The sequence below is a fragment of the Delphinapterus leucas genome, chromosome X (genome assembly GCF_059928025.1).
Source record: "Delphinapterus leucas isolate spDelLeu-1000000601 "Yukka" chromosome X, BTC_Dleu_Yukka2, whole genome shotgun sequence".
Classification (NCBI taxonomy): Eukaryota; Metazoa; Chordata; class Mammalia; order Artiodactyla; family Monodontidae; genus Delphinapterus; species Delphinapterus leucas.
Window position 1 is genome coordinate 29,052,950 of NC_143150.1, and position 123,784 is coordinate 29,176,733.

At 40.3% G+C, this 123,784-nt stretch overlaps 1 protein-coding gene and 1 pseudogene across 4 annotated transcripts; one reads left to right on the plus strand and one right to left on the minus strand.

Moving 5' to 3' along the window:
- Window positions 1-11,037: 11,037 nt before the first annotated feature.
- On the minus strand, window positions 11,038-11,431 carry LOC111168250 (large ribosomal subunit protein P1 pseudogene; annotated as a pseudogene).
- A 23,531-nt stretch (window positions 11,432-34,962) lies between these two features.
- Window positions 34,963-83,656, plus strand: CUL4B (cullin 4B). Of its 4 annotated transcripts, none has more exons than XM_022561852.2 (21): window positions 34,963-35,055; window positions 35,795-36,343; window positions 38,433-38,548; window positions 48,232-48,335; window positions 49,785-49,854; window positions 50,622-50,695; window positions 51,495-51,657; window positions 51,938-52,027; window positions 52,328-52,410; window positions 53,043-53,110; window positions 54,039-54,157; window positions 54,762-54,954; window positions 56,311-56,415; window positions 56,910-57,020; window positions 57,475-57,566; window positions 58,675-58,782; window positions 59,654-59,767; window positions 60,799-60,904; window positions 62,014-62,186; window positions 64,512-64,664; window positions 66,794-83,656. In XM_022561852.2, exons 1-21 carry the CDS (start codon window positions 35,028-35,030, stop codon window positions 66,887-66,889), a joined length of 2,715 nt encoding a protein of 904 aa, XP_022417560.1. In that variant the 5' UTR covers window positions 34,963-35,027; the 3' UTR covers window positions 66,890-83,656. The 4 variants fall into 4 exon arrangements, with proteins under 4 accessions (XP_022417560.1, XP_022417561.1, XP_089760250.1 ...); XM_022561853.3 differs by having other exon boundaries at window positions 35,013-35,055; window positions 57,475-57,560; window positions 66,794-71,100; XM_089904124.1 differs by lacking the exon at window positions 34,963-35,055 and having other exon boundaries at window positions 35,168-36,343; window positions 66,794-71,100.
- Window positions 83,657-123,784: the final 40,128 nt, after the last annotated feature.

Consider the following 123,784-nt stretch of genomic DNA (forward strand, 5'->3'; position numbering starts at 1 on the left):
TCCAATATTTGGGACATACTTATACTAAAAAAAGAAAAAAAGTACGTGCTATCTGAATTGAATTGGGCGTCCTGTATTTTAATCTGGCAACCATATTCACTGGCCACAGTGAGGTGCCCCCAAAGAATTATTCACTAGGCTGCTGTCCCCTGCCTCACCCCCATGGCTATAAGTTGAGCTATTATAAATATAAAGAGGTACCTTCCCTGAATGATAGAATGGCCTGTAGCCGATCGATACTAGACTAATCCGATTGAAGAGATAACAGCTAAAGAAACACGTTTTACTTACGTGATTTTAAAAAAGAGCAAATCAAGGGTTTTGATCAGCAAAGAAAGCATAGAAAAATGCAAAACCTAAACAGGCACTACCCAGGTGGTGGGATGGGTGTGCACTGACCTGTAAAACAAATACACCAGTCTCTCCAGGGAGCAAATACTCTATACTGGGGAGATGGGCCTTGGCAATGACAGCAAATGGTATTATGTGTTTGAATTGTACTGCTAACTCACCTTGCCTTGATTCTATGGTAGCAACAATCTTCTGATTATAATTTAGCTTCCCACGAAGATCTGCCCGGAAAGGACTTGCTATTTTCAAATCATATCTGCGTGAACAATTGTCTTTATAAATTAATAAATTGGCATTATGGTTTATACATCAATCTCTAGAGAACGTCCTTAGCGTGAATCCGCATTCCCAGCATCAGTCAACTCTGTGACATTTAAATATCGTTTATGAACATACAAAACTGAAGCCCAGACCCCAAGCTGTGGTTAGTGCTACACTGTTAGGCTTCTTACAAAACAGGAGAACTTTCCTCTACTGGCAACTCACATCGCCCTGGAAGCCTGCCATGTAACAGTAAATATATTATAACAACTATAAACAGTTATAATTAAGCGGTTGGAGGTAGGAGAAAATAAATATTTTGTATTCAATCTAAACATAACACCTTATTAATAACAATGTATTCCACTAGTAAATAAAATTTAACTTGATGAACTCCAAAATTAATAATACCTAGATGGACTTCCTAATTTCTTGAACTTCCTAATTTCTTGAACCTACTAATTTTAGACTTATTAAAAAGTATTATGCTGAGTATTTGCAGTGCTAGAAATAAGAGCTAACTTTTAATTCTATAAAAATTATACATAAGGACTTCCCTGTTGGTCCAGTGGTTAAGACTCCACGCTTCCACTGCAGGGGGTGCCAGCTTGATCCCCGGTGGGGGAACTAAGACCCCACATGCTGCGTGGGGCGGCCAAAAATAATAATAATAAGGTTTTAAAAAATAAAAATAGGGCTTCCCTGGTGGCGCAGTGGTTGAGAGTCAGCCTGCCAATGCAGGGCACACGGGTTCGTGCCCCGGTCCGGGAAGATCCCACATGCCGCGGAGCGGCTGGGCCCGTGAGCCATGGCTGCTGAGCCTGCGCGTCCAGAACCTGTGCTCTGCAGCGGGAGAGGCCACAACAGTGAGAGGCCCGCGTACCGCAAAATAAATAAATAAATAAAATTTATACATAATCTAAATTATGACAAATCCCACATGCATGGAATAGATATATAGCTACATGTGCATACATATTTTAATCCACTTTCATATACTCTGATAATCACAGAAACTGAATCTGAATTATGACAAATGCCAAGTTAGGTCATTAGTATTAACGAGGGAGATATTTAGTTCTGTATGTGTACATGAATACCTTTATTCATAACCCATCTACACAGATACATAAGCAGGGCCCACTTTTCACTGTAATGTGTTTCTGGTTTTGTGTTGTAAACAGGATTATTTTTCCAAGGTTATAATTGGGGGTTTACTCCTGACAGAACTCATCTTCAAATAAATCACTGCTACAACAAACAATATGTCATAAAAGAAGAAATACCTCAAAATAAACCTCTTCCAAAATTGAAATAATGAACTTCATTTATTCATGCAATAGTTATAAAGGACCTTTATGTTTTAGACATATATGCTGTCTATGCTAGAATTCATGCATAGATGTTCTGTGCAATTTATTTTACAAGGGACATCAATGTACATGCAGCACAGGACACAAGAAACCCAAGTCTAGCATACAGTTTACTAAAATAAGTAACCTAGCTATAATAAGCACTAAACATTTAATGATTGTATTTGCTGTCTTAGAATTTTGAAGCAATTTTATAGGATCATCTTGACGTAAGACTCTAAAATGCTGCCCAAGGAAGTTTACAGTAAGGCCTCCTTTTCTTCTTCATAAGCTTCCTTGAGCAATAAGCATGGTACCAAAACCCTTCAGAGTGTCCAGTAAAAAATGGTTTCTTTAGGAGGTGGGCCATAGCTTTGAACACTGGAGGAGGTGCTTTCACTGCAAGAAAGAATTGGGCCACTGCCAGACCCCTACTGGGTCTCTCATCTCTCAGAATCTACAGCCTGTGAAGTCTTCCATTAAGGTCACTTTTCCCACAAACCGCCCCGCAGCCTTATGCTTCAGAGCCACCTGCAGCCTGACTTTATATCCCCCACAAGGTCAAGACATACCTAAGAATCACACCACTACCCCCACCACCAATCACTGTGCAGAGCACAGGTGAGAAAATGCATTGGCCACGGCCTGGATCTTTCCATACAGAGCAATATAAGGAACACCAACCAAACAGCATCATCAACCTCTAGTCCCAAATACAGCTAAATTTGGAGAAAGCTGAGAGACCCCTATTTATCAAAAGACCGTCAGAAGTAACCATCTTGACAAATTTATGATAAGCCAAACTCACTGTGCCTCACTCACATCCCTATTTTCTTTTGTCATCGCCCAATATGTAAGCACCAAGTTCAATCTATTATTATGTGACCTTGGGCAAGTCACTTAAACTCGTGTGCTGTCTTCTCATCTGCAAAATAAAGCCTCTACTTTATGAGGTTGTTATGAGGATTAAATGAGAGAATACAGGCAACGCATTGTTAAATTATTAGTATTGTTATTATTAAATTACTATTGCTGTCATTGTTATTCCTCTCTTCTAACCTCATTCCCATATTCCTCTGTGCTTCTTCTCCTGCCACCTTACCTCTCATTTCTACCTTAATTTCCAGGTGCTTCTGCTATGCCTCCCTGGAACACAATTCCATGATTAACAAACTCTCCTACCCATCCTCCAACTTATCTCTGAATGTCCAGTGATATTCCTGGCTTTCCCATGAGACTGGAGCTTCCCTTACAGCCCTTTCAAGTGAAAGTGATTTACACCAAGACGCTGCATGTACTAGGGAGTCAGGAGGTGATGTGATGCCCTCTTCCAGCCACACTACAACTTCTAGACAATTCCTCCTTCACCCTCAGGTAAAAAAAAACCCTGATTCTTCTTCCTCCAAGTTTCATACTATCTGGTTATACCTCGACTTCCTCTTTGCTGTCCTCTACTCATTCATTGAAGATCCTGGTTCACAGCCTTTCCTCTCCACCCTAGAGTCGTTAAGCACTGCAAGAGAAAAATCACAGTTAAATAAACAGGTACCACCCTGAATTCATAGTCACCAGCCTCAAATGGACCTTCAATACTCCTGGGGAAATCCTTTCATGTTTTCAGGTCACTCTCTCATTCTCCCCAGTGATTCTTTCAAAGCTTGCCCATTTTCCTCAAAACTCCAACACCTCAACAGTCCCTTCAATCTACCAAATAACTCACCTCTTAAAGATAAGATAGAAGTCTCCATATGGGAAACCAACTTCCTACTACCTACTACTACTAAACTAGGAATATATTCAGAGCCATCCTTCTACTGTTAAAATGAGAGAGAGCCCTCTTCCAAGCTAGGTCTAATTCCTCCATCTTCCAGATCCCTTTCATGTACAGGTCCTCAGTAACCTTACTCAAGCTGTCATTACCTCTGTCCTATACCTTCAACCTCTCCCTCTCTACTGGCTCCTTCCTCTCAGCTCTTTCAACGGAAATACGTGAATACACCCACATCGTATAACATTCAAACAACATGGAAGTATAATGACCATAATCATAGCTAGCATCTACTGACTACTTACGCTATGTCAGGCACTGTTGTGAGTGCTTTCATGTATTAACTTATTTAATTCTCAGAGTGACTTTATGAAGTAGATACTATTATTATTTCCATTTTATAGATGAGAAAACTGAGGAAAAAAGAGGTAAAGTAGCTTGCCCAAGATTACCAAGCTATGAAGTACCAGAATCTGGAATCTGGAGTATATATATATATATATATATATATATATATATATATATATAAAGTCACTTTGCTATACACCAGAAACTAACACAACATTCTAAATCAACTATACTTCAATTAAAATTTTTTTTTAAAAACACACACAGGGCTTCCCTGGTGGCACAGTGGTTAAGAATCCACCTGCCAATGCAGGGGACACGGGTTCAAGCCCTGGTCTGGGAAGATCCCACATGCCCCAGAGCAACTAAGCCTGTGTGCCACAACTACTGAGCCCACGTGCCACAACTAGAAGCCACCGCAGTGAGAAGCCCACACACCGTGCAGCAACAAAGACCCAATGCAACCAAAAATAAATAAATTAAAAAAAAACAAAAAAACAAAAAACACACACACACAGCCATGCTAACCAGCTTCATTTTAAATTCATGATCACTAATCTCAAGTGGGCCCTTAATGCTGCCTGGCAATTATAGTATATATCCTTAGACTAGTGCTGTCCAATAGAACTCTCTGCAATGATGGAAATATTCTGTAATCTGTGCTCACCAAAACAGTAGCCATTAGCACATGTGGCTACTTATGTTTACATTTAAATAATTAAATTAGATAGACTTTGAAAAACCAGTTCCTTAGCCATATTAACCACATTTCAAGTACTCAGTAGTCACATGTGGCTAGTGGCTAAGTATTGGACAGCTCAGAATAAGCCATTCAGTCTCCCCTAGATGACTATTTCTCTCCTTCAACTCCCAACACTTTTTACAGACTCCCACCACCCCATCTACCCACTTCTACCAGCATCTCAAACGCATGTCTAAAACTGTACTTCTAGACTCTCTCCATTGTGTCCCCTCATACACTCATCTGTCCCCAAACCTATTTTATCCACAGTCGTCAGTTATTGACAACTCCATCCTTTCATGTGCTCAGACCTGAAATCTTAGGAATTTCCTTCACTCCTCTTCCTCTCACACTCCACCCCCAAGTCATTGGTAAGTCCTATTGATTCTTCAAAATATATCAAAAATTCAACCACTTCTCATGACCTTCACAGCTACCATCCTAGTTCAAGTCATCATTATCTACTGCCTGGATTGTTTCAATAACCCCCAAACTGGTCTTTTACCTCTGTCTCGCACCACAATCTGTTTTCAACACAAGCCAGATTTTCCTATTAAAAGTGAAATTCAAAGTAAAGTCTTTTCTCTGCTCAAACCTCTCCAACAGCTCTCCATCTCAACTAGAGTAAAACCGATATCTGTACAATAGCTTACAAGGTCTTTAATTGTCTAGGTTCCTGTTACCTCTTCAATTTCATTTTCTACTCTTCCTTCCCTTTTCTTACTCTTCTCCAGTCACACTGACTGCCTTGCTATTTTCCAACACACCACATCTTAGGGTCTTTGCACTGGTTGGTCCTTCTACCTGGAAAGCTCTACCCCAGATCTCCACATGACCAATTCCCTCACCTCCTTAAGACCTTTGCTCAAATGTTACCTTCTCAATAAGGTATTGCCATAGTCTCTCCTTTTAAAAATGCCATCTAGGGACTTCCCTGGTGGTCCAGTGGGTAAGACTCCACGCTCCCAATGCAGGGGGCCCGGGTTTGATCCCTGGTCTGGGAACTAGATCCCCGCATGCATGTAAAGATCCCGCATGACGGGCTTCCCTGGTGGCGCAGTGGTTGAGAGTCTGCCTGCCAATGCAGGGGATACAGGTTCGAGCCCTGGTCTGGGAAGATCCCACATGCCACGGAGCAACTGGGCCTGTGAGCCACAACTACTGAGCCTGCGCGTCTGGAGCCTGTGCTCCGCAACAAGAGAGGCCACGACAGTGAGAGGCCCGCGCACCGCGATGAAGAGTGGCCCCCGCTTGCCACAAGTAGAGAAAGCCCTCGCACAGAAACGAAGACCCCACACAGCCAAAAATAAATAAATAAATAAATTTATAAGATCCTGCATGCCACAACGAAAAGCCAGCGTGCTGCAACTAAGTCCCGGCGCAGCCAAAATAAATAAATAAATAAATATTTTAAAATGCCATCTACCACCCGCCCCCGTCCCTTTACTCAGTTCGGTTAATAATGACCCCTGCCTTGCCAAAACCAAAAATTATACTCAATTCTCATTTTACTCAAACTCTCAGTAGTATTTGAGTGGACCATGATCTCCTTCTTGAAACACTTTGGTACCTTGACTTCCTTAACACCACCCTCTCCTGATTCTCCTTAGCCAGGTTCATTCCTTTCCATACCATCTATATACCATGGACTTCCAATTTGAAATCTCCAGCCTGGATATCTCCTGTACACTTCAAACTATCCAAAGTTGACATCTCCACTTGAATAATAGACACTGCAAATGAAACATGTCCAAAATAGAATCCTTGATTTCAGTCCCTTCCCCAACATGCAATCTTCTTCATCTCAATAAATGGGAGTCCCACCCACCTATTTTCTTGGATCAAAAATCCCTGAAGCCCTCTCTTTCTCTTACATCCTTCATTTAGTCCATCATCAAATACTATCACCTTTACTTTCAAAATATATCCAAAATCTGATCGCTTCTCACATGCCTCCAACACTATGACTCTAGTCAAATTCACTATCATCTGTCACCTTGACTACCAAACTCGTCTCTTACTTATTTTGCTTCTTGCTTTCACTCTTATGCCTGCTGCCTTACAGTCTATTTTCTACACAGCAGGTAGGATGAACCTTTTAAAACATAAGTCAGATCATGTAACTCCCTTGCGCAAAACCCCCAGTGGCTTCCCATCTCAGTTATAATAAGATCCAAGGTCCTCATCCTGCCCTGAAGGCTCTACACAATCTGGCCCCCATCCACCCCTCCACCTCATCAACTACTACTCTCCCTTTCTCTGCTCCAGCCACATTGGCTTTCCTGCTATTCCACAAGCATGGCAAGCATGGTCCCTTGCTTCTCAGAGTCTTATTTTTTTTCATTGGTTCTTGGATGAATAGAATTAAATTAATCATAATCTTTGATTCATGGCACATTCTCTTTATTAATACAAGTATGGTTCATTTTTAATTAGTTTTTTAAATAACATAATAAGTATCCATGAACCTAATAACTAAATCTAACCATATGGCCCTAATCTCATTCCTCTGCCTCCCCCCACCCCCTGGCAAAGAATCATTATCCTGAATCCTGTGTTCATCATTTTGTGGTGCTCCGTTTAATACAATTTTATGTCATACATATATATGCACACACACACATATATATATACATATATATACACACACATATATAGATATGTACATATCTACATACATATATGGATATATATATATCTTTCTTAAAAGTATAATTTTTATTATAATGTATTTTAACTTTATACAGCTGTATGCTGTATGTACTCTTTGGGAACCTAATTTTTCCCCCTCCATATTTACTTTTCTAAGATTCACCCATGTATATTTGCATGTTGCTGTGGTTCATTCATCTTGATTGTTGTATAATATTTCATTGTATGAATAACACTTCAAGGCCTTGGCACTTTTGCCCTCTGCCTAGAATGTGCTTCTCTTAGATATCCACGTGACTACCTCCTTCACTTCACTCACGCCATTATTCAAATGCCACCTCATCTTAACACTATCTAAAATAGTGTACCATTTTACACTCTCTCTTTTACTCTTCTTTACTTTTCCCCATAGCACTTATCACTACTGCTCTGAATATTCTCACTTTGCCTCTCCGGATCCACTCTCCCCCTTTCCACCCTGCTCTGTGCCCTGCAGCAGATCTTTATGATCTGCAATAATAGGCTTCCTTGCCTTCTGGTTTCCCCTTTGGTTTTGCCTGTGAGAGATACCCTCAAGAGACAGGAGGGTGGGAGAGACTGGAATTGTAGCATTTATTCCCCAGCTCCCTCCCTGCTGTGATTTTCCAGCAGCTGTGACGCTCCTGTCCGGTGACTCTCTCCTACTGCCATACTTCTCTCCAGGTTGACTCAGGGCCAAGCTATGGTAATGTCTTCTCATTCCCCTCCCACCTGTGGCTGCTGAATCATTTCTTGTCCTTTCACTTACTATTGTTTACAACTTTGTAAATACTCCTTCATTAAATGCTTATCAATCCTTCTGTTTGAATGCACTTCTCTTTTCTGCCAGTACCCTGAGTGACAGGACTGCCTGACGTTAAAATTATTTATTTTTGTTGTTATTGATCGTCTGTTTCCCCCAGTAGATAGTAAGCTTCAAGAAGGTAGGGGCTTCCCTGGTGGTGCAGTGGTTAAGAATCCGCCTGCCAATGCAGGGGACACGGGTTCGATCCCTGGCCCGGGAAGATCTCACATGCCACGGAGCAACTAAGCCTGTAGGACACAACTACTGAGCCTGCGCTCTAGAGCCCGTGAGCCACAGCTATTGAGCCTGCATGCCACAACTACTGGAGCCCACGTGCCACAACTACTGACGCCTGCACGCCTAGAGCCCGCACTCCACAACATGAGAAGCCACCGCAATGAGAAGCCTGCGCACCACAATGAAGAGTAGCTCCCACTAGCCGCAACTAGAGAAAAGCCCACGCATGGCAACAAAGACCCAATGCAGCCAAAAATAAAATAAATTAAAATAAAATAAATTTTTTAAAAAAGAAGGTAGGGACTTTGGGACTTCCCTGGTGGCGCAGTGGTTAAGAATCTGCTTGCCAATGCAGGGGACACGGGTTCGAGCCCTGGTCTGGGAAGATCCCACATGCCACGGAGCAATTAAGCCTGTGCGCCATAACTACTGAGCCTGTGCTCTAGAGCCTGCGAGCCACAAGTACTGAAGCCTGTGTGCCTAGAGCCCATGCTCCGCAACAAGAGAAGCCACCACAATGAGAAGCTCACACACCACAACAAAGAGTAGCCCCCACTCGCCACACCTAGAGAAAGCCCACGTGCAGCAATGAAGACCCAACACAGCCAAAAATAAATAATAAATAAATAAATAAATAATTTTATTAAAAAAAAATAAAAGAAAAGAAGAAGGTAGGGACTTTATCTGACTCCCTGCTATATCCCCAAGGCCTAGAATAGGCTGAACTCATAATAAGCATGCAATAAATATTTAAGTGAATTATCAATACATATAATACTGCATTTTAAATGCTTACACACAAAAAATTGCTTGCACATACCTCTTTCAAAACAAATGCCATTATTTCTTTAAGCTACATACCTAACAGAATTGCAGAGTTGAGGGTTAAGTGGATATTTCATTTAGTAGATAGCACCAAATTTTCCTCCATTCTCCTATAGAAGGAATCAGGGCTCCATGGAGAAATGGCTGACTCTAGGACTGGAGCATGGAAAATATAAAATGAGTCGGGAGCACCATAAAAATTTTTTTAATTATAAAAAACTGAACAAACATAAAAACAAAAACCACCTGCAATTATAGAGGTATGTCAAAGGGATATAGGAGCCAACTGAAAGAGCTTCCAATGGCCAAATTTGAAACAATATGAGCAACAAAATTATCATTGGATTATAATTCAAAGTATAAAATAAATATCAACAAATCCATACTGATATTAATAAATGATTGAATAAATAAATTAAAGGAGAGTACACAAATCTCTTGTACAGAAGAATTCCAAATAATTTATGTAGATACTTTCTCAAGCCAGTGGAGCATAACTGCCCACTCCTTAAGTGTAAGATGTGCATAATGACTTCCTTATAAACAGTGGAGTTTGGAAAGAGAGAAAGAGAGTAGTGTTGCAGTAGAGAAACAAGCCAAACACTGCCTCAGCCAGGCAGTCAAGGTTCACCTCATGAGTGATAAATCATGTTGATAGCATGTACCCTTGGTATGATGTATAACTATGGAAAATGCATCAGACAAACTCAAATTGAAGGATATTCTACAAAATATCTGACCGGACTCCTTAGAACTGTCAAGGTAGTCAAAAACAAGGGAGGTCTAAGAAATGGTCACAGCCAAGAGGAGCCTAAAGAGATATGACTAAAGATGATGTGGTCTCCTGGATAGGATCCTGGAGGAGAAAAAAAGGGGCATTTAGGTAAAAACTAAGGAAATCTGAAGAAAATATGGACATTAGTTATGAATAGTGTATCGATATTGGTTCATTAGTTGTGATAAATGTACCATAGTAATACTAACAATAGGAAAAACTGGGTACAGGGTATATAGGGGCTCTCTGTAATATTCTTATATATTTTCGGTAAATGTAAAACTATCCTAAAAGAGTTTGTTAAATGTTTTAAAAATACCCTATCAGGATGGCTATAATTAAAAAGACAAATAATATCGTGTGTTGGCAAGGATGTGGAGACACTGGAACCCTCACACATTGCTGTGGGAAGATAAAACAGTACAACCTCTTTGGAAAACAGTTTGACAGTTCCATATAATGTTAAATATGGAGTCACCAAATGGTCCAGCAATTCCACTCCTAGGTATCTACCCAAGAAATGAAAACATATGCCCACACAAAAACTTGTACATGAATGTTCATAGCAGCATTATTCATAATAGCCAGAAAGCAGAAACAACAGAAATATCCTTCAACTGGTGAAATAAACAAATATGGCTTACCCATACAATGGAATATGATTCAGCCATAAAAAGGAATGAAGTTCTGATGCATGTTACTACATGGATGAGCCTTGAGAATATTAGGCTGAGTAAAAGAAGCCAGTCACAAAAGACCACACATTGTATAGTTCCATTTATATGAAACGTCCAGAATAGGCAAATACATAGAGACAGAAAGCAGATTAGTGGTTGCCAGGGTATGGGGAAAGGTGGGAATAGGATGTGTCAGCTAATGAATACAAGATTTCTTTTTTTTTTTTTTTTGTCAGCAAAGAGCTCTGCTCTTTTTTGAATGTGTTACTGAAGAGGTTTAGTCAAAAAGACCAAAGCCCATGTCATCATCAGACTCTTCACATTCTTCTTTCTTTGCTTCTACTTTCCTCAGCTGGGGCAGCAGTGGTGGAGGGGGCAGGACTTCCTGCTGGTGCAGGTCCACCAGCTGCTGGGGCAGCTCCACCAGCCCCCACATTGCAGATGAGGCTCCCAATGTTGACACTGGCCAAAGCCTTTGCAAACAAGCCTGAACAGAAAGGTTCAGCATTTACACCAGTTGCTTTAATGAGGGCATTGATTTTATCCTCCATGACCATCACCTCATCGTCGTTCAGGATGAGGATGGAGTAGATGCAGGCGAGCTCTAAGACGGAGGCCATGGTGCGGGGGAGTGCTAGGCAGGTGCTGCCCGGCGTGGTTCTAGTCGCCCGATGATGTGAGGGCCTCACCCCAACGCGGCCTTAGACACCTAAGTGGCAGCTGAGGAAAGGGACAGGATTTCTTTATGGGGTGATGACAATGTTCTAAAATTAGAATGTGGAAATTGTTGCACAACTCTGTGAATATACTAAAATCATTGAACTGTATGCTTTAAAGGGGTGAATTTTATGGCATATAAATTCTATCTCAAGAAAGCTGTTATCTAAGGGACTTTAACCAGAAAAAAATTCTAAGTGTGTTGATTTTGGGGGCTCTTTCTGTTGCTAATTTGTAATGTTATTGCACTGTGATCAGAGACTGTTACTCCTATGATTTCTGCATTTTTGCAGACTAATAAATGAGTCATTTTGGAAAATGTTCTATGGGTATTTGCAAAGAAAACACAATCTATGTTTGGACAGGGTAATCTCATATATATATTATATATATATGTATATATATATTCAACCTTGTTGAGTAGTGTTATGATCTTCTGTATATCCTTACTTATTCACATGATCTGATGATTTCTTAGAGAAATATTTTACTTCAAATATGCCTGAAAGCCTGGCCAGCAACCCCAATCTTATCTCTTATTAAGTTATTCTGAACTATTTCAAACCTTCTCCACTTTTCTCAAATTTTTGCCACCCCTCCCCTAACCATCACATCCTACTTTATACATAAAAATGGAAAGGAAGATGGGATTGCCTTCATCTGCCTGGTACCAAACATACAACTTACAACTGTCTACCTTCATCCCGTTCCATTTAACTTTTCTCATTCTTCTAACAATAGAAGAACTACCCCTCCTTCTGAGACCCATTTCTCCACCTGCCCTTGGCATTCCATTCCTTTCCATTTTCTCAGAAACCTTGCCATATCAATTATCCTGTTTCTCTCTTGATTCTTCAGCACCTCTCTCTCTGGAGTCTAATTCTTCTCTCCTTGAATCTGGGCTTGTCTTAGTGACTTCTTTAACCAAAAGAATGCAGCAGAAGTGATATTCTGGAATGTATAAGGCTAGGACAAAAGAAGCCTTGCAGCTTCCACCTAGGCCTCTTGGAACACTTACTCTTGGACTCTTGAAGCACCATGTAATGTGTCTGCCTACCCTGAGTCTGTCCTTCTGTGAGAAGACCCAAGCTAGCCATGCAGAGAGGCTGTCTGGAGAAAAAGATGTCCAGCCCGCCCCCAAATATTCTAGTTCTCAGCTATTCAAGTCATCCCAGCTGAGGCCCCAGACATCATGATGCCAAAATGAGCTTGATGTGCCTTGTCTAAATTCTTGACACAAATACTTATCAGATATAATAATAATTATTATTACATTTTTGTTTTAATCCACTAAATTTTGGGATTGTGTGTTAAGAATAACTAGAAAAGAATAACTAGAATGGGGACTTCCCTGGTGGCACAGTGGTTAAGAATCCGCCTACCAATGCAGGGGACGTGGGTTCGAGCCCTGGTCCTGGAAGATCCCACATGCCGCAGAGCAACTAAGCCCGTGCACCACAACTACTGAACCTGCACTCTAAAGCCCACAAGCCCGTGTGCCACAACTACTGAGACCACATGCCTAGAGCCTGTGCTCCTCAAGAAGAGGAGCCACCACAACAAGAAGCCTGCGCACCGCAACGAAGAGTAGCCCCCACTCGCCGCAACTAGAGGAAGCCCGAAGACCCAATGCAGCCAAAAATAATTAATTAAAAAAAAAGAATAATTAGAACGGTCAAAAATGACCTTCGTGTCGCTAAATGTAATTGACATGTTTTCAGCCTCATTTATTTGACCTGTCAGTAGCTCTTCTTTCAGGGAACCATTGCCTCTTTTTGAAATACTCCCTTCCTTTGGTTTATCTGACACATCACTCTCCTGGCTTTCCTTATACCTCTCTACCCTCTACCTCCTTACCTTCCTTTACTCAACCACTGAATCTTAACATTTAACTCAGTTACAACCCTTCTTCTCACTTTACAATCTCTCTTTAAGTAATCACATCCATATCTGGGGCTTCAATTACCCCCTGTTCATATATCTCACAAATTGAAGTCCCCAGTTTTTCTCTGAACTACAAAGATTTTTATGCCCACTACACATCTCCTCTTACATGTCTCAAAACACTTCCAATTCAACATATTCAAAACCAAAGTCTTTTCTTCCACCTCCCCCTATAAACCAAAACCAATAACCTGGTCTTCTTGCAGTGTTCCCCATCTCCAAGAATGGCACCATCGTCCATCACTTGCCTTTTGCAAAGCCAGAAACCAGGAGTCACCTTTGCTATGTCCTCTCTCTCATCTTCATGTGCAACCCACCCTGAAGCCCTATCAATTTTGCCTGTTAAATCTCTTGAAACTCTCTTCTTCTCTCTCAATGTTGACCACTTGCACCACCTCTAAGATATCTTCCGGCATATAGTTAGAGCCTTCTTGCCACGCCGTGTGGCTTGTGGGTTCTTATTTCCCCAACGAGGGATTGAACCCCGGCCCTTGGCATTGAGAGCCTGGAGTTCTAACCACTGGGCTGCCAGAGAATTCCCAGTTAGAGCCTTCTAATTGAGCTCCTTGCTTTGACTTTTATCCAGTCAATACCTTTTACAGTCAGAATTGTCTTTTTCACTTTTAATCTTTTCAATGATTCTTATTGTACTTAGAATAAGAACACAATTAACATAGCCTCTGAGACCCTGAATATTTACTCCTTTAGTCTCATCTTATAAAATTCCCCACTTGCTGATTGTCTACAGCCGAACCAGCTCTTTTGTCCCTTGTATGCACTGGGCTTCCTCCTACCACAGGGCCTTTGCACAGACTTTTCCCTCTGCTTGAAATACTTTTTCTTCCTCTTCACTCAGTTAACTTCAAATCTCTGGGGAGGTTTCACTTGCTCAGGGAACCTTCCCTGACCTCTCACACCTCTGTGTACCTCTCCTACAGAGCACTCATCACGGTTGTAATTTTACATGTATTTGAATGAATATTTGAATAATGTCTATCTCCCTGACTAGACTGAAAGCTTCATGTGGCAGGCACCAAGGCTGTTTTGCTTGCTACTATGCCCAAAGTACCCAATACAATGCCTGGCACATATTAGGTGCTAAATATATATTTGGGGGGGAAAGTAGGGGAGAAAGCAGGAAAGGGGATAAGGAGGGAAGAGGGAAAGGAGGAAAGGGAGAGTAAGAAAGGGGATCCTCCACCTATGATTGGTTATTTGTAAATTTGTATTCTGTTAGTATCCTAACAGTCTTTGTCACTAATTCATGTTGTTAGGTGCATAAAGGTACATGATTGTCACATGTTCTTAGTGGAGTGTACCTTTTTTTTTTTTTTTGCGGTACGCAGGCCCCTCACTGTTGTGGCCTCTCCCGTTGCCTCAACCACTGTGCCACCAGGGAAGCCCGGAGTGTACCTTTTAACAATATTAAATACCCTTTTGTCGCTTTTAATATTTTTGGCTCTGAATTCTATTTTTGTCTGATTCAAATAGTGGGGTTTTTTGTTTGTTTTTTGCTAGCATTTGGACAACTCAAAGTTTTACTGTTTCTTTGCTTACCACTATTTCTTATATTCCACATCGTCCTCTTTTTTGGATTCATTTCTTTCATTTTGCTGTAATACCTACCTGAGTAATTCACAAAGGTTCTGAATATACCTACAATGTGTTCTGAATATGTCAGAAAATTAGAATCTGAAAATTGGAGTTTTGTTCCTTGTATTACTTCACTCCTTCCCTTTCCCCACTCAGGGACAATTGTTCTATTTACAGTAGTCCCTCGGTCTCCACTGAGGATTGGTTCCAGGATCCCCCATGGATGCCAAAATCCTCAGATGCTCAAGTCTCATATAAAATGGTGTAGTAAGGCTTCCCTGGTGGTGCAGTGGTTGAGAGTCCGCCTGCCGATGCAGGGGACACGGGTTCGTGCCCCGGTCCAGGAAGATCCCACATGCCGCGGTGCAGCTGGGCCCGTGAGCCATGGCCGCTGAGCCTGCGCGTCCGGAGCCTGTGCTCCGCAACGGGAGAGGCCACAACAGTGAGAGGCCCGCGTACCGCAAAAAAAAAAAAAAAAAAAAGGCATAGTACTTGCAAATAACCTATGTACATCCTCCCATATAGTTTATTATTATATTTTTTTATTTTCAGGTGTATTTATTTATTTTTATTGAGGTAATATTGGTTTATATTATATAAGTTTCATGTGTGTAACATTATATTTCTACTTCTGTATACCCTACAACGTGCTCACCACCAAAAATTCAGTTTCCATCCATAACCTTACAGTTGATCCCCTTCACCCATTTCATCCTCCCCACATTCCTCTGGTAACCACTACTTTATTCTCTGTATCTGTGTCTATGTTTTTGTTTGGTTTGGTATGTTCATTTATTTTGTTACAATGGAGTACTATTCAGCCATAAAAAGATGAAATCTTGCCATTTGCAATAACGTGGATGGACCCTGAGGGTATTATGCTAAGTGAAATAAGTCAGACCGAGAAATACAAATACTGTATGATTTTAATCATATGTGGAATATAAAAAACAAATAAACAAAAAGCAAAACAAAATAAATGAACTCCTGTATACTTTTTCTCAAATTGAAGTATGGTGGTTGTACAATATTATATGTTACAGTTGTACAATATAGTGATTCACATTTTTTAAAGGTTATACTCCATTTATAGTTATTATAAAAACTCCCATATATTTGAAATCATCTCTAGATTACTGATAATACCTAATACATGTCAATGCTTTGTAAATAATTGTAAATACAATGTAAATGCTATGTATATAGTTGCCAGCTCTGCAAATTCACTTTTGCTTTTTGGAACTTTTTAGAATATTTTTGATCTTTGGTTGGTTGAATTGCAACCCTCGTTCTTCTCTTTTTTTTTTTTTTCCTGCGGTACGCGGGCCTCTCACCGTTGTTGCCTCTCCCGTCGTGGAGCACAGGCTCCGGACGCGCAGGCTCAGCGGCCATGGCTCACGGGCCCAGCCGCTCCGCGGTATGTGGGATTCTCCCGGACTGGGGCACGAACCCCTGTCCCCTGCATCGGCAGGCGGACTCTCAACCACTGCGCCACCAGGGAAGCCCGGTTCTTCTCTTTTATGTTGTAGATTTTCTCCAACTATTTCTGGTAATCCTTTGTTGTCTATGCATATTAGTGAATAAGGGACACACTGATTAGCAAAGATAGCTTGCCTGGGTTCCCTCTGCAGTTGTGTGTCAGACTGCCCTGTCTCCTGAGCAGAAGGACTTTGTGTAAGTGGGTTGTGTGTGCTGACCTCAGGCTTCCCTTTAAGGTAAGTAACTATGAATGAGACAGAAAGGCCATTCTCCCTACTCCCTGCAAATTGCCAAAACAATTTTACTCTGGCAGTGGAGAACTTTAGTGTATTTCTCTCCTGTTCAAAGTTCCTTCTCTTTTTTTGTTTTTCCATATATTTTGTGGAAGTCCAGATTACACCACGGTCTGCTCTGTTTTCTTCTAGGATCCTACACTCACAGTAGCAAACTTTTGGAAGCAAATAGCTCACTTTCTTTAGTGTGAAATTTTAGGCTTTAACCTTGGAATGGGTTGGGGGAAGGAGACGTAGGACTGATCACAAAGGGGCCCAACTGATCCTTCTTTTCTGAATACAATTCTTTAATTGACCAGAGAGCCTCCCCTGCTCTTTGCATTTATTCATTCTGAGATTTTATTTACTCTGGATTTAATCCAGTAAATTTCTCTTGCACGTTTTGGACTGGGCTCCTCCTACTTTCTTATCAATATGATCATATCTGATTTCTATCCTCAACGGATTCTTCACAATTTCTGAACTGCTGATGATACACTTTCCTTTAATTATACCACTCTTGGTCCTTTTGCTATTCTGATGTTTTAAGACGTTTGGGGAGGGGAGGATGGGGACAAAGCACTTAGGCTGCCATCTTGATCTAATCTGACCAAAGTCATTTTCTTATGTCAATTTGACTGAGGCAAGGAGAGTGGCCAGTGCTCACTCTGAGAGGCCGGGGAAAGGGCATCTTCCAGTGCTGGCTTCTGATTAGTCAGGACTTCTAATAAAGGTCCATTAGGATTGAGAAATCTAGTGTCTGAATATCAGTGCTTCTGAGAGAGACAAGGTGACAACTAGCAGGCATGATCCTCAGAGCAGAAAAATTGTACGCAAAAAAGTGCCCCCATTGGGTGAGTTGATTAGAAAAAGGCACTCCTTTGGGTAGGCCAATTAGAAAATTGCTTGCCTTTCTCTGCTGACAGTAGCATCCCTGCATTAGGGCCCAACGCTTGTGGACTAGCAGAGTATGGGCTAGATTTCATCCTCTCCCACCCCCAACACACATACCCCCTCAGTGGTACACCTTTGTGCAGGGCATACCTGCAGAACCATATATAGGCAAATAGTAGTCTCTGCCAATGCTACATACAATGCCCAGAGACAAGGCCTCTGCCATCTGGGGCTTCTCCCAATTCCATGCACAGGGCTGAGAGGTCAGGTTCAAGCTCAGAGACTTTGCTCAAGTGGGCCTCCTATGGCAGCAACCTTTACTCCCCACTAGCCACTGTCCCAAGAGACAGCCCTCTGACCTCCCTGAGCTCTTGCAGAGCCAACATTGAATTGCAGCTCAGAGATCCTGCCTCCAACAATTGCGGAGCTCTGGTTTTAGAGACTAGGCCCTTCTCACTGGAGACAGAGCCACCCTCAACACCAAGAGCAAGGTCTTTAATGCAAATGCCAGCAACAACTCTCAGAGACCATCAACCACCACTAGGCCACTCCAAGAGCTGTCCTCAGGAACTAGGGACAAGGCCTGTACTAACCAGGCTACAGTGCCTCCTCCCACAGCCTACCCCACTCACCCGACCTGGGCCATCCGCTTATCTACCAGAAGTAATTATCATGGCAACCCTGCAGGAATAAGGCATGGATGTCCACTACAGCGTTTTTTGTTTTTGTTATTTATTTATTTATTTATTTTGTTTTTATTTTTGGCTGTGTTGGGTCTTCATTGCTGTGCGCAGGCTTTCTCTAGTTACGGTGAGTAGGGTCTACTCTTCGTTGCGGTGCACGGGCTTCTCATTGTCGTGGCTTCTCTTGTTGCGGAGCACGGGCTCTAGGCATGCGGGTTTCAGTAGTTGTGGCACGTGGGCTCAGTAGTTGTGGCACAGGGGCTTAGTTGCTACGCGGCATGTGGGATCTTCCCAGGCCGCGGCTTGAACCCGTGTCCCCTGCATTGGCAGGCGGATTCTTAACCACTGCACCACCAGAGAAGCCCCACTACAGCATTTTGAAGGTTCTGAAAATGTAATAAACCAAGAAAATAAAATAAGCTGTATAAAACTAAAAAGGGGGAAAGAGAAAAAGTATAATTATTTGCAGATGATATGATTATAGGCATTGGGAATCCAAGAAATGCAATTTTAAAACTATTAAAACTGAGGAGTCTATGTAGTGGACATCTGTTGTTTTGGTTTGCCCAGCATTCCTTCCTCCCTGCTTCTGGTAATAGCACTTCTCTTCCTTTGGAGATCTGTTACTCCTTCACTGTCCTTTCATAGTCCTGGTGGGACGAGCAATGTTAGTACTTTGCCCCATTCCCCCTTTGCACACACAGCTGGGCACCTAACCCAGGATGGACTAATCATGATATCAAACCCTGCTGGACACTGTGGCAGCTCCAAGAGGTAGGCATATGACCCAGACCAGAGATCTAATACCTTCCTTGGAATATTCCAAATCAGAGGTAAAGAAGTAGCCTTCTCTTTTCTTCAGATCTTAAACCATAAGTAGACTCCAGAGTAGTTGATAGCTGTGTCTCTACCATGTGGAAGAGTCTTAGAGAATGAGGCAATACAGAGAAGAGAGAGGCTGAGAAGACAGATGAAGAAATGAGTGCCTAGGTACTGGCTAGACTTGAGTCTCTGGATCCAGGTGTGTCTGCCCTGTCCTTCCCAGTTATATAAACCAATAAACTCCATTTTCCTCTTCAGCTTATTCAAGCTGGGTTTCTGCCACTTGGAAACAAGAGTCCTAACTAATAATACAAGCTGGATGTAAGATAAATGTACAGAACCCCATAGGTTTCATTTTTCCATTTTTTGAAGCATTATAACATGGTTCCATTTTGTTTTATTTTCCAACATTTAATATAAAATTTTTTTAACATACAGAAAAGTTTAAAGAATTTCACAATGAACACCAATATACCCACCACGTAGATTTTACAATTAACATTCTATTATTATATTCCAATAGCTTTCTTTTATTCTAGCAATACCAGAAATAGAAAGAGGAAAAAGAAGTATCCCATTCACAGTAGTGGAAAAAGGTATGTGTGAAACGTCAACCGGCACAGACAAATAAGGGCCCCCAAATTCTGCTCTCTCTAGACAAAGGATGAGGAAAGGACCAACCTAGCAAGACAGAAAATTTTAGACAACTGATGTACTCTAGCCAAACGCCACAGAAAAACTGTGCCCCGCCCCTCACCCATGCCACCCTGGGCAGGCTACCTCGAGGCGGCCATCCCACTTCTCCTACCCTGGCCCGCTGAGTGGAGACCAAGTGGGGAGCCTGGCGCCTCTCCCTCTCCACGCTGGGATTGTGTCCGAGGAGACCCCGAGGAGAGTCAGAACTTTCACTACCACTCAGTGGTGTTAGTGCAGGAATTGCACCAGTCTTGAAATAGAACAACTTTTGCTGACCTGCTGATGTCCCATAGGTAGTATTATTCAAGAGAGAATAACCCGGACTTTGGATAATGTATCCATCGATAGCAGATCTTTTTGAGTGTTCGTTTTTTCGCTTTTGGCGCCAACTAGGCCTCTGTTAGGTGAGTGGGGTTTCCCCTGAAGGGATTGGTCAGATCTGCTGTCAATCATTGTTGAAAACCGTTAAATCCACAGGAAATCCAACCTCAGTGGGCAGGACTTGGCTCAGCGGTCTGGCCCTTGTCGCTAGCGTGTTTACCGAACGATTGTCTTCCGAGCCCTGGGCCTCTCACCGTTGTGGCCTCTCCCGTTGCGGAACACAGGCTCCGGACGCGCAGGCTCAGCGGCCATGGCTCACGGGCCCAGCCGCTCTGTGGCATGTGGGATCCTCCCGGACCGGGGCACGAACCCGTGTCCCCTGTATCGGCAGGCGGACTCTCAACCACTGCTTCACCAGGGAAGCCCGAGCCCTGAGGTTTTGAGATTGAACTAGCTAGAACAACAAACAACAACCCATCCTGTTGATCCTCGTGGGACGGTGAGTTAAGCGGCTTCTCTGAGATTGTGTAACACGGGGAGGATTTCCTTTAGGAACTTATTGAACGTCGACCTGCTTTAGGGTCGAGAGACGGTAAGCGATGCCACATCTTTAGACAGTTTTTAAGTTATTCTTTATGTTGTACTTCCTTTCGTTATTCTCAAACGTTTAGAAGCGGTATATTAGAAGTTACAGCCTTTATTCACCTGAGGTGTGGAGAATTTAGGGGAAAGTATGTGAGAGCTCAATTTATCTGTCGAGAAAACTGCCTCCGGCAAAGCGGTGACCACGGGAGGACCCTCAACAACCACAAGTCTGTAGCTTGCTGAAGAGGCCACAATAGAAGATAATTAGAGACCTGTTTCAGATCACCAGTGAACTCGTACTTTGGAGAACCCTCAAGATAGCTGCAAGACAGTTGGAGGGGAGTCTAGTTCTTGGCATTCCAGCCAGCGGGGGCTCAAGCCATCGAAATTCAAAACAGGATTTGATGGGCTACGTCAGACTTCCAGTTTAAGATGTTAGTCTAAACAAATCTGTTTTTTCTCCCCCCAAGTTAGCTTTAAATGAAAGACGAAAAATAAATATTAGAGCCATAGCCGTAAGGAATAACAGGGAACGGTATGATTAGTAGGCCGAAATTGTGAGGATTTTCTTTTTTTCTTTTAATAAATTTATTTATTATTTATTTTTGGCTGCATTGGGTCTTTGTTGCTGCGTGCGGCTTTCTCAAGTTGCGGCGAGCGGGGGCTACTTTTCATTGCGGTGCGCAGGCTTCTCACTGTGGTGGCGGGGCTTGGGCTCTAGGCGTGTGGGCTTCAGTAGTTGTGGTGCGCGGGCTCAGTAGTTGTGGCTCGCAGGCTCTAGAGCGCAGGCTCAGTTGTGGCGCACGGGCTTAGATGCTCCGTGGCATGTGGGATCTTCCCGGACCAGGGCTCGAACCCGTGTCCCCTGCATTGGCAGGTGGATTCTTAACCACTGTGCTAATAGGGAGGCCCTGTGAGGATTTTCTTGAAGGTATGAAACAAATAGGATAAAATTAGTTGGGAAACCAGTCAATGAATCCATAATACCATCCAGATATGGGAGAGGGCAGCTGTAAAAGTGAATTCTCTGTTTTCTCACATAGACCCCAACGATAGATGATGTCACAGTCATCTGCTTGGGATGGGAGTGCCAATGGAGCCGTCTCAGAAGGTACTGGTGGTAAATAAACGAATAAAACTTAAAGTTCAAATAATTGTTAAGAATATGTTGGGCTTCCCTGGTGGCACAGTGGTTAAGAATCTGCCTGCCAATGCAGGGGACACGGGTTCGAACCCTGGTCTGGGAAGATCCCACATGCCACGGAGCAACTAAGCCTGTGCGCCACAACTACTGAGCCTGTGCTCTAGAGCCCACAAGCCACAACTACTGAGCCCACGCGCCTAGAACCCGTGCTCCACAACAAGAGAAGCCACCGCAATGAGAAGCCAGCGCACCACAACGAAGAGTAGCCCCCACTCACCACAACTAGAGAAAGCCTGCGCACAGCAAGGAATACCCAACGCAGCCAAAAAGAAAGAAAGAAAGAAAGAAAAGAAAGAATATGTCTAAGAAGCTTGAGTAAATTATTAAGTTATTACTAAGAAGATCAAGCAGAATGAAACCATTATAAAAAATTAATAGCAAGGTGGAAATCAGTTTCCTGAGAGGGATCAGGGGATGGTGGTCAAGTGGGCACTTCTGCTTTTGCTTTGCTGTGGTTGTTTTATAGTGAGAATGAACTCATGTAGTATTTTGACAAAAACTTTTTAAAGTTTGATCATATTTAGTGTTGCTAATGGTGTGGGCAATCAGTGGTCATTCTGAAGGTGGGTGTGTATGTGCAACATTCCTTAAGGGTAATATGGCAGTCTATCGAAATTTAAATATACCTTCTTTTTTTTTTTTTTTTTTTTTGTGGTACGCGGGCCTCTCACTGTTGTGGCCTCTCCCGTTGCAGAGCACAGGCTCCGGATGCGCAGGCTCAGCGGCCATGGCCCACAGGCCCAGCTGCTCCGTGGCATGTGGGATCCTCCTGGACTGGGGCACGAACCCATGTCCCCTGCATCAGTAGACGGACTCTCAACCACTGCGCCACCAGGGAAGCCTCCTTCTCTTTTTTTTTTTTTAACATCTTTATTGGCATATAATTGCTTTACAATGGTGTGTTAGTTTCTGATTTATAACAAAGTGAATCAGTTATACATATACACATATCCCCATATCTCTTCCCTCTTGCGTCTCCCTCCCTCCCACCCTCCCTATCCCACACTTCTAGCTGGTCACAAAGCACCGAGCTGATCTCCCTGTGCTATGTGGCTGCTTCCCACTAGCTATCTATTTTACATTTGGTAGTGTATATATGTCCATTCCACTCTCTCACTTTGTCCCAGCTTACCCTTCCCCCTCCCCGTAACCTCAAGTCCATTCTCTAGTAGGTCTGCATCTTTACTCCCGTCTTGCCCCTAGGTTCTTCATGACCATTTTTTTTTTTTAGATTCCATATATATGTGTCAGCATACAGTATTTGTTTTTCTCTTTCTGAATTACTTCACTGTGTATGACAGACTCTAGGTCCATCCACCTCACTACAAATAACTCAATTTCATTTCTTTTTATGGCTGAGTAATATTCCATTGTATATATGTGCCACATCTTCTTTATCCATTCATCTGTTGATGGACACTTAGGTTGCTTCCACGTCCTCGCTATTGTAAATAGAGCTGCAATGAACATTTCGGTACATGACTCTTTGAATTATGGTTTTCTCAGGGTGTATACCCAGTAGTGGGATTGCCGGGTTGTATGGTAGTTCTATTTTTAGTCTTTTATGGAACCTCCATACTGTTCTCCATAGTGGCTGTACCAATTCACATTCCCTCCAGCAGTGCAAGAGGGTTCCCTTTTCTCCACACCCTCTCCAGCATTTATTGTTTGTAGATTTTTTGATGATGGCCATTCTGACCGGTGTGAGATGATATCTCATTGTAGTTTTGATTTGCATTTCTCTAATGATTAATGATGTTGAGCATTCTTTCATGTGTCTGTTGGCAGTCTGTATATCTTCTTTGGAGAAATGTCTATTTAGGTCTTCTGCCCATTTTTGGATTGGGTTGTTTGTTTTTTTGTTATTGAGCTGCATGAGGTGCTTGTAAATTTTGGAGATTAATCCTTTGTCAGTTGCTTCATTTGCAAATGTTTTCTCCCATTCTGAGGGTTGTCTTTTCGTCTTGTTTATGGTTTCCTTTGCTGCGTAAAAGCTTTTAAGTTTCATTAGATCCCATTTGTTTATTTTTGTTTTTATTTCCCTTTCTCTAGGAGGTGAGTCAAAAAGGATCTTGCTGTGATTTATGTCATAGAGTGTTCTGCCTGTGTTTTCTTCTAAGAGTTTGATAGTGTCTGGCCTTACATTTAGGTCTTTAATCCATTTTGAGTTTATTTTTGTGTATGGTGTTAGGGAGTGTTCTAATTTCATTCTTTTACATGTGGCTGTCCAGTTTTCCCAGCACCACTTATTGAAGAGGCTGTCTTTTATCCATTGTATATTCTTGCCTCCTTTATCAAAGATAAGGTGACCATATTGCATGGGTTTATCTCTGGGCTTTCTATCCAGTTCCATTGATCTGTATTTCTGGTTTTGTGCCAGTACCATACTGTCTTGATTACTGTAACTTTGTAGTATAGTCTGAAGTCAGGGAGCCTTATTCCTCCAGCTCCGTTTTTCTTTTTCAAGATTGCTTTGGCTATTTGGGGTCTTTTGTGTTTCCATACAAATTTTAAGAGTTTTTGTTCTAGCTCTGTGAAAAATGCCAGTGGTAGTTTGATAGGGATTGCACTGAATCTGTAGATTGCTTTGGGTAGTAGAGTCCTTTTCACAATGTTGATTCTTCCAATCCAAGAACATGGTATATCTCTCCATCTATTTGTATCATCTTTAATTTCTTTCATCAGTGTCTTATAATTTTCTGCATACAGGTCTTTTGTCTCCTTAGGTAGGTTTATTCCTAGATATTTTTTTCTTTTTGTTGCAGTGGTAATTGGGAGTGTTTTCTTAATTTCACTTTCAGATTTTTCATCATTAGTGTATAGGAATGCAAGAGATTTCTGTGCATTAATTTTGTATCCTGCTACTTTACCAAATTCATCAATTAGCTCTAGTAGTTTTCTGGTAGCATCTTTAGGATTCTCTATGTATAGTATCATGTCATCTGCAAACAGTGACAGCTTTACTTCTTCTTTTCCAATTTGGATTCCTTTTATTTCTTTTTCTTCTGATTGCTGTGGCTAAAACTTCCAAAACTATGTTGAATAAGAGTGGTGAGAGTGGGCAACCTTGTCTTGTTCCTGATCTTAGTGGAAATGGTTTCAGTTTTTCACCATTGAGTACGATGTTGCCTGTAGGTTTGTCATATATGGCCTTTATTATGTTGAGGAAAGTTCCCTCTATGCCTACTTTCTGGAGGTTTTTTTATCATAAATTGGTGTTGAATTTTGTCGAAACCTTTCTCTGCATCTATTGAGATGATCATATGGTTTCTCAGAAATACTTTTACACATGCACAAAGATATATGTTACAGGATGTTCATTGCTGCATGTTTGTAGTAGCAAAAAATTGGAAGTACCAAACGTCCCAAAATAGGGGAATGGTTACATAAAATGTGGTATGTTTTTATTAGCAAATAGTACACAGTCTTTAAAAAGAATTAGATAGGGCTTCCCTGGTGGCGCAGTGGTTGAGGTCTGCCTGCTGATACAGGGGACACGGGTTCGTGCCCCGGTCCGGGAGGATCCCACATGCCGCGGAGTGGCTGGGCCCATGAGCCATGGCCGCTGAGCCTGCGCATCCGGAGCCTGTGCTCCGCAACAGGAGAGGCCACAACGGTGAGAGGCCCGCGTACCGCAAAAAAAAAAAAAAAAAAAAGAATTAGATAGATCTCCATGTACTATCATGAAAAGATCTCCAATGTATATTAGGTTTAAAAAGCAAATTGTAGAACTTCATGTACAGTAATGATACCATTTTTTAAAAAGACAGTAAAGCTTATTTGTATAAATATATATGTACATAAATGCTGAGGAAGGCTGTGCACCAAACTTAACAGTGAAGGGACACTTCCACTTTTTATCCTATGTTCTTCTATATTGTTTTTGTATTTTTTTTTTACAGAAATGTGTTTGTGTGTCATTTGTATAAGTAAACAAAACCGAAAGGTAACCATTAATAGAATATAAATAGTTCATAGAACTTCCCAGCCACTAATAGTTAAAAAAAAAAAGGAAATTCAGTCAGTCCAGCAAAAGTAAGGAAGGGGGAAAAGAAACAACAAGAAAGTGTGATAATTAGAATTTTTTAAAAATGACGGGAATATGTACATCCATATACAGTTGTCCCTTGGTATCCACGGTGGATTGGTTCCAGGACCCCCTCGCCCCACCCCCTCCCCCTCCCTCTCCCTCCCCCCTCCCCCCTCCCGTCACCTCCCCCCTTCCCCCCTCCCCCTTGCCCTCACGTCCCCCCCACCCCCTGCAGGAATAACAAAATACCTGATGTTCAAGTCCCTTACCTGAAATGGTATAGTACATTCCACCCTCCGGATCCACTGATGCAGAACTGGTGGATACAGAAGGCTAAATGTACTATGCTGCCCATAAAAATGGTGAGGTAAATCTATGAATACTGACACGGAAAGATGTCCATGATATAATATTAAGCGAAATAAAAGTCACAGAACAATTCACACAGTGTGAACTATTTTTTTAAAAAAGCAAAAACTCTGTATATAGCTAACTATATAGAAAAAGATCTTTAATTAGCAAACTGTTAACTGAGGTTACCTTTGGGGATTGGGGGGAGCTGTCACCTCATTTATAGTCAAAGGTTGTTGAGACCTGGACATCTCTAAATGTACAGCTGACCATATTACTCCCTTCACTGCTTGAAGCCCTTCAGTGGGTTACCCATGACCTAATGGAGTGAATCCAAACTCTGGAGCATGCCGTACAAAGTTCGTCATGATCTGAACCCTGCCTGTCTTCGTCTCCTGCCATCCTCCCTGTAGGCCTATTGCACATCAGTCACACAGCATGGTCATGCTTGCATTTGCTTAAATGGGCCATGATTTTCCTCATACTTCCATGTCTTTGTACACATTGTTCCCTTTTTCAGGTAACCTGTAGATTTCCAGATCTCACCATCCTGATACTACAAATTAAGTTCAGATTTGTATAATTAGTGTACAAATAACAATTCCAAGCCCCCATCTTGTGGACCATGGGAAGTCTATTCTTCCACCAGGTTGGAGGGCGATTCCTCTAGCTCCTGAGTAATTTCAGGGAATCCAGGAGAAATGCTTAAATGTTCCAAAAATCTGTCCTAGTTGTCGTTTTCCATCTCTTCCAGGTATTCATTCTCCAAACTGCTATGCTCTAGCATTCAACTGATCACCACTTGCTGTCTTTATACTTAAACTTTTTTTTATTATATAATTTTAATATATACATAAGAATATGTGTGACATGTAATTTATGGAGCATAATAATAAAACAAAAATCCAAGAACCCATCATCAGCTTAAGAACTAGAACACTACCAATGCTTTTGAATCTATCTAAATTCTCCCTCTTTGGTTCCCCTAAAGCAGTCCCCTATCATGGATTTTGTGTTTATTATTTCCCTTCTATATTTTAAGTTTTATCACATTATATATCCATGAGTTTTCCTATCTTTGAGCTTTACAAAAAATTACCAAATTGTATGTATGTATTCTGTGATTTGCTTTTCTCATGTAACATTATTTCTGTGATTTATGCATGTAACTGCAATTTATTTTTCAATGCTGTGTAGTATTTTCTTGTGTGAATATACCACATTTAGTCATTCTGTCGAAGAATATTCTCTTGCCATTCTTTGAAGTCTGTGTCAAAGGTGATGCAGACTAGGAACAGAAAATCCTTAGTGTGTTTTGAATCACTTCGTCCTTTGTGCCACCACTAAACATTCTCCATGTATCTTTTTTTAGCACTTAGCATATTTAAGAGCAAGGGTCAGCAATTTTTTTTTCTGTAAATGACTAGGTAGGAAATATTTTACGCTCTGCGGGCCATATGGTCTGTTGCAGCTACTGAACTCTGTTGTTTTAGCACAAAAGCAGCCACAGAAAATATGTAGATGAATGAGTATGGCAGTGTTCCAATAAAACGTTCTTTATAAAGATAGGCAGCTGGCTGAGTTTGGTCCACAGGCCATTATTTCCCAAACCCTGCTCTAGTTCGTCTGAATTCCTGTAGCATTGTCCAATATTGTGGTCATACGTGCATCTGTATCATCTCATTTCTTTCTCATTATCTTATTTCCCATGCCTCATCACCCCCTCCTCCTGCCCTTTGTGATTCTGAGTTCCTATATCTAATGATGAGCCCAACTTGTCCAATTCCTGAACCAGTGTGGCTCAAAGCAAGAATTATTATCAGTAGCCACAGCTCCAACAGCAAGTAGGGTATAGAAGTAAGGCTCAGTGCTAAGAGGCCTAGGAATTGCTGTACCAGATTTGAGACTGGGATGCTGCCTTGATTTCTGTCCTGAGCACTCCAGGGTTTCTGGTTAAGACTGAAACTGCTCCTGAGAACTAGTCTCCTTGCAATTTCCTGAATATGCCTTATTCTCTCTCACCTTCAGGATTTAACTGTGCTCCCCATTTTCCTTTTTTGTGCCCCCCCATCCTTCCCACTCCCCTTTCCTGGCTAATTCCCACTTACCCTCTGGGATTTAAATTTACTTTCTGTGGAAGCTATTCTTAACTCCCCACCCCTACCCTTTCTCCACCCCACCACACCCTACCTTCCTAGGCTGTGCAGGTGTCTCTCCTCTGTGTTCCTATTATCAGCCTTTATCTGCTCTGCCCTGTAGTTGTATGCCTCGCCCACTAGGCCAGTTGAGAACAGTTTGAGGGCAAGGATTGTCTTTGTATACTCAGTGACTGGATCATAATGGGTCCTCGGGCAAGGTTTGTTCAGTGTTTGCCTGGATTTGGCTAGGAGGAGCTGGATTCAACCTTTGGTGAAGATCAGCCACTGGCTGAGGGTCCAGCCAGGGAATGGACTGATTTTCTATAACCAAACTGCCACTCTCTCTTTGAAGGTACATTGCTTGGTGCTGTGTGCTGTGTGCTTGATGATGGCCTGAACTAAATCCAAGCTTGGGCTCCTTTTGGGCACTGTGATTTGGCTCATCTCCATAAAGGAGTTGTTTCATTATTCCTCATTTTTTCCTCCTGGTGAGTGGGACTCTGAACGTTTTTTCCTAACTTGTCTATTACTTGAAACATTTTTATGGCATGTCTCCTTACTAAATTATAAACTATGGGAAGTACTGTATTTGGAGTTAGAGAAAAGCTGGGTTTGGTTTAAGTCTGTGCTTTGTGACTTTGGCAAGTCATTTTAACCTCCTGCCCTGAGCATGTTTCTCATCTGTAAAATGGGGATGGCACTTGACCTATTTCACAGTGTGGTTATGAGGATAAAATAAGATTGTGTGTGAAAGTGCTTTGAAAAACTGTAAAATCAACTGCAAATGGAATTTTGTATTAGTTCTGTATTCCCTTATGACATCTGTAGTCCCTTATGACATCTAGCACCATGCCTTGCCCAGAGTAGTTTGCTCAATACATTTTTGCTGAATGACCAAATGAATTGGCAAGATATATAATGCTATCTGTGGGAATAAAGAACATTTAATAGAATCAGGAAAAACAGATCATTTGGCAATAGAAACATCCATATGGTGAGTGATAATTCAAAAGTTGGGCATTTATGGATAGCTCCAAACCTACATTCCCAATGTCTGCTCTTTGTTTTGCTTATTTAAAAAATTTAAATTTTCTTTTAACATGATTTTGGCAGCTGAGATAAGCTGTCAAATTTGACTTGATGCTAAATATGCAGTCCTCTCAAAGCAGGGTTGGCCCCAGGCAATACTGTGAGGTCAGCAAATGTACTCTCAGAAATCTTTCCTCCCTTGATGGTAACTGTCCTCCCCTACCCACATTGCAGTGCCTACACATAGTTCTGTTTACCTCCAGGCACTTAGGACTTTTGTATTATCTTTTGTTCCCAAGAAGCATTCACCTAAAAGGGTCAGGAACTAAGTCTTCCTGGCTAATTTGCATTTGAAAAAAGGATTCCTAGAGAAGGCGGCTATTTTTATCAAAAGGAATGAATAAATAATTGTGAAATTTCAGGCATTAAAAGGAATACAAAGGCTTATCAGCCTCATTCAAATCACAGTGGTACTTATTTCACGTACAGTTGTGGCCTCAACCCTGGAGTTATGTAGAATCACCCAGAGAGCTTCTTAAAAAAACTGATAATTGAGGCCCTACTTACTGAGATTCTAATTCCGTTGGACTAGGTGCAGACCTGGGCAAAGGTGTTTTTTTAAAAACTCCCCAGGCAATTCTGTTGTGCAGTTAGAGTTGGGAACCTCTGATTTAAACCTAAATTGTCCCTGCTCTTAAGAAAAGCTGAAGCCATTGGAAGATCAAACCTTAAAGCAGGGTGGGGGTGGAAGGGCTGTGAGAGTCATTGATAAAGTGAGCAGAAGTTTAAAAATAGGCCCAGCAACTCCATAAGAAGCAAGTGCTTGGCAGCACCAAAGGAAGAAGTAATCTGTGACTGATATGTCCCCCACTCCCAAACCCCCAGGGGAAACTGCCTGTCCCTAACTGTTGCTCCTTAAAAATCTACTTTCCAGATGGTGCACAGGTTATAACAGTAGATAAAATCTCTTGAGATAAGGAGATAAGTACTCTAATGGTTGATGTACCCAAGTCAGTAAATATTCAGTTGATGAGATAACTTTACATAGAAATGATTTTGTTAAAAACATGAGATCTGTGTCATTTATTTACATTTTACTGAACACCATAGGTTCAGCATTTGTTAGTAAATTCCTTGCTTTATAAAGCAACTCCAGGATGGACAAAGGGTGAATTCACATTGTATAGCTGGATCATCGTTGCTTAAGCTTTGGCCTTGGTCATCCCCTATCAGTCCTTTGCTACTGATAGCATAACAAAACCCTTATTATGATATGTTTACTATGTCACCACTGCTAGGTCTGACTCCTCTGTATTTCCCTCCTTCAGAGATGGTCCTTACAAAAAGTGGGTAGAGAACGTGCTTTTACCCAGCAGTTGTGTTTTCTGGACGCGTTCTTAATGCTTGCTGCGGGAACATCTTTCTGAGCAAGCAGTTATCTCCTATTTTTAAGGAAGATCCCACCCATGGATAACAAGGCTTCAAGGAGTGAGTATTCACTGACAAACCCCTCCTCAGAGATGTCTGGAGAAGACCCCAAACCACGCACCCAGGGGAATCTCCATGATCAAAAAAGGGAAACTGGTTACACTCTGCCTTTTTAGAGAGATGCCTATAAAAATAGGGGAATGGACATTAGATAGTCCTCTGTGTTTATTTGTATCTCTTCCTTTATGCATATACTTACCTTTATAAATAGCTACAGATTTATTTATTTACTTGATTAAAAGAAGGCCAATAATAACTCTACCTCATCTGGCAGCATTGTAAAGTTTTATTAATGTTTCTAAGATATGAGTTGAACTCACCAGATGAAAGATTCTGTATATGGAATATGTTAAGTGCCCAATCGGGTTTAGTGTGATAATGGCCATAATTGTATGGTGTCCTCCATTGCACGACTTGATTATTGTGGTTTCATTGAGTTAACCTTGAAAAGTGTATTTTAATGCTGAGAATGTCTTTAATATTGGTTGGCAAACATTTGGATATATAGAATATAAGCTTATGTTTTAGTTAGCCCCAATTAGTCGATTCTTGATGTAAAAGATGTTTTACAAAGCAATGTGGGTTTTTCTTCCTTTTAAATTGGTCCGAAGTTCCAAAAAGACACAGTCCTGGTCTTCATACATCACATAGTAATATCTAAGTTGGTTTGTGCCACAAAATGTAAATGTTAAATTTAAAAAATTACATAAATTACGTATCCATATTAAGATGTGCTAAATATGTGAGAATTGACCTGGCACAAAATAAATTAAGACTGTAAAATGTTAAAAGGAAGATTTTTTAAATTAATTTATTTATTTATATAAATTTATTTAGTTATTTAATTTTGGCTGAGTTGGGTCTTTATTGCTGCGCACGGGCTTTCTCTAGTTGTGGCGAGCAGGGGTTACTCTTTGTTGCGGTGCAGCCTTCTCAATGTGGTGGCTTCTCTTGTTGTGGAGCACGGGATCTAGGGCGTGCGGGCTTCAGTGGTTGTGGCGCACAGGCTTAGTTGCTCTGTGGCATATGGCATCTTCCCGGACCAGGGCTCGAACCCGTGTCCCCTGCATCGGCAGGCGGATTCTTAACCGCTGCACCACCAGGGAAGTCCTCAAAAGGAAGATTTTTATTAACCACTAAGAAAAAAAGAAAAAATATTTTCCTATGAAACTCACTTAAGGATATTTCATGGAAAACTTAACTAGTAGGTTAGACTACTGGGTCATTCAAAGTGAGCTAGAGCTCAAGAGTCAGCTCTGTGCTTTTAGAGCTAACATGTAATGTGGAAGACTGAAGGGCTTAGATAACCGTGTCAGATTGGGAGCTATGATTACTACCACGTAGTTGAATATTAACAGGATTCAGCTATCCTGTATGTTAGTATAAAAGTTTATCTTTGTATGGCACTAATTTTTGTAATTTTTAAAATAGCTAGCACTTCCATACACCCTTCTGAGGAATATAATTACATGAATTAGAACAAGGCCTACTTTTTTTTTTCTTTTTTTTGGTCTTGAAAAGTCCCTGGTTAAAATACAAATCCTCCTAGAAAGGGTACCACTTTGGGCCATTATCAGCTGGCCCATCCATACACCCTTCTAAGGAATATAAGTACATGAATTAGAACGACCTTTATCATTGTCCTGAAAAGTAGCCAGTTAATCCTCCCTTATGAAGACATGGCATTATTTTATTCTCATTCAATGAAATACTCAATTCAGTAAGTATTTACTCTGAATTTACACAGTTGTTCAGCACCGTGTGAAATGTGAGACAGAATAAAAGAGGGTTTAATATTTTCGGATATCTTCCCTGGCCTTAAGAGTTTATAGTCTCATTTTGGACAGGAACAACAACACGGTTCATTCGAAACAGGTAGGAGTCCATCTCCCCCCTTTGAGGCCTCTTATCTCTCTTCTCTGTGGCCCTGGGGCCTTAGTTCCATTAGAGCCTTGCTTTCAGCCTGTTGTCATCAAACAGCACAAAGCTGATAGTGGCCCAAGTTGGTGCCTTTTCTAGGAGGATTTGCTTTTTAACCAAGGACTTTTCAAGAAAATAAAAAGTGGACCTGTGTAAACAAAATTAAGAAAACTGATTTATTCTTAGGGTTCTGATTTGTCTATCTCAAACTATACAATACAAACTGCTTTCACTCCATCCATAATCCTGTCACTACCCTGCTTTTAAAAGCCCAGTTTGGTCTCCATACCATCTACCCTACCCTACAGGGTAGACTCCAAAATTTTTGGCTTCATGTTCCAGGCATCCTTGAGCCTCATTTTTCTTACTTTCAACCAGACATACTACTTTCCAGCCTCACTGCACTTTCCATTTTTCCATAAACAGGCCAGGCCCTTTCACGACTCCCTGCTTTGCCCCTGTTTCCACTGCCCAGGATGCCTTTCACCCTCTCTCCTCTTGTCTTTTTGGAAACTTCCTCTTTGAGACCCAGCATAAACCTCAATTCCTCTGTGAAGCTCTTCCTGACTATTCCAGAATTCTCTCAAATGTCTTGTTTCACCTGTTGCCGCAGCACTTTGTACGTTGGTTATAGTACTGTTATAGAAATTAGTTTTGAGACTCTTCTCCCTCTGGCTTCTTGATGGCAGGACCTGGTATAGTGTCTGGCATACAGTCTTTCAGTACATGCTCCTTGAATGTTTCCGCAGTTAGAAAGATCAACAGGTTGGCAAATTTAGTTTTATTTGACATTGTGTTCTCCTACATCCCCTCCCCCCAATACCCTCAGGTTAAATAAAAACTCCCAACAGGGGATTTACACGGTTTATTGTTGCTAATTTAACCAAATTTAGAGGTTTGTTCTTAGGATTACTTCGTTTTAAAATTTGCACTCATGTACTATATTGGTAGAAAAGATTGACTTTTGCCAATATTGTTGTCCTAAAACGTCTTGAGACAAAACGTATGAACCAGGATTTGGTAAAAGAAGTGGCTCTGTTTAGTCTGTAAATTACTGAGTTAATGATTGATGGGGCTTGGGGTTGGTCCTGGGAATTGTGTTAGGGAGAAGTGTTAGTTACCTTCCTGTTTCTTGGCCTTAAAATGCACCTTTAAATCGGCCTTCCCTGGTGGGACAGTGGTTAAGAATCCGCCTGCCAATGCAGGGGACACTGGTTCGAGCCCTGGTCTGGGAAGATCCCACATGCCATGGAGTAATTAAGCCCGTGCCATGGAGCAACTAAGCCCGTGCACCACAACTACTGACCCTGTGCTCTAGAGCCCGTGAGCCACAACTACTGAACCCGCGTGCCTAGAGCCCGTGCTCCGCAACAAGAGAAGCCACCGTCAAGACACAACGCAACCAAAAAATAAATTAATTTAAAAAAAAAAGAATGCACCCTTAACTCTAGCCAGCCATCTTAGAAAATGCTCCTGGTAGGAAGGTAAAAGGATTTGCAACTACATTACTGAGAAAGGTATCAAAACACTCAGTATTGGGTCAGCTGTGTCCTTGACATAAAAGAGAAACAATTTATAGCTCAACCGAATGAAAAACTCATTTTTCTTTCTATATAAGTTCTTTTTCTTTTCCTTTCCTATCTTAACATCATGACATTCCTCCCTAGCATTAGGCATAATGGCATGATTCTATTTTCCTCCATTTCGGGTTACTCCTCTCGCCTTGCAACCCCTCCTTATTCCTTTATCGCTTTCAAAGTTTCCATTCTCCGTTCCCTTACTTTTACTCCCTCCCTCTTTTTTCCCAGCTAGCTCACCCCGCCCCTCACCGTCACCACCTTCCCTCCCCTTCAGGCTCCTTCCCGCTCCTTCTCCCGCCACCACCCCTCCCTGCCCGCCTCGCGTTCAGGAAGCTCCAATCAGGAGCTCCGAAGGTGTCTCGAAGGCCCGCCCCCTCCTCCCTTTCCACTTCTCTGCCCCCCCCTTCTCCCTCCCCCACCCCACCCCCACTCAAGTCCTGCGGACCTGGGGGCTTCGGGATCTGGGCGCTATGAAAAGTGTCTGCTCAGTCACTTCCGGTAAGGGCGTTGCGGCGCGAAGCTTCCCGCGGGACCGTTTAGGAGGGGGTGGAAGTAACCGGTGGGCCGGGGGAGGAGAGTGCTGCCTGGGAAGGGGAGCGGGAGAGGGAGGCGGAGGGAGAGCAAGCGCGAGCGTCTCGGGTGCCTCAGCGGCCCCTTTCCCGCCGCCTCGCCACAAGCCAGCTCCCCCGCCCCCCGGCCGCCTGCAGTGCTGCTCTCCACCCCCCACTCTCGCGGACTAACACCGCCCCTCCCTCGCCGCCGCGTGACCGGAAGTGGCGCCATCTTTAGCTTCTTGTGCTATTGACAATAACAAGCTCCGGTTCTCTCCCCCTCCCCCCTCCCCCCAACCACGGCATCTCCCCTCCCAGAGAGAGGGAGAAAAGGAGGAGGAGCTGCAGCCTCACAGACTTACTGAGTCGCTCCTGCAGAAAGGGGGGAGAGAGACCGAAAAGCAGGGGAGGGGGACGGCACGGCCGTTTACCTGTCTGCCTCCTCATTCGCTCTCCCCCCTTGTTCTGCTCACTCCTGGTGTCAGCCTATCCTCCTTCCCAAACCCTCCCATTCCCCCGGTGGAGCCCCCCCTTCACTTTCCTTCTCGTCCTCTGTGTTTCTCCTCTCTTTCTTCCCTTCCCCCTCTAGCATTGCCACCTTTTCTCCTACACGCACTCAGGCATATAAACGTAGGTTTTTGATGCTCGTCTGCCTGTTGACCCCGCTATTTTCATGTTTCCAACAGGTTTTTCTTCCCCCAATCCCTCAGCTGCTGCTGCTGCTGCTCAGGAGGTCAGATCTGCCACTGATGGTAATACCAGCACCACTCCGCCCACCTCTGCCAAGAAGAGAAAGTTAAACAGCAGCAGCAGCAGCAGCGGCAGTAACAGTAGTAACGAGAGAGAAGACTTTGATTCCACCTCTCCCTCCTCTTCCACTCCTTTACAACCCAGGGATTCGGCATCCCCTTCAACCTCGTCCTTCTCCTGCCTGGGGGTTTCAGTGGCTGCTCCCAGCCACGTACCGATACAGAAGAAGCTGCGTTTTGAAGACACCCTGGAGTTTGTAGGGTTTGATGCGAAGATGGCTGAGGAATCCTCCTCCTCCTCCTCCTCATCTTCACCAACTGCTGCAACATCTCAGCAGCAGCAACTTAAAAATAAGAGTATATTAATCTCTTCTGTGGCTTCGGTGCATCACGCAAACGGCCTAGCCAAATCTTCTACCACCGTCTCTAGCTTTGCTAACAGCAAGCCTGGCTCTGCTAAGAAGTTAGTGATCAAGAATTTTAAAGGTAACCAAGGCCAAAATCCATAATCACCTAAGGATTTGACACTTGAGTGGTCACGTGCTCTATTTCTGTTAATATATTAAACAGTATAGAGGTGGCCTAATGTTTTATGCATAATCAATGAGGTGGAGGGAGGTCCCTTTTGGGTGGAGGGTTCATTTTCCGGGGTGGTTAGTATCCTTGTGCTGAAGCAGACACCAGGTGTTTCTGTGCAGTATTTTGAGGTCTGTCTCAGCCTATTGTATCTGATCTGTTATGCCTTATAACACTGACAGTCGATATGATTGATCCGGATTTTACAGGTGAGAAATTTGTATTCTAAAAAGGTTTATTTATTTCAGGTGCATAGTGAACCTTGGCACTGCTGGGATTTTTATTTTTATCCTTCAGTAGGCCACGTTATCTAGTCCCTAGAAATGCAGGTAGGACTAGTGATTTTTTTCATGTTCAAAGAAGACTTATAGTTAGATTTATAATGTTGAATACTACACTCTTGAAACTCATTGTGGAAGCAATAGTTGGAGAAAAGTATTTATGATCTCTTCATTTCTTTCCAAAGGTAGGGTTTGGAAGTGAAAATACTGTGTATACACAGTAGTAACTCTGTGTACCACTAGTCTAAAGATAGGAACAATTACTACATCTTTTTTTTTAATCACTGAAATGGGTCTTAAAGTACTGACCTGCAACTTTTACGAAAATTTGTTCATTTCAAGTTTTTGAGATACGTGCTTGAGAGTACTGTGAATGCATTGATGCAAATGTAAAATCAACAATTTTTTTAAATGTAATTGAGCTGAATTACTTTTTAATCTCTTGAGTGTGTTTCTGTTTCTCTGACTTTTTCGACACTCTTAACTGGCAAGTAGTGGATGCTAGAATGTTTATTAAATGGGCAAGTAAAATGAATGAACTAAAGTAATATTTACCAGAACAGTGCCTTGTGGCTAAATATTAGTATTGAGAAAATTAGATTCTCCATGCTTGTATTTTCAACATTAGTGTGGAAATCAGTAATATGCTCTATTTTGTTTTAAGCAGAGTATAGTGTTGTTTATTTTTAACCTTTTCTTTTTTCTATCACTCCTCTCCCACCTCCAGGCTCTCAAGGGTTGTAATCTTTCTGATTTAATAGTAGACTTTTCTGAAGTAAATATGAATTGTAGTTGACTAATTTGTTCACTGTTTTATTTAAAATATATCAATTTAATACCCAAGGATTTTTTAAAGAGATGAGCTATGACCCTAATTGCATTTGTATACCGGTTTCAGAGATTTTGTTTGGGTTTTTTTCTCCCCCTCCCAAAATAAAAACACATTATTAAGGTATCTGGATGTTTTAATTTAAAAAAGCCTCATTGCTGGTCAGTGAAGTTTAAAGCCTGGATTAAGATGTACCTTTCCATTCTGAAAGTGCTACATAGGTTCTGGAGTTGTTTGGATGTTTTAATTTTTTAATATTTTACTCTGCTCATAAATGCAGTTTAAATCAAAACATGAATTAAGATGTTTCTCTCCATTCCTGTAGATGCTACATAAATAAGGGGGTCAAACAGACCTGAGTTAGAATCCCAGTTTTACCATTGACTAGCTATGGTGACCTTGGGCAAGCCTTACTAAATGAGTCTTCCAGCCTCAGTTGCCAAATAAGGATAATAATACTTTCCTTAGGACATTATTAGGAAAATTAAGATGTTTATAAAGTACCTTGTACATGGTAGGCACTCAGTATTTTACATTTCAGGTACAAAATTCATGTTGACTTTGGTTTACACATGATGGAATAGGATCAGGATTGTTAATTTTTTGTTTGTCATTCTTGAATTTTTATTTTTTGAAGCAATTCAGTCAATAGCAGGAAAAACCCCTCACCTTCAGTTTTAATAGGTGAGTCAAAATGACTTACACAGTATTCTGGCATTTCAAATTTTATTCTTTATACTAAGCCTAAATATAATGGTTACTTTAATAGTTAGATATAATACTTATAACAATTTACCCTTAAAGAGCAGTAATACTAGTATTTTGTGAGTCTTTTCATTACTATATCCTACATATTATTCTGATTATCAACCTTTTACATATCATCTAGATAAGCCTAAATTACCAGAAAACTACACAGATGAAACATGGCAGAAACTGAAAGAAGCAGTGGAAGCTATCCAGAATAGTACTTCGATTAAGTACAATTTAGAAGAACTCTATCAGGTATGTATTAACTTGGATTACCAGATTTGGTTAGCGTAAATTGAGGTGAAATGTATATGGATTTTACTTTCTGAAATGGGTGCTTATGTAGATTTTTGGTTCCCTTCTAATTACAATTTCTTGATTAATATATGCGCTCTGTTTTATAATCAGACCATATGTTCTGACATAAACTATGGGTACAGTCTTATTGGTATAAATTGGGCTTATCGTGGACCCTTCTAATTAGGATTTACAGTTAGGAGTACCTAGCTGTAATAAGTTTGACCTATAATAGAATCCTATAGCCTGGATCCCAAGTACTTCTTGCTAAGTGGTGTTACCTATATAGGAAAGCCCTCAAGAAACGCAGATATTCTCCATATACTTTATTCTACGTCTTTGCTGTTAGCATACTTTTGCCATTTCTTTCTCTTCTTTATGTTTGTCTTTTCTCCTGGTCTACAAGACATACCTTAGCCCAGAAATGATCAGCAGGTTGTAGTTCAGCAACTTGGTCTGAGGTTCAGGTTTGTTTCTTTTGCTTAACAAATGGATCTGTATTTGAAGTGTTGAACGTAAATATACAATTAAGGGCAATTCCTGATTTAGACTTCTTGCTACCAAGATACTTTGACCTACTGTATTTTTGCCACAACCAATTCAAGAAGTTACTTTCCATTATAGAGTCAGCAGTTTCATATTAAAAAAAAAATCCAATGGCTTGAGTTTTTGTATTGATGAGTACTTTGTAAGAAATTATGTTGGTTCAGTTTATCAGAATTCGTAGTTTTCATCTATTCATTTTAGTTGTAGAGATAGTTTGGTGATGGACAAACAGTGGATTAGGAGTCAAAAGACAAAGGGATCTAGTTTTGGCTCTATTACCCTTGTGGTCTTGGGCAAGGTACTAAACCTCTCTCAGCTTCTGTTTCCTCCTTTGTAAATGGGGGAAGAACTCCTGCTCTATCTACCTCACAGCGTTGCTTATAAGACTCAAATAAGATGTTTGTGAAAAACACCTTGAAGCACTACGATAGAAATATAAGTTGATGTTATCACTAGTTAAACTTTTTCATAAGGCACAGTATGACTTTTTCACTTGTAATAGGTCAATTGAGATCACCAGTTTCTGTTGCTGTTTAAATTTAATGCGTCAATGCATGCCAAACAGAACGGTGCCGAATACATAGTAATGATGCTGTGTAATATTATAAGCATTATAATGCTATGTAAGTGTCAGGTAGTAGTCAGTAGTAGTACTAAGGTATTAAGGATAAGCCCACCTCATTTGGCTATGTTGGTATATTGCACATGTGGCTCCTGAGTTGTACAGTAATAAAAGTTGAATGACAGTTGGAAAGGCCTTAAGCAATTATGTGGTCCAGTATATTTTCTTTGTATAGTGTATGTGACAGCCTACAAAGTAGGATTATCTCATTTAAGCATTATAGAAACCCTTTGTGAAGTAGATAAGGTAGTAGTTATCATCCCTATTCTATTGATGAGGAAATGGAGTCTCAGGGACTCCAAAGTCTAGAGTCGTGTATTGGCAGAGCAGGGGACTTAAACCGAGACGCCCAAGTTTTTAGTCCAGTGCACTTTCACTAATACACCACAGCACTTCACATACCTCTGTAGTGCAGTGTTTGAAGCAAATAGTCTTACTTTAGGAAAAGAAACTTTGTCATCAAAGAAGGTAATTTTTGGGGGCTTCCCTGGTGGCGCAGTGGTTAAGAATCCGCCTGCGAGCGCAGGGGACACGCGTTTTTTTTTTTTAAGACAGTTGGGTCTTCTTACTTTTTTTAAAATAATTAATTAATTTATTTATTTTTGGCTGTGTTGGGTCTTTGTTTCTGTGCAAGGGCTTTCTCTAGTTGTGGCAAGCGGAGGCCACTCTTCATCGTGGTGCGCGGGCCTCTCACTATCGTGGCCTCTCTTGTTGCGGAGCGCAGGCTCAGTAGTTGTGGCTCACGGGCCTAGTTGCTCCGCGGCATGTGGGATCTTCCCAAACCAGGGCTCGAACCTGTGTCCCCTGCATTGGCAGGCAGATTCTCAACCACTGCCCCACCAGGGAAACCCGGGGGACACGGGTTTGAGCCCTGGTCCAGGAAGATCCCACATGCCGCAGAGCGGCTAAGCCCGTGCGCCACAACTACTGAGCCTGCGCTCTAGATCCCACGAGCCACAACTACTGAGACCCCATGCCACAACTACTGAAGCTCGTGTGCTTGATCCCATGCTACGCAACGGAAGAGGCCACAGCAATGAGAGGCCCACACACTGCAGCGAAGAGTAGTCCCCACTCGCTGCAACTAGGAAGAAGCCTGCACGCAGCAATGAAGACCCAACGCAGCCAAAAATAAATAAATAAATTAAAAAAAAGAAGGTAATTTTTTTCATTCGTGCTTGTATATGGTGTTTCTTTGGATTTGCTGGCATACAGCATCTTTAATTTCAGTAATGTGTTACTTTACATATTTCATATTTCTGACATTTAAAAAAAATTATTTATCTCACGGGCTCTTTAGGTGTGGCATGCTAACTCTTAGTTTCAGCACGCTTGTGGGATCTAGTTCCCTGACCAGGGATCAAACCTGGGCCCCCTGCATTGGGAACTCAGAGTCTTAACTGCTGCACCAACAGGGAAGTCCCCATACTTATAACATATTGATTGTAGTTGCTAATGAACCCTATTTACTTTACCTTGAATATTTTTCTAGAGCTTTTGGGTTAAAAAAATATTTTTCCTGGTAAGTTGATTCTGTTAAATCCCTTTGTGTTTCAAGAGCTCATAGCTCACATTTTTTGTTTTTCCTTTATTGTACTTCAGAATTCTTTACCTGCTGTTGTTCAGTTGCATTTCTTTAGCCTAAAGTCAGTGTTACAACTTTTCACTCTTTGCATTTTTCATAATACTTTCCTACTTCTGTAATAATAAATTCAAAAGCATTTGTTTCTAGCTCTTTTGCTGTTTTTGACCTTAATTTTATAAATGCTCCTTGGGATTGTTCTCAGAAAGATTATTTTGAGGTGTTCAAGTTCAAAAAAGAGGATAAAAGGATAAAGGGAGTAAAATTATTTCATACCATCTGGATTTCAGGTGCTTGTTGGATTTTTAAACAGGTTGAAATGTAATTTAAAAGTACTCTTCTAAAATTGAAACAATATAGAAGTATGTAGTGTACCAAACAAAAGTTCTCCAAACTCCTCAGCACACACCCCCCACCCCCGTCCCTGAAGTAAACACTTACTTGGCATATGTCTATGCAGAACTTTTTTCTATGAATGAAAAACCATTTTGCTTTAAGGCTTAAGCATGGAAGTCTTCCCTAGTGTGGATTGCATATACTACCTCATAAGTTTTTAATTTCTAGAAAAGAACGTGCTGTTCTGAGTATATTTGCAATAAGTAAACGTTGTGTTTTAAAAGTGATTTAAAGTGTGACTTGTACCTGAGTTTAAAAATTATCTTTCCGGGCTTCCCTGGTGGTGCAGTGGTTGGGAGTCTGCCTGCCACTGCGGGGGGCGCGGGTTCGTGCCCCGGTCCTGGAGGATCCCGCGTTGCCGCGGAGCGGCTGGGCCCGTGGGCCATGGCCGCTGGGCCTGCGCGTCCAGAGCCTGTGCTCCGCGGCAGGAGGGGCCACGGCGGTGAGGGGCCCCGGTACCGCAAAAAAAAAAAAAATTATCTTTGCTCCACAACCTTGAAATCCTGTTAAGAGTGAGGCAGTGGTTCATGTTGTTTTGGTTTGGGTTTTTTTTGTTTGTTTGCTTGTTTGTTTTTGATTGACTACAGATAGGAGTATGGTTAAATGCACTGACTTTTGAGTTGTTCAGCCTGCCTTAGATTTGAGATCTGCCACTCATGATAACTTTGGGTGAGTTACTTCTCTAAGCCTTGGTTTCCTCATTTGCAAAATGGGGAGACTACCTATATGGCAGGGTTGTTCAGTTGTAAATAAAATACTGCAAAAACGTACTTACTACACTGCCTGCTGTATGTCCGTGTCATCAGTGATGATGATGATAAATAGTATTTGAGTCTTTAAAAAAGGTATCTTTAAGATTATGTTTTATTATACATCTCTAAAGCCACACATGTTTTTAAATTCTAAATCCACACTGGGCCAGAACAGCTGGCTGATAAATAGATTACATCCCAGATATGCATCAGAAAACATCATTAGCCAAAGTGAAAAAATAATAGAAAAAGAGAACTCTCTAGGAACAGTGTCCCTCTGCACTGCTCAAGAATGTGTCTTGTTTTTATATGTAGTATCTTAATAGTTGGCATCTTGGTTTTGGTGTGTGACTTTTTTACTAAGTGATATTTTAAGTAATGGGATTATTTTCCTCATGTTCTCAGCCTTGTGTGAATAGCTGTGCAGTGTTTTTAAATCAGCTACCTTTTTTGGAGCTGGCTGGTTTCTGTATGAGTGTTACATTTATTCTTAGTATAAATTTTTAGCTATTATCTTTGAAGGTAAGCTTAGTCCATACTTCAATTCTGATGAAAATAATTTCATCATTAATAATGAGAACTCTTGTTTGGTTAGCTTTTTGTGAAATAAATTTTAAATAATGGAGCCTTTCAATTAATGATTCATTCATCAAGTACATGACCGCAAGACTGGAAGCAAATAGTGCATCCATCTGAGTATAGGTTATTTTCCATTGTAAAATCAGGTTTCTTAAGCAGTCAGTGGAGAGCAGGTAGTAGATTCTTAGCAGAGGTGACAAGCTATTATATTCTATGTTGATGACTAGGTATTATGTTCTGTAAGTTTAACCTTTGATGTGTTTAAGCTAAGTCTGTCACGTTACTATTATTCCTGTTTTTACTGGATTGTTAATACTATCCCTGCTATTTATCCAAACTACAAATTCTTAGTCCTTGATAATTTGTCTTATTTAAGCTCTTTTTACTAGATGTAAAAAGAGAAATAATTTAGGTTTCATTGTTCGGCTTCCTTTCTGCAAATTCTTAGTTTTTGATATATTTTGATTATCTTATTTTAGGCATTTTTACTAGATGTAAAAAGAGAAATAATTTAGGTTTCATTGTTCGGCTTCCTTTCTGAAAATTCTTAGCTTTTGATGTATTTTGATTATCTTATTTTAGGCATTTTTACTAGATGTAAAAAGACATAATTTTGAGTTTTATTGTTGTATCAGTTGTTGAAAAGTTTTGTGGTATGCTTTTCTTTCTCTCTTTAAACATTATGGTTTGAAAAATAAGCCCCAACCTGTTAGGCCAGTGACCAAAGTTCAGCACCCTGGTGGGAATTTAATTTCTTAAGTGTCTGTTGTTGCTAAATCAGAAAATTTTCCAGATTTCCTCCCTTACCATTTATTTTTGCATCTTTCTATTTTTATCCTTATTTTAATCCTCTTCATTTTTTTATTCTAGTCTTCTTACCCTCATTTCCACTCTTTTCCTCGTCCCAAATGCAAGCTTATGTGCCTTTGCTGTTTCTAAATCTTATATTCTGCAAATTTCAGGAACTATAGTTTTGCATTTCATTTGCTACACGTTTATATTTTCTTAGGAGTTTTTTTTTTCTTCAGACAAACATGTGTTTGATGCAATGTATGAATTTTGGAGGGAAGGGGCTGGGATTTAGAGGAATAAAAGTTAAAACCTTATTAGAATGTTTTTATCTTATATCCAACTACCTGCAAAAAGGATTTAAGGCAGCATATTTAACCAGTAGTGATTGGGAGCTTAAGTAGAAAGATAGTTTTATTTAAGAGACTTATAGAATTATCCAGAATGTTTAATACAAATAGTTATCTGTGAAACAAGGTTATATTAGTAATAATTATACCAGATCAAACTTCTAGGGATTTCCAGAGTGTTTACTGAAATGTAAAATGATACATGTCTAAAAGTGCTTTTCAAAGGTCTGGAATAAAATAGAGTTTACCTCAAGCTCCTCAGTAGTGATTTAACACTTATTCATGTTTCTATCCCAGCACCTAACAGGACAGAGTACTTAGTAAACACCCCATTCTTGTTGAATCAGTGACTGTGTGACTGCTTACTGTGTGCAAAGCTGGACAAATGCCATGGGCATATAGAGATCACTTAGTCCTTGCCCCTAAGGTGCTTATATTCTAGTAGGCTCATGAAATTAGTAGTTTGTGACCAGCATTTTTAAAAAAAGGTAAAATAGAAAATATCGGAGTACATCACACATAGTAATGGTAAGTACAGTTTCATGAAGATTTTGTTTCAATTACATAAATTTTATGTATAATGGATTGTGACATAAAATGTATTTCTTACTGTGGCTTGTCAAAAACTTTTGGAAGCCACTGTTTTAGGCACACATGATTGCTCCAAACAAACCTTGCTTGAAAGTGAGCAAAGCAGAGTATTTAGATCACGAGGTGTATGGAAGATTATAGACAGACATGAGAGTAAAATAATGGTACTATTGAGCCTTGAATGCCGTGCTAAAAAGTATGGTGGTGGGGAAGATAGGGCTTTATTGGGGGAGGCAATACTTAAGTTTTTTTAATAGTTAGAATATTCATCTGGTTCAAAGCCCCAAAAGTATTACAGAGCATGTAGTAAAGTTTCACTTCCACTCCATCTTCCAACCCTGCTCCCCCAGCTAATAACCCTCTTGACAAACATAATTGGGTGTATCATTCCAGAAATGGTTCATGTGTGTAAAAACAACTGTGTGGAGGTTTTTATTTTGCGGTACGCGGGCCTCTCACCGTTGTGGCCTCTCCCGTTGCAGAGCACAGGCCCAGTGGCCACGGCCCACGGGCCCAGCCGCTTTGCAGCACACGGGATCCCCCCGGACCAGGGCACGAACCCGCGTCCCCTGCATTGGCAGGCGGACTCTCAACCACTGCGCCACCAGGGAAGCCCTGTGTGGAGGTTTTTTTAATTAATTTTCTTTCTTTTTTTAAATTTACATAAATGATAGTAGACCATGCACCATACCATTCAGTCCTTTGTATTTTTTTATACCACTTACGGGATTTCTCCATAAATGGTACCTGAAGAGCTTGATGGAAAAGTTCTTAAGGAACGGAAATTACTAGATCTGGTCTATATGTTAAGCAGTCAAGGCTAAATTAGAGAAGCAGGATGTTCTCTTCCATCTTGACCTTCAAAACTCACCTTAGATCTTCCTGCCTTTCCCTTTCCTTCTGTTGTTGCTTCTCGTATCTTAAACCATTCTCCAGCTAAACACAGCTGAAGCTGTATGCATATGAAGACCAGCTTAATTCTCTTATTTCTCACTATTCCCATAAGCTCTTTATCTATTTCCCACTGGGTCTTTGGGACTCCACCTCTTTACTTGTGCTCCGGAAGCCTTTCCTGACTTGCCTCTGCCCTAAAGATTGGGTTAGGGACCTCACCTCTATCTTATCCCCATCATAGCACCCAACACAGTATCTTGTAATTATATGTTTTCCGACCAGTTTTCTCCTTACACTGTAAGCCCCTTCTGTGTGCAGGACACATTGCTAGTTATAGGTACATTAGGGGTTTTTTTTGTTTGTTTGTTTTTTGGGTTTTGGGTTTTTTTTGCGGTCCGTGGGCCTCTCACTGCTGTGGCCTCTTCCGTTGCGGAGCACAGGCTCTGGACGCACCGGCTCAGCGGCCATGGCTCACGGGCCCAGCTGCTCCGCGGCATGTGGGATCTTCCCGGACTGGGGCATGAACCCGTGTCCCCTGCATCGGCAGGTGGACTCTCAACCACTGCGCCACCAGGGAAGCCCTACATTAGTTTTTTTGAATATTTACTATATTCACCTGGTTCAACGCCCAAAAAGTATTAAAGAACATATAGGTACATGAGCACATGGTCTCTTTCTGTCATTAAGGAGAGTTGGGGGACAGGATATACACATTAAGAGATACAATATTGACTCAGGGACAAGTCAGTGTGGTATGATCGGTGATAGTGCCAAATGAGTCACTGGTAGCCAAGGCAATTAAGGAAAGCTTATTGGAAGAAGTGGAACCTAGCTGAGTAGTAAGGGAATATGGTATCTTGTGTAAGAAAATAAATAGATGCGATGAGAACTAATATATGGAAGAAAGAGTAACACAGCAGAAGGGAATGGTGAAGGAGGACTCGGAAAAGTACTGCAGGTGGGAAATGTGGAGAAGGTGAAATACAAAGACAGAATCTAAGCAGGAAAACGAGAAATGCTGAGAAAATTAGTCACTCAAAAGGAACACCAAGATACAATGAGAAGACTACTAAAGGAGGAAGAAAGAGAGTCCATAGAGGACTAATGTGAACCAGTCAGGCACATGAAATAAACATAAACACACACTTAGGCATTTGTGGCCTGACCCAAGGCCCCATGGAAAGGGGTGGCCAGCAGAGACTTAGCCTTCTTATTCCTCCTTAGCTGCTATATCTAAGTGGTCTGCTGTTTCCTGGTAAGGTGTAGTGCCTTTCCTCCTTTGGTATAAGTGGTTTCCTTTAAGCTTTATTTTCATTTGCTAGTTTATTTGCTGGACGTGCATGCTGGGAATATGACTTCCAGCTACATATTTATAAAATTCCACTCCAACCAAGAGGACTTGGATGGTCCCTTAGAGTCAATTTTAATGGAATTTTTGCCTTGTGTTGTGGTGAGAAAAAAATCCTGGTGTTATACTTAAGTCATTAATAGTTGAAATTGTAGATTATATCAGAGTTCATCCAAAGAGTTTTACCATGCCTGTTGTATTAAATTTGAAAGTCTTTTGATGCACATAAGAAGAGACTCACTGAAATCTCAAGTTTGTCCTTTTGGGATCTGAGTATAAAAGACCAATTCAACTATTAGAATGAAGTAAAAATTCAGTATTTCTTTCGTAATTAATGTTTATCCCATTGTACAAATTTTAAAACCTCTTTATTTAAATATTCTTAAGCTGCAATGTTGGAGAAAAATCCCTGTGTATAATTATATCATACTCATTATAATACTGCTTGCAATAAATTCTGCATTGCTCTGTTCAGGAAAACCAAAGAAAGTATAAATAAATTTTATTTCAGTGGTGGTTGGACCACCCAGCCCATCTAATAAACAATTGGTGAAATTATTTTCAAACTCAAAATGGAATTCTGCTTATGAAAACAATTAACATTTTTAAGAACAAGACAGAATTTATATGTAGCAGTTGTTACAAATTGGTCTTCACAAGGTGAGAATTTGGCTTGATTCCCTCCATCCTTAACCTGTACTGCCACAATAAATGTATTAATTTGTGTGTGTGTGGGGTTGGTATAGTACACTGGTTATGAAAAATGTTCACTACCCATGTTGATATTTTGCTATTTTACCTTGTGTTTTATTTTAATTAATTAATTAATTAATTAATTAATTAATTAATTTACGGTACGCGGGCCTCTCACTGTTGTGGCCTCTCCCGTTGCAGAGCACAGGCTCTGGACGCGCAGGCTCAGCGGCCGCGGCTCACGGGCCCAGCCGCTCTGCGGCATGTGGGATCTTCCCGGACCGGGGCATGAACCCGTGTCCCCTGCATCGGCAGGCGGACTCTCAACCACTGCGCCACCAGGGAAGCCCTTACCTTGTGTTTTAAATGGACGAATAATCCTTTTTAATAAGCCGACATGGTAGAAATAACAAATAATAGGAATTTGATGTAAATAATCAAGAAATCCCCCCTCCCCTCCCCATTCACTCCGTAAGAAAGTATGTGTTTAATTTTGCAGGCTGTGGAAAATCTCTGTTCTTACAAGATTTCTGCAAACTTGTACAAACAGCTGAGACAGATTTGTGAAGATCACATCAAAGCACAAATTCATCAGTTCAGAGAATATCCTTTTAAAAATAAAAAACCTTGTATTTTCATCTATCCCTCCCTCTCTGTCCCTCACTTTTAAACCCAGCTTGAAATGGAATGCCTGTGTTTTGTAGATTTATTTTTTGTTCATCTTGCCTCTAGAGTAAGAAGATGCAAAATTTGACTTTTTATCTCTAATTAGGGTCCAAATCTACGTTGTACTATTAATGTAAATAAATAAAATGTCTTTATGTCTTTACTCTTTTTGAGGAAAGATAATTGGGAAATAATAAACTGAAAACCCAATGCTCAGTTATGTCTAAGACTTGTCTTTTGTTGTTTTGGCCTAGTGGCTTTCAGGATCTTAGTTCCCTGACGAGGGATTGAACCTGTGCCCCCTGCAGTGGAAGTGCAGAGTCTTAACCACTGGACCTCCAGGGAAGTCCCTAAGACTTGTTGTTTTTTTTTGTTGTTTGTTTCGTTTTTTTCAAAGACAGTTTTTTGGTTTGGTTTGGTTTTTTTTTTTTTTTTTTGCTGCTTTGGGTCTTCGTTGCTGCGTGCGGGCTTTCTCTAGTTGTGGTGAGCGGGGGCTACTCTTCATTGTGGTGCTCGGGCTTCTCATTGCGGTGGCTTCTCTTGTTGCGGAGCATGGACTCTAGGCGTGCACACTTCAGTAGTTGTGGCACGCAGGCTCTAGAGCACAGGCTCAGTAGTTGTGGTGCATGGGCTTAGTTGCTCCATGGCATATGGGATCTTCCCGGAGTGGAGCAGGGATCCAACCCGTGTCACCTGCATTGGCAGGTGGATTCTTTTTTTTTACATCTTTATTGGAGTATAATTGCTTTACAATGGTGTGTTAGTTTCTGCTTTGTAACAAAGTGAATCAGTTATACATATGCATATGTTCCCATATCTCTTCCCTCTTGCGTCTCCCTCCCTCCCCCCCACCCTCCCTATCCCACCCCTCCAGGCGGTCACGAAGCACCGAGCTGATCTTCCTGTGCTAGGCGGCTGCTTCCCACTAGCTATCTACCTTAGTTTGGTAGTGTATATTTGTCCATGCCTCTCTTTTGCTTTGTCACAGCTTACCCTTCCCCCTCCCCATATCCTCAAGTCCATTCTCTAGTAGGTCTGTGTCTTTATTCCTGTCTTACCCCTAGGTTCTTCATGACATTTTTTTTTCTTAAATTCCATATGTAAGTGTTGGCATACGGTATTTGTCTTTCTCTTTCTGACTTACTTCACTCTTAACCATTATGCCACCAGGGAAGTCCCACTAAGACTTGTTTTTGGAGGTATTTTTTTTTTAGTGGGATCTAACATGTTTTTACAGTTTAAGAAGTAGCATTTTGTTTCATAATTAAGTGCTGTTTAGTTTCATTTAGTACCTAGGGCATTCCGTATTTAAGACAAATGTGCTCTTACGTTGCATATTATTACTTGTACTAAGCGCTTTTAAAATATCCTTAACGTATATCTCACGGATTCATTGGATAGTGTTCTTTTTCTAAAGAAGATCGATAGATGTTGGCAGAACCATTGCAGACAGATGGTAAGATGGAAAAAGCATTACATTTCAGCTAAATATTGTAGTTAAAATAAGTTTCTTCAAATACAGGAATGCTAGTTTTAAAAGCTTTGCAATGGGGGGACTGAAACTAATTTTGGTTGAGTTTTCTATTTTGAAACTGCAAGTTACAGGTAAACCAGTATTTTAGAATGACTTGCACCTTACGATCATTTTTATTTTTGTAACACTTAAGCAAAAGGTATTTATCTCATTAAAAAAGTTACATTTTGCCTGTCAGTCTTGATGGCTTTCCCACTCGCTATTTGGTTACTTGTGAAGGTGCCTGATGGTTCTGCGTTTTAGATTATTCAGATCACAACCTTTTCCTTTTTCCCTAATCTGGTATTATTTTAAACCTTATATTCTGCAAATTAAAAATCTTAAAATCCATCCCACCCACCCAAAATTCCACGTATACAATTTAAGGCAGTTTCACCCTGAGGACTGTTGCTGAGGAAAAATTGTATGCCCCTTTATTCTGTTTTTATTTTTAGTTGCTTCTCAGATTGCAAAGAAGTCATAGACCATTTTAAGTGTCTTTTTTTTTCCTGGAAACTACAGCAAGAATTAACGTTTATTAATGGTTTAATAAAAATGGTGTGGGCATATTCTCAGGTAGATGTGTTTATCTGTATGTTTGATCCTAGTAGTCTCGTATATATACAAGTAAACCCTGCAATCTTGTTTTATAAAATATTTCAGCTTCACAAAATATAAAAAGTTGTTTGATTTCTTTTTTTCATTGGCAGATCATGATCAGGAGCATTTTTTTGTTTCTGGATAGGACTTACGTTCTTCAAAATTCAATGCTACCCTCTATTTGGTAAGGATACCAGAAAAAAATTATGAAAAGATTTGTAACAAATCATAGTCAGATCTTAATTACACTGATAGAAGAGAGTGATACTGTGAATATTCTCCTAAAAACTCATATTTGGCTTCTAGACTTCTGTTTATAGCAGTTTTACCTTGTTAATTATGTTTTGCCTCTGCTAATATTGGAGATAGCTAACATTCCCTGGGCATATAATAACTTATGAAGAAGTTTCTTTGTTAGCCAAGGGGATTAAAGTTTGCTCTGGATTGTCTGAGTGTGCATCATTTTGTTGCTGATCAAGATTTCACTCATTATCTTTTAACATTATTGTGGAAAATTCCATGTATACACAAAAACAGAAGAGTATAATGAGCTCTTCCCCCCATCATGTGCCTAGCATCTACCTACAGCAATTACCAGAGTTTACTGATTTTTGAGTACTGAAGCCAGATGACAAATGAGCAATTAAGCCTTCGTTACCAGTACAGTGAAGACCATTTTATAGCTTTGAACTAATTTTGCCTCTTGATTTGACCAAGGAAGAAATCCACCAAAGAAAATAATACAGTAAAACTTAGTTATGGAGGAAGATGGGAATTTAGCTTCAGTTTTCATTAAAGACAAAATGAGTTTCCTGTATGCTTTAATCTAATAATGTTATTTAAAATTAAATGTGTGGATTTTATACTTTTACAATTGCTGCTTCAAAGCCTGGAACCCTAACTAACATGTGGTGAGAAGTTAAGCCTCTCCAGAAGTGGTATTGTCATCAATTAATTTAAATTATATATATTTTTTATTTTAGGGATATGGGACTGGAGTTATTTAGGGCTCATATTATAAGTGATCAAAAAGTCCAGAATAAGACAATTGATGGCATTCTTCTTTTGATTGAGAGGGAAAGGAATGGTGAAGCAATTGACAGAAGTTTACTGAGAAGCCTTTTAAGCATGCTCTCTGATTTGCAAGTAAGTCAACTACTTCACTTACTTACAGAGCTGATTGCTATCCCTAATTTGATGTTTAAAAAGCAAGCTCAGGGAAATTCCCTGGCGGTCCAGTGGTTAGGACTCCACGCTCTCACTGCTGAGGGCCCAGGCTCGATCCCTGGTTGCGGAACTAAGATCCCACAAGCCGCGAGGCATGGCCAAAAAATAAAAACCAAACTCATAGTGCTGTTCCCATTAAGGGCATTCAATAAACATTTATTGGATAATTGAACTCCTTTATTTTGTTATCCCTTCCCAGATTTATCAGGATTCTTTTGAACAACGATTTTTGGAAGAAACTAACCGACTTTACGCAGCCGAAGGCCAAAAATTAATGCAGGAAAGAGAGGTATTTAAAAATCATGATTAATAAATCCACTGTGTCTCACAATAGACCCTACTTTATTGAACATAAGCTGCCCTTTGCATTTATCTTCCCAACATTATGCTGCTTTTCTCTCACTTAGGTGCTCCTTTCTTTTCTCTCTTCTTAAAGGCCAGAATTCTGGATCATAAACTCTACCTATAATTTTACATATGATTCAACCCTGTCACATTTGACAGGGCTGCTCCCAGGATCTTTTGGAGTTGACATTTTCTGAATGATTTATGGGGAGGAAAACAATAATATAAAAAACTATCTTTGTAGGTTCCTGAATATCTTCATCATGTTAACAAACGTTTAGAAGAAGAAGCAGACAGACTTATTACTTACTTAGATCAGACCACCCAGTAAGTATTACATGCTCAGCCTAATAGCCTTAACCTGTGTTGTTGAATCACTTAAGACACTTTGGGCATCCCCAAACATGTTAGTAACTGTTTTCAGGTATCTTGAGTCTTTAACAATTGCTTTCATAATGCAACCTTCGAGTTGTTATTTCCCCTACTTAATTAGATTTAATCAAGGATTTGATAATTGGTTGTATGTGTTTAGGATGTAATTAAAAAATAGCATTACAAGCTGATGTGATCTTTGAAATCTTCAGGCCGATTAAAATTCAGTGGGTGTTCATAGGAGAAAGTATTTCTGTGCTTTCCTAAATATTACCAACCAAGGAGTTCCTGTAAGCAGCACAGATAAATTCCTTACTTTCCTAGTGAAAGCAGAGAAATTTGGGAAAAGCCAGCCATAGCAAGACCCTTAAAATATTTGTTTCGTGATGTAACAAATTCTGAAATATGCAATGTTTTCCTTCTAGTCATAAAGTAGAGTAACTCTGAGCACAATAAATTTATACATAGGAATAGGAATATTGAAATTAACATATAATGAGCTATTTGATTTTTTTCCCCCCAGGAGAGACTATAAATTTTCAGGAAAGTCAAAGTCAATAGTTCTAAACTTTTTTTTTTCCTTGTAGAAAGTCATTAATTGCTACTGTGGAAAAACAACTTCTAGGTGAACACTTAACAGCAATTCTTCAGAAAGGTAATTGGTAATTTACAAATAAGAGATTACTTTTAAAATGGTAGCAGCAAACAAGTAGAAAAATTTTTAAAGATTGCCCTTTTAAAAGTTTGGTAGCGTGTGGCTGCATTTCTGAGGAGGGACACAACCCCTTTTCCCTATTCATCACAGTAAACTTTCAGGAGGTGCCTGTTTCCTTAACTTAAAGATACAGGGAGTGAGATGAGAGGAGACTACCAACTCCAGTAAAGAAACAGTGGGAATTGGGGAATTCTTGATATAATTTTTAAGACTGAAGTAATAAGGAAATGCATTCCTTTTCACACTGAAATGTTTTTGTTTCTAGCATATAAAACCAAGCATTTCTGTTAATCCTAAGTGATCTATGAGTATACCCTGAATTTTACTTTGACAATGCTACAAATAGGCAAAAAAGTCTTACCTTTCTCTCCAGCCATCTTTTCTTTTGTTTAAGGTATTTTAGTACATTAATGCAGTTACACTTTTATTTCATTCTGAAAATCAAATACTTTAGAACTTCATTTAAACTTGGCCTATTGATGCATGGTTTTTGATATACCACAGGCCATATCCAATACTCTGAAATATATATATGTGTATACTAATGCAAATATAATGTGGCTATTGCACATATGAGGTATTTATAATGTGTATTTATGTAAACCAATTTTTATAAGTTGGTTTATACATCTCATCTACTATGCTAAATGGTACAAACCATAACACAATTTTTGTTTTTATATAAAGTTCCCTATAGTTAGATTTCACTTGGAAAGGTGATTGTTTCTTTGAGTTTAATTCAAAGCACATCTCTGTATTAAAATCACAGACTAGTCATAGTTCAGACCAGTATCACAATAACTTATTTTTCATTAAAATATCTGACATTTTTGTTCACTTTTTTAATACCAAATGTTTCAAAATTCAGGTTTAAATAGCCTCCTTGATGAAAACCGAATTCAAGATTTATCTCTCCTGTATCAGCTCTTCAGTAGAGTTCGAGGTGGTGTTCAGGTTCTCTTGCAGCAGTGGATTGAATACATTAAGGTATTAACATTAACCTGTTTTTTTTCTCTCTCATGGCTTATAATCTATACATCTAGAGTACATATCAGCAAGAATTTATTTGTTAGATCCTTTTTTTTTTTTTTAAGTAATGGGCATTTTGGGAACAGTCAACCTGAGAATGATAGCTGTGTGGCAAATTAGTAATAAAACAGTTCTCTTCTTGATGTCTGATGTGATTTCTAGCTCCAATAATTATAGCAGTGAATGTGGAAAAAGGAAGAGGGCTTTTTTTGGATCCAAATTTCTTTCCTTTCTTTGATCTTACACTGAAGGCAGATTGCTGTTTTTTAAAAATTCAACCCGACTTTTTTAAAAGTAGGAAAAAGACCCTAGAGACTTCTACAATAATGCCCCATTATGATATTATATAGCCAGTGGCCATTACTTATTTTATGACTATAGATGAATGGCATCAGTCTGGATGTTTTATAACTTTATTTTTTTTATTTTCTTGACTTCAAAGCCAGCTTTATCTTAATTTTTTGAGATTTTAAAGTATGTGTATCTACTTAAAATATGATTTGGGGATTGTTTTCATTGCAGATAATTAAATTCTAATAGAAAGTCATTTTTGTTTCTTTAGGCATTTGGTAGCACTATTGTAATTAATCCTGAAAAGGATAAAACCATGGTTCAAGAATTGCTGGATTTTAAAGATAAGGTTGACCATATAATTGATATCTGTTTCCTGAAGAATGAAAAATTTATCAACGCCATGAAAGAAGCATTTGAAACATTCATTAACAAAAGACCAAACAAACCTGCTGAACTTATAGGTATTTCTCTAGTCCCTTTTCCCAGTTCTTTAATGTTCTTCTTTTACTCATAAAATTCCAGTTAACCTGAAATTTTGACAAGGTTTTGTATATTAACACCTAATTTATTTGGAGTTGCATACTTGGTGGTTTCTAAGAAGCTGGATGCAAGGAATAAGTCCTTCATGCTAAAGAATATCTCAAAACCCACATGTCAAACATGGTCTTTCTTTGTAAGACCCTACTTACTTTTATTTATAAAAAGCTTGATAGCTGTTTTACAAGCCTCCTGCAATTTAGAGGCGAGGCAGGGTGCCATTTCTTGAGGCCCACACATAGGGCTACAGGAAAGGGTAGCACAAAATTACAGTTGCCAGTGAGAAAGGTAGAATGTCCAGGATGAAAATAAACCTAATAATCTGGGCCCATTTAGAGTAAAAGGTGTGGTATACTTCAGTTCTCAGTTTTTCCCACCTGGGTACCCCTTAATGTCGAGGAGGAGGTAGCTGAGAAGGTCCTTCACCAAAAGGGTGAAATTTTTTTTTTTTTTAAATTTTTGACTACGTTGGGTCTTCGTTGCTGCGCGCGGGCTTTCTCTAGTTGTGGCGAGCGGGGGTTACTCTTCGTTGTTGTGCGCGGGCTTCTCATTGCGGTGGCTTCTCTTGTCGTGGAGCATGGGCTCTAGGCGCGCGGGCTTCAGCAGTTGTGGCACGTCGGCTCAGTAGTTGTGGCTCACGGGCTCTAGAGCGCAGGCTCAGTAGTTGTGGCACACGGGCTTAGTGGCTCCGTGGCGTGTGGGATCTTCCCGGACCAGGGATCGAACCCGTGTTCCCTGCATTGGCAGGTGGATTCTTAACCACTGCCCCACCAGGGAAGTCCCAAAAGGATGAAATTTTGTTGGTTTACTACTTACCCTTAAAATTTTTGCAAAATTTGCCTCCTACTCTGTAATGTATCTGGTTTGTTTTAATAGAAAAGGGTTTAAGATTGCCTACCATCAGTGTAAAATGAATACTCCAGAAGATGTGCCGTGTCTTTCAATGGCTTTGATGACCCCAGCACAGGGCTGTATACACCCCCTGCCCCCGGGGTACCCATATCCCGCATATCCCATTTTTAGTAAGCATCAGTATGGTAGAAAGTACATTAGATGTGGAGCCAGAAGACTTGGGTTTGAGTTGAGACTCTTGTATTTTTTAGCTCTGTGACATTGAACAAGTCACTTGGTCTCCCTGACTTTGGAGACTGTTTTAAAAATGCATGTACACATGTGAAACATTGAAAAAGTCAGTATATCATACTCCTGTTTGGTATTTATAGTGACCAGTACCTCATGGATACATGATCACTAAACAACAAACTTTCCCCCCATTTTAGCTAAGTATGTAGATTCAAAGCTTCGCGCAGGCAACAAAGAAGCTACAGATGAAGAACTTGAGAAAATGTTGGATAAGATTATGATTATATTTAGATTTATCTATGGTATGTATTTTTGTTTTAATATTTTTCTTTTAAAACAAAGCACTCAACAGAGAAACTAGCGAGTATAACCAACCTAGAAGGTATATTTATTTGGGGGTTAGCTATTTAAAATTCTGTTACATTCCTTGCATTTAATTTATTGGGGTACTTGAGGAATGTTACTTAATTGCCTTGTGCTTTAACTTTTCCACTATTAAGAGCCTTGAATTTTGCTATTTATTTTCATCTCTAGAGTATTGATGCTAAAGCTACTAGTTGACTAAAGCTTTTCTAAAGAAAAGTTAATTCAGTCTTAATTCTTTACAGCAAAGAACTTTTGAAAGGTTTGGCACAAAAATCTACCTCTAATGTTTCTTGCATTTAGCAAACTTGGATAAAATCTATAAATTTAAATAACTTGGAGTAATGGTGCGATTTATTAAGCACTTTGAGTCAATTTTGTCAAAACCTTGTATTGGAGTATTATGAGAGTTGTGTTTTATTGTTTAACATAGGCAAGGATGTTTTTGAGGCCTTCTATAAGAAAGATTTAGCCAAGCGCCTGTTAGTTGGGAAGAGTGCATCTGTGGATGCTGAAAAATCAATGCTGTCCAAACTTAAACATGGTATGTTTGTCATTCTTTCTGTTCCTTTTCTTCTTTGATTTCTGAGAGAAAATGTTAGCTTAGTTTTTACTCTTTCAGTCAGTTGCCTCTTTTGTCAATCATTGTATGTTCGTATGATAAAAACGTAAATTGAGTAAGCTCATTAGGTTTCCAACCTATTTACATATCCAGAGCTGTTGTGATTTTATTTTTAAATAAAGCATTGTTCTTTTATTATTTGTGTAAAAGTTTCCCATTTATCTTATGCCTAAGTAGTATATAAGGTTACTACAGGATTAAAGATTTGACTCTGAATTAGTGGGGCATACACTTTGGGGTAAGGATTTTTTTGTTCTTATGAATAGTTACAGATCATATTTCATGCTAAAGTAAGTTTTATATTTCATGTTTTCAATTCTAAATTCTGTGTTTTTACCACTTTAAAATACTGTAAATGTACAAACATCTTTAATAGAATGTGGAGCTGCTTTCACCAGCAAACTTGAAGGAATGTTTAAAGACATGGAACTTTCTAAAGACATCATGATTCAGTTCAAACAGGTAAAAGTGAGTTAAACTCTTACTTAATTCCTCCAACTTAAATGTATTTCGTTATCTCCTTACTTTGGTTTGTACTGAAGACGATAAATAGAAACATGTATTTGTTATAAATACTTCATAGCAACTTAGATGATAGTCACAGTAGAGGAAAAAAATCACGAATGAAATGTAAGTATATTTGACCTACTTCAAAATTTATTCTCAGTATACACCCAAGATAACACAAAAATAGAAATAAAATGTATTGAAGAGAAGTAAGGACAAGAAAAGCTGTAGCTAGTGAGAACAGGGCTTCTAGCATCTAATCGCTGTTGGTGAGTTGCATATTCAAAGCTGGTGATGGGGAGGGAGGAGAAGTGATAGAGTGGTTGTATAAGGCCTTTAGGGACATTGGGAATGAAAAGCTAGATCCATAGTTTTGCAGATGTTGGTAGAGGCTGGTTTTAAATTTTTGAGATTATAGGTAATAGTGATAGCAAAGTAGATTTTCCTCTCCTAGGGTTTTAATAATGACTTCTTTACCACTATATTGCTACTGTGGGAAATGAGAGTGGAAGACTCGAGAAAGATCAGGGTCAGTAGGATCATGGGTCCTGTAGTCGCTACAGAATAGGGTTTATTTGCTTTGCCCTTTCCCCTTCTTCCTTCCCCATTTCAGGTCACCCCCTGCAAACAGGCAGTGGAGCAGGTGAAAAACCAGAGACTTGGACTGGCTGGTGGGGTGAGGAATGGGGGTTGCTGCCAGGTTTTCCAAGCCACATAGGGGTCTCCAGAGATGGGGACTGCAGGTGGTATGGGGAAAGGAATGGAGAAGAAATCCTATAACAGCCCAGTCATATGTGAGAAATTATTTATTTAAGTCGTTAATGCCTCTAACAGAGTCACGTGATCTTTGTGTGCCATTGTAGCAAAATGTTACCCAGTGTACTTTTCTAGTGCACTTAATATAGGCTTCATTTATAGTCCTTTTAATAGTTGCCTTTTATTTTAAAGATCGTCAGTATTCACATGTAGTTTTGTAATGGGGAACTTCTTAAATGGGTCATTATTATGGCATGAAATGTATGCACTTTTATTTTTTAAGATCTCAGTGTGTGTGTTGATCTTATTGTAGTATATGCAGAACCAGAATGTACCTGGGAATATTGAATTAACTGTGAATATCCTGACGATGGGTTATTGGCCAACATATGTGCCTATGGAAGTTCATTTACCACCAGAGGTAAGAGTTGCTGTTTAGGACTTGAGTTATAAGCATAGAAATACGTGACATTTCTATTTTGCTTATCATTGAAAAATATGTACTTTTTTAAAAGTTTGTTGTCAGTAAGCACGCCACCACCAAATGTCAACTGTTTTTAATACTTTACTCTTTTATTTATATTACTCTTGTACTTATATCATTAGAGCATAGCTAAAGATGCCAAGTTTCTGAGTTCAGGGCCAATTTGCTTGACTCTTCTTTCAGTTCCCCAGATTGTACCCATCACTCTGCCCAGCTCTCAAAAATTCTTGTCCGTATATCACCTGGGGGTTGGACTGCTGAGTGATGGATGCTTGAGTAAATCCAACCTAACTCCTGGGGAAATGTCTTAACCCAGGACTGAAGCTTAGAAAAGGGTTAAGGCTAGAGAGATAGATACTGAGAGTCCTCCATGGAGATAATCATGGAAGCCCAGGGAGCAGATCTCCCTCATTAAGAGGGAGAATGTGGAAACAGGAAGAACAGGCCTAAGGCAGAACTTTGAAAAAGGCTCACATTTGGTAGGTGGTAGGAAGAGGTACCTGTGAGGGGATCCAATGAAGAAGCAATAGTGAGATAAAGGAACCAGCATGTTGCAGAGACACAGAAGACATTGGAGATGAATGTTTCAAAAGAGGGGATGATAAAATGTTGCAGACAGATCAGAGAGTGTAAAGACTGATTAATGCCATTAGATTTGGTGGTTATTACCTTACATCAAAGTGATCAGTGGACCTGCTCTGTATAGTCTTTAAAACTTCCAGAAATTTTTACACCAGATAAATATAAAAAGTGGTGAACGTGATATTGGATACAGAGCTTAAATAAAGTTTTGTTTTATTTATTGTAGATGGTAAAACTTCAGGAGATTTTCAAGACCTTTTACCTAGGCAAACATAGTGGCAGGAAACTTCAGTGGCAGTCAACCCTAGGACACTGTGTGCTAAAGGCAGAATTTAAAGAGGTAAGTGGATGTTCCCCAAACTTAGTTTTCACCTTCATCTTTGATATTGAGGTCATCCCTCTTAATTTGAAGGTTTAAGGTGTTTTATAAATTTGTCCTGAATACCTGCATGAGATAGTGATAGCTTGTCACAGCCCTGTGTATATTATAAGAATGTGGTCTTTTCCACTGTTGATTGGGCCCTGCTGCAAAACCAAAACCAATAACCCTTTTCTCCCACACCCTTTCCCCACCTGTGGATGCAAAATTCACACTGCCACTTCTTTTTTAAATTTTTATTTATTAATTTATTTATCTATGGCTGTGTTGGCTCTTCGTTTCTGTGCGAGGGCTCTCTATAGTTGCGGCGAGCGGGGGCCACTCTTCATCGCAGTGCGCGGGCCTCTCACTATCGTGGCCTCTCTTGTGGCGGAGCACAGGCTCTCGAGCGCAGGCTCAGTAGTTGTGGCACACGGGGCCAGTTGCTCCACGGCATGTGGGATCTTCCCAGATCAGGGCTCGAACCCGTGTCTCCTGCATTGGCAGGCGGATTCTCAACCACTGCGCCACCAGGGAAGCCCCCACGCTGCCACTTCTTGACAGGAAACTTCTTTTCTTGTTGCTGGGAGCTAGAGAATAGAGTGGGCGTTAAGGGGAACAGTTCTTATATCAATTTCAAAAAATCCTACAGCTTTTCATGACTAATCTGAATCAGAAGAGTTGAAAATGCATTGAAATAGTGATTTCTTGTTGCTCATGATAAATATCTGTAATGACACATAAAACCGAGTTATTAATTTTCATTACTTTGTTGTTTTAATTATAAGACTTAAAAAAAGACCTGTAGAAAGGTCACCCAATCCTTCCTCCTGTTTTAGGTAGGATCACACCTAAACCCTACTCTGAACATACTGGCCTTTCTGGATAATGTTAATCCGAGTTTCTAAATCCACTAATTGAAAAATGCTTTTCCAGTAAGAGATTAGTTATTTGATTAATTTTCATGCAGCTTTTAAAAAAATGATGGCTAAACACTGTTGTTTCTCCAACAGGGTAAAAAGGAACTCCAGGTCTCTCTTTTTCAAACACTGGTGCTGCTAATGTTTAATGAGGGAGAAGAGTTCAGTTTAGAAGAGATCAAGCAGGCTACCGGAATAGGTTTGTGTTGAATCGTTTGATTAGCATGCATTTTTCGGTGTCCACTATGTGCACTCCACTTGGTTAAGAGCTCTGGGGGACTATAAAGGGATAATCCCCCTCCTCAGCACTTGGGGAACCATGGGGAAAGGGAGAAATGACACTTAATTTCACAACAAATAAGTACCAATCTGTGGTGCTGACAGAGTGTGTTAGGAGTTCAGTGAAGCAAGAGATAACTGTGGACTGGCACAATTGGGAAAGCCTTCATGAAGGAGGTAGGACTTGGGCTGGGCCTTCAGATTTAAGTTAGGGAGAAGGCATAGTTTGCAAGAGGAAATACCATGAGAAAAGGTGTGGAGGAAGGACTCAGCACAGTGTGGGCAGGAGTCATAAGAAGTTTAACTGCAGCATAGAGTAGTGAGATACAAAGTTAGATAGGTAAGATATGGAGAGCCTTACAGATCTAGCAAGTGAAACATACATTGTAGGATCTCAAGTGTGTGACATATTGGAAGTGACTTATTTGGGCAGCTTGCCTATAATCAGTAGATAGTAGGGCAGCTTGAAGGATGAAGAGATTCCAGTCCAAAAGCTAATGGGGTAATTCAGGCGTAAAGTGATAATGAGCTTAGACTAGAATGAGGCCAATGAGAAGAGAGACGAAGCATCTCTAAGGAAGCAACTACTAGATATGTGGAGGATGCAGGAGAGGGAAGAGTTAAAAGATGATTCCAGGGTTTCTCACCAGAGGAGGTTGGTAGCTTCATAACTAACAATTGGAAAGAAAACAGTTTTATGGGGAAGATGATGAATAAAACGTTGGACATACTAAAATTGATGATAGTAAAAGAGCCAGCTGGAGGTATCCTTTAAATGTAGGACTGGGGAAAATGAGATGTCATTTCTGAAGATGTGGTGGTTATTCACTCGGAATGATAACTGAAGCCTTTAGAGGACGACCAGGAAAAAAGCCATTGGATAGGACAAAGAGGAAGTTGTTCATGATCTTGGGGAAAAAAGGAAACAGTTTTAATAGATGGGTGGGGTAGGAGCTAGATTGAGGTTGAATGTAACTGTGCGTGTTGATGAGTTAGTAACAAATAACTAAGCCACTCTTTCTTCTTCAGAGGATGGGGAGTTAAGAAGAACACTGCAGTCATTGGCTTGTGGCAAAGCTAGAGTTCTGGCGAAAAATCCAAAGGGTAAAGATATTGAAGATGGTGACAAGTTCATTTGTAATGATGATTTCAAGCACAAACTTTTCAGGATAAAGATCAATCAAATTCAGATGAAAGAAACGGTATTTCTTTTGCATTCTCCTCATTCTAATGTACTGGTATATATGTTCATAATAAAGATTTATAAAGAAGGTTTTAGCCTAGAATACTACCACTAACATTAACATTATCTATGCCTATATCTAGCTCAGTGTATTTCAGTATTTGATTTTGCAGGTTTTGAGGGGGCGGGGGTGTACACAATTGGGCCTGATAGTTTTATATCCTGCTTTTTGTGTGTTTAAATTAAGACTTTAGAATTTTTAAAAATTTATTTATTTATTTTAGGCTGCATTGGATCTTCGTTGCTGCTCGCAGGCATTCTCTAGTTGCAGTGAATGGGGGGCTACTCTTCGTTGCGGTGTGCAGACTTCTCATTGCGGTGGTTTCTCTTGTTGTGGAGCACGGGCTCTAGGCACGCGAGCTTCAGTAGTTGTAGCACACAGGCTCAGTAGTTGTGGCTCACGGGCTCTAGAGCACAGGCTCAGTAGTTGTGGCACGTGGGCTTAGTTGCTCCGTGGCATATGGGATCTTCCCGGACCAGGGCTCGAACCTGTGTCCCCTGCCTTGGCAGGCAGAATCTTTTTTTTTTTTTTTCCGGCAGGCAGATTCTTAACCACTGTGCTACCAGGGAAGCCCCAGGTCTTTAGAATTTTTCCATGCCATTAAGCATCTTTATAAAATGGCAGATGGCCACACAATATTCTTTTACACAGCTATAATAATTTATTCAACCAATGTCCATTGTTGGGCACTTAAATTCATAACTTCTTAGTATTGTAAATAAAACAGCAAGATACATCTCTGTACCTAAATCTTAATCTCTCTGATCCTTTCCTTACGAATTTACCATGGAAGTAGATTTTTTGGGTTAAGGAGTGTGAACATTTTAAGAGTCTGAATACGTTATGCCATTTTGTGTTCTAGAAAGATTGGACCAATTTACACTGTCTAATGTGAGTGCCTGTCTTACTGTGCCCTTGCCAGCACTAAAGATTATATTTTCTTTTTTTAATCTTTTCCAGCTTGCTTGGTGAAAAATTGGAAGGTTTAGTTAGTGTTTCTTTGATCAACAGTGAATATTTTGTTTGTTTTTACCATTTGAATTTGTAAGAGATTTTTATTAAGGAAACCAACAACTGCAGCATTTCCTGAAACCAGTTGGTTTCAATTCCAACAAGGTTTAATGCAGTACTTGAGAAAAAGTTTTATAATAAGGATAGAAGTCAAGGTCGCAAACAAGTTCCTGTCTCGTTAACATTCACATCAGAGGCGTGATATTCCCTTAGATTACTGTGTTATTTTAAAACATGTGCTGTATCAGAAAGAAACTAACTGCGAAAAGCCCAAACTAGGGACTTCCCTGGCAATTCAGTGGTTAAGACTCTGCACTTCCACTGCAGAGGGCACAGGTTCGATCAGGGGAATAAAGATCGCGCATGCCGAGTGATGAGGCAACAAAAAAGCAAAGCCCAAAGAGGAACATTCTTGCTTTAGCATTAGAATTGGTTAACTAACTTTTTTTAAACTGTGCATTTCTGATTTATATATTACAAAATAAAAATTAATGAAAAATAATTTGGGACTTCCCTGGTGGCACAGTGGTTAAGAATCCGCTTGCCAATGCAGGGGACATGGGTTCGATTCCTGGTCCGGGAAGATCCCACATGCCGCGGAGCAACTAAGCCTGCGCACCACAACTACTGAGCCTGTGCTCTAGAGCCCGCGAGCCGCAACTACTGAAGCCTGCGCTCCTAGAGCCCATGCTCTGCAACAAGAGAAGCCACTGCAATGAGAAGCCCACACACCACAACGAAGAGCAGCCCCCGCTCGCCACAACTACAGAAAGCCTGCACAGCAACGAAAATCCAAGGCAGCCAAAAAATAAAATACAATAAAATAAAATGTTAAAAAAAGAGTTTGACTACTGGTTAGCTTAGCTGGTTAGTATCATACTTTGAGTCAGATGTCAGAATCAGTCACTTTTACAGATAAGCTAATGTCGTACAGAAATCTGGTCAATAACCTTGTGACACATTAAGATTTTGAGAAGAGAGTAAAAGAAAATGATAAATTCTGCATCAGCTGTCTCTTTCTAGAAAAGCAGCTCAAAGATGGTATTTTTCTATTAACTAATATTGGTGTTACTTCATTGATACAGGACATTAGGCCAGATAGGAGTTATGTTTGTAGGGTTTTTTCTGTCCTTGTCAGTATTCATAAGGTTTCTTTTGATAGTTCAGCATATTTAAAGCATTAACTGTGTCATGTCCCTAAAATGTACAATTTGTATAAGTAATCAAGTTTCACTTCAGGTACAGTTCCTAAGTTTAAAACTTTTTTGTTAGGTTGAGGAACAAGCAAGCACCACAGAAAGAGTATTTCAAGACAGACAGTATCAAATTGATGCTGCAATTGTTCGAATTATGAAGATGAGAAAGACACTTAGCCACAATCTCCTTGTTTCAGAAGTGTACAACCAGTTGAAATTTCCAGTAAAGGTAGGTACTTCTGTATTTTATTATTGAGCTGCTTATATATACAAAATATTGAGTTTATTATATATAAAAATTAGATTTTTCAGACACAAGTCTTACAAACATAGAATAAAACCTCAAGACCATTTGGAGGGATAAAAGTTTTCATTTCTTATGCTCATATATATGATTCCAGAAAACCTTTGTTGGCATATGTGGGCATCTGTGACAAAAGGGGAAAACAATTTATAAAAGCTCCTATACCTGAAAGTTTAGCTGCTAAGTGAGTCTTTGAAATTTTCAAGTTTATTCACTTTATTTTTTGAGCTTCTTTGTTAGTTTTGTTTCCTTTTTCTCCTTGAAATACCTAGCTATTAGACAGATTTGGTTATTTTAATTAAGTTAAATCTATTTAGTTTGCTTGTGTAAGTGTCCATTAAAAACTATACAGATAACTAGTAATCATTAGGCATCTTTTTTAAAGCTTAGGGGTAGTTCTGGCAAACAAATGGACATGTTCCATTATAAATGCCCAGTAATAAAGCGCCTTAGACAATGTCGTGTTGTACTGGACTGTATCTCATGTTTTAGAAGATTCCCAAACTCTTATGATGATAAACACTTCGTAAAGTTTGGATAGACTCTTGGCTGTTAGGGTTCTCATGAGCTTTGGGCCTAGGTAAGTCATTTCACCTCTTGAGCTTGTTTCCTCTTTTGTAAAATGGAGATGATAATAGTACTTATCTCGTAGGATTATTGTGAAGCTTAAATGAGATAATATATGTAAAACTTAGCACTGGGCCTGGCACATAAGTGCTCATTAGCTGTCACTGCTAATAAGGTAGGCTTTCTCTCTCCTCCAAACCTAATACTGCCTCCTCATTATCACACTCTCACCCTCATGTTCTGCCTTAACAATCATTTCACCTCTAGCCAGAGAGATCACTGATGCTAGCTAGCTAGGGAAGGTAGAGGATCACTGTAATAAATATTGCGCTGATATTCTAGGTCTTTCACCATAATTAAGAGAAAGTCATTTTGATTTTCAAATCTTGGAATTCAAACTTTGGTGAAATTTTGGCTGCCCCATCAAACTACTTTCCCTTTTTACCTTTCTTGATCAAGTACCCATTTTACACAATCTGAAAAACTGTTAGCAAGCAAGATTATATTGTCTTTATAGGCTAGATACAAAAGACAGTGGAATTTTGTTACCCAAGAGCTAAGAATGCAATCATGAGAACAAGCTATAATCTTTCTCAATGATTTTTCAACAAACAGGATTCAAAAATTCAAATCATTTATAGCAGGTAACAGTTAAACCTTAAACCTGAAATACGAAGATCTGAATTAGATGATACTTCACTTATCAAACCATTTGTTGTAGTATTCTTGTAAATAGTGATTTCCATAGTACATTTTTTATTTAATTTATAAATATGCAACCTGACTTTGAGAACCAGCTTTTGTCCAAATTTAGGGTCTACTTATTTTCTCAAACTATCTTGGCAAAACTAAATAGCATTCTGTTTCCTTAAACTATACTGTGTTCCTTTTGTGGAGTTATGGTAGTCTTTTGTATTCGTGCAGAGAATAGCTGGTTCTTAGAAGACCTCTTTAAAATAGAAAAGTAAAGTATTGTATAACAGTTTGACAGGGGACTTCCTTGGTGGTCCAGTGACTAAGACTCCCCACTCCCAGTGCAGGGGGCCTGGGTTCGATCCCTGGTGACGGAACTAGATTCCACATGCCACAACTAAAGATCCTGCACGCAGCAACAAAGACTCCTCATGCTGCCGCAACTAAGACCCAGCACAGCCAGATAGATAGGTAGATATAGATAGATACATAGGTAGATAAATAGATAAACAGATAAATAAATAAGATGTGACAATGTATGTATAGTGTAAAAACATCTTTTAACCTGGTTTATTTTCATTATACTTTCCTCTTTAAAAAATCAAGGAGATTTAAAAATTTTAAATTAAAAAATATTAAGATTTTTAAAATAAAAATTAAAAAATATTAAGGAGATTAAATACATTAACTCAATGAGCCAAAACTGTTCTTTTTTTTTTTTTCATGGGGTATTGGTAAATGGGCTTGAGCTAGTGATTATGAGCTTTGCACTGAAAATTTGCCTTCTCTTACAGCCTGCTGATCTTAAGAAGAGAATAGAATCCTTAATTGACCGGGACTACATGGAAAGAGATAAAGAAAATCCAAACCAGTACAATTATATTGCATAAAATGTTGGCCTTGGAGCATTTGGTGTCATAAACAGTAACCAGTGGATAAACTAACCTGTTATTATTTGACTTCTTTTATACTACCAATGACCAAATGAAGCAGTGTAATGGAAATAGTTGAGTGACTTTTCAGTGGTTAACATGCCCATTTAAAGAGTAATACTTACCTTTAAGAAGAATGTTGTTGAACTCTTTGCATGTTATTTAGTATGATGTGCAGAAAACTCTTAAGAAAGTACCTGGTCTTCATGATTCCTATTTGGAACTGGGGAAGAGGTCCCTATGGCTATTAAAAAAAAGAGGAGGGGGGTTCTTATACACCATTAATTATGAAGCAAAAGGTTTATTTGCTTAAAATGTCATTTAAAGATACTTAAACTGCATGCAAACTTTATTTACTGTACAGAGTTCTGGATGTATTTATCAAATAGAAAAACCACCCTGGACTTGGTTGTTCACCTGTTTTGTGATTTCCCTTGAAGAGAAAAATAAGTTGTCATAGCTATTGATATTTTACTAAGTAATGTTCTGTTACACTGAAAGGGATGTTTTTAAATTTTTTATTTGGAAACAAGTTTTCAAGCAGAGGGACAGTTGCTTACATAGTCTTGTATACACACATCCTAAAATGTTCCCATGGGATGTGTGTATATGGTTCAGCCCTGAGTTTACTGTGCTGATTAACAGGTACTTATAAAAATAGCTGAAATAGAAAATTGCTGGTCAGTTGTACTAGAAGAACATGGTAGGAGAGAAAAATCCAACTCTTTCTTCATATTAAAAATGAATATAATATGAACATCGCAAAAGAGACCAAAACCCACGTGTTGTGTAACTTTTTACAAGAGCAAAAATTCATAAACTAGTTTTCAACTTCCTTTAGACTTTAATGTTGTTTGGACAGTTTTGTCTTTAACTTGGACCAATTGTAGATTGTTACAGGCTTCCTGGGATTTAGCATTCCTATTTTCTTTACCAAAGTTTTTTTTTTGGAAGCACCTCAACTCTCCTTTTTGTTGGCATATAAGCATTTCCTTTCATCCTTATTTTAACTTCCTAAAGCCCTAGATAGAACTAGATCCTTCCTCATTTCCCCCATACACCCCCTAGTTGGGAATTTCAAATTCTGTATTATGCTGATCTTATTCCTTTCAAAATTGCTTGAAGATAAAGAGTTCTCATAGCCACTGGACACCTACCTTTCAGGGGAATGTCCTAGGATTGTTCATACATAGAAAATAGCAGAAGTATTGTTTTTCAAATTGATAATGTGAGTAAAAGTCTTCTCTTTTACCATCAGTGGTTTTTTGTTTTTGGGTTTGGGGTTCTGTTTTGCTTCCTTGTTTGTTTTTCCTTGAAGCTTTGAAGTGAATTGATCTTGGAGGAAAAGCAGAAATTTTGTTTTGATTTTTAAAAAAATCAGAACTGCTTTAATGCTTTTTCACTGCCGTGGCCTCTCCCATCGCGGAGCACAGGCTCCGGACGCGCAGGCTCTGGACGTGCAGGCTCAGCGGCCATGGCCCATGGGCCCAGCCGCTCTGCGGCATGCGGGACCCTCCCAGACCGGGGCACGAACCTGCGTCCCCTGCATCGGCAGGCGGACTCTCAACCACTGCGCCACCAGGGAAGCCTGCTTTAATGCTTTTTTGCAGCAGTATATTTCCTTGACTATTTGGAACCATTAAGAAGAATACCTAGGCCCTAACCCTCAACTGAGACTTTTGGCTCTTGTGTTTGCTATTGATTGTTTTCTTGAGTTCTCAAAGACCTGTGACCAGCTATTCTATTTAAAGTTGCCTGTTTTCTTTATAACTACATCAAACTTACACACTGTTGTCCACTGTATGTGGTATTTAGAATGCCTTCCTAACTATTTTTGAGCAGCCATTGCCTGTATTTTCTTTTTCTTTTTCTTTTTTTTTATCGGTACGTGGGCCTCTCACTGTTGTGGCCTCTCCCGTTGCGGAGCACAGGCTCCGGACGCGCAGGCTCAGCGGCCACGGCTCACGGGCCCAGCCGCTCCGCGGCATGTGGGATCTTCCCGGACTGGGGCACGAACCCGTGTCCCCTGCATCGGCAGGCGGACTCTCAACCACTGCGCCACCAGGGAAGCCCTGCCTGTATTTTCTTAGAGCCTCCCTGGTTTCCTTAACTGAGCTTATCTGACAAGGAAATGCAGCTATTTTTTTGCCCTCTCTCCATACTGGACCATCTAAGTCAGTGTTCTAACTCATCCCTGATGGTCTGTGAGATACGTAGACTGTTCCACCAGACTCAATAATTACTCTTAAGGAATTTTTAGGTAGAATTGGTACCATTAGGAGACTCTTGGTGTTACCTTTGTTACCTTGAAAGCTGGTCCCTTCCCTGAGGCTCTTAATTTTTTGAAAACTTGATGCTATTTCAGCTGAAAAAATTGGTGAGACTATTAAACAAATTGAGGGAAGCTGTTTAAGAAATTGAAAAGTAATCGCAAACAACATTGGATAATTGTGACTTTCAGTTCTGTATCAGTTGAATTTTTGTGCTCTTTTCCCTGTGTACGTGGTGGTTCTATTTTTCTCCAATAAAACTTTTATTTAAAAAAAGTTTCTGGAGAAGATCTTTAAAATTCAAATATTGTAAGAATATTATAAAACCACAGAACTTAACATCTTCCTAATGATTTCTTTAATGAATTCACAGTTGTCAGTTTTGTTATTTTTTAAGTTTCTTTTTAATTTTTGTGGTGGTTTGATAGTAATGCTGTAGGAATGTGGAGGGGAAGGTATGGTAACGGATGATTCCCAGGAATCCTCAAGGTGAGTATTTATTCTTAAATGTTCTATTTTAGAAAAATCAAGCACAAGTAGAAGCATTGTTTCATCCAAATCCTCAGAGTCAAGTAGTTTCATAAAGTCAGTATGAAACTAGTCTAGATTTAAGTTGAGAAGGATTGGTCTTAATTCTTTAAATACTTACTAGAATTCATGAAGCTATCTGGTCCTGGGCTTTCTTTTATGGGGAGTTTTTTGATTATTGATTCAATCTCTTAATAGTTTTTTTCAGATTTTCTATTTCTTGAGTCAGTTTTAGTATTTTGTCTTAACTACCCTGACTTTTGTCTAGTATTTGCTTGGTATATCTCTTCATTGCTTAACAGCCTTTTCTTATATTTTAGGTGTGTCTCTTCCATATTAGATGGATTTTCTCATCTTTCCCCTAATCTGACAGTTTCTGTCATTTTTTTCATAATATACATTTATTTTTTTATTGAGGTATAGTTGAAGACAATTTCTGTCCTTTAACTGGAAGATTATATCCATTTGCATTTGTTTCTAACATCTTACTGGTTGCTCTTATCTCTTCTAATTTTCTTTGCTTTTTCTCCTTTCTCAGCTTTAAAAAATATATATTGAGTTTTGTTTATTTTTTTATTCCATTTTCCCCACTACTTATTTGGAAGTTATATATTCTATTTCTTTTCTTTTACTGATTACCCTTGATATGTTAGCATATATGCTTAACAAAGTCAAAAATATCTAAATTTTCCTCCCAATTAATATAAAGATGTTAAAACACTTTAATACTGATCACCTCTCCCCCAACTTAACACAGTGTTGTTGTCCAGTGTTTTAGTTTTGTCCTCTTTTAAATATGAACACCACAAATTAAAACATTAGTCTCTGCTCAAACACCACCTTCTCAGTGAAGCTTACCATAGCCATTCTATTTAAAATTTCAACTTGCCCACCAACGCCACCACACACTACCGATTCCACAGTCACCCTGCTCTTTTTCCTTTTTTACATATCATTTGTTACCTTTTACATACTATACAATTTACTTGTTAACAATACTTACGGCATATTGTCTGTTTACTCCGCTAGTGTAGAGTTTAAGCTCCATTAGGGCAGAGACCTTTGTTTTGTTCATTGATGTATCTCGAACACTTAGGGAAGTTTCTAGCCATAGTAGGTGCATTAGGTTCCTGTGGCTGCTGTAACAAATTACCACAATTGTAGTGGCTTAAAACAACAGAAATTAATTCTCTCACATTTCTAGAGGCCAGAAGTCAGAAATCAGCTTTACTGGGCTGAAGTCAAGGTGTTCGCAGGGCCACACTCTCTCTAGAGCTACATTTCCTTGGCTCATGTCCCCTCCCTCCACTTTATTTTCTTTTTCTTTTTTTGTTTTCTTGTCCCTTCCTCCAAGTTAAAAGCTGGTTCCATAACATCTTTTTTTTTACTGTTTTTTTTAATGTATTTATTTTTATTATTTATTTTAATTTTGGCTGTGTTGGGTCTTCTTTGCTGTGCGTGGGCTTCCTCTAGTTGCGGGTAGCCGGGGCTACTCTTCGTTGCAGTGTGCAGGCTTCTCACTGTGGTGGCTTCTCTTGTTGTGCAGCATGGGCTCTAGGTGCTTGGGCTTCAGTAGTTGTGGCACATGGGCTCAGTAGTTGTGGCTTGCGGGCTCTAGAGCACAGGCTCAGTAGTTGTGGCACGTGGGCTTAGTTGCTCCACGGCATGCGGGATCTTCCCAGACCAAGGATCAAACCCGTGTCCCCTGCATTGGCAGGCAGATTCTTAACCACTGCGCCACCAGGGAAGCCCTCAACCATTAATTTGTTTTTCAAATATTGCCTCTCCTCCATTCTGTCTCTTTTCTCCCCTTGGAACTAAGTCAGACATGTAGAGTTTCTTATTTTATCCTCTATCATATTTTCCATCCCTAAGGCTGCATTCTTGGTAATTTCTTTAGAACTGTTTTCCAATAAACTAATTGTCTTCAGAGCCCAGTCTTCTCTTTAATTCATTCACCAAACTTTTAACTTCAACAGTTTATATTTTTATTTCTAAAAGTCTTATTTGCTTCTTATATAAATCTGCCTAGTCATTTTGATAGTCTGCTGTTGCTTGCTCATTTTTGTGGTTCTTTCTTTTAATTAAATATCTTTCTTACACTAGTAACTTTGTATCCTGTATCAGGTAATTCCAATATCTAAAGCACTTGGGGGATACAAATTTGTTTCTTTTTTTACAGAAGTTCCTTATATATGTTAGATCATCAGTGGCCAATAGAAATATAATGTGAGCCACGTGTAATTTTAAATTTTCTAGTAGCCATTTTAAAAAAGTCAAAAATAAACAAGTGAAAATAATTTTAATATATTTTATTTAACCCAATCTATTAAGGTTCTCCAGAGACATAGAGCAAGTAGTGAGTGTGTGTGTGTGTGTGTGTGGAGAGAGGGAGAGGTTTATCATAAGGAGCTGGCTCACACAGTAATGAACATTGAGAAGTCCCATGATCTGCAGTCAGTAGAGCCAATGGTGTAGTTCCAGTCCAAAAAACCAGCAGACTGGAGAAACAAGAGCTGTTTCAGTTGGAGTTCAAAGGCAGAAAAAGACTGATGTCTCACCACAGCAGTCAGGCAGGAGGAAATTCCCACTCACTCATGGGAGGGTCAGCCTTTCTGTTCTATTCAAGCCTATGATTGGATGAGGCCCACCCACATTAGGAAGGGCAATCTGCTTTACTCAGTCTACCAATTCAAATATTAATCTCATCCAAAAACACCCTCAGAGACAACACCTGAAATAGTGTTTGACCAAATATCTGGGTACACTGTGACCTGGTCAAGTTGACACATGAAGTTAATCATCACAGCCATCATAGCCAAAGTATTTTTGTTTCAACATGAAATCAATATAAAAATTATTAGATTTTACATTTTATATGAAATCTTCAAAACCCAGACTGTATTTTACACCTCCAGCCCGTCTGAATTTGGATTAGTCACATTTCATGTACTCAATAACTGCATATGACTAGAGACAATTGTATGATACACTGTAGCTTGACTTTTTACACTTTTTAAAAAATAAATTTATTTTTTGGCTGCGTTGGGTCTTCGTTGCTGTGCGCAGGCTTTCTCTAGTTGTGGCGAGCAGGGGCCGGGCTACTCTTTGTTGTTGTGTGCAGGCTTCTCATTGCGGTGGCTTCTCTTTGTTGCGGAGCACAGGCTCTAGGCATGCAGGCTGCAGAAGTTGTGGCACATGGGCTCAGTAGTTGTGGCTCTCGGGCTCTAGAGCACAGGCTCAGTAGTTGTGGCTCATGGGCTTAGTTGCTTTGTGGCATGTGGGATCTTCCCAGACCAGAGTTCGGACCCGTATCCCCTGCATTGGCAGGCGGATTCTTAACCACTGTGCCACCAGGGAAGTCCCACTTTTTGCACTCTTATAGGTGACTTTTTATGTACAGAATTTCTTAATTTAGTCAAATTTATCAATCTTTTCCTTGATGTTTAGAACTTTTTCGTATCTCGTTGAAAAAGTATTTCCCTACCACAAGGTCTTAAGAATATTTTTTTCTTGGAAGCTTTATTTTCTTATGTTTATATTGAAGTATAGTTGATTTACAATATTATATTAGTTTTGGTGTACAGCATAGTGATTCATTATTTTTACACATTATACTCCATTAAAATTATAAGACAATGGCTATAATTCTCTGTGCTATACAATATACCCTTGTCGCTTATGTAGTTTATACATAATAGTTTGTATCTCTTAATCCCATACTCCAACTTGCCTGTCTTCCATTCCCTCTCCCCACTGGTAACCAGTAGTTTGTTCTCTTTTTCTGTTTCCGTTTTGCTATGTACATTCATTGTACTACTTTTTTAACTCTGCATTTAAGTATTTGTCTTTCTCTGACTTATTGCACTAAGGATACTAATCTCTAGGTCCATCCATGTTGCTGCAAATGTCAGAATTTCATTCTTTTCTTATGGCTGAGTAATATTTCATTGTATATATATACCACATCTTCTTAATCCAGTTGTCTGTTGATGGACACTTGGGTTGCTTCCATATTTTGACCATTGTAAATAATGCTGCTGTGAACACTGGGGTGCATGTATCTTTTTGAATTAGTGTTTTCGTTTTTTCTGGATATATACTCAGGAGTGGAGTTGCTGAATCATATGGTAGTTCTATTTTTAGTCTTCTGAGGAACCTCCATACTGTTTTCGATTGTGGCTGCACCACTTTACATTCCCACCAACAGTGTAGAAGGATTCCCTTTTCTTCACATTCTCACCAGCAATTGATATTTGTAGACTGATTGATGATAGTCATTTTGACAGGTGTGAGGTGATATCTCATTGTTTTGATTTGTACTTCTCTAATGGCGATGTTGAGCATCTTTTCATGTTCCTGTTAGCCATCTGTATGTCTTCTTTGGAAAAATGTCTATTCAGGTCTTCTGCCCATTTTTTATTGGTTTTTTTTTTGATATTGTATAAGTTGTTTATGTATATTTTGGATATTAATCACTTGTCGGTCATATCATTTGCAAATACTTTCTCCCAGTCCATAGGTCGTCTTTTCCTTTAGTTGATGGTTTCCTTTGCTCTGCAAAAGATTTTAAGTTTAATTAGGTCCCGCTTGTTTATATTTGCTTTTATTTCTTTTGCCTTTGGAGACAGATCCAAAAAAATATTGCTACAATTTATGTCAAAGACTGTTCTGCCTATGTTCTCTACTAGGAATTTTATGGTTTCAGGTCTTACATTTAGGCTTTAATACATTTTGTGTCTATTTTTGTATATGGTGTGAGTCTCTTGTAGGCAACGTATTCAAGTGTATTTTTTTTTATCAAATCAACCACCCTCTGTCTTTTGATTGGAGCATTTAGTCCATTGCCATTTAAAGTAATTATTGATAGCTGTGTACTTACTGCCAGTTTATCACTTGACTTCCAGTTGTTTTTGTTAGTTCTTCTCTGTTCATTTCTTCCCTTGTGGTTTGATGATTTTCCTTAGTAGTTTGCTTGTGTACCTATCTTTTTAGTTTTTGTGTATCTATTGTTGGTTTTTTATTTGTGGTTACCATGGGGTTCATGTGTTGGCCTATAATTATATCTAATAATTTTATTTTTTTTATTTTTTATTTTATTTTTTTGGCTGCGTTGGGTCTTCGTTGCTCTGTGTGGGCTCTCTAGTTGCGGCGAGTGGGGGCTACTCTTCGTTGCGGTGCGCGGGCTTCTCATTGTGGTGGCTTCTCTTGTTGCAGAGCATGGGTTCTAGGCGCGCGGGCATCAGTAGTTGTGGCATGTGGGCTCAGTAGTTGTGGCTCGCGGGCTCTGTAGCACACACTCAGTAGTTGTGGTGCACAGGCTTAGTTGCTCTACGGCATGTGGGATCTTCCCAGAGTAGGGCTCGAACCTGTGTCCCCTTCATTGGCAGGTGGATTCTTAACCACTGCGCCACCAGGGAGGTCCTATATCTACTAATTTTAAACCAGTAGTCATTTAAGTTCAAAAACATTCTAAAAGGTCTACATTTTTTTACTCCCCTCCCCACGTTTTGTGTTTTTGATGTCCTATTTTATATCTTCATGCTTATCCCTTAACTGTTCATTTTAGTTATAGGTGCTTTTACCATTTTTTGTCTTTTTATGTTCATACTGGCTTAAGTGGTTGATTCTCAGTCCTTACTATACATTTGCCTTTCCTAGTGGTATTTTCCCTTTCCTATACATTCTTCTTATCCACTTAGAGAAGACCCTTTAATGTTTCTTTCAGGGTAGGTTTAGTATTGATGAAGTCTTTTAGTTTTTGCTTGTCTTGTTCTTTATCTCTCTTTCTTTTATAAATGGTAATCTTGCTGGGTACAGTATCCTAGGTTGTAGGTTTTTCCCTTTCAACACTTTGAACATATCATGCCACTCCCTACTGGCCTGCAAAGTGTCTGCAGAGAAACCAGCTGATAGCCTTATGGGGATTCCCTTGTATATGATTTTGTTTTCTTTTGCTGCCTATAGAGCTCCCAGCATGCAGGATTTTCCCCAACCAGGGATCCAACCCATGCCCCCTGCAGTGGAAGCCCGGAGTCTTAACCACTGGACCACCAGGGAAGTCCCAAGACCTCTTTAGTTATCTTTAACTTTTGCCATTTTAACTATGATATGTCTTGGTGTGGGTCTGTTCGGGTTCGTCTTGTTTGGGACCCTCTGTGCTTCCTGTATAGATATCTGTTTCCTTCTTCAGGTTTGGGAAATTTTCAGCCATAATTTCATTAAATACATTTTGAATCCCCTTCTCTCTCTCTTCTCCTGGGACCCTTACAATGCAAATGTTGGTACACTTAATGTTATCTGTTAAATTGGCTTCATGTTTCAAATTTTATCATGATCTTAAATGTAATATATAAGACTTCTAGGAAAAAATGGAAAAATCTATGGGGATTTATGATAAAAAGTTCTTAGATATCAAATCAAAAATAAGATTCATAAATGAAAAAAGTGATAAATTACACTTAAAGTTAATATTAATTGAGCATTGTTATGTTATTTTCTCACTTTTGTTTATTAACTATAGCTGTGTTTTGTTATTGCTTTAGATTTTATAGTTATACATCTTTAACCTGTCATATTCTACCTTTGGGTGATATTATACCATTTCACTTACGGTATAAGAATCACACAGTAGTGTTCTTCCATTTCTCCCCTCTGGATCTTTATTCGTTTTGCTTTTATATATGTTGGAAACTACACAAAACACTGTTCTTGTTTTTAAGTCACATGTCTTATAAAGAGATTTAAATGATTTTTTAAAATCTTACATATTTACCCATGGAGTTATCACTTCCAAAGCTCTTCATTCCTTTGTATACATCCAGATTTCCATCTGGTATCAGTTTTCTTCTGAAGGACATCATTTAACATTTCTTTTACTGGGGGATCTACTGGTGATGAGTTCTTTCTGCTTTTTTACGTCTGAACTTATTTCACCTTTGGTTCTTATAAGTTATCTATTTTATATAGTAGTGTATATATATGTCGATCCTAATCTCCCAATTCATCCCACCACCATCACCCACACCACCGCTTTCCTCCGTTGGTGTCCATACATTTGTTCTCTGCATCTGTGTCTATTTCTGCCTTGCAAACCGATTCATCTGTACCATTTTTCTAGATTCCACACATATGCATTACTATATGATATTTGTTTTTTGCTTTCTGACTTACTTCACTCTGTATGACAGTCTCTAGGTCCATCCACATCTCTACAAATGACCCAGTTTCATTCCTTTTCATTGCTGAGTAATATTCCATTGTATATATGTATGACATCTTCTCTATCCATTTGTCCGTTGATGGGCATTTAGGTTACTTCCATGACCTGGCTATTGTAGATAGTGCTGCAATGAACATTGGGGTGCATGTGTCTTTTTGAATTACGGTTTTCTCTAGGTATATGCCCAGTAGTGGGATTGCTGGATCATATGGTAATTCTATTTTTAGTTTTTTAAGGAACCTCCATACTATTCTCCATAGTGGCTATATCAATTTACATTCCCACCAACAGTGCAAGAGGGTTCCCTTTTCTCCACACTCTCTCCAGCATTTGTTGTTGGTAGATTTTCTGATGATGCCCATTCTGACTGGTGTGAGGTGATACCCTCATTGTAGTTTTGATTTGCATTTCTCTAATAATTGGTGATGCTGAGCAGCTTTTCATGTGCTTCTTGGCCATCTGTATGTCTTCTTTGGAGAAATGTCTATTTAGGTCTTCTGCCCATTTTTGGATTGGGTTTTTTTTTTAATATTGAGCTGCATGAGCTGTTTATATATTTTGGAGATTAATCCTTTGTCCATTGATTCGTTTATAAGTATTTTCTCCCATTCTGAGGGTTGTCTTTTTGTCTTGTTTATAGTTTGCTTTGCTTTGCAAAAGCTTTAAAGTTTCATTAGGTCCCATTTGTTTCTTTTTTTTAAATTTCCATTTCTCTAGGAGGTGGATCAAAAAAGATCTTGCTGTGATTTATGTCAAAGTGTATTCTTCCTCTGTTTTCCTCTAAGAGTTTTATAGTGTCTGGTCTTATATTTAGGTCTCAAATCCATTTTGAGTTTATTTTTGTGTATGGTGTTAGGAAGTGTTCTAATTTCATTCTTTTACATATATCTGTCCAGTTTTCCCAGCACCACTTACTGAAGAGACTGTCTTTTCTCCACTGTATATCCTTGCCTCTTTTGTCATAGATTAATTGACCATAGGTGCATGGGTTTATCTCTGGGCTTTCTATCCTGTTCCATTGATCTATATTTCTGTTTTTGTGCCAGTACCATACTGTCTTGATTACTATAGCTTTGTAGTATAGTCTGAAGTCCAGGAGTCTGCTTCCTCCAGCTCCGTTTTTTTCCCACAAGACTGCTTTGGCTATTCGGGCTCTTTTGTGTCTCCATACGAATTTTAAGATTTTTTGTTCTAGTTCTGTAAAAAATTCCATTGGTAATTTGATAGGGATTGCATTGAATCTGTAGATTGCTTCGGGTAGTATAGTCATTTTCACAATATTGATTGTTCCAATCCAAGAACATGGTATTATCTCTCCATCTGTTGGTATCATCTTTAATTTCTTTCATCAGTGTCTTATAGTTTTCTGCATACAGGTCTTTTGTCTCCCTAGGTAGTTTTATTCCTAGGTATTTTATTCTTTTTGTTGCAATGGTAAATGGGAGTGTTTCCTTAATTTCTGTTTCTGATTTTTTATTGTTGGTGTATAGGAATGCCAGAGATTTCTGTGCATTAATTTTGTATCCTGCAACTTTACCAAATTCATTGATTAGTTCTAGTAGTTTTCTGGTGGCGTCTTTAGGATTTTCTATGTATAGTATCATGTCATCTGCAAACAGTGACAGTTTTACGTCTTCTTTTCCAATTTGTATTCCTTTTATTTCTTTTTCTTCCCTAATTGCTGTGGCTAGGACTTCCAAAACTATGTTGAATAATATGGTGAGAGTGGACATCCTTGTCTTGTTCCTGATCTTAGAGGAAATGCTTTCAGTTTTTCACCACTGACAATGATGTTTGCTGTGGGTTTGTTGTATATGGCCTTTATTACATTGAGGTAGGTTCCCTCTGTGCCCACTTTCTGGAGAGTTTTTATCATAAATGGGTGTTGAATATTATCAAAAGCTTTTTCTGCATCTATTGAGATGATCATATGTTTTTTCTTCTTCAATTTGTTAATATGGTGTATCACATTGATTGATTTGCGTATATTGAAGAACCCTTACATTCCTGGGATAAGTCCCACTTGGTAATGGTGTCTGATCCATTTAATGTGTTGTTGTATTCTGTTTGCTAGTATTTTGTTGAGGATTTTTGAATCCATATTCATCAGTGATATTGGTCTGTAATTTTCTTTTTTTGTAGTATCTTTCTCTGGTTTTGGTATCAGGGTGATGGTGGCCGCATAGAATGAGTTTGGGAGTGTTCCTTCCTCTGCGATTTTTTGGATGAGTTTGAGAACGATGGGTGTTAGCTCTTCTCTAAATGTTTGATAGAATTCACCTGTGAAGCCATCTGGTCCTGGGCTTTTGTTTGTTGGAAGATTTTTAATCACAGTTTCAATTTCAATCCTGGTGACTGGTCCGTGCATATTTTATGTTTCTTCCTGGTTCAGTTTTGGAATGTTATACCTTTCTAAGAACTTGTCCATTTCCTCCAGGTTGTCCATTTTATTGGCATAGAGTTGCTTGTAGTAGTCTCTTAGGATGCTTTGTATTTCTGCAGGGTCTGTTGTAACTTCTCCTTTTTCATCTCTAACTTTATTAATTTGAGTCCTCTCCCTCTTTTTCTTGATGCGTTTGGCTAATGGTTTATCAATTTTGTTTATCTTCTCAAAGAACCAGCTTTTAGTTTTATTGATCTTTGCTATTGTCTTCTTTGTTTCTATTTCATTTATTACTGGTCCAATCTTTATGATTTCTTTCCTTCTACTAACTTTGGGTTTTGTTTGTTCTTCTTTCTCTAGTTCTGTTAGGTATAAGGTTAGGTTGTTTATTTGAGATGTTTGTTGTTTCTTGAGGTAGGATTGTATTGCTATAAACTTTCTTCTTAGAACTGCTATTGCTGCATCCCACAGGTATTGGATCATCGTGTTTTCATTGTCATTTGTCTCTCGGTATTTTTTGATTTCCTCTTTGGTTTCTTCAGTGATCTCTTGGTTATTTAGTAACGTATTGTTTAGCCTCCATGTGTTTGTGTTTTTTACGGTTTTTTACCTGTAATTCATTTCTAATCTCATAGCGTTGTGGTCAGAAAAGATGCTAGATATGATTTCAATTTTCTTAAATTTACTGAGACTTGATTTGTGACCCAAGATGTGATCTATCCTGGAGAATGTTCTGTGGGCACTTGAGAAGAAAGTGTAATCTGCTGTTTTTGGATGGAATGTCCTATAAATATCAATTAAATCTGTGTGGTTTATTGCGTCATTTAAAGCTTGTGTTTCATTATTAATTTTCCTTTTGGGTGATCTGTCCATTGGTGTAAGTGAGGTGTTAACGTCCCCCGCTATTATTGTGTTACTGTCGGTTTCCTCTTTTATAGCTGTTAGCAGTTGCCGTATGTATTAAGGTGCTCCTATGTTGGGTGCATCTATATTTATAATTGTTATACCTTCTTCTTGGATTGATCCCTTGATCATTATGTAGTATCCTTCCTTGTCTCTTGTAACATTCTTTTTTTTAAAGTCTATTTTATCTGATATGAGTATTGCTACCCAAGCTTTCTTTTGATTTCCATTTGCATGGAATATCTTTTTCCATCCCCTCACTTTCAGTCTGTATGTGTCCCTAGGTCTGAAGTGGGTCTCTTGTAGACAGCATATATATGGGTCTTGTTTTTGTATCTATTCAGTGAGCCTGTATCTTTTGGTTGGAGCATTTAGTCCATTCACGTTTAAGGCAATTATCAATATGTATGTTCCGATGACCATTTTCTTAATTGTTTTGGGTTTGTTTTTGTAGGTCCTTTTCTTGTGTTTCCCACTTAGAGAAATTTTGTTGTAGAGCTGGTTTGGTCGTGCTGAATTCTGTTAGCTTTTGCTTGTCTGTGAAGCTTTTGATTTCTCCATCGAATCTGAATGAGATCCTTGCCGGGTAGAGTAATCTTGATTGTAGGTTCTTCCCCTTCATCACTTTAAGTATATCATGCCACCCGCTTCTGGCTTGTAGAGTTTCTGCTGAGAAATCAGCTGTTAAACCTTATGGGAGTTCCCTTGTATGTTATTTGTCGTTTTTCCCTTGCTGCTTTCAATAATTTGTCTTTAATTTTTGTCAATTTGATTACTATGTGTTTCGGCATGTTTCTCCTTGGGTTTATCCTGTATGGGACTCTCTGCGCTTCCTGGACTTGGGTGGCTATTTCCTTTCACATGTTAGGGAAGTTTTTGACTATAATCTCTTCAAATATTTTCTCTGGTCCTTTCTCTCTCTCACTTCTCCTTCTGGGACCCCTATAATGCGAATGTTGTTGCGTTTAATGTTGTCCCAGAGGTCTCCTAGGCTGTCTTCATTTCTTTTCATTCTTTTTTCTTTATTCTGTTCTGCAGCAGTGAATTCCACCATTCTGTCTTCCAGGTCACTTATCCGTTCTTCTGCCTCAGTTATTCTGCTATTGATTCCTTCTAGTGTATTTTTCATTTCAGTCATTGTATTGTTCATCTCTGTTTGTTTGTTCTTTAATTCTTCTAAGTCTTTGTTAAACATTTCTTGCATCTTCTCGATCTTTGCCTCCATTCTTTTTCTGAGGTCCTGGATCATCTTCACTATCATTATTTTGAATTCTTTTTCTGGAAGGTTGCCTATCTCGACTTTATTTAGTTGTTTTTCTGGGGTTTTATCTTGTTCCTTCATCTGGTACATAGCCCTCTGCCTTTTCATCTTGTCTGTCTTTCTGTGAATGTGGTTTTTGTTCTACAGGTTGCAGGATTGTAGTTTTTCTTGCTTCTGCTGTTTGCCCTCTGGTGGATGAGGCTATCTCTGGGAGCATTGCCTCTTAATGTCTCCAGTTCACTTCTTTTCTTCCAGATTACCAAACTTAGTAGAGCCACAGGTGCTCACTCCTCTCCTGCAGTCTGCCAAACCTCCAAAATGCCTTTTTTCCTCTGGTTGCTTTTAAGTTTTTCTCTTTGCCACATGTTTTGAGCTGTTTCATTATGGTGTTCCTTATGGTGTTGTTTCTTCTAATTGGGGTTCATTGAGCTTTTGGGATTTGTGGGTTTATAGTTTTCATAAAGTTTGGAAAGTCTTTTGCAGTTTTTTTTCAGATATTTTTTTCTGCCCTCTTCCTCCTTTATGGACTCCAATTAGGCCATTTGAAGTTGTCACACAGTTCATTAATGGTCTTTACATTTTTTGGTATTTTTCACTCTGTGTTTCCTTTTGGATAGTTTTGTTTGCTTGTTTGTTTTCAAAAGCAGTTTTTATTATTATAAGAAGTTTCAATTTATACCTAAAAATGGGTCAAAAATAAATGAGCTCTTAAAGACTTGGGTTAAACATCTCTGCTATCATTTACAAATTGATATATCTTAATATTAATCAAAACTAAATGATTTAGTGATCATATACGTCTGATATTTAACTGTTATTATAAACTACCTTGTTCTGTACAAGTATTCAAGGACAGGGAAGATATTTAATAGAATAGATTATTTCCTCCTCTAAATCATTAATGCAAGTAGCATTTATCTAGGTCACAAACAAACAGGTGATAACAAGAAACTAATATCCACAACTCAAGTTTAAGAGTTCTTACTTAATGGCTATATTTTTTATGTATAGTCCCTTGTCCCTTGTTACTGAGAATAATGTTTCTGATATATGAGCAATTATAAAATAAGCCAATAAGGGCTTCCCTGGTGGCACAGTGGTTAAGGATCTGCCTGCCAATGCAGGGGACCACGGGTTCGAGCCCTGATTCGGGAAGATCCCACATGCCACGGAGCAACTAAGCCCGCGAGCCACAACTACTGAGCCCATGTGCCACAGCTAATGAAGCCTGCCCATGCTCAGCAAGAAGAGAAGCCACTGCAATGAGAAATCCCTGCACCGCAGTGAAGAGTAGCCCTCGCTTGCAGAAGCTAGAGAAAGCCCGCATGCAGCAACGAGGACCCAACACAGACAAAAATTTTAAAAAGCCAATAAAATTAATTTTCTGGTTACAATTTTATACTGTTTTAAGTCTTTCAGTTAATAGTTTCAGTTCTCTAAGTAGTATATTATCAAGAAATCAGAAGTTATAAATTAGGAACCATGAATAAATCATTGTGTAAGATTTCTCAAGCTTTGGAACATGCAATGTTTATTGTTTTAATTTTTTCTGCTTTTCTAAATCTCCTGCCTGTTTTCTAGGATAAAGACACCAACAATAAGAGGGAGGGTACACTACATTAAATAATTTTTTGGTAAAAGAAAAGACAAACCATATTAAAGATGAACCAGTTTGATGTGTTTCGAGCAAGATATTAGTAAGCTACATATCTATAAAGTAACAAATATTCAATTTCCAGCGTTATAGCAAACATGATACTTAGAAATGTTAGATGAATGATATTATCTTTAACATATTTAGTATTATGACAATAAACTTTTCAAGTTCAGGTCAGTAAGAATGTAGCCATCTTTCTGTCACTTCTGCAATCAGAGAAAGTATATTTGCTTCCCACACAAATCCCTCCATCCTGTTGCCATAGCTCTCTTTAGTTTTCAGACATATGGCAGACACCTGGTCTAAGAGTGCTGAATTGCCCTAAACAGACTTCAAACTTCCGAGTCATCTCAGTGGAAGTAACTATCCCAAGGAAGCTTGAGGTGAAGGAGTTACCAACTCATCCACTTCTCCCCTCCCTACCCCAACCCCCTCCCTTCATGATACATAGCATGGCCACATACTTTACAAAGAAGTCTTCAGAAAAATTCTAACCCTTTTTTTATTAGTGTGTATATATATATATATATATATATAATATATATATATATTTTTTTTTTTTTTTTTTTTTTTTTTTGCGGTACGCGGGCCTCTCACTGTTGTGGCCTCTCCCGTTGCGGAACACAGGCTCTGGAGGCGCAGGCTCAGCGGCCATGGCTCATGGGCCCAGCCACTCCATGGCATGTGGGATCTTCCCAGACCAGGGCATGAACCCGTGTCCCCTGCATTGGCAGATTGACTCTCAACCACTGTGCCACCAGGGAAGCCCTATTTGTATATTTTATACTACAAATAGGATGAGAAATTTTAAAAGTTTTACAGTCAGCCTTGAAATGTTTGTTTACTACACGTGTCGATCTTCATATTCAGATTGGTCCTCAGTCAAATGAAAGACATATTCCCAAATGATATCCTCTTAAAATAACTAATTTTTAAAAATTAGGTATAGTTGGCAAAATTGTAAGATATTTAAAGTGCATTGTGGTGATTTGATATGGAGATATATATATATATATATATATATATATATATATACTGTGAAAGAATTTCCACCATCTAATTAACACATCCATCACCTCATTTATTTTTCCTGTGAGAACATTTAAATTCTACCTTCTTAGCAAATTTTAATTATACAATACAGTGTTAACTATGGTGACCATGGTTTTGTTTGTTTGTTTGTTTATTTATTTTTGGCTGTGCTGGGTCTTTGCTGCTGCACATGGGCTTTCTCTAGTTGCGGCAAGTGGGGGCTACTCTTCATTGCGGTGCGCAGGCTTCTCTTTGCAGTGGCTTCTCGTTGCGGAGCATGGGCTCTAGGCACGCAGGTTTCAGTAGTTGCAGCATACGGGCTCAGTAGTCGTGGCACGCAGGCCCCAGAGTGTGTGGGCTTCAGTAGTTGCGGCACGTGGGCTCAGTAGTTGTGGTGCACGGACTTTAGTAGTTATGGCGCACAGCTCAGTAGTTGTGGTGCACGGGCTTATTTGCTTTGCGGCATGTGGGGTCTTCCCAGACCAGGGATCAAACCTGTGTCCCCTGCATTGGCATGTGGATTCTTAACCACTGGACCCCACCAGGGAAGTACTATAGGGACCATGTTTTATATTAGATTCTCAGACCATATTCATCTTATAGCTAAAAGTTTGTATCCCTTTTCCAACCTGTCCCTATTTTCCCCACCCCTGTCCCAGCCCCTGGCAACAATTTTTCTTCTCTCTGTTTCTATGAGTTTGACTTTTTTTTTTTATTCTACATGTTACTGATACAATACAGTATTTCTCTTTCTCTGTTTGGGTTTTTTCTCATAGCATAATGCCTTCAGCTCCATCCATGTTGTCACAAATGGAAAGATTTACTTCTTAATCATAACTGTTCTGTTTGTTTATACACACACACACACACCCCACATCTTCTTTATCCATTCATCCGTTGATGGACACCTATGTTGTTTCCATACCTTGGCTGTTGTGAGCAATGCTGCAATGAATATGGGAGGGCAGATATCTTCTCAAGATCCTGTTTTCATTTCCATTGGATGTAAACCCAGAAATGGAATTGCTGAATCATATGGAAGGGCTATTTTTAAGTTTTTGAGGAACCTTTATACTGTTTTTCACAGTGGCTGCACCAATTTACATAAGTGTTCCCTCTTCTCCACATCCTCACCAGCATTTGTTATTTGTAGACTTTTTGATGATAATCATTTTGACAGGTGTGAGGTGATATCTCATTGCTTTGATTTGTATTTCCTTGATTAATGATGTTGAGCATCTTTTAATGTACCTATTGGCCATTTGCATGTCTTTTGTAGAAAAATATCTGTTCAGTTCCTCTGCCCATTTTTTGATTGGATTTTTAAATTTTATTTATTTATTTATTTTTGGCTGCATTGGGTCTTTGTTGCTGCGTGTGGGCTTTCCCTAGTTGTGGCAAGTGGGGGCTACTCTTCGTTGCAGCACACGGGCTTCTCATTGTGGTGGCTTCTCTTGTTGCGGAGCACCGGCTCTAGGCGCGCGGGCTTCAGTAGTTGTGGCTTGTGGGTTCCAGAGCGCAGGCTCAGTAGTTGTGGTGCACAGGCTTATTTGCTCCACAGCATGTGGGATCTTCCCACACCAGGGCTTGAACCCGTGTCCCCTGCATTGGCAGGCGGATTCTTAACCACTGCACCACCAGGGAAGTCCTAATTGGATTTTTAAAAAATATTTATTTATTTGGCTGCATCGGGTCTTAGTTGCGGCACATGGGTTCTTTGTTGCGGCATGCAGGATCTTCCATTGTGGCGCACGGGCTTCTCTCTAGTTGTGGTGTGTGGGCGCCGTAGTTGAGCGGCGTACGGGCTTAGTTGCCCTGCGGCATGTGGGATCCTAGTTCCCCGCCCAGGGATCGAACCCACATCCCCTGCATTGGAAGGCAGACTCCAACTGCTGGACCACCAGGGAAGTCCCTTGATTGGATTTTTTGTTTTGTTTTGTTTCTATTGAGTTGTATGTGTTCTTTATATATTTTATGGTTCTAGGTCTTATGTTAAATTATTTAATCCATTTCGAGTTGATTTTTGTGCATGGTATAAGATAGGGGTCCAGTTTCATTGTTTTTTTGGTTTTTTTTGGTCAGGTAGTTTCAATTGCTATGCCTTCCAAATCACTAATATGTTCTTTGGTAATGCCTAATTTGCTGTTAATTCCATCCAGTATATATTTCATATTGCACATTGTAGTTTTTATCTCTATGAGTTCATTTTGTGTCTTTTCTATATCTTCCATGTGTCTACTTAATTTTTTGAACATGTTGAATATATTTATAACTGGTTTAATATTCTCTGCTAATTCTAACATTTCTGCTTTGTTTTTGATCAATTGATTATTCTCCTTTTTATGGGTTGTGTTTCTTTGCCTATTTGCACATCTAGTTATTTTAATTGGATGCCAGGCACTGTCAGTTTTACCATTTGGGTCTTGGATATTTTTGTACTTCTGTGAATCTTCTTGAGCTTCCTAGTGTTGATTATTTTCTGCTACTCCAGCAAGACCTATCTGTCTACTCAGTGCCCTGTGAATCATGAGGTTTTCTATTCTGGATGGTGGGAACAGGCACTATTCCTGGTCTTATGTGAGCACCGGGCATTCTTTCTTCAAATTCTTTCAGATAGTTCTTTTCTGTGTGAGTTAGTTTCCTCACGTGAATGCACTGCTTAGTTTTCTGCTTAACACTTGAGGGGCACCATCTGCAGATCTTTGGAGGTCTGCCTCTGTGCAGTTCTCTCCTCTCTGGTATTCTTTTGTATGTGCTCCAGTTGCCTTGGAGTCTCCAGATGCTCAGCTGTGCCTACTCAATCTAGGAAGTCTGCCAGGCTGCCTTGGTTTCCCCTTTTTGGTAGACAGGCTCGATTCATGGACCTGTTACAGTAGTGCAGGGCCCCAAGCTCCAAAAGGGCCCATGTTTGGATTTAATGCTCTGTGGCCACCATCTTGAAATTCATAATAATCTTATCTTTGTGTTTTGTAAGTGAAATCCTGTGGTGCAACAGAGCATACACTGGGGGCTTGGAGCCAAGGGTTCACATGTGGCCCTTCCTCTCTCTGTCTCACTGCCTCTTTGGATAGGTTCTTGCTAACCACTCTCCTATCTCTGGCACCTCAGCTTCCTCCCTCGTCCCCCGCCCAGCAACTAATGATATCCTCTCTCTCCAGTGGGGGCTTGGGCATGGGCACAGGGAGAGTCAGAATCAGATGCCTATTTCTGTGGAATCTCAGGGTGGGGCATGGTGGCAACCATCCCTGCCCCAAGCTGGCAGTTCCACAGTACATTCAACAGGAGATTCAGCTGGGATGAACCTCTTGCCTACTTTCTTCCAGTTACCTACCCATCCTGGCACAGAAGTTGTAATATTCTTTGGGGCTGCCTAAACCACAGTGGTTTGGGGTGTCAGACCCATGGGAAGTGGGGATTTCTGGCTCGTCTTCCTGGGGGCACTGATTCAGCTGGTGGCATGAGGGAGAAGCCAACAGCTGGTTTGCTGCAAGCGTGTGTGTGCATGCCTTGTCAGAGGGCACAGCTTCTGGGTACCTCTGAGGGTCTGCACTTGCCCTTCAAGTATCCCATGTCTGAGGGAATGTAACATTAAATAGCACATAAAAACCACCATGATGGGTTAAGAGAGAGAATGTGGAAGAAAGGAAAACATTTTTCCTTTTTTTTAAAATTAATTAATTAATTAATTTTTGGCTGAGTTGGGTCTTTGTTGCTGCGCGCAGGCTTCCTCTAGCTGCGGTGAGTGGGGGCTACTCTTCGTTGCGGTGCACGGGCTTCTCATTGCGGTGGCTTCTCTTGATGTGGAGCACAGGCTCTAAGCACATGGGCTTCAGTAGTTGCGGCTGGTGGGTTCTAGAGCTCAGGCTCAGTAGTTGTGGTGCACGGGCTTAGTTGCTCCGCGGCATGTGGGATCTTCCCACACCAGGGCTTGAACCCGTGTCCCCTGCATTGGCAGGCGGATTCTTAAGCACTGCGCCACCAGGGAAGCCCTTTTCCTGCCTTTTGAATAAGGGCTTTTACTTTTTCATTTTGTACTGGGCTTTGCAGCTTATGTAGCCGGTCTTGATCAGAGGACTCACCTTATTTTTTAACCATCTGTCAAGGATCACTTTTTCTTCATTGCCTGATGTATCTTAAAAAACCATTGTTTCATGAATTTTGTATTTTTTTTCTCTCTCTTTTTTGCTTGTTTCAGGCAGAGGGTGAATTCAGTCCTTGTTACTCCACCTTGACTGGAGGCAGAAGTCTTCTACATTTCCATACATTTATCTTGAGTATTATGCATTAGTGTTGTTCATAAGTATTATGCAACTGCATAAGAAAGAGTTCAATATCAGATTAATGGCAAGCTAAACTAATAGTAATATTTGGAATTCTTAGGGATAAACACATCAGAAATGGGTACAAATCTCATTAAAATGCAAAACATATAACTCTCAGGGAAATCATTTCAAAAAATTTGACCAGAATCTGTCCTCAGGCTTTAATATCTGCCCCAGTGCCCTGGGACCCTCCCAGCTAGCCCTGGGCTCCAGGATAGCATATAAAGAGTTAATCCACAAATGGGTCATTCTGTTCAATTTCCCTAAAGACACAAGCTGGCAATTAATCATATAAGACCAATTTGTCATCAAATCAATTGTCCAAAGGTCTCATAATCCAGAACACAGTGTTTTGAAAGGACACACGAAATCTATCATGCCCCCACATAGCCTGGCCAGGATTGCATTTGAGGAGTACAGGTCAGTGATGGACAGTTTTCACTGGACAGATTAGGAATGTCACCAAAAGGCCAGTGCAGTGGGAAGTGCCTAGTAGCTGGGGGACAAAATCCAATGGCCAGGGCCTCTGCCGCTGCTGCTTCCCTTCCTCATCCCACCAAAAGAGCACACCAGCCCCTCCCCCACCTCCCCTCAGGCACACGCTCCTTGGCCATTAAGAATGTCCAACCCTTGCAAAGGTTCCAACCATTAGCGTTGAACCAATCTATGAAGAAGTAATATTATGGTGAGCTGGAAAGAGCACTGCACTTAGAAATAAAAGATTTGAGTTTAGGGAGTTCCCTAGGGGCGGCCTAGTGGTTAGGATTCCAGGCTTTCACTGCCATGGCCTGGGTTCAATCCCTCGTCAGGGAACTGAGATCCCACAAGCTGTGAGGTGCAGCAAAAAAAGATTTGAGTTTACTTCTCTATCACTACCTAATGGTGGGACCTTGAGCATTTCTGGGCTTCCCTGTCTTCATCTGAAGATGGGGAAAATAATTTTCTTACCTTCATTTGCATGATTGTTGTGAGGATGAAATTAGATAATAGGGAAAACTTGGTGTAGTGTAAAGAGCATGTTGGATTCAACAAAATTATGCTTCCAATTCCAATATAAACACTTTATAGTTGTGTGACTTTAGGGAAGTTACTTAACCTTTCAGAGCCATAGTTTCCGAATCTGTAGAATGGGATAATATCTGTCTCACAGAGACATTGTGAGGATTAAGTGAGTTCCAAAGTGCCTGACCTCTAAAAAGCACTCAAGAAATTATAATAAATTACAAAATCTAGATAATATTTGGTAAAATTCTATACAAATGGAACAAGGAGATATGCAATGGGAGGAACTTGCTTTTTTTTTTAAAGGATGTAGCCCTTTTTCATAAAGATTGATTATCCTGGTTCTTTGCCATAACGTCTTTTTTTCCCATAACATCTTTAAATTCAAGATTTCACAATAATAGTTTTCAGAGAAGCTCTGATAGTAGTGTCATAAAAGGATTGAAAAATGACTTCCGGAAAGTGGGCAAAGACCTCTAGCTCTCCCCAAAATAAGGTGCTCTAGGAACTAGCTTAGGACACTGATTTCCTCAGACAAAATACATAGTTCTTGACTTTTTTGGCCTCCATAGGCTCATCATTGTTCACATGTTAAATGATCTAGTGTTTGCCCATCAGAATGTTTACTATTCTTCAACTATTCATGTATATTTTTGTGCAGCACTTGTAATTTTCATATTCTAATTTCCTTTCTATTGTAACCCTACATCACTTATTACTAGGATTTTCAACACTCTCACTGCTTTTGTATGTATCAGATATATGTTAATAATGTTCATTAAACTGCTCAAACCTAGGCAAAATCACAGCAAACACATCCAATGAATGCCAATGCCAGAGACCAAAATGACAGTCAATAAGCTGCTGGTGGCAGACAGAGTTAATGACATTTGCCCTCCATACAGCTTTGTGGCTCTAAGAAATGTCTCAAATAGAGGAGTTTCTGTGTGTATAGGGAACTTTACTATATGCCAGGCATTATGCCAGGAGCTGAAATGCAGTCAGGAGCAAGAGAGATCTAGTGTCTGCTCTCCCCAAATTCTCAATCTAACAGAGGGCACAGATCAGGAAAGGGCAACTGCCATGCAGTGTGATGAAATGATGGGGAGCTATGGAAGCACAGAGGAAGGTCACCTAAGCCAGACTTGCAGAGCAGAGAAGACTTCTGGAGGAAGTGAAGTCTAACCTGAGACCAGAAAGACAAGTAGGATTGAGTCAGGTAAAGATGGAGGGAAGAGGGTCCTATGCAAGGAACATGACCTGTTCAGGGAACTGTATTTCAGTCCTGCTGGATGCAAATTGTGATGAGAAAGGCTGCAGAGGGAAGCCAGAGCCAGGCCACACAGGGCCTTATAACCCATGGGGAGGGAGTGAGGAGTAGTTGGGTGCTCTGGAAGGAGACACTTGGAGTCTCAGCTGTTTATTCTATTGATACTTAGTAGTGTGAACTTGGACAAGTTATTTAAGATTTTAAGCCTCAGTTTCCACATGTGTAAAATGAGGACAATGCTCTAATAATACTTCATAGGCCTGGTTAATTGTTCATGAGATAGCACACATACCTAACACATAGAATGTGCTTAATAAATATTAGCAATTATTATTTCTATCTTATTTCATCTAATATGAACTTGACATATTTTGGCTGGTTGGAAAATTGCTGGTCTCATAGATTTGTATAGGATATATGTATGTATGTATATACATAAATACACATATCTATTTTCAAATTACATTTTTTTCTTCATTTTGTTGATTATGAAACAGAAGTTTTATATATTGGTATACCCCTATTTGGCCTCCCTTTCTTTTCGGATTTGTCTTCCATGGCTTTATATCTTAAACATTATCATGCCTTCAGCGATAGTATCTTCTGTCTTCCTCAGTCTTTTTGAAACTTGCTGCTTCTGTGTCTTCCTACTCTTTGCATCTAAATTGATAGCCTTGGGAACGAGCGCCCTCTGGCTTTCATCTTGTGTCAGTTCAAGAGACAATGTCCCATTAACTGTGATCTACAGTCCCTGTGATCTGCGGTTTCTGCTTATGTGCAGAAACCCTCAGTCCCAGAGAACGTGAAGGCTATTAAAGCTGCAGGTTTCACGATACAAAACCTCTGGCTATTATAAAATTGTCCTTGGCCTTGAATTTTCAAAGGTATTACACAGCTACTTATTAACCTACATTTCACGTTATTGTATCCGTACACAAAGATTGTTACATATAAAGAGACTTTCCGGGCTTCCCTGGTGGCGCAGTGGTTGGGAGTCTGCCTGCCGATGCAGGGGACATGGGTTCGTGCCCCGATCCGGGAGGATCCCACATGCCGCGAGGCGGCTGGGCCCGTGAGCCATGGCCTCTGAGCCTGCGCATCCGGAGCCTGTGCTCCGCAATGGGAGAGGCCACGACAGTGAGAGGCCCGCGTACCGAGAGAAAAAAAAAAAAAAAAAGAGACTTTCCTAGAAGAAAAGGTACAAAGATTTGGAGACCTGGAATCAAGACCTATGTATCAACTATTACTGTGTGGCCTTGGAAAAGTCCTTCTCCCAATTAGGCCTCTCGTTTTTCAAATGAAAAAGTTAGACAAGATCCATGTTTTGCGGAATATGCTTTGTAGAATACTCTATTAATTTTGAGGTATCACATACACACAATCGAGAGAGGAGAGGCTACATTATCAAATAAATTTGGAAAATGGGGTGTTAAAAGTGTTTCTTGACTATAGGAGTTTTCACATTTTGCAGTGCTAATACAGTACGTGTTCTGAATTTGCAAGACATGACTATAGATTCCCACTGTCAGTTGACTGCAGAACCCTTTGCTGGAAGAGCATCTTGCAATGCCAATATTCTACGAAAAATATTCTTGAAAATGCTGGTCTATGCAGTAATTTAATTTGGTGAATCTTCCTGATTACCAAAGACAGGGTCAGGCAAGCAATGTGCTAATGTTAGGATGCCAAGTCAGTGATAAAGTCTGACAACAATCACGAACATAGCCTAATAATAACAAAAACGATAATGATATTTATCAATAATTCAGTAATGGTTATTGAGTGCTAGATAAGCCAAGGCACTGTGCCAAGTGCCTTATACATGTTATCTCATTTTATCCTCACAACAACTCAAAGAGTTTCTGTTATTTTCCCATCTTAAAGATGAGGAAACTGAGTTTGAGAGAGATCAAATAAGTTACTTAAGGTCAGAAAGCTACTAAATTTCAGAGCTGGGATTGAAGCCCTGGCCAGCTGCTGCCAAAGCAAATGTGCTAAGTATGCTATACTTACGGTGATAATATAACTTCTTGTCCAAACCAAGACACTTTTGAGAGTGAAGGGAACTCTAAAAATAACCTTATAATTTTTGAAATATTAAGTTTTCCACCAAACTGATTTAATTATATTGGAGTGCAAAACCCAGGGTCAAAAAGAAAATCCTTTTTTAAAAAATGAAAATTAAATCTACTTGTGTATATTAAAGCAAGATGTAAGTTATTGATATTGATTATCTGAACATTTAAAAATAGCATAAGAAGACTTCCCTGGTGGTCCACTGGTTAAGACTCTGTGTTTCCATGGCAGGGGGCGCAAGTTTAATCCCTGGTGGGGGAACTAAGATCCCGCATGCCACACAGCATGGCCAAAAAAAAATTTTTTTAACAGCAAAGGGGGACTCCCCTGGTGGCACAGTGGTTAAGAATCCACTTGCCAACGCAGGGGACATGGGTTCGATCCCTGGTCTGGGAAGATCCCACATGCCGCGGAGCAACTAAGCCCATGCGCCACAACTACCGAGCCTGTGCTCCAGAGCCCGCAAGCCACAACTACTGAGCCCACGTGCCACAATTACTGAAGCCTGCGTGCCTAGAGCCTGTGGTCCACAACAAAAGAAGCCACCGCAATGAGAAGCCCACACACTGCAATGAAGACTAGTCCCCACTCACAGCAACTAGAGAAACCCAGCACACAGCAATGAAGACCCAACGCAGCCAAAAAATAAAATAAAAATAGCGTAAGTAGAGTAATTAATATTGGTTCATGTTCAAATAGCCTGATCAGTTTCTTAGTCCTGCCTTTTATAATGCATCATTGGTATCTTCGTGAAGAATGTATTTTTTCAATATGGTATTATTATTTTTAAATTTTTTAAAGTGTCTGCAATAATTTTCAAACTTGCATTTGATGGTTAAGAAATTTCAAATTGTTCATGCTTTCAACTGGCTCATTTCTGTAAACCACCCTATTTTTCCTTTTTTAACATACTATCTAATTTTTTATTTTTTTATTGAAGTATAGTTGATTTACAATATTATGTTAGTTTCAGGTGTACAGCACACATAGTGATTCGGTATTTTTATAGGTTATTAAAAGCTACTCCATTAAAAGCTATTACAAAATGATGGCTATAATACCCTGTATTGTACAATATATCCTTGTTGTTTATCTATTTTATACATAATAGTTTATACCTCTTAAACCCATACCTCTGTCTTGCCCCTCCCCCTTCCCTCTTCCCACTGGTAACCACTAGTTTGTTCTCTATATCTGTGAGTCTGTTTCTGTTTTGCTATATACATTCTTTTATTTATTCATTTCCACATATAAGTGATATCATACAGTATTTGTCTTTGAGTTATTTCACTAAGCATAATAATCTCTAGGTCCGAGGAAACTTACACAAGCCTCTTAGATAGCCTCATCCACCAGAGGGCAGACAGCAGAAGCAAGAAGAAAAACAATCCTGCAGCCTGTGGAACAAAATCCACATTCACAGAAAGATAGACAAGATGAAAAGGCAGCGGGCTATGTACGAGATGAAGGAACAAGATAAACCCCAGAAAAACAACTAAATGAAGTGGAGATAGGCAACCTTCCAGAAAAAGAATTCAGAATAATGATAGTGAAGATGATCCAGGACCCCGAAAAAAGAATGGAGGCAAAGATCGAGAAGATGCAAGAAATGTTTAACAAAGACCTAAAAGAATTAAAGAAAAAACAAACAGAGATGAACAATACAATGACTGAAATGAAAAATACACTAGAAGGAATCAAAAGCAGAATAACTGAGGCAGAAGAACGGATAAGCGACCTGGAATACAGAATTGTGGAATTCACTGCTGCACAATAGAATAAAGAAAAAAAGAATGAAAAGAAATGAAGACAGCCTTAGAGACCTCTGGGACAACATTAAACGCAACAACATTCTCATTATAGGGGTCCCAGAAGGAGAAGAGAGAGAGAGAAAGGACCAGAGAAAATATTTGAAGAGATTATAGTCGAAAACTTCCCTAACATGTGAAAGGAAATAGCCACCCAAGTCGAGGAAGCTCAGAGAGTCCCATACAGGATAAACCCAAGGAGAAACATGCCAAGACACATAGTAATCAAATCAGCAAAAATTAAAGACAAAGAAAAATTATTGAAAGCAAGCGAAAAACGACAAATAACATACAAGGGAACTCCCATAAGGTTAACAGCTGATTTCTCAGCAGAAACTCTACAAGCCAGAAGGGAGTAGCATGATATACTTAAAGTGATGAAAGGAAAGAACCTACAACCAAGATTACTCTACCCGGCAACGATCTCATTCAGATTCAATGGAGAAATCAAAAGTTTAACAGACAAGCAAAAGATAAGAGAATTCAGCACCACCAAACCAGCTCCACAACAAATGCTACAGGAACTTCTCTAAGTAGGAAACACAAGAGAAGAAAAAGACCTACAAAAACAAACCCAAAACAATTAAGAAAATGGTCATAGGAATATACATATTGATAATTACCTTAAACATGAATGAATTAAATGCTCCAACCAAAAGACACAGACTTACTGAATGGATACAAAAACAAGACCCATATATATGCTGTCTAAAAGAGACTTCAGACCTAGAGAAACATACAGACTGAAAGTGAGGGGTTGGCAAAAGATATTCCATGCAAATGGAAATCAGAAGAAAGCTGGGGTAGCAATACTCATATCAGATAAAATAGACTTTAAAAAAAGAATGTTACAAGAGACAAGGAAGGATACTACATAATGATCAAGGGATCAACCCAAGAAGAAGGTATAACAATTATAAATATATATGCACCCAACATAGGAGCACCTCAATACATAAGGCAACTGCTAACAGCTATAAAAGAGGAAATTGACAGTAACACAATAATAGTGGGGGACTTTAACACCTCACTTACACCAATGGACAGATCATTCAAAATGAAAATAAATAAGGGAACAGAAGCTTTAAATGACACAATAGACCAGATAGATTTAATTGATATTTATAGGACATTCCATCCAAAAACAGCAGATTACACTTTCTTCTCAAGTGCGCACGGAATATTCCCCAGGATAGATCACATCTTGGGTCACAAATCAAGTCTCAGTAAATTTAAGAAAATTGAAATGATATCAAGCATCTTTTCTGACCACAATGCTATGAGATTAGAAATGAATTACAGGTAAAAAAAACGGAAAAAGCACAAACACATGGAGGCTAAACAGTACGTTACTAAATAACCAAGAGATCACTGAAGAAATCAAAGAGGAAATCAAAAAATACCTAGAGACAAATGACAATGAAAACACGACAATCCAAAACCTATGGGATGCAGCAAAAGCAGTTCTAAGAGAGAAGTTTATAGCTATACAAGCCTACCTCAAGAAACAAGAAAAATCTCAAATAAACAACCTAACCTTACACCTAAAGGAACTAGAGAAAGAAGAACAAACAAAACCCAAAGTTAGCAGAAGGAAAGAAATCATAAAGATCAGAGCAGAAATAAATGAAATAGAAACAAAGAAAACAACAGCAAAGATCAATAAAACTAAAAGCTGGTTCTTTGAGAAGATAAACAAAATTGATAAACCATTAGCCAGACTCATCAAGAAAAAGAGGGAGAGGACTGAAAGCAGTAAAATTAGAAATGAAGGGCTTCCCTGGTGGCGCAGTGGTTGAGAGTCCGCCTGCCAATGTAGGGGACACGGGTTCATGCCCTGGTTTGGGAAGATCCCACATGCTGTGGAGCGGCTAGGCCCGTGAGCCATGGCCGCTGAGCCTGCGCGTCCGGAGCCTGTGCTCCGCAACGGGAGAGGCCACAACAGTGAGAGGCCCGCATACCGCAAAAAAAAAAAAAAAAAAAAAATTAGAAATGAAAAAGGAGAAGTTACAACAGACACTGCAGAAATACAAAGCATCCTAAGAGACTACTAAAAGCAATTCTATGCCAATAAAATGGACAACCTGGAAGAAATGGACAAATTCTTAGAAAGGTATAACCTTCCAATACTGAACCAGGAAGAAATAGAAAATATGAACAGACCAATCACAAGTAATACAATTGAAACTGTGATTAAAAATCTTTGAACAAACAAAAGTCCAGGACCAGATGGCTTCACAGGTGAATTCTGTCAAACATTTAGAGAAGAGGTAACACCCATCGTTCTCAAACTCCTCCAAAAAATTGCAGAGTAAGGAACACTCCCAAACTCATTCTATGAGGTCACCATCACCCTGATACCAAAACCAGAGAAAGATACTACAAAAAGGAAAATTACATACCAATATCACTGCTGAATATAGATGCAAAAATCCTCAACAAAATACTAGCAAACAGAATACAATGATACATTAAAAGCATCAGACACCATGATCAAGTGGGATTTATCCCAGTGATGCAAGGATTCTTCAATATACGCAAATCAATCAGTGCAATACACCATATTAACAAATTGAAGAATAAAAACCATATGATCATCTCAATAGATGCAGAAAATTTTTTGACAAAATTCAACACCCATTTATGATAAAAACTCTCCAGAAAGTGGGCATAGAGGGAACCTACCTCAACATAATAAAGGCCATATACGACAAACCCACAGCAAACATCATTCTCAATGGTGAAAAACTGAAAGCATTTCCTCTAAGATTAGGAACAAGACAAGGATGTCCACTCTCACCACCATTATTCAACATAGTATTGGAAGTCCTAGCCACGGCAATCAGAGAAGAAAAAGAAATAAAAGGAATACAAATTGGAAAAGAAGAAGTAAAACTGTCACTGTTTGCAGGTGACATGATACTATACATAGAGTATCCTAAAAATGCCACCAGAAAACTACTAGAGGTAATCAATGAATTTGGTAAAGTTGCAGGATAGAAAATTAATGCACAGAAATCTCTTGCATTCCTATACACTAATCATGAAAAATCTGGAAGAGAAATTAAGGAAGCACTCCCACTTACCATTGCAAAAAAAGAATAAAATGCCTAGGAATAAACCTACCTAGGGAGATAAAAGACCTGTATGTAGAAAACTATAAGACACTGATGAAAGAAATTAAAGATGATACCAACAGATGGAGAGATATACCATGTTCTTGGATTGGAACAATCAATATTGTGAAAATGACTGTACTACCCAAAGCAATCTACAGATTCAATGCAATCCCTATCAAATTACCAATGGCATTTTTTACGGAACTCGAACAAAAATCTTAAAATTTGTATGGAGACACAAAAGACCCTGAATAGCCAAAGCAGTCTTGAGGGAGAAAAACGGAGCTGGAGTAATCAGACTCCCCGACTTCAGACTACAGAGCTACAGTAATCAAGACAATATGGTACTGGCACAAAAACAGAAACATAGATCAATGGAACAAGATAAAAAGCCCAGAGATAAACCCACACACCTATGGTCGACTAATCTATGACAAAGGAGGTAAGGATATTAAATGGAGAAAAGACAGTCTCTTCAGTAAGTGGTGCTGGGAAAACTGGACAGCTCCATGTAAAAGAATGAAATTAGAACACTCCCTAACACCATACACAAAAATAATCTCAAAATGGATTTGAGACCTAAATGTAAGACCGGACACTATAAAACTCTTGGGGGAAAACAGAGGAAGAACACTCTTTGACATAAATCACAGCAAGATCTTTTTTGATCCACCTCCTAGAGTAATGGAAATAAAAACAAAAATAAACAGATGGGACCTAATGAAACTTAAAAGCTTTTGCACAGCAAAGGAAACCATAAACAAGACGAAAAGACAACCCTCAGAATCGGAGAAAATATTTGCAAACGAATCAACGGACAAAGGATTAATCTCCAAAATATATAAACAGCTCATACAGCTCAATATTAAAGAAACAAACAACCCAATCCAAAAATGGGCAGAAGACCTAAATAGACATTTCTCCAAAGAAGACATACAGATGGTCAAGAAGCACATGAAAAGCTGCTCAACATCACTAATTATTAGAGAAATGCAAATCAAAACTACCATGAGGTATCACCTCACACCAGTTAGAATGGGCATCATCAGAAAATCTACAAAAAACAAATGCTGGAGAGGGTGTGGAGAAAAGGGAACCCTCTTGCACTGTTGATGGGAATGTAAATTGATACAGCCACTATGGAGAACAGTATGGAGGTTCCTTAAAAAACTACAAATAGAATTACCATATGATCCAGCAATCCCACTATTGGGCATATACCCAGAGAAAACCGTAATTCAAAAAGACACATGCACCCTAATGTTCCTTGCAGCAGTATTTACAATAGCCAGGTCATGGAAGCAATCTAAATGCCCACTGACAGACGAATGGATAAAGAAGATGTGGTACATATATACAGTGGAATATTACTCAGCCATAAAAAGGAACGAAATTGAGTCATTTGTTGAGATGTGGATGGATCTAGAGACTGTCATACAGAGTGAAGTAAGTCAGAAAGAGAAAAACAAATATTGTATATTAACACATGTAGGTGGAACCTAGAAAAATGGTACAGATGAACCAGTTTGCAGGGCAGAAGCTGAGATGAACAAACGTATGGACACCAAGGGGGGAAAGCCGCGGGGGGGTGGGGTTGGTGGTGGGCTGAATTGGGCGATTGGGATTCACATGTATACACTGATGTGTATAAAACTGATGACTAATAAGAACCTGCTGTATAAAAAAATAAATAAAATTTTTAAAAAGCTATGAAAATCAGAGCACGTAATTGTATTTAGGGTATTGGCCCAGTTGATATTATATGCATTTTCTGGGCATTATATGTTGAAAAAAGTCTGAAGGGACATAAAGGTTATTAATAGCTATGTGATGAAATTATAGATCTTTTCCCCTTCTTTGAAACTGTATGTATTTTCCAATTTTTCTTTAATAAACATATATTACTTTTGTAATTAGGATTCAAACTTTTAATAGCGTTTTGTTGGAACACAGCAGATATCTTCTTTCTGGTGTTTCATTGGCATTATCTGTCTCTCTACAGAAAAAAAAATAATCTCTAGGTCCATCCATGTTACTGCAAATGGAACCTACTCCCCCACCTGCAATATACACATCCATGCTCACCCTTGTTTTTTGGGGGTTTTTTATGCGATAGCGGGCTTCTCACTGTTGTGGCCTCTCCCATTGCAGAGCACAGGCTCCAGACGCGCAGGCTCAGCGGCCATGGCTCACAGGCCCAGCCGCTCCGCGGCATGTGGGATCTTCCCGGACTGGGGCACGAACCCACGTCCCCTGCATCGGCAGGCGGACTCTCAACCACTGCGCCACCAGGGAAGCCCCCAATCCTTTTTTAGGGATACATTCCAATGCCTTCCTGTTTTTGCTGTTATTTGCTGAGAGCTTCAAAAGCCAAAGAGATTGTTTTTTAGGACTCTATTTGTTGAATATTTTCATTAAATATTTCCAACTGACGTTGAATAAAATAACCCCAAATTCAGAGAACTCTGTAAAAAGTTCAGTACCACTGTAGGACACTTAGATGGACTGACAAAGTGGTTCTTCAAAAGCACAAACATTTCTAAAGTCTGACTGACGATGGAGGGCAAAGAGAGAAAGCATATGCTGGGTTTTTATTTCTTATTTTGGGTATTCAACATTAACTTTGTCACATACAAAAACAAGTTTGGACCCTAGTAGTATATGTAGAAAAAACTATATATGGAAATTTGACACTACAGCTTCTCTTTCAATAGGTATAATATTGCAGCTTATTTAGATGCAGTTGTCAGTTGTATGTGCACTATAACCAACCCCAAAGATGTTCCTGCTCTATAGATTTCTTAATTGATTCAGAACACTATTTTTACCATGACATTTTCCTCTGTTAAAATTTGCAGGAGGGGTGGGATAGGGAGGGTGGGAGGGAGGAAGATGCAAGAGGGAAGAGATATGGGAACATATGTATATGTATAACTGATTCACTTTGTTATAAAGCAGAAACTAACACACCATTGTAAAGCAATTATACCCCAATAAAGATGTTAAAAAAATTTTGTGTTCATCTTGGGGACTTCCCTGGTGGCACAGTGGTTAAGATTCCACACTCCCAATGCAGGGGGCCCGGGTTTGATTCCTGGCCAGGGACCTAGAGCCCACATGCATGCTGCAACTAAGAGTTTGCATGCCATAACTAAGGAGCCCGTGTGCTGCAACTAAGGAGCCGGCGAGCTGCAACTAAGGAGCCTGCCTGCTACAGCTAAGGCACCCACGTGCCACAACTAAGGAGCCCTTGAGCTGCAACTAAAGGAGCCCACCTGCTGCAACTAAAGGAGCCCACCTGCCGCAACTAAGACTCGGCACAAGCAAATTAATTGATTAATTAATTTAAAAAGTTGTGTTCATCTTATCACTGAGAAAAAAACTTTACCTTCAATGTTACACTTTGTTACTAAACTTACAGTAGCATTTATAATGCTGACAAATGTTTAACCTTCATCAAAATTAACTTCCAAAATTGTTATTTGATTCCATGCATTGGAAGAAATAATTGAACCATTATTATTATTATTTATATATTTATTTATTTATTTTTGGCTTCGTTGGGTCTTTGTTGCTGCACGCGGGCTTTCTCTAGTTGTGGAGAGCAGGGGCTACTCTTCGTTGCGGTTCGTGGGCTTCTCATTGCGGTGGCTTCTCTTGTTGCAGAGCACGGGCTTCAGTAGTTGTGGCACACCGGTTTAGTTGCTCCACAGCATGTGGGATCTTCCCGGACCATGGACTGAACCCATGTTCCCTGCATCGGCAGGCAGATTCTTAACCACTGTGCCACAAGGGAAGTCCTTGAACCATTATTAATTTAGCTTCTCTTCCATTTGAAGCACCTGAAGGCACTGATATAAAGTTGATATCACTGAACCATTTGTTTGGCTAATTCAGCCAACACCGAGCCCGTTATTAGAATAACTATGTACTGACTTCTGAAGTAGATGGTGATGCTTCTTCTGGTTTCTGTGTGGTAAGTTATATCACTGCAGCCTCCATGGATGGTAAACATCAATAGACATTTTGTGTGAGCTACATATATAACATCAAACTCGGTGCCTAGATTTTTTTTTTTTTTGCGGTACGCGGGCCTCTCACTGCTGTGGCCTCTCCTGCTGCGGAGCACAGGTCCCGGACGCGCAGGCCCAGCGGCCATGGCCCACGGGCCCAGCCGCTCCACGGCATGCGGGATCCTCCCGGACCGGGGCACGAACCTGTGTCCCCTGCATCGGCAGGCGGACTCTCAACCACTGTGCCACCAGGGAAGCCCCAGGTGCCTAGATTTTTATAAACACATACTTTCATTTACTGGTACTCATTACTTCTAAGAGGATTTATTGTAAAATAGAAAAGCATTATCAATCAATAAAATATAGTTGTAGATTTATACTATGCATAAATTACACAACCACTGTTGCAAGAATGTTCAGACTGCTCTATATACTGTCTGGCAGGACTGCTTAGCTTCTATTTCTGACACATCCTTCATGTACACCTAACCTGTATTTTCCAACATCTCCCATTGACCCTGCTAACTAGTGACCTGGCAGCTTCTGCAACTCATATCTGGAACTCACAGGCAAGGGAACAACTGGCCAGTGTACAGGTGGCAGGCAGCTGGACAGTGTCAAATACATCCTCCACCACTACCTGAAACCTGAGGTTGAGAGCTGTCCCTGGCTGCTGTGATCTGGGCATGTTTCCTTTTATCCCTCATGGGGAGGTTAATTATGCTTATCTGGAAAGGGTTAGAAAGAGAAATTATCACTGGTTGTTGTTCAGATTTGCAGGGTTTGAAAATTGTGACTTGCAGAAGAAGCAACGTGGATGCCTATTAAACATGCTGATTCCTGGGTCTAACCTGAGAGATTCTGATTGAGTAGAATGGTGTAGAGGCGGTGGGTCTGGGAATTTAACATGCAACCCAAGTGATGAGAAACATTGTCGTGAGGCCTGATCGATTTCTGGGGCAGCCCTCGGCTAAGAGTTACTCTGCCTCTAGCCCTTGCGGTTCCTCATCCTAACTTACCCTGCTCCCATGCTATATAAAACCCAGCAATAGCACAGGACCTGTTTGGCAATAGTCTGGTCTCCTTTCCTCTTGGGGAGAGCAAACTTTGCTCTTACGGCACATGTAGAAGTGTCTGGTGCACAGACATTTCAACTCACTTTTCCTCTATCAAGGGATGACTGCCAATCCTCTTCCTTAACATGTTGAGATACGCTTGGAATTCAGTGTTCTGAACAATCAGCAATTTGGTATGTGTTACTGCGTTGTTGATTTACCCCCCAATGTGGTGGACACAAAGAACACACCCTCCTGATCCCCGTTCAAGGAAGGACCTGCTGCCCAGCTGCGGAGACTGTGCTCAGACCCCAGCGGTCAGCCACTTCAGGGTTGGCTTCCACGTCAGGTTACGAGGTCATGCTCTTGCCAGGGCAGCCTGCTTCCGGTGATTGAAAGGGAGAGGAGAATAAAGGCCTGGACTTGTCAGCCCCTTGAGGGACACTCTGCCAGGCAACACTCACTCCAGACCTCCTCATGGGGTGGCCACGGCTTTGTGACGCTAGCATCACTGTTCGACTTTTCCCTCTGCCCAGCCCCACCTCCCACGCCTTCCTTTCACAGATATTGATCTCTAAACATCTTGCAACCCCAATTCCACTTCAGCATATGCTTCTGGAAAACCCAAGTCGTGACACTCCACTTCTTGCCCTCACAGCAGCTACGCTAAAGAACATAAAGTCCAGGGCAGCTCAGCACCAGGTGACACAATCCAGGTCCCCCTCACGATGCTTCCGTGTCCTGGCCCACAGCCACAGAAAAGGCCGCAGGCATTGCGTTGCAGGACCTGAGGCAGGGAAAGCTTCATGGAGTGAGCTGAATTTGAGGTGAACATTTCAAAGTAAGGAGAGAAAAGGGGGACAGGACTAATACCCACTGAGTATCCCTTACGACTCGGGCTCTCTGCTAGGAATTTTACTTGCTTTATTTCATTAACGCTCTGCTCACGATACTATGGGGTAGGTGGTTCCTCCACCAATAATAACAAAATAAAAATAGGTACCATTGATTGAGTGCAGTCCTTACTATGTATCAGGTACTGTTTTGAGCCTTCACATTCATTATTATCTCATTTATGCCTTAAAGGTCTTCAAGGCCTGGGAAGCTTTCAGATTTTTTTAATATAAATTTATTTACTTATTTTATTTTGGCTGTGTTGGGTCTTCGTTGCTGCATGTGGGCTTTCTCTAGTTGTGGCGAGCAGAGGCTACTCTTCGTTGAGGTGCACAGGCTTCTCACCGCGGTGGCTTCTCTTGTTGCAGAGCATGGGCTCTAGGCGCGTGGGCTTCAGTATTTGTGGCACACAGGCTCAGTAGTGTGGTTTGCAGGCTCTAGAGCGCAGGCTCAGCAAGTTGTGGCGCGCAGGCTCAGTTGCTCCGCGGCATGTGGGATCTTCACGATCCAAGGCTCGAACCCATGTCCCCTGCATTGGCAGGCAGATTCTCAACCACTGCGCCACCAGGGAAGCCCCAAGCTTCCAGATTTTGAAGACATTCATCAGACTCCCAGCCTCTAGCACCAGAGTTCCATGGATTTCACTTAGGATCAACACCTGTGCGATAGTCATTCTCCCATCTAGAGTAGGGGCTCCAGCCAAATGATCCCACTTTCTGCTCCTCCTCTGCTGACCCTGATTCACTCAGGACTCTGTGAGGGAGCTGAGGCTTAGAGAAAATAAGGGACTCACTTCTACTCACACAGCTAGCAGAGTTTGAGTAGCAGAGTTTGAGTTCAGACCTAGGTCAGCCTGACTCCCTAGCCGGATTCCTGACTCTGGTCCTGTTACTTCCTACTGGTCTGTGATGTTTTCTTTTCTTTCTGTTTTTATTTGGTTTTGAGGCATGGTGGCTTTGTGTTTTCTTAGGTGTCACAGCCCTTATAAATAAAACACTAACGGAATATCCTCATCTAGGAAAAACTGTGCAAATAAAACCATGTGCCTATATTTACAGAAATTGAAGGCTTTAAAATAAGCAATAACTAAGTCACCCAAAAAGGGCAATTGATATTAATTTTTTTACCACTCAGTGACAGATAAAAGAAATGTGGTTTTGCATTTTATCAGTTACAGGCATACCTCATTTTATTGTACTTCTCAGATACTGCATTTTTTACAAATTGAAGGTTTGTGACAACCCTACATCAAGAAATTTATTGGTGCCATTTTTCCAAAAGTAATTACTCACTTGGTGTTTTTGTCACATTTTGGTAATTGTCACAATATTTCAATTTTTTCATTATTATTATATTTGTTATGGTGATGTGTGATCAGTGATCTTTGACATTACTATTGTAACTGTTTTACGGCAGCACAAACAGTGCCCATATAAGACAGAGAACTTAATGGATTGTTGAAATGACGACAAAGGATTTAGAATATTACATAAACTTAGTTGATAAAGCAGCAGGGTTTGAGACGATTCACTCAGTGGACAAAGAATGTCATCTGCCATTTCAGTAAACAAAGGAGACGGTGGTCATCAAGTCATCAGTCACTGCAGCCGCCCCCAACGGTGCACACTGAAGGGATTCAGGATGGAGAAAAACTGGATACTGGCCCTAGATAGTTGAGGAGCACATCAAAGGGATAATTTCAATGACTCTTGCATCTTCCCACACATAGAAAAGCACTAAAATCATTAACGAGATGGCTGTTTTTTTGTGACTGGTAGTACTCTTTTACTGTTCGACTACATTTTTTTTTTACGGCACCCCCCCCCCACACACATCTCCTCCCTTATCTCTTTGGAACAGTCCCTCAGAGCTATCTGAGAGGCTGTATCCTGGGCTATAGTCCTCAGTAAGTCCACCAAATAAAACATAATTCTCAACTTTTACATTGTGCTTTTTTTTTTTCAGTTGACAACTCCAATTTTGAAAGAAGTTCTATGTGGGTAAAATGCTATCAAACAGGGCTTCTCTGGTGGCGCAGTGGTTAAGAATCCGCCTGCTAATGCAGGGGACATGGGTTCGAGCCCTGGTCCAGGAAGATCCCACATGCTTCGGAACAACTAAGCCTGTGCACCACAACTCCTGAGCCTGTGCTCTAGAGCCCGCGAGCCACAACTCCTGAGCCCACGTGCCACAACTCCTGAAGCCCACGTGCCTAGAGCCCGTGCTCCGCAACAAGAGAAACCACTGCAATGAGAAGCCTGCGCACCGCAACGAAGAGTAGCCCCAGCTCGCTGCAACTAGAGAAAGCCCACTCGCAGCAACAAAGACCCAACACAGCCAAAATAAATAAAATAAAAGAAATTTATTTTTAAAATGCTACTAAACTGCACTGCGTGTTATAGAGAAATCGTTGGTGAAAGGAAGAGTCAATCAATTTGGTAAACTTCATTTTTGCTTATTTTAAGAAATTGCCACAGCCACTCCAGGCTTCAGAAACCACCACCCTGATCAGTCAGTGGCCATCAACGTGGAAGCAAGACCCTCCCTCCACCAGCAAAGAGATTATGACTTGCTAAAGGCTCTGATGATGGTTAGCATTTTTTAGCAATAAAGTATTTTAAAATAAGGTATGTACGTTTTTTTCAGACATGATGCTATTGCATACTTAATAGACTACAATATAATGTAAATGTAACTTTTATATGAACTGGGAAACCAAAAAATTCGTGTCACTCACTGTGTTGCTGTGGTCTGGAACCGAACCCGCAATATCTCTGAGGTATTCCCATAGTTACATAGTCTTGATTATCATTTATTAGTTAATCCTCTATGTTCCTTTTAAACAGCTTTATTGAAGCATAACTGACATTCAATAAACTACACATATTTAAAAGGTACAATTTCATGAGCTTTGAAATATGCATATGAACGAAACAGTTGTGGTGTCTCTTTCTATCCAAGTCATCTACAGCCAACCCAGGAGAGGCGCCAGGCTTTGGTACAGATTCTTGCGCCATAAAGGATACCAGGTGACTAAGTGCGCTGGAGAAAGACTTCAAAGCAACTACTGTCAGTGAACTCAGAATCAATCACCAACGTTAGACATAAAGGACCGCCGCACTTTTTTGTTCTTTTCTCCGAGAGGCCGTGACTAACTGGTCAGAATTGCAGGCTACTCTTGGCGCCAAGGCCAAGAATAAAGCAGCATCGCACTGCAAAAACAAACTGCGTTTAAAGGCTAGGCCTCCAGGGGGAGAAAGTTCCTGGAGGAATGCCTGGAAAGCGGCAAAGCCTCCGGAGTCACTAGCTCAAAGTACAATAGTCGCTTTGCTGAGCAAGGTCGCCTTGACCGCTGGCAGCAATCACGGCCGCCCACAGCTGCAACGGGCCCTCCAAAGGTACCAAACGCAGGAGACACAAAAAGCCAATGTTTCGCCCAGATCGATCTGTTCCTGTTCCCGAAACGCTGACCCACATGTCCAAAGGCGCGACAGGCGGGCCAAGATCCCTCTCCTTCCGCCACCTCTCTCGGCCTGGCCCGTCCGGGTCCGCCCCGCCGAGGAACCAAAGCGCGGAAACCCGTGTTCCCAGCTCCTGTAACAATACCAAGAGGGGGTGGAGAGGGGGAGGGAGCCAACCACTTCTGGTTAAGTTTCGTTTTTATTAAAATCTTCACGTGACTGCCCGACTCTTGACTCAGCGATTTCTCCAAACAGCCTCCTTTAATGTATTGGTTTGTCATCACCGCCTTCACCTTTTTTTGTATAGTCCTATCTACCAGTTTTGAACTTTTATGGGGAATTCTCCCATTGGATACAAAGAACAAATAAATCACGGGTAAAATTCATTTAACCAATTCATTTCAAGCCCGCAGAATGATAAGATACGGGTTTTAAATGATCCCTTGACAGTTTCCTCCCTCATTCTCCACGGAAGCAACTGCCACACATGTTCTCGAAAAGATCTTAAAAGGTTTTTTTTTCTTCCCACTCCTCTCCCTTAGTTATTGGATTATTATAGACCTATTTTTAAACAAATGGGAGAATTCTATAAAGACTTCATAAACAGATGTCCTGGAATCCACCCCCCCTCACCAGACACACCCCAGCAGTGACAATTCTGAAAAGTTTTGTGTGAATTGAATTTTTAAAACTCAAACCTTGATTTTTATTTCTAAAAGTTTATTTTAATCTTTATGATAAAAATACTACAGCTATTATAGAAAATGTGGACAATCAGACAATTCAAAAGACAAAAGGAGACTTACCTGGTGGTTCGGTGGTAAAGAATCCGCCTTCCAATGCAGGGGGATGCGGGCTCGACCCCTGGTCGGAGAACTAAGATCCCACATGCCGTGGGGCAACTAAGCCCGCGCGCCACAACTACTGAGCTCATGTGCCTCGAGGAGAGAGCCCGCGTGCTGCAAACTACAGAGCCCACGCGCCCTGGAGCCCGTGCACCACAACTAGAGAGAGAACCCGCATTCCACAACTAGAGAGAAGCCCATGTGCTGCAACTAGAAAGAAGCCTGCAGGCCACAACTAGAGAGAAGCCCGCATGCCCCAATGAAAATCCCATGCGCCACAACAAAAGATCCTGCATGCCGCAACTAAGACCCGATGCAGCCAAAAAAATAAATTAAATAAACCAATATATTTTTTAAAAAGACAAAAAGGAAGTTATTTACAATCTCAACACTCAGAAACAATCCCTGTTAATAATTTGGAGTCTTTCCTTCCAGGCTTTTTATTATGGATTTTAAAAAATCATTGTAGGGCTTCCCTGGTGGCGCAGTGGTTGAGAGTCCGCCTGCCGATGCAGGGGACACGGGTTCGTGCCCCGGTCCGGGAAGATCCCACGTGCCGCGGAGCGGCTGGGCCCGTGAGCCATGGCCGCTGAGCCTGCGCGTCTGGAGCCTGTGCTCCGCAACGGGAGAGGCCACAACAGTGAGAGGCCCACGTAATGCAAAAAAAAAAAAAAAAAAAAATCATTGTAATTTCACAATTTTGTTTATTTCCAGTTTTTTCTCCCTCATTACAATGTTTGCATTTTCCCATTGTATAACTTTTAATGACCCTTTGATAGTCCATTGTATGAATGTAACATGCTTCACTTAATCCTCCATTTTGAGACATTCAGTTTCAGTATTTTCAATTGAGTAAACTATTTGAAATAGCCCTGTGGTAAATTCTTTCTGTGAAGTGAGGCATCCTTTGAAATGCAAATAACCACTCCCAGATCAAATCTACCTTTATAAGTGTAAGGGCGGAAAACTTTTCTTACCCTTCTAGATTCTTTGGCTGATCTAATAATTAAATTGACATAAGGCAGATTAACAGGAGAAAAACAATTTTAATTATATTTAATTACGTATGTATAGAAGCCCCACAAAGAAAATGACGATTCCCTGGCAGTCAGGTACTTGAGGCTTCTGTACCTTCCTGAGCTAAGGAGAAGGGGGTAGGGGTCTGGGGCTTCAAAGGGGAGGAAAACAATTCACAGGAAGATGGGAAGAGGAAATGTTTAGTAAACAAATGTTTGCCATGCCTTGCAAGGGAGTCTTTGTGATATAAAAGTTCTCTCTGGGAATAGCTCTCTTCCTCGTATTGGCCCCCTACCTCAATTCTTCTAGGCAGTTAAGGGAGAGGTAAAAAGCTTTTCTTGAGTCTGCTGGGGTTTAATTGCCTTCATCTCAAAACAATACACATGGCAAAGTGTTACATCTTGGGCTGATCTGTTCTGCTGCCCCTCAGCAGTTTTTGAGTTCTCATTTATTGGGTTTGCTTAAGGTAATACACACCTGAACTTTTTTTTTTTTTTTTTAGTTTGGGAGTTGTTTGAGGTTTTCCTACAAATATATGTTTGAAAAAAACCCTAGAACTATTGTTCTAAGCATCCTTTGTGTTTTATCCACAGCGCTTCAACACCATGTATATCCATAAGTATCTAGATCAGGGACAGGAGTGATGTGACTCCCTTCCCACTCTTTTCCACTGAGTAGAGGAGAGAAACTTGGAGAGAATAGGCAAGCACCGGCACAGTGATTAGGCGTGGGGAGGAGGGGGAGATAGGGACTGAGCGCCTGGGGACTAGAGGGAAGTAAGAGTGTACTTGTCCCCAGGTGTTTATAGCCTGGCGGGTCAAACTAAATCAAACCTGGGACTTCCCTGGTGTTGCAGTGGCCAATGCAGGGGACACGGGTTCGAGCCCTGGTCCGGGAGGATCCCACATGCCTCAGAGCAACAAAGCCCGCGCGTGCCAAAAGCCCGCGCGTGCCACAACTACTTAAGCCCGTGCGCCAAGAGCCCGTGCTCTGCAACAAAGAGTAGCCCCAGCTCTCCGCAACTAGAGAAAGCCCGCGCACGGCAATGAAGACCCAACGCAGCCATAAATAAATTAATTAATTATTTAATTATTTTAAAAAATCAAACCTGTGTGTAATATTGGGCAGGCCGATTCTAGGTCACACAACGTCTTATTCTTTCATAGCTGTACCCTCTGATCTGGCCTAGTGTCAGCACAGGGAGGAGAATAAATCCATTCCTTCAACAATGGTTACTGAGTATCTTTTATGTACCCGGCACTGTACCTGATGCTTAGGATCTATCAGTGAACAGCAAAGGCACAAATCCTGCACTTTGTGTCATTAGCATTTTAGTGGGGGAAGACAGACCCTAAACAATAAACATAATAATTAATAAATTATATTTTATGTTAGGAGGAGATAGGGGCTGTGAAAAAAATGGGCAGGAAAAGGGAGTTTGAAAGTGTTTGCGTGTGGGTATGTGTGTGTGGGTGTGTGTGGGTGTAGGGGGGTGTTTCAGTATTAAATAGAGTAGTCAAGACAGGCCCCATTAAGAAAGTGACAGGTAAGCAAAGACTTGGAAGAAGTGAGAGAGCCATCTGGATATCTGAGGGAAGACTACTTGGGGCAGGGTGGGGGAGGGATAAATTAGGAGTTTGGGATTAGCAGATACACACTACTCTATATAAAATAAATAAACAACAGGGACCTACTGTATAGCACAGGGAACAATATTCAATATCTTGTAATAACCTATAATGGAAAAGAATCTGAAAAAGAAAATAATATATATATGAATCACTTTGCTGTACACCTGAAACATTGTCAATCAACTGTACTTCGATAAAAAATAAATTAAAAAAAAAAAAGAATGTTCCAGGCAGAGAAAACAGCCAGTGTTAAGGCCTTGGGGTGTGACTGTACATGAAGAACAGAAAGGCCGCTAATGCGGATGGAGAGGGGCAGAGCATCTTGCTTAAGTGAGTAAATGGCTAGATACTAGATTACAAAGCAAGATGTTAGCAAGGATGCAAGTTGAAGGTATGAGTGCTTGAGCAGCCCCTGAGTTGGAAAGAAGTCATCAGATGAAGATGGTTCTAGGTAGATTTCCTGGAAATTGAGTGGCAGAGGGGAGGGAAGGGTGGGGAGGGCACAGAAAACGGAGACGGGGCCTCACACTGCCCCACAATTGTTGTCCAGATGTGCAGGTTTCTAGAGGGCTAGATGAGAAACCAAACTCTTTATTGAGACCATTGAAAACTGGCATGTGCTCTTATTCTGGGACTTTTAAGTGGCAAAGGAAGCAAGCAAACCAACCAAAAAAACAAAAACAACATTTTCCATCAAAATCTTATAAATGCCAACTTTGGGGGCAAAATGCTCAGGGCTCTTAGTCCCTAAAACTTGTTAGTCTTTCATACAGGGGTTGTTGTATTAGTTTTCTGTTGCTGCTTTAACAGATCACCACAAACTTGGTGACTTAAAACAACACAAACTTATTATCTTACAGTTATGGAGGTCAGAAGTCCGAAAATCGAGGTGTCAGCAGGGCTGCATTCCTTCAGGAGGCTCTGGGGGGAGATGAGTTTCCTTGCTTTTTCCAGTTTCTATAGGCTGCTTGCATTCTTTATCACGTGGTCCCTTTCCTTTTATAACATCGCCGTCCTTTGTATTTTCATTCACTGTAAATTCCCTCCTTTAACAACTACTGAGGCACGAGGAATTTCAGAAAGCTGTGGGATCTAAGTTGATAGAGTGCTTAGAAGTCATCTTATCTAACTTTTCTTTTAGTGCTGAAATGCATTTTGCATTTTCTGGATAAATGCTCCTTCAGCTTCTTTGTAATACGCTTTAAGTGACTCAGAACAAGTCAGTGCAAGTTCTTACTTTTTAAGATCTTATGGTTAGAAACTCTTCCTTCCTACTGAACTGAATCTTGGCTGCTGACTTCAAACTAATCTTTCTATGTCCTCTCCAGTTCAACCTGTAGGACTTTGAAGACAGCTACCCCGTTAGGACTTCTGTTCTCCAGCATGAGCAAGTCCCCTGTGGGGAGATCTCGCAGTTCCTCTCCATTCTGGTCTCCCTTTCCTGGAGGCTTTCTGGTTTAATGTCCCAAAACTGTGGTAACCCACCCAGAACTGGATCTATGACTCCGGGGCAGAGTCCATGGGGATATCACCTCTTTTGACTCGAGTTTTCTACCTAAGTGGTCCAAGTTTGCACTTTACACCTTTTTTTTTTAAGAGTCACACTGTTGACTCACATTGAGTTTGTCAGTAATAAGCACCTGCAGATCTTTTTCGCCAAGTATGGTCTCTTCCATCCTGTACCTGTGAAACACTAAAAACAAACAAACAAAAAAGTCAAAGCAGACTTTATGTTGATCTCTGTTTAGTTTTATCTCACTGGTTTGGACCCACTGTACCAGTCTGTTCCACATTGTTAGAAATCTTGATGCATTTGAATCTGAATCATCAGAATAGCTCGATCTCCTAGATTTGGATCATTTGCAAAGTTTATGACCGCTTAATTTTAAGGAAAACATTCCTATCATTTAAAACACAATTTTCTTTTTCCTTTTCCATACTTATACTCACTTCTAACGCATTGGAAATTAGCATTGTCCTTCGGTGTGATTCATTAAACACTGAACAAATCTTGGGGTTTTTTTTTTCTTTAGAGCAGAGAACCATAATTGCTTTTCCCATATCTGACTTACGACAGCAACAGATTAATTTTCTGCCAAAACTATATTTTTAAGCAAGTAAATGGACCACAGACTTTTCTAGATATGTTTTCATTTAGGATAGAGTTTCTCAAAATGTATCCCACAGACCAAATACATCTGAATCACCTGGCTATTTTCTAAAAATGCAGATCCCTGGGCCCCAACCAGACTCTTAGATTCTCTGGTAGTGAGGCTCAGAAATTATCATTTGACATAAAGCACAGGTTATTCTTATGGACACTAGAGTTTAAGAACCCTGCTTTAGGACTTCCACACAGTGATCTATAGCAGTGGGTCTGAACCCTGACTGTACAGGAGAATCACACAGAGACCTTCTAAAACCTCTGACAAACAGACCACACCTGGCATTAAGTCAGAATCTCTGGAGGTGGGATCCTGACATCTGTATGTTTTAAAAAGTTCCTCAGGTGATTCTACTGTGCAGTCATTATTGAGAAACACAGATTTTTTTGAAGTATAGTTGACTGAGAAACACGAATTTATATGTTCCACAATATAGATTTTTTTCACATCTTTAGGTAAAATCTATATTTTATATACAAAATTGTATACCTAAAGTTCTGTTTTCTTTTTTTAAAATTTTATTGAAGTATAGTTGATTTACAATGTGTGTTAATTTTCACTGTACAGCAAAATACAGTTATACATAGATATACCTTCTTTTTCATATTCTTTTCCATTATGGTTTATCACAGGGTATTGAATATAGCTTTTTGCTATACAATAGGACCTTGTTGTTTATCCATCCTATATATACTAGTTTGCATCAGCTAATCCCAAACTCCCCATCCATCCCTCACCCACACCCCTCTCCCTTGGCAACCACGAGTCTGTTCTCTATGTCTATGAGTCTGTTTCGTTCCACAGTATAGATTTCGGGGTTAAATAATATTTAACAACGTGTCAAATCTCAAAAAAAAAAACCCTTTGAGCTCATAAAATGTCACCTGCTTACTTTGGACTTTGTATTATTTGTGCTGGAGTGAAAAAAGAACTTATTGCAAAAAAAAAAAAAGAACTTATTGAGAGGAGAGACATAAGGTGCCTCTTATTCAGCACTAAACATTCCAATAGTTTACAGACACCATTATTATTCAGACAAGGAAGGTTGATGACTGCAGCACCATGTTAAGCACTGCTGGCAGCGCTGGGGAAAAATATGCTAGTAGAAGGCATGCTCCTCAAGGAACTTAGTTTAGTTGGAAAGTCAAAATGGACCTCGGAGAAGCTAGAGTGAAAAGCTATACAAAACATCGTAATGAAGCACCGAACTGTAGGACACATGTTAAATGCTAGTTTATAAGCTCACCAGAGAAGGAGGGTTTGAACTGCATCTTGAAAGCATTTCAGGATTTGAATTGTTGGTGGAACAAATGGACAGCTTCATGGATGAAGGATATTAGTTCTGATGACTTCAAGTGCAAGCAGCAAAGTTCCCCAACTAACAGCGACTTAAGGTTATACCGACTTTTATTATCCCACTTAACAAGAAGTTGTGAGGTGGGCAGTCCCAGGGTTTGTGTAGCAACTCAACCATATCATCGACATTTTTGTCTTTTTGCTCTGACATCCTCAGTGCAACAATGATGTCTCCCCTCATGGTTCCAAGATAGCTGCCACAGCACCAAACATCACATCCTAATTCTAGTACCTCAAGCAAGAGGTTGATGGAGTGTTTTTCCAATTCATCTCATTTTGTGAGAGGAAAAATCTCTCCCAGATGCTCCCTCAGAGTCCTCCTCATGTCTCATTGGCCAGAACTAGGTCACTTGGTCATTCCTATATCCATCACTACCAAAGGCTTGCATGAGTGGTTTAGAGCAACTGTGACTCATCTCTTGGAGCTGTGCACATTTTCACCTGTAACATAATCAAGGTTCTGTCACTAAGGAAGTAGGGGGAATGACTCTTTGGTAAGCAACAAGTCGTGTCTGCCACAGATGTAATGTCAATGAAAACCTATGTAGCAATAAGGAGACCAAAAAAGCTAGAGAAGAGAATGTATAATGTGAAGATAAGATTGGCTTGGTAGAGAGGAACTAGATTGTGGAGGCCTTAAAAGACAAGCAGAAAAATCTAGAGTTAATATAGTCAGAAAGAGAGAGCTAGTGAAAGGGTTTTGAGTAGTAAGAGGATGTGGTAAGAGCAATATCTGAGAGAGATCAATGTGACATTGGTGTGTAAGAAGGATTAGAGTCAAGGAGAGCAGCTAGACAATGACAGCCTGGTCTAGGGTGGGAATAGAGTGCTAAGGATAGATTCAAGAGAAATAGTAAAAGAAACATCAACAGCATTTGGTGAGTGGCTAGTTTGGGTATGGAGGAGCTGGATTAAAGATAATGTTAAGACATTAAAAACAAAGTCTAGAAATCTTTATGAGGACAAAGGAAATGGGAAGGGTCACCTGGCTTGGGGAACAAGAGAAATGATGAGTTTCGTTTAGGAGAAATTAAGTTTGAGGTGACAATGAGCTGTTTGAGTGGGTATGTCCAATGGGCAGATGGATTTTCAGAGATTAGAAACAGCGCCTGGTGCTAGAGACTTTGTACAACCAGGGTAATGGTTAGGAACATGGACACTGGAGCTAGACTGCCAGGGTTTGCACTTAATAGACATGTGACCATGGGCAGTGCTATGATTAAATGTTTGTGTCCCCCCTAAATTCACATGTTGAAGCCCTAATGCCCAACGTAATGATGTTTGGAGGTGGGGCCTATGGGAGGTAATTAGGTCATGAGGGTGGATTAGTGCCCTTATGAGAAGAAACATGAGAGAGATGATGTCTCCACCATGCGGGGACACAGAAAGAAGGTAGCTGTCTGTCAACCAGCTCTGGCTCCCACCAGACACTGAATCTGCCAGCACCTTGATCTTGGACTTCCCAGCCTCCAGAATTATGAGAAATAAATATTTGTTGCTTACGCCACCCAGTCTATGGTAATTTGTTATAGCAGCCCCAGCTGACAAAGACAGGCAGGTTATTTAACCTTTCTGTGCTTCTGTTTCCTAATCTGTAAAACAGAGACAATAATACCTACTTTATAGAGTTGTTGTGAGAATTCCATGTGAAAGGCTTACAACAATCCCTGGCATATAGGACACGTGTAGCTATTACTATCTTTTTGGTGCCACCAGCTTAGAGGTGACCCTAGAGGCCTGCCATGGATGTGCTCTTCAAGTCTTCTCATTTTAGCTGCTCTTTTTAGAACAAAAGATACCAGAATCCTTCATTATCAGACAGGCCTATCTTGGAAACCCAGAAAGAAGCTAGGATTTTAGACTGTTACAGCTGAAAGTGACCACGGCGATTTTCTAGTCCAAAGTTTCTTGCAGTTTTTTTTAGCCACAGAGCCCTTTGTTCAAGCAAAATTTCCCACAAAAACCCACGATCTAAAACAGAGAAAACTGGGGACTTCCCTGGTGGCGTGGTGGTTAAGAATCCACCTGCCAATGCAGGGGACACAGGTTCAAGCCCTGGTCCGGGAAGATCCCACATGCCGGAGCAACTAAGCCCATGCGCCACAACTACTGAGCCCACGTGCCACAACTATTGAAGCCTGCATGCCTAGAGCCCGTGCTCTGCAACAAGAGAATCCACTGCAATGAGAAGCCCACGCACTGCAACGAAGAGTAACCCCCGCTCGCCGCAACTAGAGAAAGTCTGCGTGCAGCAACGAAGACCCAACACAGCCAAAAATTAATAAATAAGATAAATAAGTAAAGATCTAGCAGTAATTTAAAAAAATACATAAAACAGAGAAAACTGGAGCCATTCTTGTTGGTGTGGAGTGAAAGTCAGGACGTCCTGCCCATCTGCTCTGAGAAACCTCCTCTGAGCCCATGGACTCCCTGGAACACACTTTGAGAAACACTGCTGTTGTCCAAACCCTTAGACAGTAGAGGAAATTGTGATTAAGTGGCTAAAGAGATTAAGTGACCTGAACAGGCCACGGAGTGAGTAGTGGCCAAACTGGGCTCAGAAACCAGCTTTCCTGGGTTTTATGCTGAGGAGCGTGAGCGAGTGTTAGGTGCGAGCCCTGTGCTGGATGCGGCAGGAAGGTTGGTGTCTGATTCCTGGTTTCACAGGTCTGCAGGTGGCTGTGTCTACCCTGGAAGCCACCCTGGCTGTCAGAAATCACTGTGTCTGGAGAGAAAGGGGGGGGGGAATATGGATGGAAGGAAAGGGATAGAATCAAGTGAAGTGTACTTATTGTTCGTGCCTCCTATTACATCCCTAATGAAGGAGCTGACCAGATGGACTGTCTTCCTCAAAGCCCATTGTAAAGCCAACAAGGACTTCCATGAACAGTCAGCCGGAAAAGGGAATAAATAACATCTGGAAGAGTGAAGTTGCTAGGAAACTTACACATTTCAATTCATAAGAGTGCTAAGGTCTCCATGTAATAAATTCTGGAACTGAACAGGGCCCTCAGTGTTTTCCTGGCCTTTCTCAATGACATGAAACTTTAATGAAGGGGGCCTTTTAGAGCACAGGGTCTGAGCTAACTGAGAATAGAGCACTAGGCAACAAATACAGAGGTAAGAGTTCTATTCCCAGCTCTGCTGCCTACTTGGCCAAGTAACTTGACCTCCCTGGGCAAAATGAAGGGGTTGAAGCAGACAAGAGCTCTTCTGATTTTAAATGTCTATCATTCCCTATCAGGAGCCTGCAGTAAGTGGCTGCCATCTTACTCCAAAGAGCTGGCAGCAGCCTTCTCAGTTACACTTGAAGCCTCAGGTTATTGTCACCATCAACAATGTCATAAAGTGGGGAGGTAAGAACCTCTGACTCTGAACCCTCTCCTCCAAATCCCAACTGCAAAGGAAGGGAATGATATGACATTGTTGCCTAAGCAACACACAGTCTCACAGTTTTGTGGGTCCTAATGTCCTGGGATCCCTTTCCTTCATAATCTATTCAGTTGAAAGAGAATGTGGAGATTCCAGTGAAGAGCTAAGGGAGGGGTGTGTGTGTGTGTGTGTGTGTGAGAGAGAGAGAGAGAGAGACAGAGAGACAGAAAGAAAGAAAGAGAGAGAGAGTGCGACAGAGAGACATATAGACGAAGAGAAAGTGGTAGAAGCGGAAGTTAGCAGTTTGTCCTCGGTCAGCTGGCTGGTCTAGTGGAAAGAAGGCATGTATCTTGCCACTTTCCCTGATGTGACACAGATGGAAAAAACTTGGGAAATATTCTGCTGGGGAGACCATTCCGCCAGCTCAGCACTTAGGCCATATGATCTCCAAAAGCGAGAACCTATTCTGAGACTTGCCATTCATTCGTGAATTTGATAAGCATTTACTGAGCGCTTACTATGAGCATAGATCGGTGAAAAAAATGGCCATGTCCCACTTGCTGTACAGCATAAATTATTGCGACATTGTAAATCAACTACATTTCAATAAAAAATAAATTAAACAAAAAATGGCCATGTCCTCTGCCCTAAAGAAGCTCACGGGCTCCGGTGGGGTCTGGGCCAGTGAACAGACAATTACAGTGTGCTGAACGCCATGATGAGGGAAGTCCAGAGCTTTAGGGGAGCACGTTGGTGAAACCCCCTTAACTCAGCCTTGACTGGTTAAAGAAGATTTCTTGGGAGAGAGTCATGTCACCTGAAGGAGAAGCAGAAGCCAGCCTGGTGTTGGAGGAGGTGGGAGGAGAAGGAATGTTCTAGGCAGAAGTAGGACCACAGGTTATTTTAATCTTCCTCTTGGTGTTTAGCAATGTTTTACAAGCGTTCTTCATTGGACATGTATGCATTTATATAGAAAAAAGTTTTAAATATGAAGGATAGCAATGGCCCTTCCTTAATCAGTGAGCACCAGTGAGAAGTCATTAGGTCTATGACACACTGGCAGAGAGAAGGGAACCCTACAATTACTACGACTAATAACAGTAACAGGAATGTTTGTCAAGTGCTTACTACTTGTCAGCGTTTTTCATGTACCTCATTCAATCCTTGCCATAATCCTACGTCATAGGTACTACTGTTATTATCTCCATTTTATGGATGAGGAAACTGAGGCCCAGAGGTCACACAATTAGTAAGTAGTAGAGGCAGGAGTCAAATCGAGGCAGTACAATGCCAGAGCCCCGCTCTCAACTACTGCACTATACCACCCCTCTTTAAATGATTAAAGTGAAACACACACACACACACACACACACACACACACACACGAGACCAACTAGTGTTTAAAGTTGTCCCTCTTCTAAGAAGTAACTTCCTTCCATCAGCTATGTCCCTTCTCCTCCAAGTCGGGAGGGGGGTGTGTGTGGAGAGGAATATCAGATGCACACAGAGCATGGAATGACCTTCCTAATGTTGCATGATAATCAGATGGCTGAATGGGTTCCAAAGATCCACTTCAGCATCACAATGGCTGGACCTCACTCTGCTCCGGCCACACCAGCGGTGCTTACCTTGTGGCAAGTTTCCACTTTTCAAAACAGTGACATAAGTCTAAGTAATTTATTAAAATTCCCTTATTATTAATGGCGTTGTTATGTGATGCAATTCCTATGTTAACCACAGGGTGATGCTGCAGACAGATCTAGGGATTTGTTTGGGGAAGAGGGGTTTAAGAATATTTGCGTTTTATAAATTATGGTACAGGAACTTCCCTGGGGGCGCAGTGGTTAAGAATACACCTGCCAATGCAGGGTAGATGGGCTCGAGCCCTGGTCCGTGAAGATCCCACGTGTCGCGGAGCAACTAAGCCCATTCACCACAACTACTGAGCCTGCGCTCTAGAGCCACAACTACTGAGCCTGTGTGCCACAACTACTGAGCCTGCGTGCCACTACTACTGAAGCCTGTGCACGTAGAGCCCGTGCACCACAACAAAGAGAAGCCACCGCAATGAGACGCCCGCGCACCGCAATGAAGTGTAGCCCCCACTTGCTGCAACTAGAGAAAGCCCACGTGCAGCAACAAAAACCCAACACAGACAAAATTAAATAAATATAAATTATGGTACAGCTATGCAATGAAAGCTAGTTAGAAGAATGAGGCAAAGCTATACGACTTTTAAAGACCATCTTCAAGATATGCCACTAAGTGAGAAAAGCAAGTCAGTAAACAATATGTAGAGCATGCTCGTATTTATCTAATTTAAAAAATGTAAATACATATGCAGGTACATGCATAATTTTTTCCCGAGAGTTGAGAAAAAGAGATTGTTACAAGTTATTACTTTGAGGAGTGGGACTGGAGTCCAGGAGCTAGTGGGAAGCAGCCGCATAACACAGGGAGATCAGCTCAGTGCTTTGTGACCACCTAGAGGGGTGGGATAGAGAGGGTGGGAGGGAGACGCAAGAGGGAGGAGATATGGGGATATATGTATATGTATAGCTGATTCACTTTGTTATAAAGCAGAAACTAACACACCATTGTAAAGCAATTATACTCCAATAAAGATGTTAAACATTTTTTTAGAAAGTGTGTTTCCTTTAGATTTCATACTTTAAAAAATTATTTGATTTTTTTTTATTTGATTTTTTAAAATGACTTGCACTCATTAATTTAAAAACCATTATTACAAAAAAAATCTGATTGCTGTAAAAATTGAAATACTGTAGAAGTTAATGAAAGTCTCTTCTCCCCCACCTCTTAACCCCATTCCCCAGAGGACAGGTGACCTCGGTTTGGGGTCTCTTTACTCAGAGTGTGGTTTCCAGAATGGCAACATCAGGATCACCTGGGAAGTTGCCAGAAATGCAGATTCTCGTGCCCCACCCGAGACTGGCTCAAACTCCACAGTAGGGCCCAGTAATCTGTGTTTTCAGAAGCCTTTTTGGTGATTGTGATGCATGCTGCAAGTTGAGAATCATTAGCAGGTTAGACCAGATCTTTGGGGGACAGGTCGAGAAGAATCCTGCTGGGGGAAACAAATAACTCCAACGGCCTGTTTCCACTCACCCAGCGCACTCTAGCTCGAGGCTGGCAGCCCTTTGAGCCCACTGTGACCTTTCCGTTGGGGCTGAGTGATGACCGTACAGTCACAGTTTGGAGGCTTACCCAGAAAAGGGGGCCATGCCAGAGGGGAAAGGAAAAAGGAGTGTAGGAGAAACTAAAAAAAAATGAGTAGGGAAAGGAAAAATGGCAGAGAAAGAATGCAAATAAAATAATTGCATGATGTGGGGAGAAAAAAATGTAGCCTGCCATTTCAGTAAACAAAGAATGTCGCCCGCCACCAAGCCAGCAGCCGCGGCAGCCACCCCCGACAGTGCGCCCCAGGGGCATTCAGGATGGAGGAAAACAGGATAGTGGCCCTAGATAGGGAAGATGCATATCTAAGGAATAATTGCAATGAGCCCAGATTCTTGCATCTTCCCATACAGAGAAAAGCACTAAAATCATTAACTTGAGATGTCTGGTTTTTTTTGTGATTAGCAGTAATTTTTCATGTTTGACCACATTTTTTTTTTTCCAGCAAAAAACTCCTCTATATCGCGGCTCCTCGCTTGCCTCTTTGGAACACTTCCTCAGAGCTCTCTGAGAGGCTGTCCCGGGTGCGGGCTATAGTGCTCAGTAAACTCCCCCAATAAAACAGAACTCCCAACTTTTAGACAGTGGGTTTTTCTTCGTTCAACAGATGGCAGGTAGATGGCACCAGTACCTCAGGGTCGCTCGTTTATTTAATAAGCATTTGTCATTTTTTCCATTCTAAATCTGTATCTTTTTGTTCATTTCCTCCCTCGGACCCACACATCTCATTGTTTTGTCATTTACCAACTCTGAGAGGGTCATTATTTCTGCCACCACTCAATGTGTTCACATTTAGGGCAGTGTTTGCCGGTGACTCCCTGCTGCCTGGCTAAAAAGTCATGAGCTCTCAGAGCTGCTCCAAAGAGTCAGAATCTACCTATGGTGGTGGGGGACTGAGGAGTTTTGCTCTAGGTGGGGGTACGAGGTCGGGTAGGAGAGGAAGTGCACGTAAAAGCGCTCTGTTTACAGCAGTATCAATAATCAAGTCCACAGATGTGAAGCTCAGATCCCAGGGGATCTCACAAAGTTCCTCAAACCATGGACCCTAGTCCCACATACGGATCTGCCTCTCCTGCAGAAGAGCTCTGGTCAAGTTCCTTCAACTGGGTGGGGGTGATGGGAGACAGTGCACGAAAAAAGGAGTAGTTCTCACAGTGTTGGAGGAGGGGACATTAAACAACTGCAAGTATGGACACTCAGACCAAACAAAGGTTTGAGAATTTTTGGCTTGTTTCTTCTGACAAAATAACCCAACCTTTACTCACCACCCCCAAAACATTGTTCTGTCTCCTGAAGGAGGCTGTCCCAGTCAAGGAATGAGCATTTGTTTTTGTCAGGGGAAAAGGTGGTGATGGTGGTGGATTTCGCTTGTAAGGCCGCTGATATCTCTCTGTGTTCCATGCTTTCATTTGATGACATCTGCAAGAAGTTCAGGACAACAATTTGTTAAATGGAATGTTTGACTCATTGGGACACTTTGTTTTCTTTTTACTCTCATAGAATCCTAGAATTGTAAAGCTGGGGCTACTTTAGAGAGATCATGTCTGGCCCATTAATATTGCCTTGGGGAGTTTTGAGAAAAACATAATGCCCAGGCCCCACTCCATATCAACTGAATCAGAATCTCAAGGGGCGGGACCAAGGGGCATCTCTAGTTTTTAAGCCCTACAAGTGATCCCAATGTGCAGCCAGGATTGAGAAACAGCTCTAGTCACACTATGTTATTTTTGGATAAAGATATAGAAGCTCAAAGAGATGAAGTGACTCACCCAAGGTCATGCTGCCAGTAAGTGGTATCTCATACCCAACTCTTCTGACTGCCCATCCAATGTTCTTTCCATCATCCTCTTTTGTCTCTTCTTCTGGAACTTAGAATTTCACTGAACATTAAAGTTAGGCAGTTTACAGCTGAGGGAGAAGGGAGAGAGTTGCTTCATTAAGAATGGGGGGGGCAACTTCTGAGTGCTCAACTCAATTGCGGGTTCTTCAGGACATAGCTGCTGCCTAGGCTTATTGATGGTGGGGCAGTCAGATGACCTTGTTTTGCTAAAGGCAGTGCCTAATACTGTAGTGTATGTCGGTCCCTCTTAGAGGAAGTCACTTGCTCATGACTCAGTTTCACCCATGACAGAACACATTCATTGCTAAGTGTTCTCGCTTTCAGGAATTAATCACATTAAAGCGAAAGACAGTGGGGGGTAGATCTTAATATTTGAGCAGGGGCGGGTGTTAGGGTGAGGAGCCACAGGTCCCACTTAAGAACCAGTAAAAGCTATAAACTTCCCCAGAAAAATACACATACAGAAACCTTGCATGTAATTTTTGGGGATTCACAGACACCCCCCGACCCCAAGTTCATCCATTGGAACCAGATTAAGATCTCCTGGACTAGATGATTTTGAAGCTCTATTTTAGTGTTGCTCAAAATGTAGTCTGGGGACCATAGGAATCAGAATTACTTGGGGTTCCTGTTAAAAAAATAAAAACAGATTCCTAGGACTGCCAAAGATCTACTGTTTCAGAATCTCTGGGGAATGAGGTTGAGGAGTTAATATGTTATTAAAAATCCCCATATAATTCTTTTGGAAACTAATATTTGAGAATCAGTGCTTTACCCCAACTTGAGATTTTTATAGTTTTTGAATGCTTTCGTTTGTTGAATATTTTAGGTTTCATCCGTCCAATTGTCAACTATACCAAGTAGTATGTTTAGTATGAATTCTAATTAAAGAATATTTACATGTGTATAGGCAGAGAAAAAACAACCTGAAGGATGGACAGATAGATAGATAACAGTGTCTTTCTGTGTAGTAGGAATATGGATGATCTTTGTTTTTTTCCCTTTGTACTTCTATTTTATTTCTCTCTTTCTCATTTTCTTTCTTTCTATATTTAAATAAGACTCTTCCTCTTTCTGAGTTCAGTTTCCCCGTCTGAAAAACAGGGTGTTGTAACTAGGTGAACTTCAAGGCCAAGCCCTGCTCTGGCGTTCAGTG

What these genes read in the sequence shown, in the direction of transcription:
- CUL4B (XM_022561852.2), top strand. Translation starts at nt 35,028, where the DNA reads ATGAAAAGTGTCTGCTCAGTCACTTCCG. An exon ending in TCAATGCTACCCTCTATTTG is followed by an intron (nt 50,696 to 51,494) that starts GTAAGGATACCA and finishes TTTTTATTTTAG; the next exon opens with GGATATGGGACTGGAGTTAT. An exon ending in AATTAATGCAGGAAAGAGAG is followed by an intron (nt 52,028 to 52,327) that starts GTATTTAAAAAT and finishes CTATCTTTGTAG; the next exon opens with GTTCCTGAATATCTTCATCA.